The following is a 131,587-nucleotide window of genomic DNA, read 5'->3' on the forward strand; positions in this document are numbered from 1 at the left end:
GGGAGCCCAGGAGAAAGTGCAGGTGCCTCAGCTGGGCGTTCAGTGCTGTCGCAGTCTGGCCTCTCCCCATCTCTCCATGCCTGACAGTCTCTAGCACATACCTCCGGTCACGCAAGACTCCTATACTCCTTGCTCCGTCCACTTATTCATTCAGCAGACATCCCGCTGTGAGCCAGGGAGAACACTGGAGGACAGGACAGACCCTCATGGAACATGTGTTCTGGCCTCTTTGTCTACATATTGCTATTCCCTGTGTGGATCGTCTTCCCCGACTTGGCCCAGTGACAGATACATGCTCATCCTTCGTGGATCAGAGCCCTCAGATGTGGGACCTTTCTGACCCTCCTCTTGAGCGCTGTGTCCTCAGCGCTGACACCGGACTGGCACAGAGCTGGCCCTGGGGAATGTTTTCTGGCTGAATAATCCCATGAACACTTCTACTCTCCAGCCCTGAAACTCATCTCATTGCCTGCATCCCCCTTACTGGGTCGGCTTCCCCACTACAGCATTTTCTGTGGGGCAGGGGTCCCAGGCCCAGTGTGTGAACCAGTGCAGGGGGCTCACAAGCAAATGATACCCCAATGGCTACAATTACAGAGTTTGTGACTTGCTTTTTAAAAATTAGAAGAGAGGGTATTCAGGGTTAGACGTGGAATAATATCATCTTAACAGCCTCTGCCAGACTTTCTGAGCAGGAGAGGAGAGGGTGGTCAGAACCACTTAGCAGCTTGGGCACCTTGGGCACCTTGGGAGTATGACCAGGAATGTGTGTCCAGCCGGGAGAAAACGTTGAGGCTTATTGCTCAGGGCAGTGTTTACAGACAGGGCATGTCCCGTCAGAAAGAGCCTCGGTCCCAGAGTCAGGACACCTGGGTCTTGGTCCTGGCTCTGGGTATGACTCTGGAGAAATCCCTTCCCCTCTCTGGGCTTCAGTTGCCCCACCTGAGTGATGAGGGGAGGAAGTAGGAGACCTCTCAGTGTCTTCCTGCTCTGCCGTTGTGGATCCCCGGATTATGTCCTCAGTGAAGATGTGTTAAATGAATTCAGTGTGCATGTACCTAGGCACAAGCTGTATGCCTGATCTGGGTGGGATGTACTGGGAACCAGTCCTCCCAAGAAGGATTCGGAGGGGAGGTAACTCCAGGCAGGTGGTATCTGAGCTGTTTTCACAGGGGCTGTGCTGGGAAGGACCCCAGGACCCCAACCCTGGTTTCTGTCCTGCAGGTTTGCTGTCACCACCCTTCACATCACACAGTGTCCCCATGGGCAGGTGAGTCCCTGCTGAGCTATGTTTAGGGTATTCAGTCCTATCACCGTGGCCAACTCGCTGTGTGACCTGGGACAAGCCTTTGCCACTCTGGGCCTCAGCTTCCTCGTGTGGACAAAAGGGGAGTTGGAGCCATTCATGATGCTTCCATTTGTAGAGCATCTTGTGTTCATCAGGTGTCATTCACAGGAGATGTTCTCTCAGTTGATGCTCATAGCGGCCCCTCAAGGGAGGGAAGCTCTTAGCAAACCTGTTTACAGGTGAGGAAACTGAGGCACAAGTATATTATGTAACTCTTGAGAAGCAGCAGATTTGGGAGTTGAGACGAGGTCTGGCTGACTCTCAAGCTCATTTCTTTCCATTCCTTCATGTAGCCTCAGTTTCTCTGTCTATAAAATGGGAGACTCGAACTAGATGAATCCCTTATCACTTTGCCATGCATCGTCTTTCTCAGAATTAGAGGAAGCTGGTTCATCTGTTTAGCCCTGTATCCCAGGAAAAGGAGCAAGATGAAAGAGGGGTGTCACACTGCACCTAGAAGGGTTACCAGGTGTGTGAGGGGAGTACGAAGAAGCCATCTGGGCCAGGAGCCCACAGGAGCCTTGCCAAAGCCTTTCCTGGGCTTCAGTAACTATGGAGGATTAAAGGGTGTGATAAAGAGTGTCTGGGGGGAGCTGGACTAGAAAATGAGGCTGGTAGTCTGGGCCTTCCCTCTGCATCTCTGCACTGGGATTGAGGGCATTCTGGCACAACTCTGCCCCAAAAGAAGCCCTCCTTCCCACTGCTCACAGTACCTGAGGTTCAGGATCACAGGTATTTTCTTTGGAGTCTTGGAGAGCTTTCAGTCTTCCAGAGGTTCTTTGGAAATTTGAAATATTCGTGGTTAATTGGCAGGGTCTCACTTCTATGCGCAGAATCACTAACACCAAGAACTGCTATGTGCCAGGCGTTGTTCTAGGCTCAGTTCCAATCACTAACCGGAGAACCCTCAGGACACTTTGCAGACAGTGTGTTAGTGCCATTCCCAGTTCACTGGTAGGAAAGCAAGGTTCAGGGGCTAACATGACTTACTAATTAAAGATCATGGGACTGAAATCCAGACTAAGGAATTAATGAAAATTTGTCCTCATGTTTTCAAATGTATTTATGAAAACTTTATTTATAAAAATGAGACATTAGAAAGGGTCTCAAATGTCAAATATTAGGGGAAAGTTTAGATAAAGTTTGGTTCATCTAAATAATGCCCTATTATGCAGCATTAAAAATAATGTTCACAAATAATTTGTAACCATGTGGAGAAGTGATTATGCTAGACACAGACCTACATATTTGGTACTATCTCTACTTATAATATATATAGCTATATGGGTATAGATAAAGATGAAAGACAAAAAAAAAAAAAAAGATGAAAGACACTGAAATACTGACGGTGGTTATGTCTCACATATAAGCATATGCTGGAGAGGAGGATGAAGACACGGGCCCACACGTCTCAGAATGTGTCCGTCCCGCAGCCTAACATCACTGCATCAAAACTCTGATTTCTCCTTAGGGAGAAATACTCTGGAAACATAAAAAAAAATGAAACTAACCAGTAAATTGTGAAAGATACATAACAATATGATTTGTCTTAAAACAGTGAAAAACATTGTTTATCAAAATGAAGCTAAAAATAGAAAAACTATGAGCACCATCTTGAGAGACCTGTTACTCTTGGGAGCTTGTGTTGCTCCCAAAATGACACTTATGGGCTCTCCCTCCCTCCTTCCTCCTTCCCCCGCTCCCTCCCTCCCTCCCTCCTAACTTCCTTCCTTCCTTCCTTCCTTTTCTTCTTCTCCTTCTCCCTCTCGCCCACCCCCTCCCCCTTCCTCTTCTCTCTCTCCCCTCTTCTCTCTCTCTTTCACCCTCCTCTCTCTTGTGAGTATTTTCCAAAAGTAATATTTAATACCTAATGAGAAAAAAGCCATGAAAGCCCTTTGTATAAAATTAAATAGGGGTGCTAAGACTCAAGTCCAGGGCTGCTGGACTCCAAGTCCACTGCTTGTTCTGATGATGTGGGGCTGGGGGAGCGGGGATTGGCTGCTGACCTCCAAGCTCTGAGAGGGTGGGCCCTGGTGGGAGCAGGCTGGGGCAGGCAGGTTCCTGTGCACAGCCTCACCAGTGGCCTAGCCCTTCCCTACCTAGAGCCCACGCCCCATGGTCTGCTTCTGTTGCAGTTTGTGGGGAAGTATGAGACTGTCGTGTTCTACTGGCCCTCACTGCTCTGCCTGGCCTTCCTTCTGGGCTGCTTCCTGTACATGTTTGTCAAGTCTCTGAGGGTCCACCTGGGCTGGGAGCTCCAGACGGTGAGTACTAAGTATAAACACCGTGTGTGTCCTGACAGGTTAAGTTTTCCCAACAGCCTTGTGAGGTAGGTACTATTATTACTTCTCCCACTCTGTATTAGGAAACTTGGACCCAGAGGTGTCAGTTGCATCGCCCAAGCTCACATAGCTAGTCTATAGCAGAGCCAGACCTGGAACCCAGAGAATTTGGTTGTTGAGGCTCTCTCTTACCCATTGTGCTTCTTTTTCTAGTTCCTCAAAGTAAAGAGTTAGGTTGTCTGCATGAGATCTTTCTTTTTTTCTTAATATAGGCATTTACTGCTATACACTGCCCTCTTAGAACTGAACTGCTTTTCCTGTATCCCATAAATTTCTGTATGTTGTATTTCTATTTTCATCTGCTTCAAGATATTGCTGATTTCCCTTTTGATTTTTTCTTTGACCCATTGGTTGTTCAGGAGTGTATTGTTTGTGAATTTTCCAATTTTCCTCCTGTTATCAACGTCTAGCTTTTTGTGGTCAGAAATTATGTCTGATATGATTTCAGTCTTCTTATGTTTAAGACTTGTTTTGTGGCCAAACATATGCTCTATCCTGGAAAATGTTCTTGAGAAGAATATGTATTCTGCTGCTGTTATATGGAATGTTCTATAAATGTCTGTTTGGTCCATTTGGTCTATAGTGTTGTTCTAGTCAGCTGTTTCCTTATTGATTTTCTGACTGGATTATCTATCCATTGTTGAAAGTGTGGTGTTGAAGTCCTCTACTATTATCATGTTGCTGTTTATTTCTTCCTTCAGTTCTGTTAAAATTTATTTTATATATTTAAGTGCTCTGATATTAGGTATGTATATGTGTTTACAATTTTTATATCATTTTGATGAACTGACCTCTTTATCATTATATAATGACATTCTTTGTCTCTTGTGATAGTTTTTGACTTAAAGTCCACTTTGTCTCATAAGTATCACCCCCCGCCCCTGCTCTATTTTGGTTACCATTTTTATGAAATATCTTTTTCCATCCTTTTGCTTTCAGCCCATGTGTGTCCTTAAGGCTAAAGTGAGTCCCTTGCAGATAATCTATATGTGGAATTTTTTTTTTAATTCACTTAGCCACTCAGTGTCTTTTGATTGGAGAATTTAATATATTTACATTTAAGGTGATTATTGATAGATAATGACTTAAAATTGCCATTTTGTTAATTGTTTTCTGTTTTGTAATTCCTTCTTCCTTTCTTCCTTTGTGATGTGATGATTTTTTTGTAGAGGTACGCTTTGATTCCTTTATCTTTTGTGTGTAGAATACAGGTGTTTTTCTTTGTGATTACCATGAGGCTTAAATAAAACATTTTATAGTTATAATAGTCTAGATAACAGTTAAACTTCAATTGCATAGAACTCTATACTTTTACTTCTCCTCCTCAACATTTTATGTGATTTATGTCACAGTTTACTACTTTTTATACTGTTCAACCATTAACAAATTATTGTAGCTATAGTTATTTTTTTTTTTTTTTTGCAGTACGCGGGCCTCTCACTGTTGTGGCCTCTCCCATTGCGGAGCACAGGCTCCGGACGCGCAGGCTCAACGGCCATGGCTCCCGGGCCCAGCCGCTCTGCGACATGTGGGATCTTCCCGGACCGGGGCACGAACCCGTGTCCTCTGCATCAGCAGGCAGACTCTCAACCACTGCGCCACCAGGGAAGCCCTATAGTTATTTTTAATACTTTTGTCTTTTAACTTTTATACTAGGATTGAAAGTGATTTATGCAGCACCATTACAGTATTAGAGTATTCTGAGTTTGACTACATATTTACCATTACTAGTGATTTTTATACTTCCATATGTTTTTGTGTTGCTAATTAGCATCATGTTATTTCAACTTGAAGAGCTCACTTTAACATTTTTTGTAGGCAGGCCTAGTGGTAATAAATTCCCTCAGTTTTTGTTTGCCTGGAAAAGGACAGTTTTGGCAAGAGTCGTATTCTTGACTGGCAGGTTTTTTCTTTCTGCATTTTGAATATATCATCCCACTTTCTCCTGGCCTGCAAGAATTCTGCCAAGAAATCCCGTGATATCTTTAAACAGGTTCCCTTGTATGTGTACTTTCAAAATTCTCTCTTTGTCATTGACTTTTGACATTTTGATTACAATGTGTCTTGGTGAAGACCTCTATATATTCAGTCTGTTTGAGGCTTTGTGGATCTGGATGTTCATTTTCCTCCCCAGATTAGGGAAACTTTCTGCCATTATTTCTTTTTCCCCCCCCCCAAATTTATTTATTTATTTATTCTTTGGCTGCACCGGATCTTAGTTGTGGCATGTGAGATCTCTGTTGCAGCCTATGGGGTCTTTAGTTGTGGCGTGTGGGATCTTTTAGTTGCAGCATGCAGAATCTTTAGTTGTGGCATGTGAACTCTTAGTTGCGGCATATGGGATCTAGTTCCCTGACCAGGGATGGAACCCAGACCCCTTGCATTGGGAGCGCAGAGCCTTAGCCACTGGACCACCAGGAAAGTCCCCACTATTTCTTTTTTTAAAAAATATTTATTTATTTGTTTTCCTTATTTATTTTTTTTGCTGTGTCAGGTCTTAGTTGCAGCACATGGGATCTCTGTTGAGGCATGCAGGATCTTTTCATTATGGCGTGTGGTCTGCTCGGGTTTCTCTCTAGTTGCAGCATGCAGGCATCTCTCTAGTTGTGACGTGCAGGTTTTCTCTCTCTAGTTGTGGTGTGCAGGCTCCAGGACACATGGGCTCAGTAGTTGTAGTGTGTGGGCTCCAGAGCATGTGGGCTCTGTAGTTTGTGGCATGTGGGCTCTCTCATTGAGGCACGCAAGCTCAATAGTTGTGGCATGTGGGCTTAGTTGTGCCGCAGCATGTGGGATCTTAGTTCCCTGACCAGGGATCGAACCCACATTCCCTGCATTGGAAGGCAGATTCTTTACCACTGGACTACCAGGGAAGTCCCCCCATTATTTCTTTATATAGCTTTCTGCCCTTTTCTCTTTCTCTGTTCCTTCGAGGACTCCGGAAGGACTCCCCCACCCCATTGACCCCCTGCCCCATTTCCCTGCTTTTAGCTTTCCCCAGACTATTCCACCATGCTGATCCCCTCAGTGTTCTGGGTAGTGTGAGACAGGAATGGATCTGTTGGGCAGTGTCCCCCAAGGCTGGGGAAGCTGGGCTCTCACTTCACTTTTATTTTCCCCTCATAGGAGAAATTACAAGCTAAGAGGGCCTTCTCTCTATGCCCTGAGCTATACTACTTTGGAGGAGGAGTGATGTTGACAAAATGAAACTGTTCTCCTTGTTCTCTTTCATGCATCTATTCTTGGAGTTTTTGCTTAACTAGAGTGCTATAACCTCCAAGGTAGATACTTGGGCCCCCACCAAGGTACTCTCACCTGTGGGGGATTGTCAAAGTTGGTGTATCTGAGGGCATATGGGAACTGGAACCTCCTGTTCCTCCAGCCTGCTGATGTCACTTACAAGTCAGAATTATAACCAGGTCTTTTTTACTCTGCACAACATCTGCAATATATAAGATTTCATCTCACAGTGTGTAAAAGTTACATGTTCAATATATTGGCAAAACAGATGACTGTTGTGGAAAGCTCATTACACTTGGAGAAAACATTTCCAAACATACTATTAAAGTTCATTTCAAAATAAGAAATGAGCAAGAGAAATTCCTTTTCATAAAAAATAAAAACACTGGGATTTTGGGTGTTTCATTTCTGGAACAGTGTTTTGAACTATGATGAGAAATCACCAAATCTCAAAGGGAAAGATCGACTTCACAAAACAAAGGCTGGTGTAAAGCAGTAAGCAGAAGAGTCAAGGAAGGTCAGGCCTCTGGCATTTCATGAAAGAAGTGCTTGGGAAACAGGAGACGGCACCCTACAGTCTCTTCAATAAATGACGGGTGTCTGGGAATGGCAAGTTTTACCGAAAATCCTGGCCTCTATGGGAATAGCCCCTCAAAGAGACCAAAGCCCTAACAAGACTTTGTGAGCCAAAACATCAACCTCTCTCTTTTCTCACAGGAAGAAAAGCCTTTCCTGGAAGTTCACCAGGCAGAGCACGTCAAACAGCTCCTGAGGAAGTGCCCCCTGCAGTAAGCACAGTTATATTTGTTCACGCCCCTTGGTGTTTGCACCAATATTGATGAGCCCTGACCGTGTCAGAGCCCTGGAGATGACTGGAAGAGCGCTGTTTTAGGACACTTGTTTGCTAATAACAGCAGCTCGACTCAAATGGGATTGAAGAGAAACAGGAAAGTTATGGCCTTACATAATTAAAAAGCCTAGAGGTCGCCAGTTTTCAGACACAGATGGATCCAGGGGTTTGATTGATATAATCAGAACTAGGTCTCTTTCCCTCATCTTTCAGCTCTGCTTTTACCTATGTTAAACTCTTAGGTAGGCTTCCTCCCTGTGGTGGCCCCCAGAATCTCTAAGCTTATACCTTCCTGTCTTAAGCTCATAGAGAAGAGAATGTTTTCTTTCAAATAATTCAAACAAAATTCCCATGAATGTGTTTCATTGGATCAAGTTGGACCACTTGGCATCCCAGAACCAATTACTGTGAGTAGGTGATTGGAGCAAACTGATTGTTAAACCAGGGTCACATGTTCACCATGGGAACTAGGAAGTGGTTCAGCTTCACTTAACCACCAGGACTGATGGTGGGGAAGAGTAGATTCCCAGACAAAAACTGAGATGTTGTTACCAATAAAAGAGGACATAGCTCTTGGCCAGGCAAGAACACCTGGTCTTCAGTGACCATTCAAGTCACCCTACCCCTGCCACTGTGCACAAGGGTATATTCCCAGAGAAGGGATATGTCTAATCCAAGGTCATAGTGGCAAAACTAGTTCTTTGGTTAGAGTTACATTTGGCTACATATAGCAGAAAATGCAAAATAATCATGGCACAAATAAAAGATTTCTTTCTTTCTCATGTAAAAGAATTCTGGAGGCAGGCAGTCCGTACTAACCCTGGACTGCCCACCATGCAGTTTACCCATTGTCTGTCTTTCTGTTCCAGTAACGTAGTGGTTTCCATCATGAAGGCTGTCTGTGGCCCAAGATAGATGCTGGGGCTCCAGCCTGGGCCAGCTACCATGTCTGCCCTTCAGATGGCAGGCAGGAGAAAAGAATGAAGTCAAAGAGAATCCTCCCAGCTGTGTCAGTTCCACCTGACCAGCCTCCCCAAAGTCCCACACCACATCTCTGGTCACGTCTAATTGGCTTGTTTAGTCTTGGTCACTCTTAGCTGTAAGAGAGGTCGGGAACTATAGCCTTTAATTTGGTAGATTGCTGTACTGAATAAAACTGAGTCTTTGTTCTTAAGAATAAGGGGAGAATGAAAACTGTGGAATCTACCAGTGCTCTTTGTCTTCACTATACTCTAAGGTGAAGAAGAGGAGATGATATTATTTTCAGAAGAATCAGGCATTTGTTTACCAGCCACAACCTGTCTTCTCTTGATGTTTATTCATTCACAGAGAGAGAGAAAAGTCTTGGTTCCAAACCAGGATATATGAGTGGGACCCTTACTTTCAGTTCCCAAGCAGGATGATTGGAACCACTGTGTTGGCTTTCATCTGCCTGTACCTTGTAAGTAGATCTAAGCAAATCCTTTATTATTTTATAAATGGGGTGGGTCTAGGATAGGGGTTGTTCTTCAAAAGCTGGGTCAAAACTGAGTATCTGTAAATCAAAGAAGTACAATTCTTTGACCCCACCATTTTGACTCCAAGGACACTTATACTCATGTGGTGAATATTACTAATAAATATAATCGAGTTATTTACAGAGACTTCCAGTTAACAATTCCACATGTAAAGAGCTTGCAAGATGCCAATCCATCTTAACAACAAATACAAATCTGAACGAATTGAAGAATCAACAACTCTTCTTAGATCCCTAAGAGCAGTGAGGTCATGGAGCAAACCTTTACCCCTGAAACTGAAGAGACACGATCATCACAGAACGGAGCAGAAACCCCATGGCAACCAGTGCCAAGGTAGGAAAATCTGAACTGTAATTGATGCCATCAATCAATTGGATATTTTGGAAATCCAAAGACTACTTCATCAACAACAGCAGAATACACATTCTTCTCAAGAGTAAATGGAAAATTGAACAAGATAGACCGTATCCTGGACCATAAAACACGTCTTAATAAATTTAAAAGAACAGAAATCATACAATGTCTGCTTTCAGATCAAAGTGGAATTAAACTAAAAATCAGTAACAGAAAGATAACGGAGAACCTGCAAGTAGTAAGTATGAAAACAACACACTTGGGCTTCCCTGGTGGCGCAGTGGTTGAGAGTCTGCCTGCCGATGCAGGGGACACGGGTTCGTGCCCCGGTCCGGGAAGATCCCACATGCCGTGGAGTGGCTGGCCCCCTGAGCCATGGCCATTGAGCCTGCGCGTCCGGAGCCTGTGCTCCGCAACGGGAGAGGCCATGACAGTGAGAGGCCCGCGTACCGCAAAAAAAAAAAAAAACAACACACTTTAAAGTAACATATGAGCCAAAGAAAAACATCAAGGGAAATTAAAAATATTTTGAACAGATGAAAATGAAAACACAACTTATCAAAATTTGTGGGAGGCAGCAAAAGCAGTGCTTAGAGGGAAATTTATAGCATTGAATGTACATATTAGACCTGAAGAAAGATCTTAAATCAATCGTCTAAACTTTCACCTTAGGAAACAAACAAACAAAAAAGAGCAAATTAAAATGCAAAGTAAGCAGAAGAATAGATGTAATAAAAATTAGAGCAGAAACCTATGAAATTGAAAACAGGAAGTCAATAAAGTACAGAATCAAAGCATTTCATGTGGTCATTGTTATCTGAGATAAAATGTCTGAGTCAAAAGCAGGGTCAAATGGCGGGATAAAAATTGTCTTCCGCTCATTTTAAATGTACTACCTATATAAACTAATCCTATGATTAAGTTTTTTTTTTTTTTTTTTTTTTTTTTTTTTTTTTTTTTTTTTTGCGGTACGCGGGCCTCTCACCGCTGTGGCCTCTCCCGCCGCGGAGCACAGGCTCCGGACGCGCAGGCTCAGCGGCCACGGCTCACGGGCCCAGCCGCTCCGCGGCACGTGGGATCCTCCCGGACCGGGGCACGAACCCGCGTCCCCTACATCGACAGGCAGACTCTCAACCACTGCGCCACCAGGGAAGCCCTATGATTAAGTTTTAAGTGGATGTATTAGGTTATGATGAAGTACCACATAAACCCACAAATTTCAGTGACAACACTGAATATATTTTTGCCCACCTAACAGTGTTGAGTGAGTGTTGAGGTTTGGGAGGTAGCCGTCTTCCACGTGTTTGTTCCATAACTGGTTTCTCCATCGTGTGCCTTCATCATCCCTGAGCACCCTCACCACCTGCATCCAGTCAGCAGAAGGAGAAAGCAGGCAGTGAAATGCCTGTGAGAGTTTTTCAAAGGCTATGTGGACCCAGCACACATTCCTTCCACTCTTCTTCCATTGACAAGAACCTTGTTATTTACCCACATCTAACTCAAGGGAGGCTGGCAAATGTAGTCCAGCCTGTGCCCAAAAAAGGGGAGAAGAGATTTTAATGGACAACTAGCTAGAGTTCTCTGCAGCAGTGGGTAAATCACTAGGGGTTATTGTGTTTATTAAATCATTATTGGTTGTCTACTCTATGCCAAACACTATACTAAGACCTGGAAGAGAGAAGAGAGCTGATTCAGCAGAGTCTTGGCCTGGGAGTAGCCCATGGTTTAAGACAAGAAGATAAAATATGGTATGAAGTACTGCCGTCTAACTAGAGAAAAAGAAAAGGTAAAAGTGCTTTGGAAATTTAGTGAATTACTCTGGATTGAGAACCTGCCTGAAAATAGTAGCATTTGAGCTCCACATTCAGTTCGGTTGATGAAGTAAAATGGCGTCAGGGACTCTAGAAGCAATGGCATGATGATGGGGGCATGAGGGCAGGATGACAGGATGATAGGAGGGGAGCAAGCATGACATGCATACAGGAAGCAACACCTCCTCCAATTTGGTCATTGCCAAGATACAGGAAGGGGAACAGTGAGAAGTGTTTGGAATTGTCCCCAGGGTCACCCCTTATTCAAAGTCCACTCTGTTTTAATTATTTCACTCTGATTTAATTAATGTTTGAAGAGTTCTTTGAGCCCTTGTGGTGCCTACTCTTACATGCTGTTGTGTGAAGAACAGAGTTTGGGGTGACTCCTGTCTCCAAAGAAGTCACAATCCCATTCATCTCAGTAGAGCAAGTGTCCAGAGTCTATTGCAGATGAGTTTTGAGCTTCAGAGAGTTTTGACCTCAAAACCAAAGAGAGACCCATATGTTATTCATATACTGAGCTGGACTCAGGTGAGACCTTGAAACATTTGCTCTGTGTCCCCAGTTCATTGTCATTGAGTTCTGCATGTTCGTGTATGTGAGAGATGAGCTAGATGTGTTTGAAGGCGAATTGGAGAGCTACGTCGCCTCCATGAACCAGACGGGTACCCTGACCCCAGTCCTCCTGCAGGTGAAAGAGCTGATTAACGTCACCAAAGGTAAAACCATCCTCCACCTTTGTTCCTGCTGCCTGTGTAGGAAACAGAGAGGGACTTGTGACCTGTGGCAGGTGCACACCTATAATGATTATTGCTGCTGGTCTTGATATTACCTGTGTTACAATTGCTCTATGCCTCCCTCGGTTGACTCAAAGGAAAAAGGGGTCAGGACACAGGCCATTTTGTTAGAACCTATTTGGGGCTGAATTGAACATGCCCTGATAACTTTCTAATCTCAAATAGCCTCTTTTGTTTGATGCCAGTGGAAACAACTAAAATCATCATATTTTTTTCACTTTGGAAAAGATAAAACAGTGGTCCATGACTTTATTATTATATGGAAAGTTTACTTATATCATTCAAATTTAATTTCTGTTTAGTTCAGGTTGCTATAACAAATTACCATAGACTGTGTGGTATAAAAACAGACATTTATTTCTCACAGTTCTGGAGACTGGGAAGTTGAAGGTGCTAGCAGACCTGGTGTCTGGGGAGGGTCTGTTTCCTGACTTGCAGAAGGCCACCCTCTCTTTGTGTCCTCACATACTGCATGGAGAACAGGGAGAGGAAGCAAACTCGCTCATGTATCTTCTTATAGGGCACTAATTCCATCATGAGAGCTCCACCCTCATGATCTAATCACCTCCCAAAGGCTCCATATCCAAATACCATCACATTGGGGATTGGGGTTTCAACACATGAATTTTGTGGGGGGTGGGAGACACACACATTCTGTCCATAACAGTCACTTTACCTTAAAATAGTAGCTTTCTTTGAAAATGACATACTCTAATTATATGTCCATTGCCCATGAAGGAAGGAAAGTTCTTCACTATTCCTTGTTGAGAAAGGACCTGGACAAGATGTCAGGATAAACTCTGTCATTGGACAAGTCAGGTCCCTTCTCTTGGCCTCAGTTTCCTCATCTTTAAAATGGGACTGTGATGAGGATACCAAATGGTTTCCAAAAGCCTTTGTAGCTCTGTTACATTTAATGGCTGTAAATTACCATATATTCCTTAAGCCATGAAACAGGTGATGCAAATAATATTTTCACTTAAGACTCACAAGCTAGCAGAATATCAAAACCAGAGGGGAATAGATCTACTGTGAATTATTTGAGGAAAATTCTCTTATACATACATGACATAGAAGGTTACACTAAGGTGGGTACTACTTCTTCCATATTACCATACTTTTCTGTTGCCCTTGAACACTTCTATTCATCTTTAGTGTTCTGCCTGATGAGTCCCTTCCTATACACTCAGCGAGCATATTCTAATGTTTGATTTAATAATACTTGTTTTAAGTCATACTTCAGATAATTCACATTTCTACCCCTGTTTTGGGCAACTTCTTAATGCTAACCTCAGTTACTTGGTCTGGGTGAATTGTAGTGAGTATATCACCATATTCACTCATGTTTTATCTCCTCTTTGATATATTTCTCACGTTTAGACACTTTAAGAATCAGTATATAACATTTTCACTCTGTCTCAATCTCTTCCAGCTTTAAACAGCTACCCTCTTTCCAAGAGAGACTCTTAGGCTGAACATGCTTCATCTTTGGGATGATAAAGGCATTAAATTAAAGGTGTGTGGTCATGTTCTTGCTGCTGGCTGGAAAAAGTCTGCACTCACTCTTCTTGTGGCCAGACTCCTTCCATCCTCTCCTTCCAAGGATGTGTCCCCTGCATCCCCTGGGGTGAGATTTATGGTGATGTACCCACATCCTTTGTGTTGGTGGAGGTTTGGGATAGAGCAATTGCCTAGTCCTGGTGATGCTGATAAGGACACATCTGAAACTTGAAAGGAATGGAAATCAGCTTTCTTTTTCCTTCTTTTTAAAAACAGCTTTATGAAGATATAACTCATATACCATACAATTCACTCATTTAAAGTGTACCATTCAGTGGCTTTTAGTATTTTGAAATTTATGCACCCATCACCACAGTCAAATTTAGAACATTTTCATCACCCTAAAAGCAATCATGACCACTTTCAGTCACTCCCCATTTCTCAACTCTCCCAGGCCACTATTTTCTGGCTCTATAGATTTGCCTATTCTGGACATCTTATATAAATAGAATCATACAATATGTGGTCTTTTTTGATTGGCTTCTTTCACATAGCAAGATATTTATAAGGTTCATCTATATCATAGCATGTGTCTCAGCTTCATTCTTTTTTATTGCTGAATTTTATTCTGTTGTATGAATATACAATATTGTATTTATGTATTTGTCTGTTGATGCAAATTTGTGTTGTTTCAACTTTTGGTTATTATGAATAATACTGCTGTGAACATTCATCTACAAGTTCTTCATATATTTTTATATATCTTGGGTATATACTTAGGAGTGGAATTCTGGATCATGTGGTAATTATGTTTAAGCTTTTGGGGGAATTGCCAGACCGTTTGCAAAAGCAGCTTCCTCATTATGTATTGCCATCACCAATGTATGAGGGGTCCAGCTTCTATATCTTCATCAACATTTGTTAATATATTTTTTATTATAGCCATCTAGTAAGTATGAAGTGGTATCGCACTGTATTTTTTTTAAATTGAAGTATAATTGATTTATAATGTTTCAGGTATACAGCAAAGTGATTCAGATATATATATATATATATATACACACACACATATATATTATTTTCCAGATTCTTTTCCATTATAAGTTATTACAAGATATTGACTCTGGTTCCCTGTGCTATACTGTAGGCTCTTGTTTTTTTTAATCTATCTTATATATAGTAGTGTGTATCTGTTAATCCCAAATTCATAATTTATCCCTCTTCCTCCCCCCCACCTTTGGTAATCGTAAGTTTGTTTTCTATGTCTATGATTCTGTTCCTGTTTTGTAAATAAGTTCATTTGTATCATTTTTTTAGATTCCACATATAAGTGATATCATGTTATATTTGTTTTTCTCTGACTTACTTCACTTAGTATGATAATCTCTAGGTCCATCCATGTTGCTGCAAATGGCATTATTTCATTATTTTTTATGGCTAAGTAATATTCCATTGTATGTATATACCACATCTTCTTTATCCATTCATCTGTTATTGGACACTTAGGTTGCTTCCATGTCTTGGCTATTGTAAATAGTGCTGCTATGAACATCGGGGGTGCGTTGCGGTTTTGATTTTCATTTCCCTGATGGCTGATGATGTTGAGCATCTTTTCATGTACTTATTGACCATTTGTACATCTTCTTTGAGTAATGACTACTGAGATTCTTTGCCCACTTTAAAATTGGATTATTTGTCTGTTATTGAGCTGTAAGAGTTCTTTGTATATTCTATATACACATCCCTTACAAGAGATATATAATTTACACATAATTTCTTCCATTCTGTGGGTTGCTTTTTCACTTTTTTGATGGTGTCCTTTGAAACACAAATGCTTTTAATTCTAATGGGGTCTAATATATCTTGTTTTCTTTTATCACTTGTGCATGTCTAAGAAACCATTGTCTAACCCAAGGTCACAAAGGTTTACTCTCATATTTTCTTCTGAGACTTTTATCATTTTAGCTGTTACATTGAGTGTATGATCCATTTTGATTTAATTTTTGTATACGGTATGAGGTAAGGTTCTAACTTCATTGTTTTACATGGGAGTATCAGTTTCCCCTGCACTATTTGTTAATAGGCATATTCCTTCCCCATTGAATTGTCTTGTCATCCTTGTTGAAAATACATTGACAATGGGGGTTTACTTCTGGATTCTCAATTTATTCCATTGGTCTATTTGTCTATCTTTATGGCAATATCACACTGTCTTATTACTGTAGCTCAAGAAATGTGAGTCCTGTAATTTTGTTCTTCTTTTTCAAGGTTGTATAGCCTATTCAGGGTCGCTTCATTTTTATATGAATTTTAGGATTAGCTTGTCAATTTATCCAAAAATGACATTGGAATTTTGACAGGGATTTGAATCTGTAGATCAATTTAGGGAGTATTGCCATGTTCACAAAGAACAACCAATACGTAAAAGTGATACGTTTTTCCATTAATTTAGGTCTTCTTTAATTTCTTAAAACAAGCTTTTGTAGTTTTTTTTTTTTTTTTTCGGTACGCGGGCCTCTCACTGTTGTGGCCTCTCCCGTTGTGGAGCACAGGCTCCAGACGCGCAGGCTCAACGGCCATGGCTTACGGGCCCAGCCGCTCTGCGGCATGTGGGATCTTCCCGGACCGGGGCATGAACCTGCGTCCCCTGCATCAGCAGGCGGACTCTCAACCACTGCGCCACCAGAGGAGCCCTATTCTTAAGTATTTTATTCTTTATGATACTGTTGCAAATGCAGTTGTTTCTTACTTCACTTTCATATTACTTGTTGGTAGTGTATAGAAATACAATTGACTTTTATATATTGGTCTTGTGTCTTACAACCTTGCTGAACTCATTTATTAATTCATTTTACTTTGTTTGTTTATTTATTCCTTAGGATTTTCTATATATAGGAACATGTTGTTGGTGAATAGAGATAGTTTTATTTCTTCCCTTGCAGTCTGGATGCATTTTCTTGCCTAACTGCCCTGGCTAGACCCTCCAGTACAATGTTGGATAGAATTGGCAAGAGCAGACATTGATTTTCTTATTCTTTTTTTTTTTTTTTAATTATTTATTTATTTTGACTGTGTTGGGTCTTCGTTTCTGTGCGTGGGCTTTCTCTAGTTGCGTCAAGCGGGGGCCCACTCCTCATCGCAGTGCGCGGGCCTCTCACTGTCGCGGCCTCTCTTGTTGTGGAGCACAAGCTCCAGACGTGCAGTCTCAGTAGTTGTGGCTCACGGGCCCAGTTGCTCGGCGGCATGTGGGATCTTCCCAGACCAGGGCTCGAACCCGTGTCCCCTGCATTGGCAGGCAGATTCTCAACCACTGCGCCACCAGGGAAGCCCAGATTTTCTTATTCTTGAACTGATGGGGAAAGCAGTCTGTTTTTCACCAATTAAGTATGATGTTAGCTGTGGGTTTTTTGCAGATGCTTTTTATCCAATTGAGGAAATTCCCTTCTATTTCTAGTTTATGGAGTGATTTGAGTTATAAAGAGGTGTTGGATTCTTTCGAATGCCTTTTCTGTACCTATTGAGAGTTGGCTTATACAGAAGCTTTTACTTCCTTCCCTCTGTCTCCGTCCCTCTCTCACAAGCACACAGAATCATTCTGAAAGCAAATTAGGTACAAAATAGTAAAAACATACTGAAAGATGGATGAATGAATAGTCAAGACCCTGATTCCAGTTACCGTTGCACAAGGTGACTGTTTATTGGGTAACCACCCCCCCAAAAGCGGAGATTGGAAGTTCAAGAATTAATGATGTTTTACTAGGCTGGAGGCTACCTACAATGTGTACGCTCCATAATTTTCTTTTTCTATTACTCACTGTAGATTGAAAATATTAATACCAAAGGCAAAGATTATAAATACACAGGAAATAAAAGATATCGAGGGTGTATGGCTAAAATGAAACAGAAAATAAGCAAAACGTTATTTGCACAAGAGGTGTGTTAAAGGAAGTACAGTATATTTTGCCCAAACCTTTCTGTTGTGAGTTTCTGCATTTTATTTCTCCGACCAGGGATTGAACCCAGGCCCTCAGCAGTGAAAGTGCAGAGTCCTAACCACTGGACCATCAGGGAATTCCCTCTGCATTTTAAAAATAGTTTCTGGTTCATCTTCCGAGGCCTCTCATCACCTTTTCTGTTTCAGGAGTCTGGGTGGTGACCATCTTGCCTGCCTCCCTCACGTGTGTGAGCTACCTGTTTCACATCTTGGCTTGTTACAGGTAAGAGGGTTCTAGGAGTCATTTGTGTGTCTTCAGCCGGGAAAGCAGCTGACAGACTTTTCTCAGAGTTCCCAGGCAGTGCCAGCAGTGCCCAAACTGGGAACAGCAGTATATATAGGGTCTAGGGACAACCATACCTATTGGTAGTAAAAGACAAAAACAAACAGACAAAAAACTATTGATTTGAGCTCCCACTATAAGCTTGACATTGTGATTAGAGTCTTCTTTTGGTTTTCAGCAAAACCCCAAGCGGTACTTTCATCTCCATGTTCACCTGCTGAGCAGGCGAGACTCAACACAATAACTTTAGCCACAGGCTGTTAGCGGCTGATCTCGTCTTCTGGCGCCTTCTGACCTTGTCATTTCTTGTACACTTCTGCATTGCTACTAGGTGTTAGACCCGCCCTGCTCTCCAGGACTAATCACACTGTGCTCCCAGCAGGTGAATATGGCTCAAGGGGACCTCACAGGAGGTTGGGACAAGGGAACCAGGGGCATCCGTCTCTAGAACAGCAGCACAGGAGGAGGGGATGGCCTTCAGTATGTAGCTGGCATTTGCATTTGCATGCAGACGGAAGTTGAATTTAGGTATCTATTGCTCCCTTTTCTCTCCATTTCTCTGCCTTTGTCTCTGCCTCTCTCTCTCTCTCTCTCTCTCTCTCTCTCTCTCTCGCTCTCGCTCTCGCTCTCGCTCTCGCTCTCGCTCTCGCTCTCGCTCTCGCTCTCGCTCTCGCTCTGTCTCAGTCTCTAGTTCACAGTCACCCACTCACTCACAGGAAGCCCAGGGCCAATTCCCACCCCTGCAGAGCATCCTGCTTTTGTATCCTCCCCATCTGGCTACTCAAAGGTTGGGTCTCTTGCAGATGACATCTAAGTGAAGACTCTCCTGGCACAAAGAGCCCCAGTTCTCCATCCCAGCCCTGGCTTGCTCCCTGTCTCTGCTTTCTTCTCCCTGGGCTCTGTGGGTGGACTGGACACTGCTGCTTACCCTTTCCCTGCCTGTTGTAGGGATATGTCTGCTCCTTCCTTCACTAGCCTACAAGTGGCTGGGAGATATTCACTGAGGCATTTGACCGCAACCAGGAACAACCACAATGCAGAGCTGGCTGCATGGATGTGGGTGGAGGGTAGCTGAGGGCACAGGGACAAGAAGGCCCCTGTGGTGGGGAGGCCTCCTTCCCGTCCAGGCTGGCCCTTCCCTCCCACACCTGTCACCCAGGAGTGACAATCCTTGCCCTGCCTCCTTTACAGGACCATGGGGCAGAGGAAATAATGGATGAGAAAGCACCCTTTGGACAGCACTAGCACTGTGCCAGTATTGTTATTTTTCTTATAGTTATGCCAACCTATCTACAGGCTTGTGTTTTAAAAACAAAGTTACAAAAATATTTAGTGTAAAGTAAGTCTTCTTCCCATCAGGGCCCAGATTGTTGCCCAAGAGCTAAGCACTATTATTCATTTTCTGTGCATCCTTCCAGAAATTTTCTCTGCAAATATATCTGTGCATGTTTGTATTCCTGGTTACACACCTCTGGTACTGCCAAACAGAAACACAATGAAAGCCACAGATACAATTTTACATTTTCTAATAGACACTATTTAAAAAAGTTAAAGGAGAGGTGAAAATAATTTAATAATATGTTATTTAACCCAGCATAACTGAAATATCATCATTTCATTATGTAATAAATATGCAGACTATTAATGAGATACTTACATTCTTTATTTCATACTAAGTTTTCCCAGTTCAGTGGTGATGAAATTGCAAAATAACCTGGAAATTGCTGGAATGGGATGTTAAGAAAAAAGGAGGATATAGATGTGAATGTGGACTGTGAACAAAACTATGCCAACCTAATCTTTAGGCAAAAGGCCAGGCTGAGACGGGCACATGGGGAAAGCACTCAGTGATTTCTTTGGGTGCTGGGATTGTGAGGAATTGTGGCTTCTTTTTCATTTCATTTTATCTTGTTATAAGTGGGGGGCTATCGTTAAAATTTTTTTACCTGTTTTGAAATAATATTATATAGGTAATGTATATTCATTGTAGAGAAAGTAAGAAAATAGAGCAAGCTAAAGAAACTAAAAGACACACACACAGTCTCAACTCTCACATTCAGTCACCATTGAGATTAGGTAGCTATATGCTATTTTTACGAAATATATTAAGTTTAAGATTTCTAAGTCATCAGGAAAATGCAAATCAAAACCACAATGAGATGTCACCTCACATCTTTCAGAATGGCTATTACCAGAAAGACAAGAGATAAGTGTTGACAAAGATGTGGAGAAAAGGGACCCCTCCTACACTATTGGTGGGAAGGTAAATTGGTACAGCCACTATGAAAATAGTATGGGGGCTCCTCAAAAAATTAAAAATAGAGCTACCATATGATCCAGCAATCTCACTCCTGGGCATATATCCAAAAAAGTGGAAACAATGATTTAAAAAGATACATGCACCCCAGTGTTCTTTGCAGCATTATTTACAATAGCCAAGATATGGAAGCAACCTAAGTGTCCACGGATGGGTGAATGGGTAAAGAAGAAGTGGAATACACACACACACACACACACACACACACACACACACACACACACACACACCAGAATACTACTCAGCCATAAAAAAGAATGAAATCTTGTCATTTGTGACAGCATTTATGACCTTGAGGACATTATGCTAAGTGAAATAAGTCAGATGGAGAAAGACAAATACCATATGATTTCACTCATATATGGACTCTAAACAAAACAAAACAAAAACTAAACTCATAGAACAGATTGGTGGTTACCAGAGGTGGGGTGGGGGGAGTGAAATGGGTGAATGGCATCAAAAAGCACAAACTTTCAGTTATAAAATAAATAAGTCATAGGGATGTAATGTACAGCATGGCGACTATAGTTAAAAAATAGTGAATATTTGAAAGTTTCTAAGAGAGTAGATTAAAAGTTCTCATCACAAGAAAAAAAATTTTGTAACCGTGTGCAGTGACAGATATTAACAAGACTTACTGTGATCATTTCACAATATATACAAATATCGAATTATTATATTGTACACCTGAAATAATATCATGTTATATGTCAATTATATCTCAATTTTCAAAAAAAGTATTAAAAAATGATTTTTAAGCCCTGGTCATGAGCATTACTAACGCCCACTTTTTCTTTAGAAAGCAAATGAAGAGGTTGTGGGCAGGAGATAAACACTTTCTCCCTTTGAAGTTCCATAATCCTTCCTCGTCAGAGAGTGTGGTAAGTCTACAGAGGCCTCTCTCTGCTCCGAGGCCAAAACCTGCTCTCCTGCACCTCAGACGGAGGGAGAAGGGGGAGGAAGAGCTCTGGGCTGGGGGTCCAGAGTCCTCAATTCTAGTATGTTCTGCTGCTGGGTGACTCGGGACAGCCACTGTCCCCATCCAGCCCTCAGTTTCCTCATCTGTAAAATGAGGACAATCATGACACCTGCCTTGGTGGGTTGGTGGGTGACCCTCACATGAGACAAGGATGCTGCCCACGTGTTAGAGGTAATCAGCATGTCTCCCCTCTCAGACCCTTTTTTCTTTCTAAATCTCAGGTGGCCATTGCAAGGTACTCTGGCTGGCAGATAGCTTATATTCTGTGGGGTAAGTGCCCTCACATGACTCATTCAATTCAATACACATTCCCTGGGCACCTGCAGAGTCCTGGCTGTGGGTAGGGAGGAGAGACGTAGGGCAGAAGTGGCCCCAGCTCTTCCTTGAGGGACCTTCCGGAAGGAGTGAGAAGCACACATTCGTGTAGGTCATCATCACCACCTGTCCTGTGCCCACGGGGTGTGTATGCTAAGGGTGGTGGTGACCCAGAGGAGGAAGTGACTGTCCACACCCAGGACAGGGCAAGAAGCCTTTCTAGTGGAGTTGATGTTTGAACTGTACCTGGCAGGGTGAGCAGAAGGTCAGCGGTCATGCCAGGCAGAAGACACAGTGCAAGTAAGAGTGCCAGGACCTTTGCTTGGGAGGAGGCTAGAGGGGAGACTGCAGGGAGGGACCTGTGTGACTGGATCCTGAAGGGCCTTGAGTGACCACCGGCTCCCTTGACCCACAGGCTACCTCATCATCCATGTGATGCAGAGCCTGTGTGGCCTAGTGATCATGTACAGCCTGGTGCTACCTGTCATCCACAATCAGGCCCTGGAGATGCTCCAAGGACTGGGCATCGGGATGTAAGTGCTGGGTGGGCTTCCTGTCACTGCCCAGGGCCTGGGAGCTGGTGGGCCCTCACAGCTGCTGTTTGAAATACCCCTTCCCTGCTGGGCTCTCACCAATCCCTGGACCCATGCTCCCAGCTCTGACCCAAGGATGGGCTAAAATACCAACTCATTGTGATGGGAACCTCACAGTTTACAAAATGTTTCCACTCTCACCGTTCAGTGGTGTCCTCACAATTGTGTCTGTGGGAGATATATATGTGTCCATTTTATAGGTGGAAAGATTGAGGTTCAGGGAGGTGAAGTGAGAGAAAGGACAGTATAGTGGAAGGAGAGAGGAAATCTGAGCTTGGGTTTTAGATCAGATGTGTGGCTTGTAAGTGCCTCTCTGAGCCTCAGTTTACCCATATGGAAAGTAAAAGTGAATGCTGACATTATTGAGAATTCACTACCCATCTTTTCTCTTAAGAACTCTTTGAGGTTGGGACTTACATTAGCTCCCTTTTTTCAGATGAGGAAACAGAGGCACAGAGAGGCTGAGCAGTTTGTCCCAGGGGAGGAGGCAGGACTGGGAGCTGGGCAATCTGAAACCAAAGCCTCTTTAAACTACCACCCCACATTGCCACTCAGAGAATGCAAACACAGGGCGTAATGCCCTCTGGGGACCTCCGTGCTCTGAGCTCCTTTGTTCCAAACTCACCTAGAGCCTCCTGTGAGTCTGGGGCAGAACCTGCCCTGTCCACTCTCCCGTGGCCTTCATGAGCTCTTCTAAAAACCCCATCCTTTCTTTGATTCCTATGCTGTTAAACCACTCAGCCCAGCTGCCACCCCTCAACAAAAAGACATAATTAAATCCTGGAGTTCTGGTCTGGAGCCAGAAGACCTGATGATGCAGCTTTAAGAAAGTCATCTGCCCTTTGTGAGCCTCAGTTTTCTCCTCTGCACAGTGGGCAGGAGAAGGCTCTGTAGGCATAAAGGGCAGAGCTCAAGCTACTGTTGGTCTGGCAGGCAGTCAGCATCTCTCTTCTCTCTATCAAGGGGCATTCGGATGGGCTTGGGAAGAGTGGACAAGGCCACCTCAGGATGGTCTCACCTTGTGTTTCAGCCTCACCATATCCATCGTCCTGGGCCTCATGGTCCTGCAGGTATGGATTGCCGCCAGCTTCTTCCTGCAACCAAAGATGGGAACAGCTGACAAGCAGAAGCCCTTGGCTCTCAACAACAGGTGAGGGCAGAGAAGGGAGCGGGGCATTGTAGGGCTTTGGCCTCAGCAGTCTCGTTCCTTCCTCTTCACCCTTGGCAGGTTCCTGGGTGGACTCTACACTCTCTGAGAGGGTGAGGGGCAGTGGTTCAGAACCGGGGCCTAACTGCCTGCGGCCAAATCTTGGCTCTGCCCCTTATGAGCTCTGTGACCTTGTGTGCCCTTACTAAACATCTATGAACCTCCACTTCCTCATTTTACAAATAATTGTGCATACATCGGAGAGGTGTTCTGAGGCTGAAATGTATTAAAATATGAACTTAGAACAATAGTGCCTGTCCCATGGGTAATCCTTTCTAGTTCATTCATTCAAAGCTGTTCACTCATGGAGGAAGCAACACGGGCACTGAGGATAAAGAGATACCCCACACAATCTGCCTGTGATGTGCTCACGGTGCACTGGAGCCAACAGACACAGACATATAGGGACAGTAGAGTCCAGAGGGTGTGAAAGCATTGCAAGAGAAACATGAGTAACGAAGAAGGGGGGGGTGGTGGAGGAGAGGCGGGGGTGGGGGGTGGGGGAGAGGCGGGGGGGTGCAGGAGAGGCGGGGGTTCTCTTTCAGCTGCAGGCGGGACGTGTGAGCTGAGGTCGGAGGGATGGTAAGATTCCTACAGGCAGAGATGAGGAGATGGCGTGGCTGCAGCCCCCGCTGCACCGATGCAAGCAGGAAGCCATGAAAGGGCAGGATGTGTTGGGAGACGAGTGAGAATCCAATATTGTGGCCATGCGGTGGCCTTAGATGGTGAGGGACAGGAAGGAGGTACAAAGTGGTAATGCCAGAAAAGCCCCTCTCAGAGAGGACCCCAGAATTCGTATGCAGTGTTTGGGCTTCATCCCATAGGCAACAGGAGACCGATCACGTGATCAGGTGGTCATTTGAGAAATTTCATCTGGAGGACTTGGAGCAGTTCTAGCTGGGGGCAGGTCACTGTTGCAGTGGACAGTGGGAAAGCCACACCCTCTGCCATAACCACAAACCCGGCTGTAGCCACATGAGGTTTATAGTCCACACTCACATTCAGCCTGCCCTGGGCTCAGCACCCTCTACACTGTTTCTGAGCCAGTCCTCACATCAGCTGCGAAATGGGGACAGTCAGCTCCTGCTAACAGCACAAGGTCACACAGCTAGGAGATGGGAGACGTAGGCTTTGACCACAGGTCTGGGGGGGCCCCTGAGCCCACCTGCATAGCCACCTTCTCATACTGAAAGGTGCTGCCCCTCCACCTGCTTTTGTTTGCAGGAGAGCATTCCACAACTTCAACTACTTTCTGTTCTTCTACAATGTGCTGCTGGGCCTGGGCGCCTGCCTCTCCAGGCTTCTCATCAGCTGCATCCTGGGCACGTGGCTGATCGCCCGCATCGACAGGACCATTCTGCAGAGTGGCTGTGAGAGAGCAGACATGGGTACGTGGCCATGCATCTGGGGAGCGCTGGTCTTGTACTTTTGCAGAAGCTGCCTGGAAGTCGGGTACCAGAGGCCTGAGTTCATACTTCACTTATGCTTAGAGTTTATCTTCCCATGGAGGCTATAAAGCTGAATAGAAAAACAAAACAAAACTATTCAGCCCAATGGTCAGAAGGGAATTCAGGCTATTAAATTCTTGCATGTTTGACAGACCTTTGAGATAGAACGAAGGGCAGTAAGAGGTAGCGAATTCTGTCTGAACAGTTAGAAGGTAATTTGTGAATGCATGGCTCTGAAATTTTTGAGAAAACACATCTCAGAATTACTGGTGTTGTTAGCTGCAAGCTTAGTTAAGAAAATGGTTTGTTCAGTTTCAATGCACCCAAATCAAAGCTTTCTCTGTGGAGAAAAAACAGTTTTTGTCCTATTTCTGGCCCATGTCTGTTCATTCACTCATTCATTCACTTAATGGCTGCCGCCTTCTTCATATAAGACACAGAGGCTCCTAGCTGCTATGAGCTTCAAATTCCCATAAAATGAACAGATTAGGGTGTGGTCTCTAAGAATCTTTCCAGCTCCTTATAGCTCATTTTCTAGATTCTCCGCAAAGACACAGGCACCATTTGGGAACAAAGTGATGCTGCAGTCGTGTCATAAAAAGCACAAGCTGGGCCATCCTGGGACGTACTGCGTGGCCTGACTTGCCTTCTGGATTTCAGGGTTCCGTGCGTGGATTGGCATGCTCTATGTGGATCATTATCACGCCAACCCTGTGCTCATCAGCTTTTGTCACATCCTGATCACAGGCCACAGAGAGAGGAGGCTGCAGCAGGCCATCAAATACTGGTACCTAAATCAGTCAGCAGGTAAGTCTCCTGTTTGAACCTACACTGGGGTCGGACACCAGGAAACACGTACCTTCAGGCTTCCCTGGGATCCCTGAGATGTCCCAGGTTCCTCCTTCCCTGCCCCTCTTCCTCCACACTCCCTGCCCTGGGAGCCCTTCTTACTCAGGGGATCAGGAGGCTTTGCCCCCAGTCAGCCTGGCTACAGGACCCCTGAGGCCTTGTGTCCTTGTCCTGCCAACTGGGCTCCTTGTTTCCAGAAACGAGCTCTAGTTCTGCTAGCTGAGTCCTTCATTCAACCATTTGTTTGAGATGCTACCCATAGTCCAGGCTGCAAGCCAGGTGCCCTCCAAGATGGTGTGCAGTTTTGCTTAATTTTTCCCATTCCTTACCACAAGCTCTCCCAGCCACCGACTCCTATCCCCTGAAGGTTCTATACTGTCTACTCCCACCCCTGCCACCCCTATTATTCTGCTCTGCCTTCCGCTGGGAAGCCCTCCAGTTAGCCATGTTCTGTCGTGGACACTCAACACTGACCTGGATCGTTTTCATTGCTATTCCCAATGCTGCAGATACCCAGATCTGTGGGACAAACTCACATCCCTCCAGCCGCCCTCATGTCCCCAGGAGTCCTAGTCCAGCTCCTTCTTCCACACCTCACACCTTCTGGGCAGCTTTCGCTACAGCCTCTGAGAAGGACAGAGACAAGCTGCCCCCTCCTCCCAGTCTACTGGTTCTGGTTCTGTCCTAGGTCCCCGCACCTCAGTGAGGTCCAGGACAAGGTGGCTACTGCTGCAGACCCTGATCAACAACCCCAGACTGGTCACGCTCAGAAAATCGAGGCCAGGTCATGGCTCCCGGGACTTACCCAGATTCTGTTGATGTGCTCGGAGAGCTGACGTTGACCTCCCACATTGCGACAAGGCCGTTCCAGGACATCTGCCCCTGAGAAGGCCCAGGCTACCCAGCAGCTGTCCCCTGCAGTGTGATGGGATGCACAGGCGCTGTCCACACAGATGGCATACAGGCCAGCAATTCACGGGGTGGCACTTGGGCTGAACAATGAAGTCTCAGGTCTAATTCATTCCCTTGGTAAAAAGATCAAGAACTAAAGAGAATTTCTGTTGAACGAACTTTGCCCAATAATGATTTCCACTATCCATGGTTAGGAGGCAGCCTTGGGGAGATCCATGTTGAGACACACTTAATTTAGCCACAGGGCAGAACCTTGTGTCACTGAAAAAGGTGGTAAAAATTTTTATATCAGGAGAGTTTAACCGTTTGACACAGTTTTTCTCTGGGAGAAAGTATGGCCTTAATCCAACAGGGTCCTCATTGTTTCCTCCTTTCTAGGTCTTATGGTGGTGGGAGAGAAGGAATCCACGATCCCAGCCTCCAGTCTGGTGGGTGAGCAGACACACACTGAGCTCTCTCTCCCACATCCACTGGGATGGGGAACGGATCAGAACTGACCTGGGCCTTGGTCACAAATCAGATGTACAGATTCTCTCTGACAAAGAGGGCATTCCCTGAGAAAGCCACTTGTCTGAGGAGGCAGAGATGTGATGGGCAGGCATTTAAGGTGGGGGACAACAGGAGCAAAAGTGTGGGCGCAGGTTTGAGGAGGGCGAGCCCTCTGGTGTATGCAGGGCATGGTGCTGGGGGCTGGTTAGACCATCCAAGGGGGTCCAGGTGCCTGGTTGAGAAGCCTGGACCTTTCTCTTTGTGCAGGGGGCCCAGTACTTACCCAGATTCTTCATTCCCCAGCATAATATCTCTGATAAATGGGGACCTGTCACTCACAAAACCTGTGCAAGTACCAGGAGGACTCACCCATAGGGTGAGGGAAGTCCCCATCCACCTCACAAATCCCAGAGCCGTTGAAATCCAGTAATCATTATTGAGTACCTTCTGTAAGCCCAGTCCTTTGCTAGATGTGTCTGCCAGACGTATCTCTTTTAACTTTATGTCTGCAACCAAACTTTGTCATTCTGCTTTTTGAAACTAAGGAAACTAGGACTCAGAGTATTGGGATCCCCCCACCACCACTTTCTAGCTGCGTGACATTGGCTAAGTTACCTCACCTTTCTGTACTTTCTTTCCCCTACATATTAATATAAAAAGGGAATGATACCCGCAACGCCAAAAATTATTTTGAGGATAAAATGAATTAATATACACAAACACTCCTAAGCTAGTGCCTGACCTATCCTAAACTCTCAATAAATATCAGTCGTTGTTTGTAATGTTACCCTTTGTGGTGATTGATTAATGTCTGCCTACCTCTCATTATGCTCTCGGCTCCGCAAAGAAAGAGGCCTTCTCAGATTTTACTCAGCATTACCAAGTATCTGCTGTAACACAGTAGGATCTTGGAATGAATACAATAATAAGGCCATGATGACTGAACATCTCAGCCATGAACTCAGTACTGAAATCAACCCTGGCATCACGGTTGAGTGGCCGCTAAACAGAAGGTCAGGAGCACTGGGTTTTGGTCCCAGCTCTGCCACTAGAATGAGTCTCAGTTTCTCTAAATGAAAGCTAGTGCAGACCTCACAGCCAGTGCCCCTCACTTGCACCCAGCCAGTGCTGACCAAGTACTTGCTACGTGCAGTCACCACTCCAGGGACACAGGACACCTGAGGAGATGAGGTTCTGCCTGCAGCATGTGGCAAGGCCTCTGTTTGCAGCTCTTGCTACAGTTGTCTCCCAGCCTCTTCCCTGGACTGGTGTGTGAGCTGCTCAAGGGCAGGGATCAGGTATCTCTCATCCTTGAGGACATTATATATTGATAAAAGGTATAATCCATCAAGAAGGTATAATAATTATAAACATATATATATATCTAACAGCAGAGGCCCCAAAACATATGAAGCAAAACCTGACAGAATTGAAGGGAGAAATGGACAGTTCCACATTAATAGTGGAGATATTAGTACTCCCCTTTCAATAATGGATATTACAACCAGACGGAAATCAGTAAGGAAATAAAGAATTTGAACAACACCATAAACCAATTAGACCTAACCCTCCACCCAACAACGGCAGAATACATATTCTTCTCAAGTGCATAAAGAACATTCTCCAGGATAGACCATATGTTAGGCCACCAAACAAGTCTTAGTAAATTTTTAAAAATTGAAATCATGAAAAGTGTCGTTTCTGACCACAATGGAATCAAACTAAATATCAGTAACAGGAGGAAAACTGGGGGAAAATCACAAATATGTGAAAATTAAGAAATACAACATTAAACACCCAATGGGTGAAAGTTGAAAATGAGGGATACTAGGAAATATCTTGAATCAAATGAAAATGAATATACAACATACCAAAACTTATGACATGCAGAAAAAGCAGTGCTCACAGGAGAATTTATAGTTGTAAACGTCTACATTAAAAAGAAGCAAGATCCCAAAACAATAACCTAACTTGACACCTTGAGGACTAGAAAAGGAAGAGTAAACTAAACCTGAAGCTAGCAAAAAGAGGGTAATAATAAATATGAGAGCATAGATAAAATAAAGAACAGGAAAACGGTACTGATGAACCTATTTGCAGAGCAGGAAAAGAGATGCAGATGTAGAGAATGGACCTGTGGACACAGTGGGGGAAGGGGAGGGTGGGACAAATTGAGAGAGTGGCCTTGACATATATACACTACCATATGTAAAATAGATAGCTAGTGGGAAACTACTGTATAGCACAGGGAGCTTAGCTTGGTGTTCTGTGATGACCTAGATGGGTTGGATGGCGGGGAGGGGTGAGAGGGAGGCTCAAGAGGGAAGGGATATATGTATACATATAGCTGATTCACTTTGTTCTACAACAGAAACTAACACAACATTGTAAAGCCATTATATTCCCAAAAAAATAAATAAATAAAATAATAACGGAAAACAACAGAGACAGTGAATCAAACCAAAAGTGGATTCTGTGAGAAGATGAACAAAACTGATGAAATTTGAAGCTAGAATCACTAAGAAAAAGAGAATAGACCAAGTTATTAAAAACAGAAATGAAAGTTGGATAATACTACTGACTCTACAGGAATAAAAATGATTATGAAAGTATATTGTGAATATTTGTACTCTAACAAATTGGATAACCCAGATGAAATGGACAAATTCCTATAAGGACACAAACTAACAAAGTTGACTCAAGAAGAAATAGAAACTCCTAATAGACCTATAACAAGTAAAGAGATTGAATTCTTTTTTTAAAAAAATAATTAATTAATTAATTTGGCTGAGTTGGGTCTCTGTTGCAGTGCGCTGGCTTTCTCATTGCGGTGGCTTCTCTTGTTGCGGAGCACGGGCTCTAGGCGTGCAGGCCTCAGTAGTTGAGGCTCACGGACTCTAGGGCACAGGCTCAGTAGTTGTGGCGCACGGGCTTAGTTGCTCTGCGGCATGTGGGATCTTCCTGGACCAGGGCTCGAACCCGTGTCCCCTGCATTGGCAGGTGGATTCTTAACTGCTGTGCCACCAGGGAAGCCCGAGATTGAATATTTAAAAAACAAAAACAAACAAAACTACAACAAAGACATGCCCAAGACTGGATGGCTTCACAAGTGAATTCTACAAAACATTTAAAAAGATTAAAATACATTCTTCTCAAACTCTTCCTAAAAAATAGAAGAAGAGGAAACATTTCCTATCGCATTCTATGAGGCCAGCATAATGCTGATAAGCGAGCAGACTAAAACTTCCCAAGCAAAGAGAACTACAGACAAATATCCCTTATGAAAATAGATGCAAGAACTTCAAGATTATAGTAACCAAAGTAAAAATATTTCTACTTGCTGATATCATGATTTTATAAACTCTTAAGGAATAAAAATAGAAGCAAAAAGAAACTGTTAGAGCTAATAAATGAGTTCAACAATGTTACAGGATACAGATTAACACTCATCTATCAATTGCCATTCAATACAACTGTAGAAATGAAAGTTTATTATAATTCTATAGAAATGAGCAACCTGAGGAAAATTATTTGCAAGAGCATTAAAAATAATAAAGTACTTAAAAAATATTTAACCAGGAGGTACTAGACTTGTACTCTGAAAACCACTAAACATTTCTGAAAAAAAAAGCTAAAGAAGTCATAAATAAATGAAAATCTATGCCATGTTAATGGATTGGAAAACTTATGATAAGATGGCAGTACTATCTAAAGTAATCTGTACGTCCAATGCAATCCCTATAAAACTGCAACAAATCTTTCTTGCAGAAATGGAAAAGCTGACCCTAAAATTCATATGGAATTGCAAGGAATAGCCAAAACAACGTTGGAAAAGGTGAACAAAGTTAGAAAACACACTGCCTGATTTTTAGTCTTACTATAAAGCAGTAGTAATCCAACAGTGCATCATTGGCATAAAGATAGACATAGACCAGTGGAATAGACTGAGAGTCCAGAAATAAACTCTATCTATGGTCATACGATTTCCAACAAATGGTTGAAATTCAGCAAATGGTAAAGACCACGGAATGTGGAAAACAGTGTTTTCAACAAATGGTGCTGGGAAAACTGAATATCCGCATGCAGAAGAATGAATTTGGATCCTTACCTTATACCATATGCAAAACTCAAAATGGAGCAAACCTAAATTTAAGAGCTAGAACTATAAAGTTCTTAAAGGGGTAAATATGATACGGGATTTGGTAAAGGATTCTTAGATATAACATCCAAAGCACAAGCAAGAAAAGAAATAATAGATAAGTTCATAAGACAATCTATTAAGCCTTCATAAATATGATAAACTTTTGTGCATCAAAGGACACTATCAGGAGAGTGAAAAACAACCCATGGAATGGAAGAAAATATTAGACCTGATAAGCATCTAATATTCAGTATACATAAAGGATTATTAGAACTGTGATGGTCCTCCATGTCAATTTGGCAAGGTTATAGTTCCCGGTTATTTAATCAAACACATCTACAATCAGTTGACTATAGAGGATATTACCTTTGAAAATGTGAGTGGGTCTCAGTCATTCAGTTGAAACCTTTGAGAGGCACCCACAGGAACCCTCTGTTCCCTCCAGTTCCATCCAGGTCCTACCTGTTTTCAGAGATGGGTGTAAATAGCCCTTCCTCTGGGAAGTTGTCCTTGATGCCAGCCCCCTTCCCCCATCTACCAATTCAATGGGTCTCCCACTTCTGTATTATCAAATTCTCCCAGTAAATGTAAGACTTGGGATGGAGCAGGGAGTGTCCTGCACAGAGGGTCTCTGATTTCCACTCCTCTACCACTCTCCCACAGCGAGTACCACAGCTGTTCACCTTATTCCTTTTCTAGAGGAATATTCCTTTTCTGGAGGTTGATCTGATTCCCCTAGGAGGCAGACGGCTAAAGTCCATCAGAAAGAGCCCCCTAGCCCATCACTAGTACCCCATCCTCGCCCCTTTCATGTTGCACTACCACCAAGGCCCTTGAGGGGGCAGTGCACACCCAGAAAACAGGACTTGGACCTGGGCCACGCTGTGGACTCCAAAGCTGGGGGGACACGGGAGCTGAGACTCAGGGACCTTCTAACCCAGTCTTCTCTGATGACAGACAGGGAGACCAAGGCCTCAGTCAGGAAGAGACTTGGAGGAACCCACATCTCTTTCTCCTCCATGGTACCATCTGAGGGGAAGGCTGACTCCAGCTCCAGACCAAAATCTCCTGCAGCTCTGCTGCTTCGCCATCTAGGAAACCGGGATGGGTGTCTTATGTCCCTGATCCAGCCATTTGGACCCAAGGCTAGGCAGCCCGTTCGTCCACTTGGCCCGTGGGAGTCCCCTGCAGTGCCCATCCTTGGTGAAGGCAGGGTGCCCTCTCCTGGGAGATGGAGGGAAGACCAGAGGAGCAGCAGGGGCCCGGCTTCCTGAGGACAGGCTAGGCTGGTTTAGTAAAGAAAGGAACTCCTACCCGCCCCACCAGCCTGGAAGAAGCTAAATGCCAGCGGGATGGACCAGCATGGAAGCCAGACACCTGCTGATTCTGCCGGTTCAGCATCCCCACCTGGAACAGCCAGCTGTTGCCACTTTATCCCATTACCAGGGCCTCCTGCCCCCAAACTGTCCCCCACCTGCCCACGGACCAAACACACCCCTTTTCTTGTTAATTTAGACAAGACAAAACTGGAATTTTTCAAAGATACCTTAAGTGAGAAATGAAACAGCACCGCGTCTCGTGCCCCTCTCCCTCTCTCTTTCTAGACTTCCAGACTCCACTCTGCCTCGATGAGCAGCTCCCAGCTCTGTGAGTCATCTTTGCCACCAGCTGTTGAAAATTTGGGGAACTCTTCCTCAGGGGAGGGAAAAGGAAAGAAGGAAGGAGAAATTTGTGAATAATGGGAGGGGTGTGAGTGCAAATCCCTTTTATTTGAGAACCCAAATGATCCAAACTGTCTAGATGAGGGTTTCCACCTGGTTCCTCTGAGCTCTAAGGGCTCCGTGGGCCTGGGGGGAGCCCTTGTGTTGGCTGCCTGGGGCCTCCACTCCCATTTCTTCTGAGCAGTTCTATTTTGACTAAATTTCGTTTCAAACGGACATAGTTTGTTGCTATAAAGGAAACACTTGAACACCTCCGATTTGGCCCAACCCAGTCTCTGATATTTAAGGAAACGGATTTTTGAAGCAGTCCTAGGGAGGCTGAGAGACCGCATCCACCAGCCCAGTCCCTGTCCCCAGGGTTCGCTGCCTCCCAGGAGGTCTGGACAGTTGAAAGAGGGGGCAATGCCAGCCTTATGGGAGATTCCTCATCCACCTGGTGCTCGTATGGAGAGAGGCCTACACACCTGGAAACTTCTCCCCATGTCTTCTTCAGATGGTGAGTGGAGGTGCTCTGCAGAGCAGAGAGGATGGCGTGCGGTGAGGAGAAGTTCCTGAGGTTCGGCATTCCTGGGGAAGGTAAGAGAATGAGCTATGAGGTGGGGAGCTGGAGCCTGGGTTGCTCCAGCTAAGCCTTGCAGAGCATACTGCTCACTGGACCAGTAGCTCTGCCCAGGATGTGAGTTTTTGCCATCCCCCCCACCAACATGCCACCTCAGAGTACTCCAAGTTCTCTGGAGCTATGCAGGCACCCCCAGTGCAATCAGGCAGGTCTACAGACTGCTGGACCTGATGGGCCTGGAGAGTCTGGAGAGGAAGCATCACTTTTCTTCTTCTCCCCCAGCTTTAGGATGTATTGTCAAATTTTAAACGTTCATAATTTTGTCATATTATGACTGAGCCTGAGGCATTTACCCAGGAATGGAATTTTGGGGTCATTGAGTATGTGTAAGTCCATTTTTAGGAGATACTATCAAAGAGATTTTGAAAGTGGTTGTAGGAGTTTACACACATAGCAGTATATGAGAGTTCCAGTTGCTTCACGTCCTCACCAACACTTGGTATTGTCAGCATTTTTCAGCCATTCTGGTACACGTGTAGTTTCATTGTGGTTTTAATCTGCATTTTCCCGATGAGTAATGATATTGGGCAGCTTTTTATGTACCTGTGGGCCATTTGGTTATCTTTCTGTGAAATACCTAGTCAAATCTTTTGCCCATTTCTTTTTTCAGGTAGATTGTCTCTTTCCTCTTATTAATTCACAGAAATTAGTTACGTATCCTTTGTGAGGCTTTTTCCAGATAAATATATGACACATATTTATTCTCCTTCTGCTCTTTTTTACTCTCTTGAAGGCATCTTTTGATGAAGTGAAGCTCTTAGTTTTAATAAGATCCAGTTTAATAATTTTTGTCTTTATGCCCCAAGGTCAAGAAAATATTCTCCTATGTTATCTAATACAAATGCTATTATTTTAAACGTCCACATTTAGATTTTAAATCCACCTGGAATTGATTTTTTGTTCATGGTGTAAGGTAGGAGTCAAGATTAATTTCTTTCCCATATGGATAACTAGCGACCCTGGGCTGTTTACTAAGACTATCCTCTCCCCATTGCTCTGCAGGGCCTCTTTAGTATATACAACATAAATGTTTGTATGTGTGGGTCTGAGTTGGACTCTCTGTTTCTCTTTGTGTTTATCCTTGCGCTACTACAGCACATTGCCCTGATGATTGTAACTTTATTCTAAGGCTTAATATCTGGTCGTGTAAGCCGTTCAAGTTTATTCTTCTTTGAGATTGTCTTGACTATTCTTGGCCATTTGTACTTCTATGGAAATTTTGAAATCAAATAGTCAGTGTCCACCAGACATCTGCTGAGATACTTTATTGTGATTGTATAAATCTATGGATCAATTTGGGGAGAAGTAACATCTTAACAATACATAGCAAAACAAACAAACAAACAAATTAAAAAACCCAAAACAGACACACAGTAGAAAAATTGGCAAAAGACATGAACCCACAGTTCATGGAAAAAGAAATGTGAATAGCCTTAAGTATATGAAAATATGAATAGACATAAAATAGAAATGCCTACATATGTTCACCATGCAAAAGAATGTTCAGAGCAGCATTATTCGGTAATTCTCTAAACTGGAAACCACCCAAATGTGCATCAATAATAGAAAGGATAAATACGATGGGTTATATTTTTTGGTAATGGGATATCAGAAATAAAAATGAACTACAGCCACATTCAAAAATATGTTTGAAACTTACAAACATAATGAAAGAAGTCTGACATAAAAGGGTACATTCTGTATTATTCCATTTAAGTTCAAAAACAAGCAAAACTAATTCATAAGTTAGAATATTTGTTACCCTTGGGGAGGAGAGGGCAGTGACTTGGGATGGGTACACAAAGGGGGCTCCTGGAGAGCTGGTAATGTTCTATTTCTTGTGGGTACTGGTTACCAGGTGTATTCCCACTGGATAATATATTAAGCTATACACTTATGATTTCCATACTTTTCGGTATGTGTGCTATAGTTCAACACACAAATCCTATCAGTTGGATCCAGAACTTTTTTTCTGGTTAGTCCCAAGGTCAGATGACATAGTGTTTGGTTCAAAACTCTGGAATTACATGGTCGAGGTTCACATCCTGGATTTAATCACTTCCTATCTTGGAGATCTTGGCCAAGTTACCAACTCTCTGAGCCTCAGTTTCTTCATCTAATTACAGTACCCCTCTCATAGTTATTGAGAGTATTAAACTTACTCGGAACCCAGGAAGCATCTATCTGAGCAGGCAAAACACAGTTTCTGATGTAGAAGGGCCAAGCCAACAGGGCCTCTTAGACAAGACAGAGATCTCGCTAACTGCAAATAATTCCTGGACATTTCTTATTTTTTATTGTGTTTTTCACCCTTAACCTCACTTAAATATACTTTCTCTACTTCCAGCTAAAATTAGTCCAATCACTTGTTACAATATTTCACCTTGTTAATAAAACCTGGGACCAAAGAAGGGGAATAAAAGGGTTTCTACTCACTGTTTCTTAATTTCTGAAACTAGTATGGACAGAATGATCACTTATTCAAGGAAGTTGACATAGGGAGCATTTATGAGCAATTGGGACAGGGATCCCTGCTGAGGGGAGGGATTCTCTGAGGAGTCAGGAACCCCACACCTACAGGAAACCCTCACCAAGTTCAGTGTCAGCCACAAGTATCTTCAGCCCTGGCCGTGCAGGACTCTGGGTGCGTGTGTGGGAAAGAGCCAACTCTGGGAGAGTCAGACCAGGACATTCCGGGCATTCGTGCGTTTACCAGGGAGCACTCAGTGTGTCTGAATTATGTGCAGGACACTGCTGAGGGCAGTGGAAGCTGGACGAAAGTTAGGAGGGCACACCTGCCCCTCAGAAAACCCCTTCCAGTAGGATGCCCTGAACTCCTGCATTTGACAGCGACCAACGTACAAGCACGTTCAGGGAAAGGAGAGGTGACGGGGTGAGGAAAGGGAGATGAGGGTCAGAGTGAGTGGGGGGGATCCTGTCACTGGCAGTGGCTGGAAGTATGGGTGGGTTTGGGGTGTGTGGAAACAGAAGGAGCCCAGCAGAGGAGCAGGGTGAGGAAGGGCAGGGGGCAGTGGCAGATGTAGGAAGAGTGAGGAGTTTGCTGAAGCAGGGAGAGTCAGGGCGGGAACCGGATGCGGTGGGGGTGGGGCTCTGAGGTCATCTAGGGACTGTGGGCTGGGTTTGGTAGGGGCTGCAGAGCTGGTGAGGGCCTTTTGAGCAGGAGAGTGGGTACATCAGAGCTGTATTTTAGGAGGGTTATGCAGCAGTGGTGAGTTGGGTGAATGGAACTCAAAGAGTCACATAAATTAGCCTTTTAATTGTAATTCCATTCAAGCCTGAGGCCTGGATTCTCTTTTAGTCTGAGAAAGAGATGGTCTCTTTTAGAGATGCTTTCCACTTCTTATTTATAGCCACGCACTACTCTATGCTACTTCCCAGCAGAGATTGGTTTTAACCAAGACAAAGAAGATAGGATGGTTTTTCTTGACCACAATGGCTCAGAGATGCATTTCCTGTCTCCTGCTAGTTTTCGGAATAGTCAATGTGCTTCTCTGGATGCTCCTGCCAGCCCTGAGGTATCCCCTGCACAGAGAAACTGGCAGGAGTTTCACTACTCCACGAGGGGGGGCTCCCCGTCGCTAAGCGCAACCCACCTCCTCCTGGGAAAGTGCGTGAGGGCGGGGCCGACGGAGCTCCCGCCCCTCTGCGTTGCCTTGGAGACCAAGTGTGTCTAGTTGCAGTTGAGGTTGGACTTGAGTGGTGCTTTCTGCTGGTGCAGGTGCGGGCGCGGCCGGGTCTCTGGGCGCAGGGCCTCCCTCCACTTGGAGGGGCTTAGAGGGCCTGCCCTGAGGCTGCCGCTTCTCCTTGATGGGTTTGTGGGGCAGGTGTGAGAGGAGCCTGCTGGGCTTCTCAGCATTCAGTAGGTGCCTAATGAGCGTGGCCAGAATCAGGCCGCTCCCTCCCTCCACGTCCTCCTACCCAGGTGTCCTTTGTTAGGGGGGGAGGGGTGCGGGGGAAGTCCTCGAACCGCGTTCTGCGCCAGTTGGGGGTTCAAGGCCGGGTTGAAAGCCCAGCTGATACCTTGGGCACGTAGACTTTTCCCGGAAGAGCTTGAGAGAGTGAAGCACAAGCAATAGCTATTACTCTTTGTCACCAACGTGAGCCTCGGATTTGCGCCTGGCGTGGCTGGGAGAGCCGACCTTCTCAGTGAGTTCGAGTTAGGTTCTTGCCTGAGGTTTGTTTCCCTTTTGCTTCTTCGCACCCCTCCCCCTCTTCTTCTTTTAAAGTAAGAACCCTGAGGCCTGAGAGGGCCCCTGATGCTTTCTCCCAGGGTAGAGGAGTCTCAGCCCCCGTGGACCCGGCCAGCCTGTCTGCCTGGGGAGCCTTGTCCTCGGGGGAGGACTTGTCCTCGGAGGGGTAGGGGGAGGTTTGTCAGTATCCGTCCGGGTCTAATAGAGACGAAACCCCAGGCAACAGCTTTCCTGCAGAGGTGTCCAGCCAGAGGCCAAGATGTCCTCAGTGGGGAAGGTGACCCAAATTCCCGGCGGGAAAGTCTACCAGCAGATCTTCGAGGCTGAGGTAAGCCTGTCCTTCTGTTCCCCCTTTTCCTGCCCCCCACTTCCCTCCGGCCCCCTGGAAACTTCCCTCCCTCTGAAGACTTCCTTGCCTGGAATCTGATGAAATAAGGGCTTTGAAATTGCTTAGATTAAAAATAATTCTTATTGGCTCCTGAAATGTAAGGATACAAAATTAGAATGTCTGTTTCTGAAAATTAGAAAATTAAATTAAATTAAATTAAATTTCAATTACTCAGAAATAGCCAGAATTAGCCATTGGGTGTCCTGGAGCTTTTACCTAGCATGAAAGCATTTCTTATTCTTCTGTTTAAAAACTGGGTTTGATTCTATAGCAGTGTCTTAAAACCTACTTTTTCCCTGGTTAAATTATCCCAGAGACCTTTCCTTGTCACTGCACATTCACGAACTTCACGATGTTTAGTGGCTGCTTAGTTTTTGACCTAGGACTTCCCATAATTTATTAAGGTAATAATGCCCTCTTGACAGCCATATAGGTTGTTGGCATTGCCTTGTCATCTATAAAAAGCTGCACAGATGAAACAATATCTAAAAAGAAACACACAGACTCAAACCCTTCTTTTGAAGTTGTGTACTGCTTATTTAAAAGGGATTTTTATTCCTACTTTGAGCCCTAAATAATGCTCTCTGTGGAAGGCTTGGTAATTTATGCTCTTAATTGATATATTTTATGGTATATCATATCCTGAGCATTTCCTCATGTCATAAAAAATCCTTTGTAAGTCTCATTTTTAATAAATTCCTAACATTCACCTGAAGGGTCATACTGGGTTTACTCAACCAATCTCCTATTGTTGGACAGTTCCATTTTTCCAATTCCTTGTGATTATAAAAATATGGGGATGAGCATCTTGGTCCTCATTAAAATTTCTTAAAAGATACCCTCCTAGAAATGGCTGAATGACTGATATGGGGAGGGGAGAGCCCACCTGCATGGAGCGTGCCCTGGGGTTGCAGGCCTCCCTCAAAATGCCTTCCTGCTGGCCGGCTCCCACTTGACCTAAGACAGCGCAGTCAGCCTGGGTGCTGGGAAGTCTGCAGTTCTGATCCCCCTAACCTGGACCTTCCTGGATTTAGGTACAGCTGGTCCACTCCCTGGCATCCACCAGGAAGCGAGCTATGGAGCGTTCCATGGCCCCAAAGGATGGCAGGAAGCTCTTGATGACGAAGATGGATATTCGTGAAGGGGAGATGATGTCTCCTCGGCAGCGGAAGTGGGCGCACAGCCTACCCAATGACTGGGTCACAGAAAACCCTGTTCTCTACAGGTAGGTCCTGCTGTCCAGGCCACATCCCACACACTAGGGGTGGTTAGAATTTTCAAAAACTCAAAAAGAGCTCACACAAGATGAGTACCAGATAGGAATGAAGTCCCAGGTACCTCCCCTGAGAGAGAGCGGTAATAACACCTACTTTGCAGGATTGTTTGCTTCTCCCTCTCTTCTGCCCTCTCCCTCGCCGGGGCACTGGGTATGCGGATCCCAACCTCCTGGAACTTGAGGCTTCAACAGTGCATAAATAAGCAGGTCTCCCCAAAGCGGGGAAGGCTCTGACACTGAGGACAGGGTGGTGGGACAGGAGTCAGGAAAGCTGTCTGAGGAGGGGCCTCAGCTGAGATGAGAGGATGAGGAAAGGAAACACAGAGCAGGGCTCTGAGACAGTACCGGCATATCTGTTCAGAAGGCTGAAGAAGTCAGCGGGCCTGCGGAGAGGGCTGGGAGATGAGGCCAGGAGAGATGTGCAGGCCACAGTCCGTATTTTGGACTGTACTGAAGTGAACAGCTGATTTGCATTTTGAAGGCCTTCAGGTTGTGCGGTGTGTAGAATGTGGGAGCTGTAAGGAAAGGCAGGGAGGCCAGGGAGGAGGCCACCACAGTCCACGCAAGCTCTGTGGGGCTGTGAGAGGGACACAGTGCACTTCAGGTTTATTTTGGAGGCAGAACCCGCGGGACTAGGTGACAGATTGGGTGGGAGGAGAGGGCTCTTGAGAGTCCTAGGTCTCTGGCCTGAGCGCTTGGGTGGACAGCAGAGGTGCCATTGCCTGAGATGGGAGCAAGTGGGGTTGGCACAGGGAGATCAGGAGTTCCTTCTGAACCTCCGAGTTCAGAAGTTGAACTTGAGATTCCTGAGCATATGCCGTTTCAGCTCCCTGAGCTTAGGCTCCTCAAGCAGGGAGAAAGGAATGGAAAGGAAAAGGAAAAGTGCTTCCTTACGGGGCACTTTGGCGAATGTAGCAGGAGCTGGGCTTCCCTTAGGCTCGTTAAGCTCTGCACCAGCCATAAACCTTCTCGAGTCTGGGACTCTGGGACAGGAAGTCAGTCCTGCTGTATCTGCCTTTGTGTTCCTTTTAACCCCCATTGGAGCAGGGATTGACTGGGTAAAAGTCTTTGCCCTGCCCTTTGAGTTTTCCCAGGAAAAGGTCCCCTGAGGCTTCTGACACTCAGCACCCTGAACAGCTGGGCAAACCCACTGGCTACCCAGGCACAGACTGGAGGTCAGCATTCTCCAGCCCTGTCCCTGATGCCCCATGCAGGGATCCAGAGGCACACACAGCTGGAACCTGACCACCCTCCCTCCCACCTCCTGGGAGGATTGTCTTGTGCAGCCTGGCTGTGACTCTGCCTCCTACAGGGGTCCCAGGCCCCTCTCAGCTGACCTGTTTTCTACCAGACTCGGACTCCTGACATCTCCCTGTGCTTCCCGAGGGTCCCCTCCTCCCCAGAGTTTAGCCTAGAGCCACCTATCCTCCCCATAACTGGATATAACATCAGTCAGGCACTCTTGGCACCCACAGGACACTGTTTGGGGAAAGGCACTTCTCATGGAGGGCGCTGGCATTGTGCTGGCTTCCTGGCACAGACAGACAAGGACACAAGAAGAGAGATGTGCTTATAACCTACCAGGCCCTGCCACCCTCAAAGGGACTGGGATCACTGACTCAGCATCGGCACCTCTCTGGGGTGCCTTGTCCCCTCCTTGAAAATTTGGCCAGCCAAACCGGTCAACTTGTGTATTCATTCACACAGGACAGGACCTCTGGTGGGTGGAAGAGAAACGTGGGGTACGGGTAGATCACCGCTAGTGTAAACCAAGCCCCCAAGTTCCTGGGACAAGTGGCCAAGAAGCCAGAGCTGTTAGCAGCTCTCATAGTCGGGGCACCCGGGCTCTAGTGGGGCCACCTTAGTCCAGGGGCATTTGGTTGACAAGGTTGAGAGACCCCCCCTCTGGAGGGCCAGCCTGGGCCCCATCAGCTGCTGCCCAGGCCCTGCAGTCTTCCTTGGTGGTAGGTGTGCCATGAGGACTACATAAGAAAAAGTCTGGAAAGTGCTGCACATGTCAGGGCCCCGAGGAATGGCAGGCGTCACTGAGAACTGCTGCATTTCTGTGGCGCTTGCCCTGTGGGCAGCACATTAAGGGATTTTTATTCCAAAGCTGAGGTCGTGCTCACCCACCTGGTCCTCCCTGCTGAGATAGTTTGTCCTGGGATCCCAGCTCTCTCCTCCCACACCCAGACCCCATGAACCGTGGACCTCGGCATCACGTGCAGGGATCTGGGAAGTCCAGCGCCACTTTGTCCAGTGACTTCCCTCCCTCATCCCCCATCCTGGACAACAGGGTCACCCTGGCTGCCTCATAGGATGCGTTGTTGAAGAAGCAGATGAGGAGCGTGCTGAATGCTTAGCCCCAGTCTGGCTTTCCCAGGTTGGCCAGGCCCCTTGTGGCCCTCAGTTTCCACATGTGAAAAATGGCTCCTGCCCACCACTCACACTTGTTGTGCGGCCAGAATGGAGCAAGATCCCTGAGGGCAGACCCCAGCTTCTCACCTGAGGACTGTGGTGTCTGCTGGCAGCAGATGCCCAGGCAGTGTTTGTTGGGGGCACATCCTCAGGGCATTTTGGAATCAGTGGGCCCGGACTATTACCAATTCCCAGGGTGTCTGTGGAGACCCAGAGCTACACTGGAGAGGAGCAGTGCGGGGCGGGGAGGGGTGGGTGTGGTAGGGGGTGTTGGTTATTGTTTTCCTCTGCTTGTGCCTCAGGGAAAAGGAAATAGCCAAGAAGGAAAAAGCTCAAGAGAGTGAGAACAGCATTGCTGCCAGAGAAGTGCGGGGCCTCCCAGACGCTCCCGGTGAGCCGATGTTCAGGCATGAGGGCAGGCGTGGCCTGGGCCAGAGAGCGCTCTGTGGGGAGCTCCTGGAAGCGCTAAAGTAGAAGCACCTGAAGGTCCCAGCTGTTCCTCTGCTCAGCATCGTAGAGGGCCTTCCCTGGAACCCACCTCTCCGCCCCGCCCCTCTCCCCTGGGCCTTTGCCTCTGAAGCATCTCCCCTGAACCTTCTCCCCAGCCCAGGGAGCTGGTGGGGGGAAGAGGGGCTGCCTGCACAGTCAGCATTTCCTGATGAAACCGTTTGGTAAAGGATGTAGCTCGCTCATCTGTGATTTCACAGGAGGGTTTTTCAATCTGTATCACATTACCCTGGTTTGACTTTATCCGGATATGGAGGCTCTTTTTCTTTGTAATTAAAAAAGTAATACATGCTCACTATAGAAAAAGGAAGGAGATAAAGCAGAAGGTGAAAACTCCGCCTCCACAATAGCCCCTTTCTCCGCCCAAGAGTGCCCACCGCCCATGAAACCAGATAGTGCCCCACCTGTATTCAGAGGACCGCAGAGCGCAGGGTGAGCTCACAGGCCCTAGAGCAGAGGGCCCACATGCCAACCCCTGCCGAGCCTCTGACTGCCTTTGGTCTTGCACCCCCATGCCTGAGTGTCCTGTTAAGTGGCCGGTAATAGAACCTGCCTCTTGGCTTCATCCTGAGGAGTAACTGATTTAGAAGAATACCTCGTGAGTGGTAAGTGCTGGTAAGTGTTGGTAATTCTTATCTGTGTATGTGTTTTCTTCTATAAAACTTTTTTAAAAAACCCTAAATGTTCCTATTCTATACATACCATTTGGAACTTTTTTTGAGCATTTAACTGTATATGCAAGACTTAATTCCCTACAGCACTTAGGGATCACCTTCTTTGTCCTTAAGTCTCTGACACTGCCGGCCTGCTTTGGGGGGCCATCTCCTGAACCCAGGCACTTGCTGCCTTGCTGTCTTTTCCTGGGTACTCTGACCTCACCTTGGAGCTCTGAGGGCAGCCTCATCACCTCCGTTGTTCTCTCCCAGTTCCTGAGAGGTTCAGCGCCATCACCCTTCAAGGGCGAGGGGATTACAAGAGGAGGGGCTATGAGAGTGCTCTGGCGAGCTTTAAGGAGGAGATCGATCAGACTGCGATGGTGAGAATTCTCCCTCTCGCTTGCCTTCTGTTCCTGGGCCATTCCAAGGGGAGGGTGGACTCCGCACAGCGCCCACCGCCCCTCCTCCCAGGTCCTCAGTGGCTCACCAGGTGTAGACAGAATCGTAGTAGCCATGTTTGGATGGCTTGCTACAAGTTCTGATTATGAGCAGAACTCTATATGTCAGGTACTGTTATAACCTCCAGTTTACCGGTGAGGCCCAGAAAGTCCTGCCTGATTTGGCACGTAAGGGCCAAGTGGGAACTGGACTCTGGATCTGATGCTAAAGCCCAGTCTTTGATCTCCCTGCTCAGTCCTACTAACAAGGGACCAAACGGCCTGACCCTTAGGCACTACCCTCAACTGGCTCACTGTTCCTCTCCAGAGACCTCTAACCAGACTAATCCCTGGAATATTGCCCTTTCGGGTCCTCTCTGGGCCCCGGATCACACTCACCACTTTCTCCCTGAGCTCCCTGGATTCCGGGAGCTGGTCGTAGACCCAAAGCACCAAGAAGGTGCTCTCCCTGCCAGCTTATCACTTTCCTAATATATCCCAACTGGACTTGAGCTCTGCTGTCACCGTGAGCTCAGTGGCTTTGGTCACACAACCGAACTGAGCCTCAGTTTCCTCATCTGAAACACTCTTGGAATTATTTCACTGGCCACTTCTTTAATGAATATTTGTTGAGCTCCAACCATGGGCCAGGCATAAGGTCAGCACGTACTTTGCCGGCTATGATGAGGACCAAGTGAGTCTGAGGACAAGGCCTCACACATGACGTGTGTCCCGAATAGTGCTGCCCTTGTGCTCTGGCTGTGAACAATTAGTAAATCTGAACTCTGTAGGTCTAGGTAAGAGTTGCTATTTTTGAGAGAGGACCGCAGCTGGCACTTCCCTACTATAGGGTTGGGGGGGTCCTTCCCATCCCAGGGGTGTTGATACCATAGCCCTCGCCCTCCTGGCCTGTTTTAGGAAATGGAACCTCTCATCATGGAGCCAGGAGCCCTTCTTTTAAAAAAGCTGGCTGAGTCTGACGAAGACATCAACAATCTCTTCGAAAAGGTGGAAAACGACAGCAACCTTGAAGACTACACCATCCAAGTAGGGGTCCCCTCGTGGCGGAACCCGCCCTACCTGCATCCTGTTCCTTTCTTCCCTGCCACCTGTTCTCCCAGCCTGACCCAAACTTCTTGGCACAGACCCTGTTGGAGCTGCGGGATCAGGTGGCCGAGAAGTTCCTGCTCCAGAAGCAGGAGATCAAGGAGCTGGACAAGACGCTGCACTCGCTTGAGTTCTCCCGGGCAGATAAAGTGAGTTGGCCTCCAGATGTGCTCTTGGTGATTTTCACTTGTGGGATTTATGAGTCATCACCTGTTTTTAGTTCTCCAGGAGAAGGGAGTCACTCACTGTGGTGCCTTGTCATTTCTAGCTAAAAAGTGTGTTGAAGAAATATGTGGAAATCATAGAGAAAACTTCCTACCTCATGCAGCCCGACGTGTACAGGCTGATTGATAAAGAAGCCATGGTGAGTGGTTTTCACGTGCAGGGGATGAGCCCGCGGGAGCAGGACCCCAGGATGCCCTAGAGCCTGGGTCTCAGGAATGATGGGCTTCTCATATATAACATTTCCAAGTAACTCAGGTTGGCTACTTGAGTTCAGAGCTAGAGTCTTTTAAGTATTTTCAATAGAAATCTCTCTAGTACATTTTATACTTCCCTGCCATGTTCCCTGCCAGTTAACCTAATACTGTATCATCAGTGTGACCAATGCTAATTTTATGAGCACCTACGGGGCCGTGTCTCAGCTGCCATGTGCGATGCTATGTGTGCTACAAGACAGAGGCATGATCTCACAACTGTTGTGGTCTCAGGGTGGTGTGTGCACTCATAAGTGACCTCAGCATGCCCTGTATGTCTAGTTTTTCTAGTGGTTCTTGTCTTTCCTCCTGCTGTCTGTCTTTTGCTGAACCATGCCTGCTCCTCTGGCTCTGTCCCCACTGCTTCTCTGTCCACACCCTCAGCCTCCTCCAAATGCTTCCTTTGGGATAAAAAAAAATACAAGAAAATCAAGGTTGTTCATGAAAGGACACTTCTTTCGGCTACTCAGAGGTACATTCTCTTGCATAGGTTTCTAGGTCCTGTACAGAAAGCTGGGCTTGCCGGTTAATGGGCCTCCTGGCAGCACGCAGGGTAGAAGGGGTACAGTGTTCAGAATCACAGATGGGCTCCAGCCGAGGTCTGTGCCTTGGGGTCCTGGACAAAGCACAGACAGAGAGAGAGCACAGACCCCCCTCTCCACTGCCCAGACATGAAAGTTCCTGAAATTATTCAGCCCCAGCACCTAGAACTCCGTGTCCATAAAATGAGGATAGTGATACTTAAACACCAGTACTTGGGGGGAGGATGACATAAGAGGACGCAGCAGTGGCCGCTCTCATTTTGAGACAAGCAGGAGTTCCTAACTTTGAGCCATTTGATCGATTAGGGGAGTCAGAGTTAACAGTGTCCCACTTACGTTTCGACATTTGACTTTCCTGTGTTTATTGTATGCATAACAACTGGTACTTTCTACTTGCTCTGTGTGCATCATCTCGTTTAACTTCACCAATTCCTTGTGCTGTAAATGGCATTATCTTTACATTATGGCTACGGAATTGGAGATTCAGGGGATACTTGCCAATGCCCCCCAGCTGGGAACAGCCAGCATCAAACCTCGGTTTTCAGTGAAAATTGTTACTGAAATTTCTGCCTGCTGAGCTTGGCGGTTCTCACCCTTGCCCCAGGGCAGTGCATAGAGGGCTTGGGGACATGTGTGGGGCATTTTTGGCTGTCCCAGTCCTTCGGGGACTCGGGAGAGGCTGCTCTCATTTAAGGGGGTGGAGAGGCTAAATGGTAGAACAGTGTCACACCGTGAAGAATCGTCCCGACTGCCATGCCAAAGGTGCCCTGGTGCGGTCCGCTGGGAGGACTGCCAAAGAATGTCCTAGCTCTGATCTCATTTGGTAATTGGGTACTGGTTCTCATCACAACCATATGTGGCTGGTCCCCGGTAGCATGAGCGCTCTGCTTTTGGAACAAATTTCTAAAAAAATAGTTAAACACTGAAAGCCTGCTGAAGTGCTTAACTCCAGTGAACTTAGAATCACCTTTTTAAACAGTCTGAGGTGGCCTTGGAGCTGGGTTGAAACTCACGTGGTCAGGGTTCATGGTTAAGCCTTCAGGAAAGACTGTTGTCATGTCCGTAGCCGCTGAGCCCCAGGCAGCTTCCTTGAGTGCCCAGCGACCCCATAGTACTCCTCAGACGCTGCCACGGCCCTGCTCGGCCCTCGGCCCGCAGCTCACCAGCCCCCTCTCCAACTGAGCCTTGTTCTGACCTTGGAGAGCCCCCGCTCTATCTAGAGCCTGCCCACCTGTTACTGCAGATCATAAACCACGCCCTGCTGGGCAACCGGAGGGCCCTCGCCCAGCTGTTTGTCAACCTGATGGAGGCCGTGCTGCAGCAGGAGCTCGATGGCCACCGCCGCTGGCAGGGCCTGGTGGATGCCTGGAAGGCTCTCAAGAAGGAGGACCTGGTGCAGGGTTTCAGGTCGGTGGCTGCCCACACCACCCGAGGCTCTCCCCCTGCCCCCCTGGGCGGCAGCATAGGTGGGCAAGGGGGCCACATTCTCCCTCCCTTTGTGGTTACTTTAAAAGGCTCTTGCTTTTTCTGGTGGTAAAAGTAATAGATGCTCTTTTTTAAAAGTCAAAATAGATAAAAGTATAAGGAAGAAATTAAAAATCACCATTAATTCCTCACCACAGTGAGAAGCACGGCTGATATTTTGGTATATTTTCTCCCAGGCTTCTTTAGACACATACTGCGTATGTAGATTTGTATCTTATTTTCTTCGTACACATTTTCTCATAAGCATTTTCTGAGCACTGTACAAATTGTTTGAAAATGTTAGTCTGATTATCTGCCCACTGTCCACTCTACTATTACTGGGCCAAGGAGAATGGCCATCCCTCAGGCCATCCCACCCTGTGGTAGCAGGTTTTACCCATGGGAGGCAGGGTGAAGAGAGGGCCCATCTCCAAGCTCCCTCCACCAGATGACACTTTTGTTAATACTGACACAAGGGTCCTGGAGCTTTTGGCCAATAAGGAAGGCTTTCTTTTGCTAAGAAAGGGACTCTTGGGACCAAGATGTCTGAGGACACCAAAGAGTATCTGTCTGTGCTGTAGCCGTGGGGATGGGAGGCCCATCTGTACGCCCGCATTTCTAGATGGAGAGCACCAGAGTCTGACTCTGGGGAGGAAGGAAAAGTGTATTGAGGTCTGGCTGCACCTGTACTTTCCCTGTGACCTTGGTCAAGGGCTTGAACATACAGAGCCTTTTTCTGCAGGTGCACCCTAACTGGTGATAGGGTTTCAGTGAGGGTCAACAAGATGCTGCATGGAAAGTGCCTGGTCTCGGCCTGGGCGTGGGCTTGGGAGGTTGTTAAGATGTCAGTAACCATCATCGGCAGTGATGGCAGGTGCTGACACGTCCTGGGCACTTCCCAGGAGCCAGGCACAGTGCTAAGGGCTTTGCTCACATTATCTTGCTGGGTCCTCACAAGTACTCCTTGAGGAAGGTGCTGTCATTAGCTCCATCACAGAAGAGGAAACTGAGATTCAGTGGGGGCAACTTGCCCAAGGTCACAGGGCTGGAGGCAGCAGTCAGGACCCACACCCGATCTGTGCCTGCTGGTCCCTCCATTCTTCTCTCCCCCGCTCTCCTTCCCTCTCTTTCTTTCCTCCTTTCCTCAGATGCCCGGATGGAGGGGAAGGGGCTGGGAGTGGTGTCCGGGTGCTAGGGTTCTGAACGTGCTTACCGTGGGTCTCATCCCTTCTCTCCCATCCACCTTGCCCCTCCCCTCCTCTGCATGGTGCCGACGTGTCTGGACGCCCAGTGAGTTCATGGCCAGTGAAAGGATCCAGACTCCTCCAGCTGTGCAGATGGAGCTGGAGACCATGTTTAAGAACCAGAGCGCCCTGCAGCAAAAGCGGCTGGACCATCTCTGCACCATCTGGTACAGAAGGAGGGGCCGCTGGGGAGGGGCACCTTTCGGGGGTCCATGGGGGAGGCAGGCACAGTCCTCAGCGTTGACCTTTCTTCTGAGGTGTCCTCCAGACCCGGCCGTCTCCCAGTTCTATGGTCCTGGGCTGGTTGCCTGGGTCCATGTTCTGGGGTGTCCCAGCCCCAGTGGCAGCAGGGCACGTGACACATTTGCTGCAGAAAGAAGTTTAGTGTGGTTCTGCCGAAGAGCTTGGAAGGGGGTAATGACAGGGGCGAGGTCGGAGGGGAGCGGGGGAAGGAGGGGCCAGGTCAGGGGCTAGACTTTTCCTGAGGGCAGTGGGGAGCAGAGTGACTCCATCAGATCTGCAGTTTGGAGGGTGGGTAGAGGGGTATGAATGAAGCTGAAGGCTTGGAGGCTGGTGAGGAGGCTGCTCCCTCTGACAGGGACCTGTCAGAGGCTGTGGATGCTTCCCACACACCTGGGTCCAGCTCTGATCCCATAAGCTCTTTGGCGGGGGCATACTGACTGTTCTAGACCCTGGAAGCCCACCGTCTGGGGAGCCCGTAGCATCCACCCTTAGCAGCAGGATGGAGCCTGTGTGGTCCTGCAAGGCAAAGACATTTCATGTGTTGGGACCCGTGCACCTCCTTGGTCCTTTGGACGCTGGGATGGTCCCTCATTGGACGCTGGGATGCAGGTTCTTCCCGTCTCCCCACCACAGAGCTCAAGTTCTCCTGGGACGTAAATGACTATTAGGACCCCCACAACGTGAGCCAGAAGGACTCCCTCAGGATTGGCATCTCCTGCCCCATGTGCAGCCACATTTTCATGCAGTGTGAAATTAACGTGGATAGAAATCTCAACACAAGGAAAAGTGCTTTTGTTGTTTTCTCTGACTCCACTTATTTCTGACTCTGAGTCCCTGTTCATAAAGCTGGGCAAAACTTAGCCTTTCTTGGGGATCCTGTCCACTGAGGGAAAGTTACGGAATCCCACCCAAAGCCAGGCCTGGTGGTGGGAGTCTGGTCATCAGAGTTTGGTCCACACACATGCGGCTGGGCAACTGCTGCTGCTTCCAGACTGTTGGACGCAGGAATCTTGAGGAGGCTGCTCTGAGCCCCTGAGTCCTCACACCCAGGCAACCGTTGCTGTCCAGAGATGTGGGTCTTGCAGCTGCTCCCATGGTGCCACCAGGAAGTAGGCTGGTGGTACTGCCAGGCTGGCACTGCCAGGCACCCGCCATCCTGCTGTGTCTGCACCTCCCCCCAGCCCCTTTCTATTGGGTGAGGAGACAGTCCTGGTCCCCAGCACCCTCCTCCTCCCCAGGGCTCTCAGCCGACTCCCACAAATGCCTTCTCCTCAACAGTGTTCTCGACTCTCCTAAGAACTTAGACTTTTGCAGACAAAATGCAGAAAGATTTTTAGGCTGATGTCTTTTATGCCCCACCACATCCCTCATACAGGCTGTGAATGTGGGGCTGACTGCTGCCTGAGTGGAGGGGAGAGACAGGGCCAAAGACCTGGAGAAAAATGCATTCATTGATGCTTCTGGCCAAAGCTGGGACACACTGTATAATGGCAGTGTCTGCAGGCAGAGCATGGAGCTGGGTGTGTGATATGACTTGGCCTGGAGGAAGGTGGGGGCAATTCTAAGAAATCAGAGGCAAGAGCACATTTATAGGACATAGGACCCAGCAGTGGGAATATATAAAAAGGTGAAGTCAGAACATAATCCCACTGTCTGGAAGCATTGCAAACACAATGCTTAAACACACAACTTAAAGTTGCAAAGCCTTGATCACAGAATTCCAGTGAGTGTCGAGCGAAGGTTTGGGTTTGTGGTATTTGTGCAAAGAGGTCTGGACAGCTCCCACAAAGCACACTGTGTAGACACCACCTATGTTTCCTTGACCTGTCAGCGGCTGCTGGGGAGCCTTCTAATCAAGCCTGAGGAGCTGTTCCATGGAACTGCCTCATATGGGATCACACGTATCGCCCACGTCCCATTCCGGCCCAGAGCTCCAGGCCTTCCTCTGTAAACCCATAGCCCCAGATGCCCGGCGAGGATCCTTGTTTTGGCGCATGCCAGGCCCTCTGCAGGCTTGTGGGCAGTGATGGCAGAGGGGTGGGGAGTCTTATTAAGTTTCCCAGGGCCCCAAGAGGGAGTTATCCAAAATCCCAGGAGAATCCCCATGGATTTTCCTGGACCCAGTAAGTATATGTGCATGTAATTTAAAAATAGTTTTTAAAAATAAAATTTGCATTTTGGAGTAATGTTAGATTTACAGAAAAGTTACAAAGGTAGCACACAGAATTCCTGTATACTCCTAATCCAGTTTCCCTAATGTTGTCATCTTACACTGCCCATGGACACTTGTCAACACTAAGAAATTAACTTTGATGAGTTCCCATTAAGTAAACACCAGACTTTTTCGGATTTCACCAGTTTTTCCACTAATGTCCTTTTTCTGTTCCAGGACCCAATCTAGGATGCCACAATCTAGGCCCAGTCTAGGGTGCCACATTGCATTTAGTACAATGTTTAGACTTGAGATTATGCCCTGCACACTCTTGTAGCTACCTTTTGCTCTTTACTGTCCCACTATGAGGGGGCTGCCCAAGACCATCCTGGGTTACACGTCTTGTCTGACGTAATTGTTAATCTCATCCCCCTTTCACTGGCAAAATGTCCTGGTTTGGACAATAAATAGCATGTCATACGCATTTTTCCACATCAGTAAACACCACCTGTAACTTCCTTAGTGGCTTAAAGCAACAATCATTTTTTGCTTCTCATGATTCTGTGAGCTGGCCGAGCAGTTCCCTGTGGCTGGGCTGGATGGCCTTACTCCCGTGTCTGGAGCCTCAGCTGGGGCAGCTGGGGCCTCTCTCCACTTGCTCCCTCAGCCTCCAGGAGGCTAATCCAGGCTTGTAGGCATGGTGGTTGTGCTGGCAGAAGAGCTCCCTACAGCAAGAGAGGGCAAGTGGAATGCATAAGCCCTTTCCCCAAGCCTTTTCTGTGTCATGTTTGCTAGTGTCGCACTGGCCAAAGCAAATCTCATGGCCAAGCCCAGATCCAGGGGTGGAAAAATAGGCTCCACCTGCTGGTGGGAGGACCTAACGATACTGACCATTTTTCAATCTGCTACATGGTTTTTAGTGACTACAGAAAAGAATTCATGTATTTTATTCAGACAAGTCCCTATTGTTGGAATGAAGGTTGTTTTTGATTTTTTGAGTGTTTATAAACAGTACTGTTAAGCAACGGTCTTAATGCATAAACTCTGTATGCATTTTATATTGTTATCTCTCATTAGGTTCCTCGAAGTGGCTTCCTGGGTCGTGTGATAACCATTTGGTTTTTTTCCATTAGGAAAATTCAGTTTTATTTTCTAAGTAACATGCTCAATAATGTTATTAGACCTTTTCACAAGGTATGCTTTTAGCACCAGGAAATCCCCAACAGGTCACTCATTTCATCGGTATTTACGTAGATACTTCCCTAGACCCGTGTTCCTTGAAGATGCTACCAATTTTGGTAAGTGAATGTTTTATTCAAGTATGGCTCACGTGTCACATCTTCCTTCCCCAGTGACCTCCTGCCCCCCAATTACAGCAAAGCTCAGCTGACTGAATGGCGTTCTACTCTCAGCTCCCTGAATAAGCACCTTGGTGAGTGACGTTTGTGGGATCCCACTTGAGTGTCGCCAGAACTCTGCTCAAGTAGTAGCTTTGTAGCAGCTTCAGTCTGTCAGCCAGTCATTTATGTGAGAGTCTGTTATAAACTCAGGAGTAAGTGGCAAGTCCCTCTTGGGGAAGAAGGGTTGGGGTGTGGAGAGAAGAGTAAGCGCTGAGGGTTTATCTCGGACCCCCAGACCTTGCCTGGCAGAGCCCCTCCTCCTCCCACCACCTCCCAAGTTACTTCCCAGCTGGTCCCACACTCTGACCCCTGACCACAGCGTGGAGCCAGAGGGATGGCTCCAAGGACCACCTGTGAGGACGGCTCAGGGGCCAGACCCTGGATGTATGAGGTGCACTGTCCCCACTCTGGGACCTAGGGGAAGTCATGGCCTCTCTTGGCCTCCAATTCCTCCTCCATAAAATAGGAATCTCAAGAGGAGTAATAAAGGTACCTACCTTGTGGGGTTGATGTAAGAATCACGTGCAATCCTGCAGTCCAGTCATAGTTCAGTGGCTGGCTTACTCGGCGCTCAAGAATAAATAATAACGTTTAGAAATTCTCTATAACCAGGGTCCTCAAACTCCAGCCCGCGGGCCACTGCCCATTAGTAAATAGGGGTCATTGGGACACAGCTCCACTCATTTGTTTACATACTGTCTCTGGCTGCATCTGCTCTATAACAGCAGAAATGAGTGGTTGCAGCAGAGACTGTGTGGCTCTCAAGGCTGGAAATATTACTGTCTAGCAGAGTTTGCCAAGTCTTGCTCTAGAAGATATATTCAATACAGTATTTCAATCTCCTCTGAGGCAACCCAGTGAGGTCAGTGGTGTCATTGCCCCTCTGTGATAGAGAAGGATTCAGAGGCACAGAGAGGTGAAGTGTCCTGCCCAAGGTCACACAGCTAAGGAAGTGTCACAGCCAGACTTGACCTGGGTGCTTTGGTTAGTAGTACCCACCACTGCTCCCAGGCCTCTCGGGTTTATAATTCCAAAGGTATTATAATATAATTCCAAAGGTATTATAATTATATTATAATACCGAGCATAAGAGTCCCGAGACCGTAAATAATAGCAATGGCTGCCATTCACTGGACGCCTCCTAGGAGCAAGTGTGGCGCTGGGCCCTGGTAGCCAGCAGGGTGGATCTTTCTTGAGTGCTTCCAGTCCAGAGCGGAATTCAGACCACGCAGGATGTTACAGCAGGGAGTGGACAGGTGGCCAGCTACATGAATGTGTATTTGGGGGCACAGCCTGGTTAAAGGTTATAAGACACCTTGCCAAGGAAGTAATCATCCAGTTGAGACCTGCAAGGCAAGTACAAGGTAGCCAGGCCCAGGGGTCAGGGGAGCTTTCTAAGCCAGAAGACTAGTATGTGGGGAGGCTGAGAGGTCAGACAGAGCTGGGGCCTTCAGGGAAAGGAGAAGGTAGCAGGCGAGGCTGGAAGATGCCAGAGGGCCAGACTGTGCTGGCCACGTGGCATGTGCGGAAGGCTGAACTTTATCCTGAAGGTAGTGGGAACCCAGTGGAAGGTTCTGAGCTGGGAGTGATAAGGTTAGAGCGGGGAACGGATCAGAGGAGTACAGGAACAGAAGCACAGAGACCCGGGGCGGAGCTTCATCATAGTGACCTCATAGGAAGGGTGGAGGTGTGCTGGCCTAGGCAGCGGCCCTGGGGATGGGAGAAACCAGCTTTATGGCCTCTCCTCACCAGTTCCACTACACATCTACCCTCCCCAGTGTTGTGTTTTTTTTTTTTCGGTACGCGGGTCTCTCACTGTCGTGGCCTCTCCTTTTGCGGAGCACAGGCTCTGGACGCGCAGGCTCAGCGGTCATGGCTCACGGGCCCAGCCGCTCCGCAGCATGTGGGATCCTCCCGGACCAGGGCACGAACCCGTGTCCCCTGCGTCGGCAGGTGGACTCTCAACCACTGCACCACCAGGGAAGCCCTCCCCTCCCCAGTGTTCTAACTGCCATCCAGCCTGCCCTACTCCCAGCCCTTGTCAAGGAACAACCACCACACAATCTTTGTGTTATCTTTCAGTTTCTAGAACTGCCAGGAACATTAAACTTCAGTTCCTTATCTTAGATACCAAGAGATACACCGAGGTGACTATAAACCAGAAACAGTAGGGCGGAGGAAGAGGAGAAGATCAATCAATCAATTAATCAATCCATCAGCTTTGGAATGTTCCGCTGGTCCATTCACTTCTTAAGGGGTTCACCACAGACATGATCTGTAAACGCTCCTTAATTTGCACCTGGTTACTGTTCTGTGACGTGGTGCAACTCCCCCAGAAGAATTTCACCAGCCTGGAAACTGAGTCAAGAATTAGGGTCAGAACAGAAAAAGGTGGCTCCTCATTTGAGGTCCTTATCTTGGGGTGTCAGGAACTTTGAGGCGAGGAAGATAGCAGCCCCTGATCTAAATTATCCCCGTTGTTGAGGCACTTGGCTGGGGAGAAGCCTCTGCCCTGAGCGACGGGGAAACTCCTCTTGCCAACCTCCCCTCTTCTTCTGGAAGAGCTGCTGACGTCTTTTTTCCACCTATGGAGATGCCTACCACGTGGACTGCATGATGCGGATCCGCTTGCAGTATGAGAAGACCTGGCAAGAGTGCCTGGCCCAAGTGCAGAAGTGCAAGGTGGGTGCCCCTCCTGGCCCGTCTGAGGATAGGAGTACAGGGCATGCCCCTGCCCCTCTCCAGCCCGCACCCCCTGCTTTCCCTCCACGCTGGCCTCTGGGCATTCTGAAGCTGTTCCCTCAGCCTGGACCCTCTTCTCCCCAGCTGTTCCCACCCACCCCTCAGTGGCCCCCAACATGACCTCCTCCAGGAAGCCTTCCCTGACCCCACGGACAAAGTTTCCCCCTCTGATCACCTCAGCCTTCACCCTTGACCCTCTGTATCACTTCACTTTATTTATTCAGTGGAGGTCATGTCATGGGAGTTATTTCCAATGCTTCCCTTTTGTAGATAGTGTTGCCACTGGCATCACACACAACTTCACTCCACCCGCCCACCTCTGTTAGAGGGTGAGACAGCGAGTCCTCTCACAACCCCCTTCAATTACAATGCCTGGTTTTCTGAGGTGCAAGGACATACTGTGTCAGAATGTCCCCTCCCTGCATCCTTGGGAAAACTGTTTAGATGAAAAACCCCCAAAAGCCTAATCATTTTGAAGATGGTAATCTGCCGGCTCCAGCGGTGGTAGGAGTCCCCAAGCCATGAGGGTCTCACCTGTGGGCCCCAGGAAGCGCCTGTTCCTCCATCCACCCCTCCTGTGTGTGTCTGTCGAGCTTTGGCTCTGCCACCAAGACTCTGAGGTGAGCAGCGTTCAGGGGAGCAGAGCGCTCTCCAGTGCGATGCACGGTGTGGGTGCTGTGGTCTCTGGGGGCTGTGCCACAGTCTTGCACCCACTCTCATCAAATCCTACAAGGCCCTGCAGAGTGGGTGTCGCTGGCCCCATCTGGAGGTGAGAAGACCAGTTTGCAAAAGGCCCAGGGGCTGTCCGAGCCCACAGGGCTCTGCCCACTTGCTCTGTGGCCTTAGGGGCAGTCACGTGCCTCTCAGTCAGCCCTTTAGGGGCGTCAGACTTTAGGAGTAAAGCCTGGAGGGAAACCTTGTGCCCTTGGAGAGCCTCCCCAAGACCACACCCTCAGCGCTCACCACCTCGGCACTCACGCCCTCCCCAGAGCCCCATGGCCCTGTGGCCCTGAGTGCTGACGCCTTGTACCCATGCTCGTGGCCCCTGGTTGGGTGCATGCAGGGGGTGAATGCTGACGTCCTCATGTACCCCAAGAGCACTCTGAGCCTGACAGGGGGCGCCTGGTGTTCCTGGGCAGCGGCATTGGAAGTATACCACTGGAGACACGTTTTTAGTTTGGGGGAGGTTGATTTATTCTAGATTTTGCACATAAATCAAGTCTTTATTAATATAGAGAGCTGGCTTTCCAGTTGGCGTAATTCCAGACAGGAAATGGGAGCCATGTCTGGCTTACAGCAACGCTGAGGCCGTGTAGGCTGGCGGCTGATGCCTGTAGGGTGTGCAGTAGGACAGTTCTGAGTTCAGATCCCAGTTCCACCACTTGCCAGGTGTGTGACCTCCAGCAAGTTCCTTCACTTCTGTGAGCTTTGGTTTCCTATCTGCCAGACGGGGCTGATGAGAACACCTCTGGGGGATTCAGTGAACAGGGGCAGCACATAGCACCTGGACATAGTGGGCAGATAAAGCTGGACCGTCTCCACTGCTGTGGGAGTTTCCGACGAGTTCTCGGGCATGGCTGGGAGGCGATCTCAGGGGCAGCACCAGCCCTGAGGTGAAGCCCCCATCAGCCCTAAGCCAGGCTCTGCCTTGTACCTCGCCAGAAGCAGCTGCTGGACTGGAAGGCCTTCACTGAGGAGGAAGCAGAGAGCCTGGTGAGCCCGTCCTTCTTCCAGATGGTGGGAAATCTCCAGAGCAAGGCGGAGGAGGAGCTGGAGGCCTTGGATGTGCGTAACTGGGGACCTGTGCAGCTGGGGAGCAGGGTGGGGGGCACCCGGCGTGCTGGGCTGTGAGAGGAGTGGGAGCCCGGGGGCTTACAACTTTGCCGTCACTGGTGCGTGCAGCCCCTCGGAGCAGTGCCCCTGTGCCGGGTGCTCCAGGCTCACCCCTTGATGCCTCAGTCACCCGCAGACTCCGATTGAACAGTCTCGGGCAGTGAGTGCTCCCCGAGCCCTTGCCGAGTCTGGGTGCTGAAGGTCACGAGGAGCAGCAAGCCTGCATCCCATGATGCTTAGAGTCTAGAGCAGGGGTCAGCAAACGTTTTCTGTGAAGGGCCAGATAGTAAATATTTTAGGCTCTGTGGGCTGTCAGGTTTCTGGCACAAATTCTCGCTCTGCTGCTGTCACACAGAAGCAGCCCTATGCAATGCAGAAATGAATGGGTATGGCTGTGTTTCAATAAAACTTTATTTATGGACACTGAAATTTGAATTTCATATAATTTTTACATCATTAAATATCTTCTTTAGGTTTTATTCAGCCATTAAAAAATGTAAAATCTGTGCTTAGCTCCCAAGGTTAAACAGAAATAGGCAGGGGGCTATATTTAGCTCACGGGCCACAGGTTGCCAACCCCAGGCCCTAGGAGAGTATAAGAGACACACATGAAAGAGGGAGAGGTGAGGATTTAACAGTAGACTGTGGTGTTTGGCTCAGGTGCTGAGTCAGGGAATCCAAAGAAGGAGGGATGCCCCAGGCCAAGGTGGGTATGGCCCACCTGATGCGAGGCTGGTCTCTAGGGTGGCATCTTCTTCTTTGTAGGCCCCAAACTCCATCTTCTTCCTGTCAGGGACTTCAGTGGACGCGGGGCAGGTCTAGAGATGGAACTTCAGGTCAACCAGTCCGAGGGCATGGCCTTGGACAGACCAGAAACGCTGTCCCAACAGAGAGGGGACCGTAAGCCACGATGTGGCACAGAAGAAAACCTTGAGAGATGGTGCCCAGGCAGTGACGGCCAGTGACATGGGCCTCCACTGGCCGGCGAGGGAGCCTCGTGAGTAGGGCTCTTCTCCTCAGCCTGGGCCGATTGGCACTTAAGGCCCCTTCTCTGGGTTCTGCCACCGCAGAAATCCTTCGAGGCCGTGGCGAAGCAGACAGAGCGGCAGAACTCAGATCTCTTCAGCTATTTCCAGGAGGCTGTGCAGCTGTGGGAGGTACATCGGAGCATGCTGTTGATGCAGGAGCTGGAGCTCGAGAAGAGGTTGGAGCAGCAGCGGCAGAAGCACAGCTGCGAGAGCCAGGTGTGGGCCCGGCATCCAGGTAGCCCCCACGAGGCATGAGCGCAGGGCCACACCCGGATTGTCAGCGACCCAGCGGCTCTGCTTGGTGGCCCATGAACTCAGCCAGTGTTCAGATGCAAAGCAAAGAAAAGTTCAATCTATACTTCACACTATATTTTATGTATTTTATTTTTATGGAAAAATTAACCCTAAATGTATCTTAGACTCAAATGTAAAGCCTCAAGCTATAAAACTTGAGCAGATAGGAAACTGAGGCTCACCTTGGTCACGGGGCTGCATGGGAGCAGAAGAATCCTGCCAGAGTCAGGTCCGGGTTGTGCAATGGGTGCCGGATCCAGACATGTCTGTGAGGGGGTCTGCATGAGAGATAGACAGACTGCGGGGCACGGAGCATCTACCTCTGGCAGTCATCCTGTCCCCACAGGACATGAGCTGGCCCCCACCCACCTGCCTTCACACAGTCTAGGGGTGGAGGGGTGCACTCAGCATCTGACGTCGAGCACAAAAGGTGAGAAGGAGAGCAGGGAGTAGGTGCCTCCGGAAGGTGTAGCGGGGGCCTGCCCGGGCAGGCTGGGGGTGAGGGACATGTCCCTGAGGAGTCCCATCTAGGCAGGGTCTCCAGGGCTATAACGTAGACAGAGGAGAACATTCCAGGCAGGGAAAAGAGCCCAAAGGCCCAGAGCAGTGAGAGTAAGGATGGTGGTACATTTGGTGCCCCTTTTGTAGAAAAGAGCCTGCCCGGGGCACCTGGACCTCAGCTCCAGGGGCAGGGTCTCTGCGTGTCACGTACACTCGTCGAGCTCTGGTAACTCACATCTGCTTCCTTCTGTTTGGGGTGTGGCTACCAGGCCCAGGAGGCTCACCTCGATAAGCTCTTGGACCAACTGAGGCAGCAAAGCTGTGAGAATACCCTAAAGTTACACCTGGAAAAGGCCAAAGATTTTCTGAAGAATATGAAATGCAGGTAGGCAGACCAGACGCCAGAAGGGGATGGCCTGGAATTCATATTCAGGATCAGAAGGTGCCTGCCTAGGAGCCCAACCCAATGATGTCTCCAACATCAGAGATCACTGTGGTTCTTTGCAGCTCTACCCTCAGCCAACACAAAAGGTTTCAGGGAGAACTTGGATCAGAAAAGTTTATGGACGGAGGTTTCTATGCCATGGAGTTTAAAGGTCAAGAGCATGGACCCTCGCCCCACCTTCTTAACTTTTAAAACATACATGCTTTGTTAAAGAAAAAAAAAGTTAACAAATACAAACATGTAGGAAATTCTCCTAACTTCTGCCCAACTCGTCCTTTTTGTGAACACGGACATTTATAAATGTGGATATGTATGTACACATACAGTGTTTTTAAAATAAGAATTGTTCTATAACTGCAGATTTTTTTCATTTTTAAATGACCATCCATTCATTAATATGGATGCTTCATAATGAATTAGCCATCCTCCAACTGATTAGCTTTTTAAGACTGGTGCCAATCTCTCAATATGAAAAACAGTTCCCTGTGAACTATCTTGTACCTTGGTGCCTTTGTACAGCTAATTCTGTAAGGACTGTTCACAGAAATGGAACTGCACTGCCAATTGACTGCAGTACTTAGATTCAGAAGTACGTTTTAAAGCAAATAAGTAACCCCCTGAACCTTGGTCCTCTTCCTCAGGGAACAGATAGAATCTGGGCCTTGGGGGTTTGGAGTGCTTGATGGGGTGATATAGGTAAAGTTCAAGGACAGGGTTAGTACAGTAGACAGGAAGTGGGAACCTATGTTACAACATGCAGAGAACTCTCTCGCATGTGTTTCCTAAATGTTCTACAAAGAGTATGTATTCTTTGTATGATCAGAAAAATAGCAAAACAAACCGAAGACTGTTATTGTAAAAGGAAACCTAGGCAGTAGCTCTGCGCAGAGCTAAACGCCAGATGCAAGCCCACCTCCATGTGGTCCCAGGCATGGCTCTTGGCTGGGGTCTCTCACACCCAGCTGACCCCCCTTAGACAGGGGTCTCACCTCCCTGCCTCCCAGGTGTGAGAGTTCTCATGGCCTCCTGACAAAGGAAGTGATGGAGTACCCAGCGATCATACTGAAGGAACTCAACTCCTACAGCTCCACCCTCAGCCGACACTTCTGTGTTCGTGAAATCTTTGAACAGGTATGGAAGGGGATACAAAAAATCCCAGCTGCTCACCAGGGAGCAATGGGGAGAGGATGACGTCTAGGTCTTATTTGCCTCAATTTTGAATGCCTCTCTGGACTGTGGGGAGTTAGAATCTGTGTCAGGACATCAAGGAGTGAGAAGCTAAAAGCGTCTCCTAAAGACACCATCTCTTCTCAGATTAAAAGAGGTTGAAGGGCTCAGAATCCAGACCTCAGGCTTGAATGGAATTACAATTAAAAGGCTAATTTATGTGACTCTTTGAGTTCCATTCACCCAACTCACCACTGCTGCATAACCCTCCTAAAATACAGCTCTGATGTACCCACTCTCCTGCTCAAAAGGCCCTCACCAGCTCTGCAGCCCCTACCAAACCCAGCCCACAGTCCCTAGATGACCTCAGAGCCCCACCCCCACCGCATCCGGTTCCCGCCCTGACTCTCCCTGCTTCAGCAAACTCCTCACTCTTCCTACATCTGCCACTGCCCCCTGCCCTTCCTCACCCTGCTCCTCTGCTGGGCTCCTTCTGTTTCCACACACTCCAAACCCACCCATACTTCCAGCCACTGCCAGTGACAGGATCCCCCCCACTCACTCTGACCCTCATCTCCCTTTCCTCACCCCGTCACCTCTCCTTTCCCTGAACGTGCTTGTACGTTGGTCGCTGTCAAATGCAGGAGTTCAGGGCATCCTACTGGAAGGGGTTTTCTGAGGGGCAGGTGTGCCCTCCTAACTTTCGTCCAGCTTCCACTGCCCTCAGCAGTGTCCTGCACATAATTCAGACACACTGAGTGCTCCCTGGTAAACGCACGAATGCCCGGAGTGTCCTGGTCTGACTCTCCCAGAGTTGGCTCTTTCCCACACACGCACCCAGAGTCCTGCACGGCCAGGGCTGAAGATACTTGTGGCTGACACTGAACTTGGTGAGGGTTTCCTGTAGGTGTGGGGTTCCTGACTCCTCAGAGAATCCCTCCCCTCAGCAGGGATCCCTGTCCCAATTGCTCGTGAATGCTTCGTGGGGCACCTGGCTTGAGGTGGAACTCAAGCTTTGAGATCAGTCTGGTTGCCTGGGTTAAAGTGTAGGTGCTACTGTGGTCTCCGTGTCACAGGGAGGACACTGAGCCCGTAGGGTTTAAGGGACTTGCCCAAGGTCATCCAGCTTGTGAGGAGCTGGAATTCAGATCCACTCTTATCCATGGCACACTATATCCACAACTTCACCCACAGCCTGTGACAGAGGGAATTTGTAGTGTTGATGAGGGGGCTCCCAGATCTTGTAAATCATGTTCATTCTGTATGTTTGCATCCAGCACTGGGTGTAGCAGATTCCTGCCCCTTTGTTTGCATCCCTCCATTTATACTTTCTTGCTTTTTGCTCCAGATCACTACTAAAAATGTGTCAGAATGAGATTTTATTCTGTGATTGCCATTGTGTGATGAAAGCTTTGCTAGCCTGCTTGGGATTAAGGAAAACTGATTGGGAACACCCTGATTACCCCTGTGAAATAAGTGGTCAAGGCCTGCATCAGATGTAGAAGGGGAGGGGCGGGGCCTTTTCCTTAAAAGAAAAGATACGCCCTCAGAAGTGGCACTCTGCTCATTCACTGTCCGTGTTTTTGCTTTGTAGAACCTGGAGGGTGAAGTCATTTTCCGACTGAGGGCACCAGGTAACACTTTTACAATTCAAGTCTGAGTCTCCCCGATTCCACGCTTGTATATCTGGGGTCTGGGGAGGCCCAATCAGGCTGCATTGGTAACCTGTCTCTTCCTGGGCTTTGGGCTTGGTCATCAACAGAACCACATGAAAAGCAATTCCAGGAGAGAAGGAGAAAACTGAGGGGAAAACAAAGGCCTAAAGCAGACACGAGCAAAGGTGAGGAAAGCTTAAGTAGGGGAACGAGTTCCCTCAGGCCAGTGGAAGAGATACAAGAAGTAGAAGATCAAGAAATCAAGTCCCCCACCACTCAAGAAGTGGTAGTAAGCCCACAGGAAAAGTCTGTACTGAGTAAAGAGATGGATGAGTCCAGAGGGGACTCTATTCCGGGATTAGAAGAAATGCAGATTGAAAGAGACAGCTCCTTAAAATCACCCCCGAACCAGGCAAACATGATGGTTCATGAAGAAGAAGAGGAGGAGAAAAAGGAAAAGGTGGAGGAGGAGAGGGAGGAAGAGGAGGAAGAAGAGGAAGAGCGTGAGAGTTCATCTGTGGATGAGGTAGGCCAGCAGCGGATTCACTCTTGGGTATGGAAGGTGTGCTGTGTTCACTCCCTGTGTCCCTAAGACAAGCTGGGGTCCCCAGTGGCGCAGTCTCCACTGGGGTACATATAGAGAATAACAAATGTATGCACACCTTTTATTTTTGTCAGCAGGGATCCAATTCTTATCTCACAGCAATGCTTTTTTTTTTTTTTTTTTTTTTTTTTTGCGGTACGTGGGCCTCTCACTGTTGTGGCCTCTCCCGTTGCGGAGCACAGGCTCCGGACGCGCAGGCTCAGCGGCCATGGCTCACGGGCCCAGCCGCTCCGTGGCATGTGGGATCTTCCCGGACCGGGGCACGAACCCGTGTCCCCTGCATCAGCAGGCGGACTCTCAACCACTGCGCCATCAGGGAAGCCCCCAGCAATGCTTTTTAAAATTCACCTTCCTCTCCTCACATCTCATCTTGCAACGTACTCTGAAGTCACCCCTCGACTTTCCTCATCCCTCCTTGGTCCTCCCTCTTTCCCAGCTCCTCTTTATTGTGTAGACCAACTTAGCCCCTCCATTCCTTCTCTCTTCCCATTCTCTGCTTATGTAAGAAAAAAGATCCATATCCAAGTTGGCAGATAGCTCCCCTTAGAGTGCAGGGAAGTAACTCTCATATTAATAAATCTTGTCGGGCTTCCCTGGTGGCACAGTGGTTGAGAGTCCACCTGCTGATGCAGGGGACACGGGTTCGTGCCCCGGTCCGGGAAGATCCCACGTGCCGCGGAGCGGCTGGGCCCGTGAGCCATGGCCGCTGAGCCTGCGCGTCCGGAGCCTGTGCTCCGCAACGGGAGAGGCCACAACAGTGAGAGGCCCACATACCACACACACACAAAAATAATAAATAAATAAATAAATAAATAAATCTTGTCCTCAAAACACATTCAAACTCACAGAACAGTAATTTGAATTCCATAATCATGAAATTGCAAAAGACTCTTTTCCTATATTGCTGTGGAAGAATTGGCGTATGAGGCCTCTTTTTGAACAGGGACCCCAAACTCAAATGCCCACAGGCATGCAATAGAAAAGAGCGCTGGACACCAAGTGTAAAACAGTGACACATGAGAGAGACTACTGTCTTAGTCCTCTCAGGCTGCACTAACAGAACACCACAGACTGGGTGGCTTATAAACAACAGACATTTATTTCTCACGGTTCTGGAGGCTGGGAATTCAAGATCCAGGCGCTGGCAGCTTCAGTGTCTGGTGAGGGCCTACTCCTTGGTTCACAAGCGGCTGCCTTCTTTCTGTGTCCTTACATGGTGGAAGGGGCAAGAGCTCTCTGAGATCTCTTTTATAAGGGCACTAACCCCATTCATGAGGGGCGGCTCTGCCTACATGACCTAATAACCTCCCAATGCCCACCTGCAATTACCAACACACTGGGGATATGAATTTTGGAGGGACATCAACGTTCAGTCGATGGCAACCATGCAGCCATTATTCAGTTCCAGCCAACAATGCCCTGTGGGAATGTAGGCTCAGAATTGCCAGATTTTCTGATTTTAAAAAGAAATCAGAAATCCAGATTTTTAGGTGGAATTTCCCAATTTTAAAAGGCACTGTATGGGCAAAAAGCAATCATAGGCAAGATTTGTCCCACAGGTTTACAGCCTCTGATGTCACGGAACCTGTGGTAGGGATCACCAAGTCTGTTTGATGATGGCAAGTCTAAAGTCTTGTTTTCTGCTTAGGTCAGAGCCCAGGAAGAGAGTCTGGGAGCGGTCTCCCATGAGGAAATGGAGTCCTTCACAACGTCCAGTGGGAACACTTACTTTGTCTTCCTGCCCCTGGAACAAGAAGAGAGTAGCAAGAGGCCCCATTCCAACCTTTTTGCCATTCTCTTCAATGACACTTCCAGTGCCAAGGTCCTAGAACAAGTGATCATTCCATCCAGACTAGTTTTAGAAATTAAGAAACAGTGAGTAAAAAACCCTTTTATTCTCATTCTCCTTGAGTTTTATTAACAAGGTGAAATAGTATAATGGAAGATTGGACTCGTTTTGGAAAAGAAAACACGTAGGTAACTGAGGGTAGACATGAGAAACACAACACAAAGTAGCAGATGTCCAGGGATTTTTCGCAGTCACAGGTATCCTCTGTGAGAGAGAGACCTCTGCCTGTCCCAGGATGACTTGTTGGCCTGGGCCTTGTATCAATACAGAAGAAACAGGGTTTTCCCTAGAAGGTGTTTCTGGGTTCTAGATCCTGGCATGTCTGTTAATATTAGAGTTCCTTTTCTTTTCTTTTTTAGGAAAATTATATAGATATAGACCATAGTTATGAGTATATCAGTATGGTATTTTGCTCTGGTTATGTTACACACTTAATGTAGAAAATTGAAAAAAGTACAATGAAGAATATAGAATAATTTTACCACTGAATATCTACTGCCCCTAACTCCCAATTTTCTTTCTGGTCCTTTATGTTTGAATTTGGAACAAATGTGAAAATTTGCATTTGGCTCTTAGATAGCATTTGCATTGCCCTCCTGATACTACAGTGTCATAGCTAGGACTAACCAGCTAGAGATCACCTGGTTAGTCTACCTCCCATGTTTACACATGGACAGGAGACCAGAGGCAGGGAGTAAAAGGAGTAAAGTCAGGCCTTTGGACTCTATTCTCCTTCACCTCAGCATCATCTCACCTTGAAAATGTCTTCTGACTTGAACCTCATCCTCCTCCTCCCTCTGTCACAGGCCATTGTCTGCCCTCTCCATAGACCAGGGAATGAAGAAAAGCAAGGACCACCATCGGAGCTAATATTTATTGAGAAAGTTTAATACTCTGAATAACTAAGAGAGGGGTACTGTAATTAGCTCATTTTACAGGTGATTCTAGAAACTGAAGCTCAGAATTTATAACTTGGACAAGATCTCTGAGATAGGAAGTAGTTAAATCCCAGGATATGAACCTAGACCCTGTAATTCCAGAGTCTTGAACCAAACACTATGCCATCTGGCCTTGGGACCAACCAAAAAAATAGTTCTGTGTTCAACGGATTGGATTTGAATGTTGAAGCATAGGATACATACCGAAAAGTATGGAAATTATGAGCATATAGCTCAATTAATTACCCAAAGGGAACACACCCAGTAATCAGTACCCACAGGAAAGACAGCACTACCAACCTCCTTCATGTACCCATCTCACGTCACTGCCCTCCCTTACCCAAGGATAACAAATATTCTAACTTCTGAATTAGTTTTACTTGTTTTTGAACTTACTTAAATGGAATCCCATGGAATGTACTCTTTTATATCCGGCTTCTTTTGGTGAACATGTGTATACATTTCTGTTAGCTATATAACTAAGAGTGGAATTGTTGGGAAATTGACTTATATGTGTGTCCATCTGTCTCAGAGGAGATACAACCAAAAGATACTGCCAAAGAGGTTTCAAAAGTGGGTTTGTTTTAACAGTTTACAGCAGTGTATGAGAGTTCCAGTTGCTCCACATCCTCACTTGGTTTGTCAGTAGTTTTTATTTTAACCATTCTGGTATATGTGTAGTGGTGTTCCATTGTGGTTTTAATTAGCATTTTCCTGATGAGTAACAATGCTGTGTACCTTGTCATATACTTATTGGCCATTTAGTAATCTTTCTGTGAAATGCCTAGCCAAATTTTTTGCCCATTTTTTTTCTGGTGGATTGCCTATCTTATTTCTTATTAATTTATGTGAGTTATTGATCTCAGATATGAGTTTTTTATTAGTTAAATACATGGCAAATGTTCATCCCGCTCACTGTGCTTGCCTTTTTTGCTCTCTTCAAGGTATCTTTTGATGAACAGAAATCCTTTTAATAAGGTCCTAGTCATCAGTTTTTTTCACTAGGGTTAGGGTAATTTCTGTCTTATCTAAGATATCTTTGCTTGCCTCAAGGTCATGAAAATATTCTCCTGTGTTATCTACCATAAATGTTATAGTTTTAAACTTTCATAGTTAGATGTACAATTCAACTGGAATTGATTTTTGTTTATGTATGAGGTAGAAGTCAGATTCATTTCTTTCCCATATGGATAACCAGTTGACCCCAGGCCATTTGAGAAGACTCTCCTCTCTCCACGGCTCTGCCAGGCCTCGCATCACCACCTCCCCCTTATTGATTACTGTAGCTTTATATTAAGTCTTATTATCTGGTGGTGTAAGTCCTCCAACCTTGACATCCTCCAAGATTGTTTTGACTCTCCTTGGCCCTTTGTATTTCTATATAAGTTTGAAATCAGCTCATCAGTTTCCGAAAGAAGACATTTGCCGAGCTTTTAATTGTTATTGTATTGGATGTGTAGATACATTTGGAGAGAACCAACATCTTAACAATATATATAGCCAAGAAGATCACTCTACATTTTAACAGGATGAGATAATAAACTGGGAAGAATATTTGCAACTCACATCTCAGTCAAAGGACCTCATGTTCCCAATACATAAAGAGATTCTAGAAATTAATAAGAAAAAAGGCAACTACACACTAGAATGATGGACAAAAGATATTAATGGATAGTACACAGAAAAAGAAATTTAATAGTCTTAAACACATGAAAATATGCTCAGTCTCAGTCATAATATGAGAAAATTGTCAAATTCAAGAGTTTGACAATACATTCTGAAGCTATGGATAAATAGGAACTTTTATTCATTGTTGATGGGAGTTCAAGTTGCCTTGCAACAGAAGCAGTTTGGCTGTATCTACCAGATCCACAAATGTATTTCAGGCTTTGATTCAGTAGTTCCCTTTCAGGGAATTTAATCCTATGGAAATTGTTCTACACTTGACATATGTACGAGGTTATTCATTGCAGTCTTCTTTGTAAGAACAAATGGTTGGAAACCACCCAATGTCCTTCAACAGGGGGTCTGGCTAAATGAATGATGGTCCACCCAAACAAAGAGATACAGTGTAGTGGGAAATAAAATAAGGAAGAAGGAGTAGAAGGGGGAAGCACTTGAAGCATCAGTGTGGAAAGATATCTCCCTGGTCACAATTGCTGACCCTCGCTGGTCTCTCCCTTAGGCTTCGAGCTGGCTTTTTTGAGCACTTAGAGAAGTGGTTTGACCAATGTGCCCTCAACGCCCGGGTCATCGTGGCCACCAAGATTGATGAGCTGGATTCAGAACTGGAGCTGCGTCTGCACCTACACCAGCCAAGAGCCCAGCTCATTGAAAAGGACATCCACAACGTCAGGGCAGGTACTGCAGACCCCCGGTGTCTGTGCCATTGCAGAGGAGGAGGAGGATGAGGTTCAAGTCAGAAGACATGCTTGTACCACGCAATGCTTAGCATGTTGTCATCACACGTTGGAAGATGTGCGTGAGGGTTCGTACCTCCCAGGTTGGCAGGGAAGGTTGTACTCAGAATCCTCATTTAAGGTTTTTTTTAAAGAAGGTGTTAGATGCTGAAATGAAGAGTATTGTCCTGTTTTAGCTTTGTGGATCCCAGATATGCTCACACACCTGTCAGACACACACCTGCATGGCAGATACCCTAGAGGCAAGCCTCAGGAATCAGAGCTAACAGGTTCAACCTGTCTAGCTGTGGTATTCTGGGCAGGTTACCTGACCTCTCTGATCCCTTCCTAACCTGCAGAAGGCATGCTGTTGGTGGTAATTAATTCTCCTTGAAATGGTACAGTGAGGAATCCTGAGCATCTGGCATAAGCCAGAACCTCCGAAAGTGGTAGCCATTATTCTCAGCTTATAATTTTTAACACTTAGAAAGACGTGCCATTTCTCTCTAAGGCAGAGGGCTCCATTCATCGGAGGGAGGGCACTTTTATTTGGATCCTTCAACAGCTCCTGTCAGGTTTTTACTCGAGTCACACTTTAAGCTCCATTATTAACCCTGAAAGCTTCCAGAGAGCCTCCACGTGAGCCCACCCAACCTCCTACTGCCTGGAGCAGCGAAAGAGTGTGGACTCCAGAGGCCCAATGCTTGTGGCCTTGGGAGACCAGCTTCACTTTTGGAACCTCGTTGTCCTCATATGGGAAATGTGTGCATTAATTATAAGTATAAACAAAGATGCTCCCTGAAGGCTGGTTTCCTTCTCCTTCGCTGGCTCCTGGCCCAGTGCATAATGTGAAAAACGAGGCTGGAGAAGCAAAGCCCCAGAATCCCACCATTTGTTTTTGGCAGAGCTGAGACCATAGCACTTCCTCCACTCCAGGCAGTAGGAGGTGAGATGAGGTGAGCTGGGACTCTCTGCTAACTCTAAAGGCCTATGATGGAGCTCTTGAAGTCCATTGTAACTGAGGCTCATTGGAAATGAGAAGCCACTGATATAAAGGGACACATGCCAACTGCCCAGCTTTGTGCTGGCTCTTTTCTCCCAGGCCTTCGCATTGAGATCCCTGCCCTCCCCAACACCCATCCCACCTGCTCCTGGGGTGGGAGGTGCTGTCCGTCTCCCAAGCTTTGTTCCCTTCTGCTGCAGGCAGGGTATCTCCACCGCAGGCACCTCGCCGATCACAGCCGGCCAGATCCTCCTCTCCAGTTAAAGACCCAGGGCTGTCTCATATTGGCCTCCCTGAGATCTGTGTCCATTCCCAGGCCAGGCCCTGGGGAGGGCAGTAGGGACAGGATAAGGGACCTTGGCCTGAAAGGTCCCTGCTCTGTAGCTGGCCTGGTAGAGGCACATCACTGTCCAGGAAAGCGCTGTCCTGAGTTGGCTTGAGATCCTGGAGGGCCTCATCTCCCCTTGTCCTTTTCCAGCCGAACTCTTGCTTCACCAAGAGCGGCTGGACAGCCACTGTGCGGGGGTGATGGAGACGCTGAGGAAGGAGAGGAGGATGTTCTGCCAGTTCCAAGAGGAGCAGAACATGAGGAGCAAAGACTTCCAGCGCAAGATTTATGACATGGAGCACATCTTCTTGAACGCCACCAAGAGCCAGAAGTAAGGGCACTGGGGGTCTCAGCTGCAGCCTCGTGGCCCTAGAATCCCCACCAGGTGGATGTTCTCAGAGGAGTGGTTACCCCACCCACTGTGGGTAATAGAAGGGTCAGGGTTTCCAGAAGGGTTTTCACCTCTTTGCAAGGGTGCAGCTGTGTGAAGCGTCTGGCCGAGGGCTGGGTGCTGGGGTGGGGGGAGCAGCCAAAGAGAGAAAAGGGTGCCCGTGGTCAGAGTGCAGGGGTGCAGATGATGTGCCCTGAAATGTCCATGGTGGGAAGGACCGCTCCTATCGGGAAGTCAGGAAGAGCTTCCTGCAGGAGGCCCTCGGGCCTGGGATGGAGAAAGGTGGGGAGGGGGCAGGGTTCCCCCGTCAGAGAGGAGCACTGGCCCGGCTCGAGGTGGGGATGCCCTGCTCTCAGGGCAGAGTGAGGGGTCCCAGGAGGCCCCTCAGGGGTTTGAGGTGAGGTGCCTGTGAGTTAGAGCGGGTGGAGGGAGGAGGGGACGGAGCCAGTAGGACCTGGGGATTCTCTTAGCAATCTGGTGGCAGGGGCTGCCCTCTGGTCCAGCTCACTGAGAGCCCCACATGCACTGGCATCGTGAATTTCCTTCTAAGGCCTCTTTTTCTACCCAGAGAAGACAGGCAGTGGTTCTGGTGACCCCACAGCTGGGCATGGCATGTGGAGCTCAAGCCACCTTCCAGGCTGACCGCCCGAGCCCAGGTCACCACCCTGCCCTCCCGTGTCCCCCAGGCTGGTCACTCTCAGCAGCACTCTGCACCGGGAACTGCTCAGCTACATCGACGTCGTCCAGGTGTCCCTGCGCAGCTTCCGCCAGTACCTGGAGGAGAGCCTGGGCAAGCTTCGCTACACCAACGTTGAGTTTGTCAGGCACTGCAGGTGAGAGCCAGCATCTGGGGCCTCTGTGAGCCCCTGGGCTTCCTCTGTTGAGAGGTGGTCTTGTTGGCCTCTCCGTTTTTTAATAGGGACAAAATATCCGTAACATAAAATGATCCATTTTAACCGTTCTAGGCGTCCAGTCCACTGGCATTAAGTACATCCACACTGTTGTGCTGCCATCGCCACCGTCCACCTGCAGCACATTTTCACCCTCACAAATTGAATCTAAACGCTAACTGTCCATTTCGCCCTCCCCCAGCCCCTGGGAACCACCATTCTATTTTCGGTCTCTATGAATTTGACTACTCTAGGGACCTCGTAGAAGTGAAATCACACGAGATTTGTTCTTTTGTGTGTCGGTTTTTTTCACTTAGCATGATGTCTTCAATGCTCATCCATGTCACAGCATCTGTCAAAATTTCATTCCTTCTTAAGGCTCCGTAATATTCCATTGTGTGGATGTACCACATTTTGTTTATCCATTCATCTCTTGATGGACATTTGGGTTGTTTCCCTGCTTCTGTCCTTGAGCTACCTGCATTTGTTTTTCCATGGTCTTGTACTTTTAATCTAAAGCTTTGTCAACCACAGTATTTGGACTGGGTGGAAAGGTTCAGGTCTGATCAGTGGATTTATTTCTCCCAAATTATTTTCAGATTGTTCTCAGAGGGAGGCAACTTTTCTTCTGAAGAAATTGACTCACTGTGTCATCGACTGGAGAAGGAAGCTGCCCGGATAGAGTTTGTTGAAAATTTAATCATGATCAAGATGGAGAAGATGGAGAGCGAGTACCTGGACCAGGTGAGCAGGCCCCACCACGACCTCTAGCCAGGCTCCCGTCATACCCGCTTACAAGGTGGTTGCCTTGCTCACTGCCTGATAGGCTGGTCAAGCCCCCTTTCCAACCATTAGCTGAGCCTGTCCCCCTCTGCTTCTAAAGTCCAAAAGTTCCAAATTAAGCCCCACTCCTTTACTTTTTCTCTTTCTTTAAGGCTAATGATGTCATCAACAAGTTTGAAAGTAAATTCCATAACCTGTCTGTGGACCTTATTTTCATAGAGAAAATCCAGCGGTTGCTGACAAATCTGCAAGTGAAAATCAAGTGCGAGGTAGGACAGATTCATTCTTCATCTGCCCCATGGGACTTGATGCTTATCACACACACCTGCATGCCAGGCACTGTCCCAGGTGCTGGGGATACTGGTGTGGTCTCTGCCCCATGGGACTTGCACTCCAGCCCGGAAGTCAGAGATTAAATCGTAATAGTTTCTAACATCCACTGAGTTGTTATGCACCATGCAGCCTGCCAGTGGGCTTATTTTGATTAACTGTGTGAGTCCTCACAAGAGCTGTGTGAGGCAAGTACCGTTCTTATCCCCGTTTTAGAGATAAAGAAACTGAGGCAGGGAGTCATTAAGTGACTTAGGGCAAGAACACAGAGTTCTTAAATGGTGGAGCCAAAATGTGAACCCAGGACTGACTCACACCAGAAATTCAGGCCTTAGACATGCCAGGCCATCTGGGCTACAGAGGCCATGAGGGCTGTGTGAGGTGCGTGGGGACGTAGAGGAGAGGATTTCACCTGGACTAGGAAAGTGGTGTTTCCCAAGGCTTGATGGCGAAGGAAGAGCCAGCCAGGCAGGAGGGTGGGGAGCAGTGTGCTGGAGAGATCGTGAAAAAAATCCTGGGGAGCTGGAGCCAAGGGGAGAGAGAGCTCGAGCAGGAAAAAGTGGGGAGCAATGAGGCTGGAGCGGGGGCCGGGTCAGCAGGGCCGTGTGAGCTGGGCTCCTGGTGCTGGAGTGAGGGTCAGGGCAGTGGGGACAAGGGAAGGGTGCTATTTATTACAATTTTTTAAGCTGTATAATCTTGAAAAGTTTCTTCAAAAACATCACTTTGATGGTTTCCCTCTCCCTAATGTGTTGCCATTTTTACTTAACCATTCCTTTTTAGAGGAACATCTGGTGGGTTTCACTTATAATATACACAAATGGTGTGTTAGACATGCTTGCACTGGAAACTCTGATGGTGTCCATAGGGTGCCTCCCAGAGCTGGAATTACTGGGTTAGAGCATGAATGTTTTAAGGCTCTTTGTACTTTCCAGGTGGCTTGTACAGACATCCCCTCACCAATAGGGCATGAGTGTGTCCTCCTAACTCCCTCAACCAGTACTGCAGGTCACCAGTTTTATTTTTAAAACTTACTATTTGACAGTAAAAAAAAGTCCTTTAAATTTGCATTGATCGAGTTTCTGATATGACTGTGCATTGTTCCCCCTGATTTCATTTTTTCAGTACTTAATCCACCTCTCAGATAATGATTTGCGGAACATTTTCTTGATCAAAATAAGTATTCTAGAAACAAATCTCAGAACCTCTGGTTTTTCTAGGTTGCAAAATCCAATTTGCAAACAGATGGATTAAATTCTTCTCTGGAACAGCTTCAAAGCAAGGTGCAAATGTGCCGAAGCTCAAGGGGAGATGAAAAAGTAAGTGCTCAGTGGATACTAAGTTATGAATAGTAAAGATGCATCAGGCCAGAATCGTAAACTGGAAATAAACTTATATCTGTGGTCAAGATTTCTCCACCACCAGCGGGGCCTCTGAGCCTTCCTACTTAACCCCTGTTTTATTCAATGGAATTAAGGACGAGAAGAGAAACCAGCCATTGCCCCCGGCCCCTAGCGCCTCCCAGGCAGGCATCTTGAGGCCAGTGAGCACAGGGGCTTGAGTCTGGCCTCCCTCCCCCTCTGATGTCACCAGGCCTCCCTCCCTGTAATTGGAACGCAGCCCTGGATGAATAACAGAGGCAGGACTCTGCCCTCTGAACAACCACCACCTTTTGTTCGATTTTCCTTTTGTTTTGACCATTGCACATAAATTGGTTACTTCCATTTTCCGTGTATAAGCTGTGAAAAGTCCAAATTGGAGCAAAGTCTGGGAGAAGCGAGGTTCCAGGTGCCTGCCAGGCCCTGACCAGCGTAGCGGGTCTCTGCGTGTTTACATTGTTGACTTGCTTGTTTTTCTGCCTCTAGTGCATGTCTCTGTCCCTTGTGCCACCTGCACCCTGGCCACTCCAAGTAATCTTTTCTCCACAGTTCAGCCAGGCACTCGAGAACCAGATGTCCTGGCCAGGGGTTCTGTCTTCCATTTCAGTGACTAAGTTGAGGTTTTATTGTTACTAGCACTGAGAGGACATTTATTTTTCTATCTTTACTGCTTTTTCTTGCATAGTTACATGTGCTTGGTGAAAAAAGTCCGAACATCCGCAAAGCACAGAGTGGAGGTCCCGTGTAACCTCTTGTGCTTTCGTGCAGATGTTTCTACACATACATGGGGGGAGCAGGGGAAAACCAGCTTAATCTGCTGTGACCGCTTCAGCAGGCCCTTTAGGGACAACTCTCTCTCTTCAGAGCAGAAGCATTTGCTCTCCCACATTTCCTCACTTCCTATCTGATGTGTCAGGGCAGTGGGCAGGGTTCCAGGGGGCTTGCACAGACCCTGGCATGGGGCGGGGAGCATTTGCTTGAGCGGGCGGGTGGTCCTGTGTTGGCGGAGGACACTGGTTGGACTCTCCTGCCGGGTGGTCATCAGGCGGCGGAAGCAATGCATCAGGTGCTCGGTGAAGGCAGTGGGGACCAGGGAAGGGTGTGCCCAGGGCCGTGTGCTCAGTGCCACGTTAAAGAAGACCTTCTGGCTGCTGGGTGCAGAAAGGCAGGGAGGCAGGTAGGAATGAAGCAGAGCGCCAAGACCGAACAGTGTCACCACTCGAGACTCCAGCAGGGACATGTTCCAATCCTGGGGTTGAGCAGCGGGGGAATGGGTGGGATTCAGGGTGCATTGGAAATGAAGGGAGTGGGAAGAGGCCAAGGCGCCACCTGGCCTGGGTCATCCATTAGGTCAGTGAGCCATTCAGGGAGCAATGTGTGGGGACCACTGAGCGCTGTGCGGGCTGCTTGGGGAAGGTGAACATCCTCACGGGTGCTTCCCTGCCCCCTGCAAGGTATGGTCTGTGGGATTGTTGCTCTAAGGGGTCATGTATTTGACGTATCCGGTCTGATAGCCAGATCACCCTCCAGAAAGGCTGTGGCCATTTCACGCCTACACGCCCTCGCCATCTTGGGCCAAATATTTCCTTCTACACGTAGAGCATTAGAACCAGAAGAGATCCTAAGGGACATACTGTGTCCCCATCACACTGATGGGGAGACTAAGTAGAACAAGCTTAAATCATTTGCCCAGAACAAACCCATAGAACCAGGAATAGAACTCCCGATGCCCCATCAGGGAAGGATCCACTGCTGCAGTGGGGCCACCTGAGAGAGCCAGCCCAGGGCTCCCCACTCCCACAGGGCCCTCCCTGCAAGTGAGGGGCCTCCATGGAGCCAAGAGGTGTCCTTGCCAGCCAGCCGGTTCCTGCAGTTCACATGGAGTCAGCCTGCCTGCCCGCAGCCTGCTTCCTGTGCCTTTTTTCCTCCATGTTCGCACTAGATAGTGACCACAGAAGACCTCCTTGGCCTTGTTCGAACTTGGAAAGAAAAACTGAGCCAGAGGATTCAGTATCTCAACTGCAAGCTGAACATGGTATCTGTGACTCAAGTGGTCCTTACCGTAAGGAACGGGATGGGGTGGCCATGGGGAAGAGCGGCTGAACTGTTGGGTCCGGGCTCCCAGGAAACCCGCAGGGCTCAGCACAGCCCAAGGCAAGAAGATCTCCCAGGCCACTGCTGGAAGTCAGGCCTGCTGGGATGCCTTGGAAAGGCCACAGGCTGTGGAGTCAGATCTGGGTTCAAATCCCAGATGGGTCACTTCCCTGCACTGGTCTCTTAGGAGACCCCTCGCCTCCTGGCAGCACCTCCTCCCGCCATCAGGGCCCACCAGCTCTCAGGGCAGCTTCACCTCTCAGCCTCTTCCTTCCCACCCGCTGCCATGAGCAGCCACCGGCTTCTCTCCACCCCACCCCCATGGCCTTGTCCAACCCCCCGTCTCTTGCCCACGTGTCTGCCCTTATCCTCTCACTTCCCCCCATGATCCATTCCCAGAGCTGCAGCCAGACCTCATGTTGGACAAGGCCAGTCTTCCCGTGTTACTCTCCTGCCCTTGGGACAAAATCCAGACCTTTTCCCTAGACCTGCGCAGCAACCTCCTCCAAGGTCTGCCCTCCATGGGCACTTCATTTCTCTGGCCCCCGTAAGAGGTCTCTTCCCCAGGCCTTCTCTCACCCCCTGGTTTTGATGGCATGTCCCACTTCCCCATGAGCCCACAGACCATGCAGTGAGGTCTCCCTTTTAGGAGCCGTCTCCCCTAGACGGTGTGCCCCAAGAGGGCAGAACCTGTCGCCCTCACCCCACCCTCTCTCACCAAGCTTTAAACACCAGAGGTGCTCAGCCAGCTGCCAGAAGGGCTGTGACAGAGCCGATGGGAGCATAAGCGGACACCCCTCAAGTTCTGCTCTGGCCACCCTCAGGCCCTGCCTCACACTGCCACGCTCTGAGCCAGCCCTTCCTTCTTTGGGGAGGCTCTTCCCGCCGTGCCCCTAGCGCTAAGCTTCCATCACACCATCAGTACTGCACCCCACAAGGTGACACTTAGGGGTCCAGCCGGAGTCCTTCCCTTACAGTGCTTACAGTCTAGCACTGAGCCAAGATGCAGGATAAAATGGGGAGCAGTTCGCCTAAGCCCTCGTGGTGGGCCACCACTCCCACCCTTTCTCTAAGGTCCAACTCGAGGTGGAGGTGGCCACTCACTCATCCATGTACTCATTCACTCGTCCGTTGGTCAGAAACACCACCTGGGCACATCTACGGGTGGCCTTACAGGTCCATGACCCTCAGCCTCAGGGAAGACGCTGGAACTTCCCCTTCATAACACTGGCCCCATTTTTTTTTTTTTTTTTTTTTTGCGCAGTATGTGGGCCTCTCACTGTTGTGGCCTCTCCCGTTGCGGAGCACAGGCTCCGGACGCACAGGCTCAACGGCCATGGCTCACGGGCCCAGCCGCTCCGCGGCATGTGGGATCTTCCCAGACCGGGGCATGAACCCGTGTCCCCTGCATCGGCAGGTGGACTCTCAACCACTGCGCCACCAGGGAAGCCCTGGCCCCATTTTTGACCATTTATTTGTGGTCAGATAAATGTCTTGTCTCTCTGACCAGACTGTAAGCTCCATGAGGGTAAGGGTCACATGTGGGCTCTTCATCCTGTGTCCCATACCCAGGTAGAGGCTTGCAGAAAGCAGGCACTCAAGAAACATTTTTGAAGCATGCACGTGTAAATGAATGAATGAATGAATGAATGAATAGTCCTCTAAGGTAGATATGATCACTGCTACTTCACAGAAGGGAAAAGGGAGGCTCAAAGAGGTCAGGCAGCTGGCCTCCAGCCACAGCACCTGGGCAAGGTGGTGCTGGGACGGGAACCCAGCCTGCCTGCCTGCCTGCCACCCACACAATTGGGCCCTGATCTTTGGCCTTTAGGACAACATCCTGACCAACCTGGTGGTAGAGAGTGACATCCTGGTGTCTTCAGAAGCCCATGAAGAAGAGGCCAAGGTAGACGTGGTCACCCCCGAGTCCTTCACCCAGCCAAGCCGCATGGGGAAGTCCCTGCTTGAAGACCCAGCTGTGGAGGTGGTCAGGAGGATCCTGCAGTGAGTGGCCTGGGTGTGCACAGTGGGGCCCTGAGCCTTCGGGAGCCAGCCCCCTTGTGAGCCCACCCTTGACAGCTGTGACCTTATGCGGGGGCTTCTCCTCTCAAAGCCTCAGCTTCCTCTTCTGAAGTGGGGCTCACGATTGGGCAGACTCGCGTGGCATCGTGGGCTAACTGGGATAGTGCCCAGTGCCTGGCCTGAGCCGCGCTCGTGGTCACTGGGGAAAAGCTCACATCCTTTCCTTTGGTTTCAGATTTCCTGACTCCAAATGTCCAACCCAGCAGTGTGACAAAGAGCGGTCCCAAACAGGTAGAGGCAAACAGGTCTCAGGGCACCGGTGGTGGGGCAGCTGGTGGTGCCACCCGGCCCCACCTCACCTTGGATTCTCTGTTCTTGTCCTGGGTGCTTGTCACCCAAAGGCTTGAAGCGACTCCGGAGCCGGGCAGAGAACTCCGTGAAGAAGGGCTTGTCCACTGCCAGTACCACCTTGGCAGCGAGGTAGAAAGGCTAGGCTGCCTGCGATCTCCCCACCTCAGACCCCACCCCGCCACCCTTTACCAGATCATGTCTTCAGAGTGCACTTCCTGTGCTCACAGCCCTGACACTCCAAGGGACCCCACAAGGGGCCGGCTTTGACACCGGCTTTAGACTGGTCTGTGCTCACCCCCGCCCAGTGGCTTGGCTCGCATGGCCTCCCACCCTGGGAACCTGTCCGGGAGTTGGGTGGTTTTCCACGGTATTGTTTGGCTTCCTGGATTGCCGCTAGAAATAGCGATCTGTCCTCCTGCAAGTCTGACTTCCACAAGCCGGCTTCCTGAGTTTTTTATTGTAGCTAAGGGGTTGGTGTCCTAGGCAGGTTGTTGCAGCTTATGGGCCAGAGTTCTCTACTTATATATGGTCCAGCTGTTGTCCATTTGCATATTCAGTCTCTCAGTGGTTACGAACGAAGTACATGTTGCTAGGGCTGCCAGATAAAAATTCAGGATGCCCAGTTAAATTTGAGTTTCAGATGAACAACACATATTTTTAATATTATATATGTGTGTCCCAAATATCGCATGGGATGTTCACTAAAAACTTCTCATTGCTTATATGAAATTTGAGTTCTTTTTTAAAATTTATTGCTGTATAGTTGATTTACAGTGTTGTAAAAAGAAATTCAAGTTTAACTTGTATTTTTATTTGAAAATTTGGCAACCCTACATGTGGCTCAACCTAGTTTTCTTTGGGTCCTCACCACAGAAAAGGATACAGATTTCTGGGCCCGAGCACCTCTGTGCCTTAACCACTGTCGGCAGCCTTGTGTGGGTTTTAGCGGTCAGGGCTTCAGCCCCGCGGTAAGGCTGTCTCCAGAGCTGCCGAGGGGGAGGGAGCGTCTCGAAGCGCGGGGCCGCACAGGCAGGCCCGGAGCGGGGGCTCACGCGGGCTCAGGCCTGCCTGCGTTCATCTCCAGCCTCCAGAGCACTGACACACCTTTGCCCCACAGCATCACACGGTGTGCCAAGCCCAACAGACTAGATAGAAAGTACCAGGTGCTCGGAGACAAGCCACCTCCTCCGGCAGAGTAAGTGTCAATGCCATGTCCTTTAACTCCATTTTAACCTGTCATCTTTGTCAGGGGGCAGCTAAATCTAACTCAGCTAAGGGAAATGGGAAGTAGGGGGCAGAGCAGGAGAGGTCGGCATGGGGATGGGTAAGAGTCGAGATTGGTTTGTCTCAGCCTAACTCACCTAAATTTATTGAGAGATATTTCCACCAAGTTTAGACGTTCACCAAGAAGCCATTCTTCTTTCCTTTGAACAATAAGTTCATTTCTATTCAGTCACCTTTTGTTCCTTAAGGGCCAGCTGAACCGTCTACTGAGACTTGGTAGTAGGGCAACCCCTCAAGGGGCTTTCTAGACGTTGGGCCTGAAGCACCCAGAGGGGCCCACTCGGGAGCAGCTCCTGGCATTCCTGTTGCCCATCACCCCACTCCAGCTGGCAGGGCTTCTTTGGATCCTGGAGGAAAAGCCAGCTGCAGAACAACCTCGAGTCCCAACAGGGACCTAGATAGTCAGGTTTCAGCTCTCAGTGGAGAGTTGTAGCCAGATATTGAAGGAGACTAGGAGAACTGAGATTTGGTAAGAACTGACAAAACGTACATGACAGCGAGATCCATGCCAGTTTCCAGGGAGGTCACAAAACCTCAAAGCCAATGAATAGGGATAGAATCTACTAATCACGAGAGAGTGCTGTAGTTTCCCACTGAAACATAAAATTTATGTCGCCCTTCTTTTTGATTCTTGTTTACAAAACAAGTCTGGTCTCATTAGCTTTGCCTGATTATTTACGTAAGTGCAGCAAGCGTGGTGACTGACCACCTAAACTTTGTACGTTTGCGTCGCTGGAACTTTTCAAAAAGAATCTCAGATTAGACTCTTAAAAGCCTCTTGAAGCCAAAAAGGCGAGTCAGATTTCACCTGCAGTACCTATAGATTTGGGTGAAAGCCTCTCTTCTTGAGGTCCCCACAGTACCTTCAGGTCTTCCTTACTCACCTGTGAGGCTGGGAACCTCATAAGCCAGGTGCCAGGCGGGTTTTCCCAAGAGGGCTCTGAAGCACTGTCTCCATGAAGTCAACCTTAGTTTCTTGAAACTGTTTGGTCACATCTGATCCTATGCATCGTTGTCCATATGACGTTTCAGTCAAAGCCTTGGTTATACATCAATGTTTCCAATTACGTCCTGTTACAAGGAGGACAGCTTTTTGTGGAATTCACACAAATAATTATATTGCCATAAAATAAGTATATTTAACAAGAGTTTCCGAATTCTAGAGTTTCCGAATTCTAGAGTGCATATGAGCGGGTGAAACATCCAGCCTCTTTCAAATTAGCCCTTTTTCCTCTTTAGCCTCAGGCAGTTGCTTTCAGGAGTTCCTCTGTCCCTGGAGAGCCCTGATGGGGACAGGACGCCTGAATTTAGGTCAAGCGACTGTAGGGAGTTGAGGGCTGGAGTGGGAAAGGAGAGGTCTGGCAGGGTGGACAGACAGACAGGAGAGGTAGGGCTATGAGGGGGTCATATCAAAGGAAACCAGGGAACTGAAGGGAAGGTGGAAGGTGGCAAAAGGAGGAAGAAGGAGCATAGGCGTGGTGGGGGAGAGAGGTCTTAGGGGGGGTCTCCCCTCCAGTTTGGGGAGATCTCGTTTCCCCGAGAAGCCAGTGAGGTTCCAAATTATCCTTAGTAAAATCACGCCAGGGTCATGAACCACACAGTGGAAAAGTATTTGGGAAAGTATAGTGAAAGCATGCAGAGGAGCCTGACGTTTGCTCGAGGGGAGAGTTTTTGTCAAGGTCAACAGACAGCAAATTACTTTTCCAGAAAGCAGTCGGGAAAGGTATAGTGAAGGCCATAAGTTTATGCCTTTTGTGCAGGTCCGTGTGTCCCTCTACCAAGGAAACCATCCATGAAGAAGAAAACGCTTGCATGATATACCATGCAATACTTTTTATCCCAGTTAAAAATGGGAAAAAAACCCTAAAGGTCCAAAACTGGAGGGTTGTAAACCACGGTGCATACATACTCGATGGTGTCACACAGCCATTTAAAATGATATCATAATGTAGGGGGAACCCTTTTAAGTGTGCAGAATGTAAAATGCCCATGAACCTAGCTCCAGACCAATTTAAAAATCAGCAGAAGGAAATACAGTAAAATGTTAGCATTTATTTTTTTCTTCTTGCTTTTCAGTTTATTTCTAACTTTCTTTAATTATGATGAATGAATTTTTAAATGAAAGATCACATGACTAATATACATGTATTTTAGAAAATGCCAAAACTGATGTGTGTGTAAAGCAGTCACTGCATCACTTTATAGAAACTGTGAAAAAATAGCTGTCCTACAGGTACATGCAGTTCTAACACATCTGCCCCTTATTTCAGTCTTACTGTTGAGGCAGTTGACCTAACCGACAGGAATATTCACTGGATCTGTGCAGGTTTGTTCAGTAAAGACCTCGTGTGCGCACAGTCAACCCAAAGGCCAGAGGTACCAGAAAGAGGATGTTTGGTCCTACAGGCAGTCTTGCTCGTTCGACTAATATTTATAAGAAATCATTCGTTCTTCCCTCAACCAAGACTGAGGCACTGATAGGTGCAGGCACTGCGATGGGACAGGGGATTCCATGGTGAACAAAAACAGACACACAGTGTGTGTCCTGGTGGACTTCACCAGGTGCTGGGAGAGATGGGGCTAGTGACCAGTCACACAGATCAGTCCCCAGTCCCCCTGTGGGGAGTGCTGTAAAGCTGAGGGCCACAAAGAGCATTGGAACAAGGCAGTCAGGAATCCCCACTGAGCCAGGGTCTATGGAAGAGCAGGAACAAACGTGACCAAGAGGAAAGTTGGTGTTCCCTGGAGAGGAATCAGTGTGAGCAATGGCCCTGGGGCAGGAATGAGTAATTACAAGAAGTGATGAAGACAAAAGAGAACAGAGACACTTGGAAGCTGCCAAGCTCAGCTTGTCACATGCAAGAGGCATTAAACTAGATGAACAGAAATATTAGGTGGGGACATGCTTGGGCATCCCGAGCTGTCCAACTCCAGTTCCGGCCGGGTTGCTGAGTACTCAGAATGCTCAGTCCCTTTGGCTTTGTCCACACCATTTAGTGTGATTAGACAAGGCCTCTCAGGGATCTGTCTCCTGTGTGTTGCAGGGACTTTAAAGGCATCGTCCTGAGCCTCCTCTGGGAGAGCAACGAGCACCTGATGACCGTGGTGGAGGTGAGGGCTCTACCTGCCCCTTTGCCATCCGCTGGTCACACGTCCCCAGTGGGCTCTGCCTCCTGCCTTCTGCTGATAATGGCCTTTGGGTGAAACTGAACAAAGGGGACTGCAGCCCCCATGACCACGCTACCCAGCTTCTGTCACCTCATGTGCTGTCTTTCATCCTAGAAATTCAAGCTCATCCATTCATTTACCCATTTATTCAGCCACCAACCATTTCTTGGCTACTGTGTGTCAGATACCGGGTGTGCCAAGAGGAACAAGCCCCGTCTCTGTCCCTGAGAGGCCGGCACCCAGCAGAGGATGACAGACATGGTGGCACCACAGAGGGATGGGTGGGGCCGTGGGAGCTGGGGACCTCTAGTAGGAGCGACCCAGGGCCCTGGTCCAGCGCACCCCACACGGGGGTGTCTCTGTGCTTCCTGTCTGCCTCCCCCTGGGCTGTGAGTCTTCAGAGAAGAGCTCTGGGTCATCCGTATTAGTGGCCCAGCTTGGCGCTTCAGAGAAAGCTCTCGGCCTGGTGGGTGGAAGACCCATTTTAGTCTTGAAAGATACCTAGAATTATACCATTGGCTCGCTCATGCCTCGCACAGCCCTGGGATACTGACAGTGGTGACAAGGACAGACAGGGAGGAGGAGCAACCCTGGCGGAGAGGACAGCAGTAGAGAAGGCCAGGGGGTGAGGAGAGCACAGTGGAGGATGCCAAGATGCCGGGCCAGAGCCCCCTGGGGAGGGGCCTGGCACCCACACTTTCAACCCTTTCCTGCAGGAGTTTTACCACAAAGAGAAACACTCAATCACCAGGCCCGACTGCATGTACGGAACCTTTGACCAGTGCGCAGAGAACATCTGCAGGAAGATCCTGGTGTACCACAGCCAGGCTGATGAGTACCACAACTCCTGCCTCATAGGTGGGTGTGGCCAGCAGATGGGCTGCAGGCCAGTGGGGTTGGGGGCACAGAGCCTCTCACGGCCTGAATGATGCCTTCCTGACCTGGAGGTCACTGGGGAGGCAAAGGAGCCTCCCTGTGAAAAGCTGACATCTTACCATTAGGTCAAAACCTTGATCAGATTTAACTGGGGAGAAACAACAATGCCAAAAAAAATTCACTTTTCTCGAGAAATATGGTGATTTGTATCACTAAAAATGTTTCACTCATTGAATAGATATTTTTTACAGCTTTATTGAAACATTCACTTAATGAATTTAATACATTTAATTTTATTTAATTTTCATGTATTAAAACACATTGAATTGTACACTTTACACCCATTCAGTGGCTTTTAATATAGTCATAAAGTTGTACAACCATCACCACTGTGAATTTTAGAGCCCACTGTCCCTCCATCACGTCCCCAGCCGTAAACAACCGCGAATCTACTTTCTGTCTCTATAGATTTTCCTATCTGGGCTTTCACATGAATGGAGTCATGCAGTATTATTTATTCTTGCGGTGATGGACATTTGGTTGTTTCCACCTTTTGGCAATTATGGATGCTGCTGCTGCAGACGTTCACGTGCATATTGTGTGTGGACGTGTGATTTCATTTCTCTTGGGTTTATAACTAGGAGGAGAACTGCTGGGTCTTATGGTGCCTCTGTATTTAATCATTTGAAAAATCCTTCCACAGTGCCTACTGAATGCCTGGCCTGTGCTGGGTTTGGGCTATGATGAACTTGATAGACATAGCCTCCTAGAGAGTAGGGACATGAAAAGAGGCAGGCAGGATACATCTTGCCGTTTATGTTTATTATAACGACCTAAAGGGAGCTGTGAAAACACACCCATAGGTCCCGCCCCCGTTCCTATTTCTCCATGTCCACAGCTATGTGTGTTTTATGCAGTCATAAGTCCTGATTATTTCTGCTTGTAAGGCAGGGAACCTGAGGGCCCATCACAGGCCTTCTGTGTTGGTTGAGGGGCAGCACAGGTAGAAGAGGGAGAGGATTAGGGGACGGCCAGACCTGGGGTCAAGACCCAGCACTGCCATCTCCCAGCCATATGACCTTGACCGAGTCACCTTCTCTTGCCTGTAAATGGAGACAAGGATAATACCCACCATGCAAGGCTTTTTTGAGGATTAAGCCCCTCACAGCCCTGCCATATGCAGGGGAAATCACAGCAGTGGCTCTCATTACTGTAGCTGTAGAATGACTGGAACTGAAACTACGGGCAGCATTTTGTTTCTCTAGCTCAGAGTTTCCCCATGTGAACTCTGTGGGAGCCCATCCTATGTGATCTTCCTCGAAAGAGGGGTTCCCTGGTCAGATGGGTTTGAGAAATGCTGCAGGTTACGTCCCTCTCGGGCAGATTGACAGTTCACATTAAATGAAGACTTCCATTTCCTTCAGGGAGTCCAGTATCCTGACCAACTCTCCCACTGAAAACATGTAAAAATCCTGGATATAACACTTTTGCGGTAAACTTTTAAATGCATGGATGAGCTAGCTATAAAGTAAGAAACATACAGGGCTTCAAGATTAAGTGAGAATAGGAAATCAGAGAGAAATTGAGCAGTGACTCTGGCTATTGCCATGAGGGCTTTGCTGACTCCCAGGTCCACTTGAGCCTCTGTTTCCATGGCCTCCAGGACACTGGGAACAGAGACCAAGCACCCGACGACCCAAGGTGGGCAGTCTGAAAGGGCACAAGCCACAGAAAACTGGGTCTCCACAGGGCTCCATCTGCATAGTAAGGAGAATGAGACAGAAACCATATCCCCTTCTCCCCCAGTGACTAGAAGGAAACTGTCTTGTTATAAGCCGTGGCACTGGATAAAGAAGAAGAAAAACTCCATTGAAAATCCATAGCTGTAAGCCAGCTCTTATGTGGTGTTTAAACCTGAAGTCACATTTAGACAAACCTAAATTCAACTTTGTGTTTGTGGATCATCCATAAGACCTCTAGCTGATACCTTAGCTTAAAATGATTTTGAGTTAGTCATACCCAGATGCTTGTTTAGTAGAGATACTACAAATCCTCTCCAGAAAAGCCCACCTTCAGTTCAGGCCTCCAGGGATTCCCACAAATAAAATGCCCAGAATAAGAGTTCACCACAGGGCTTCCCTGGTGGCGCAGTGGTTGAGAGTCCTCCTGCCGATACTGGGGACACGGGTTTGTGCCCCAGTCCGGGAAGGTCCCACATGCCGCGGAGCGGCTGGGCCCGTGAGCCATGGCCGCTGAGCCTGTGCTCCACAACGGGAGAGGCCACAACAGTGAGAGGCTCGCGTACCGCAAATAAAAAAAAGAGTTCACCGTAACACACACACACACACACACACACACACACACACACAGAAAAAGGCACCTTGAGCATGAGGCAGCAGAATGAGACCAGTAAAGACTTCAGATATTGAATGTATCAGACACAGAATATAAAATAATGTATTTATTTAGAGTTAAATAAAAGAGGAAATTGGAAACTTGAGTAAGGAGCAAAAGACTATTAAAATGGCCAAGTAAATATGAACGAGAACCAAATCAAACTTCTATATTGGAAAAATAAATCATTGAAATTTTAAACTTATGAATGGCTTTAATACCAAAGAAAATAGCCAAAATGCAGACAGAAAAACAAAGAAATGGAAATACGGGAGAGAGGTGGAGAGAAATGGAAGAAAGAGTAGGTCTGGCATGCAGCTATTTAGAGGTCTAGAGGGAGAGGAGGAGACTTAGAGTCAAGGCGATATTTGAAGAGAGAATGGATGAGACAGAACTGCTGAAAGATGCAGTGCATTTTAAAAGCACTGGAAAGTCCTGCAGAGAGTAGAAAAGAAGTCCTTTGAACTTGTTTAATCCAGGACTTTTAATGCTGGTTTGACCACAGGACCCCTTTTGATGGAATAACTATTACCACACTGTAGACCAAGGCTTTCTCTTTGGGAAGCTGCTTTGAGCCTTTGTTGGAGAGATTGCCACAGCGACTTGGCTCTGCTCTGTGCTCACCCCTGGTCCCCCACCCCCAATTCCTACAGAATTACGGGCCCAGATGAGGAGATTTGAGGAGCTATTGCCCCAGGTGTGTTGGCTGGTGATGGAAAATTTCAAGGAGCACCACTGGAAAAAATATTGCACCTCCACCAATGAGATCCGGGGACAGTTCTCGAATTATCAGGAACAGCTGGAGAGAAGGAAGGTGGGGCCCCCTGAACTAGCCCCTCCTCTCCAGGACCAGAGGCCCTGGGAGTTCAGAAATGGAGGTGGGCCGTCGGCAGAACTGAGTCCCAGGGAAGGACGTGGGCCAGGCTTGGGATTGTTGGATGGGGGTGAGGGACACTAGGCACTGGAGAGACGAGGGCTGAGCCAACAGCTCCTTCATAGAAGGCCTTCAGCACGCTCCTTGTTGGATTTAACCTTTAGGTCAGCTGGTTCTATGGGGCTGTGGCCATTGAGATCAACAGTAATTGTCCACATGGTCCTTCGAGCCATGGGACATGGATGCTGTTGATTTTATTGGACTGAAACCCTGACTGTTCTGGGGCAGATGCTCAGCTCTCCCACTTCTTAACCCTTGGAGTCAGCTCCAGCCATGTCCCTGTCTTCCCTCCTCAGCCACTCCTCTGCCGCTCCTCAGCCCTTCACACACCCAGGTCAGTGCACACATCAGTCTGGCCGTGGCCATAATTGGCAGAGGACATAGGCCAGTGACTTTTTGGTCCTGACCTCAAGACCAGGTCAAAAAACCTACTGATTTCTGGATTTTCTGAAGGATGAAAATGCCCAGAAGCTCCACCCAAATCTCGGACACCCCGCACATTTCCAAGAAATGGAGTCTCTGTGTCAAGTGGAAGAGAAAAGGCAGGAAGATTTGGACACCATGATTGCGGTGACCAGGGAGCAACTGGAGGTCAGTAGTGCCATCCACTGCATGTCTAGATGCTGAGGGCTGCACTGCCCTCCAGAGGTCACCCCCACTGACAGCCCAGTAACAGCACTGAGCACGGCCCTTTGCTGACACCCTGGCCAAAGCAGGATATGAAAGCAGGCAGTTGTCATAGGTGGAGATGGTCTTTATTGGCTGTTGTAACTTGCATTTTTAAATTTCTAACTTAATTAATTACTAATGAGAACTTCTTTTCCAAGATGCATGTCAAGTTTTATTTCCTCTTTAGTAAATTGTCTATGTCTGTCCCTTGGCCATTTCAGAATCATTGCCTATCTTCAAACCAAGTCCCCTCTAGGGAGAGGCCTCCTGGGGAAGACCAGATGCCTGTTAACTTGGACACAGTTGACACGTGGCCCTGGTCTTGTCTCACATGCTGCTCCCCAAATCCTCCCTCAGCCTGTCTTTGGAGACAAGTTCCTCTCCCTGCAGCACCGTGTTCCCCATGTTTCCTCCAGGAGTTCACCCGGAAGTACAGCCGGTTTTTCATAGCCAGCTTGGCCGCCTTCACTGAGAAGTTCCTGCTGCAGTTGGATGAGGTGGTCACCATTGACGATGTCCAGGTTGCAAGTATGTGTGCTACCGGCCTTGTGCCCTGGCCCCAGGGGGTGTGACACAGGGTGATGGGCCTGGGGTGGGGTGGGGGGGCCGTCTGCTTTCCCCCAACTCCCCCAGAATGAAAATACATTCTCTATGGAGGGGACTGATGAATTTTTGTTTGTTTTAATTAAAACTCTCTTTTTTTAAACTAAAAAAGCAAATCCCAAATAAATCAAAGATTATATATAAAAAATGAAATCCTAATGCTAAATATTTTCATAATCTTGGGGTAGGGACAGCTTTCCTAAGTATGAGAGCCAGAAGCCATAAAGGAATGGCTGGCACTTCTCTGTGGCCAAAACAAAAACAAGGAAAAATGTCAAAATATGGAAAGACGAACCACAAACTGCAAAAATATTCCTAATAACTAACAGGTCAGAGAATGGCCTAAAATCCCTGTGGTATTAGGTTCCCTGTGGAACTCTAACAGGCCAAATTTGTAAAAAGAGAGAACAAACATGCAATTCAGAAGGCCAATAAATTTAAAAGATGCTTGACTTCACCAATGATGAAAAATGTCAGTATAAACATTATTAAGATATCATTTCTCGCCAGTAACCTGGCAAGGCTTTTAAGTTCAGTGACAGCCAGCACTGGTGAGGCTGTCAGGAAGGCTGAGCACCACACAGCCTCTCGGAGAAGTGTACGTCCACCCCACTCCCTTGGAGAACACTCTGTTGTCGGTGCCTTCAAAGTCCTGAGTGTGTGTGCCTTTGACCTAGCCGTTCTAACCCTGGGAATTTATCCAACAGAAATACGTACATACTTTTTCAAAGATATATTTTCAAGCAGATTCTTCACAACACTGCTTGAAATTGCAAAGAACTGGAAACAATGTTAATATCTACATATAGAGGATTGGGTCAATAAATTATGGTCCAGATGTAGGAGGGAGTACCGTGCAGCTGTTCAAGTGGGTGTGGTAGGTCTCTATGTGCCAACCAGAAGGTCCTGAAGGAACACTGTCACAGGAAAAAGCAAGGTGACCATTATACTTACCTATGATACTATTAAAAAAACACATATGTGATATACACATGCACCCCGCATATATGTAAATGAGTCTGTGTGAGAGACAGACAGAGACAGAGAATGAGAGCGACAGAGCCTGAGAGACAGGTACCAGACTGTTGATGACCATCTCTGGTAAGTGGGGCTGTGAGAGATTTCTAAAATCTTTTCTTTTTCCCCGTTAGGTGATGTTTAAATTTTTTATAATGTGCACCAATTACTTTTATAACTACACAAAGATTCAAATCATATATTAAATATTGTCCATTTATCACTAGTCTATTAAGTAAATAAATATATTATTTTTATATTTTTAAGTTTTCATTAGACAGACAATGAATATTTCTTACAGTAAAATGAGAAATTCAATATGAGTTACAAAGGAAGAGAAGAACCTGGTCATTGTACCCAGAAATAAGTGCCCTTGACATTGGCTGTCCTCCTCGTTATTTCCCTCCGGGCACAGGCCTGTGTGGATATCAGCAGGGGGATGGGAGGGTGGATCACAAGTGTGTGCTCTTTTGTAAGCTAATTTCCCCTTGGGCGGACGCTGGGCAAGCCAGTCACCACCTCCTTGAGCACTTTCAGTTTCTGTGCGTCGTATGTTACTGATTAGTTCCCTTCTGGTGCACGTCGGGCCACATCCAGCTTTTCACTCCTGTAATCGTGCTGAAGGGAACGTCTGCATCCATATTTCTCTGTTTCGGGGCAACAGGTTCCTAGAAGTGGACTTTCTAGGTCAAAATGTATATGAATTTCAAGGCGTTGGTCACTTTCCCGTGTTGGGGCTCTCTTTGGCAAATGTGAGCCTGGTTTGGGAGAGCAGAGCCTGCAGAGACCCTGGGGTTCAGACTTGAGGGAGAACAGGTGAGAGGAGCCGGCAGGGAGGCAGCCTCGGTAACTTGGAGGGAACCGCCAGGCCGGGGAGACCCCCTGCACCAGGTGTATAGGAGCCTCTCCTGCTCTGAGCCAAGCAGCCTGGCCCTGCCATCCACACAGACCAGGGTGCAGAGGGCTGCTCACCGCGAGGACGGAGCCCCTTTCTCTTCACGTCAAAGGGCAGGTCAGTGAGCCGGACATGAGAGGGACAACCTTGAATGTATGCATTCCAGGAGAAATTCTTAGTTCAGGACCCATTTGAGCTAGTATAAGGCAAAGAAGGCTCTACAAAGCATATTCGGGGGCTCACAGGAGCTGCAAGAAAGTCAGAGCATCATTCTGAGGGCTTTGGAGCTGGGAACCATGCCCAAACCATACTTCACACCCTCCAGCTTTGACCCCCCGCCATCTCCTCGGCCCCCACCTATGAATCTGGTGCATTTGGCTTCTGTTTGGGAGGGGGCCTCTGCCTCCTGCCTGAGACTCCAAGTGGGGAAGAGGGGAGCGAGCCCTCATTTCTCTAAATGTAAGGTCGGGGGTCCCCTTGATCTCAGGCTGTGGGTGAGGCCGCTGTCAGTAACCTGTCTCTTGCCTGCCAGAGATGGAGCCCCCGAAACAGAAGACATCAATCCTAATACGGAGGAAACTCAACGGGCTCTCCCTGGAGGAAGAAAATGAGAAGCCCCTGATTGAACGAGGGAGCAGGTGAGAGCCGAGAGCAGGGAGTAATACCACAAATGGCTGTATTTGCTGGGGGTGGTGCAGTGGAATGGTTAGGGGCTCGAGCTCTGACGTCAAACAAACCTGGTAATCTTGGTGAAGGCATTGTGTCCTAAGCCTGTTTCCTCATCTGTGAAATGGGCATGGCAGCCTACCTTACATGATATTATGAAGAGAAAGTTCAATGAGATGGTACTTGGAGTGCCCCGGCACATACTAAGAGCTCAGCAGCTATTAGTTCACGTGATAAGGACCCACAAAGGGGCCCCCAAAGAAATGGAGGCCTGTCCCAGTGTGGGGCACATTCTCAGATTGCTGGTGGCACTGTGATCCACTACTGCTGTCCATCATGTATGACAAGAGCTACCAAAGTGCTTGTCCCCTGTGACCCAAGAAGTTACTCTGGAAGAAGAGGTAAGGCAGCGGTTTGCCCAGCTAAGTTGTCAGCAGTGGTTTTATAGCAGAATAGGAAAAGCAGGCCAGGAACTGATGACTGCCACCTCGCTGGCCAATTGATGAGGGAACTGAGACCCAGAAAAGGGAAACACCTAGAGGTGTGGGATTCCCCTTCCCCATGCAGAACCCAACTGTGTATACACATGGATTTAAACTGTATGAAAATGCAAAAAAGAACTTGATGAAGCTTAGTGTTAAATGCTCAGTAGGGTTTTTCTTTTTTCTTTTTCTTTTTTTTTAACATCTTTATTGGAGTATAATTGCTTTACAATGGTGTGTTAGTTTCTGCTGTATAACAAAGTGAATCAGCTATACATATACATACATCACCATATCGCCTCCCTCTTGCGTCTCCCTCCCACCCTCCCTATCCCACCCCTCTAGGTGGTCACAAAGCACCGAGCTGATCTCCCTCTGCTATGCGGCTGCTTCCCACTAGCTGTCTATTTTACATTTGGTAGTGTACATAAGTCCATGCCACTCTCTCACTTCCATTCTCTACGTCTGTGTCTTTATTCCTGTCTTGCCCCTAGGTTCTTTAGAACCTTTTTTTTTTTAGATTCCATATATATGTGTTAACATACAGTATTTGTTTTTCTCTTTCTGACTTCACTCTGTATGACAGACTCTAGGTCCATCCACCTCACTACAAATAACTCAATTTCGTTTCTTTTTATGGCTGAGTAATATTCCATTATATATATGTGCCACATCTTCTTTATCCATTCATCTGTCATGGACACTTAGGTTGCTTCCATGTGCTGGCTATTGTAAATAGTGCTGCAATGAACATTGTGGTACATGACTATTTTTGAATTATGGTTTTCTCAGGGTATATGCCCAGTAGTGGGATTTCTGGGTCGTATGGTAGTTCTAGTTTTAGTTTTTTAAGGAACCTCCATACTGTTCTCCATAGTGGCTGTATCAATTTACATTCCCACCAACAGTGCAAGAGGGTTCCCTTTTCTTCACACCCTCTCCAGCTTTTATTGTTTGTATATTTTTTGATTATGGCCATTCTGACTGGTGTGAGATGATACCTCATTGTAGTTTTGATTTGCATTTCTCTAATGATTAGTGATGTTGAGAATCCTTTCATGTGTTTGTTGGCAATCTGTATATCTTCTTTGGAGAAATGTCTATTTAGGTCTTCTGCCCATTTTTGGATTGGGTTGTTTGGTTTTTTGATATTGAGCTGCATGAGTTGCTTGTAAATTTTGAAGATTAGTCCTTTGTCAGTTGCTTCCTTTGCAAATATCTTCTCCCATTCTGAGGGTTGGCTTTTCCTCTTGTTTATGGTTTCTTTTGCTGTGCAAAAGCTTTTAAGTTTCATTAGGTCCCATTTGTTTATTATCAGGGTTTTTCTTTTAATTAAGACGTTTAAAGCATGATATATATATTTTTAAATGCTAACCTTTTTCACCAGGGATGAAGGGTGCACTGTGAATGATGAAGATAAGCCTGTAGGACTTTTCATGCATGTTTGTTTGTAGGAAGTGGCCAGGAATCAAACCCACCGAAGCCACCATCCAACACAAGATTCTCCTCCAGAAAACACCATCAATCACCACCACCAAAACGACCCTGGGCCACCTGGCATCCGTGGAAGCTCGAGATGCTATCTATTTGGTGAGTGGAGAGACAGGGTGGGGTAGGTGCACCCCAGGGAACGCAGGGCAGCTCGGTGTGGCTGCCTTGGGAAGGAGGGAGCTTGCTATCACCAGGTGCCCTGTCATTTGGTCCATGGAGCAGATGACACATGTCAGGGTGCCCCAGGGCACAGTGTCAGCACTGGGAACAGCCAATGTTCTTAAGCACCAGTGCGTGAGCCACAGGTCATGTCCAGTCCCAATGATAGCTCGGGTCTGCTGGTGTGAGCCCCAGTGCTGTAGGAGCCCAGCCGAGAGACACCACACCCAGACTTGGGTGGGGGTGTGTGTGTGAAGGAAGGCTTTCCGAGGAACAGTTGAGACAGAGTGAGGGGACAGAGTAGTCAGAGGCATGGAGGCCATGGGAGCAGAGGGTGACAATGGGTGGAATAAGGGACAGTTCCTGAGCACCTGCTGCAGTTTCTGTTCTCGACGTGAGCCTTCTCATTGGATCCTTGTAACAAGCCCATGAAGAAGGTAGAATTGTCCCCATGTTGCTGCTGCGGACACTGAGACTTAAAGAAGTGTGCCCCCTCTATGGCACTGCAGAGTGGCAGAGCCAAGATTTGAACCCAGTGCCTGTTAGACCCCATGGGGCCTGCCCGAAGAGGAGGCTGCACCCTGAGGCCTCCTGCAGGACCTCTCGGCTCTGAAGATGTGTGGACCTTTGTTCCTGGTGAGAGAGAAACCTTGTCCTGAGATATGCTGACCCCAGTATTTGGAGAGCCCTCAGTTCCCAGGCCACCGTGCTAAGACCCAGGCAGAGGGGACAACTCTGCTTCCAAGTTCAGTGAGGGCTCAGGCCTAGTGGGCTCAGCCTCTCAAGGAAGCCTGAGCTTCAAGGAGGCTACAGTGTGGGATGGTGATTAGGAAGGAGGGCAGAGTGCAGAATCAGGTAGAGCAGGGTCCTAGTCCCTGCTCAGCCTCTTTCTAGCTAAATAACCTCAGGCAAGGTTGTGAGCCTCAGTTTCCCAATCTGTAAAATGTGGGAAATAACCGGGCCTGCCTGATGGGTTATTGGGCAAAGTAATGAGAAATGACCTGTGGAACTCTTGCCGGTGCCTGGAGTGGGTTCAAAGCTAACTGGCAGCAGGTTACAGCGTTCCTCTAGGGCACAGAGCCCAGAAGCCCTTCCTCACGTGGCTTCCTCCTGCTGCTTGCTCCCAGAAATATTTAGCGTCATTTGAAGAGGAGTTGAAGAAGATCCAGGACGACAGCACACTGCAGGTGAAGGAGGCTCAGCGCTGGAAGGACAGCTGGAAGCGTTCTGTGCGCACCATCCAGGGCCTGTACTTGTGACACCCTCAACCCACTCCCAATAAAGGCCTATTTTGTGTGGACTCCTCATCCATCCACCCACCCTTCTTCCTTCCATCCATCCATCCTTCCATCCATCCATCCATCTCTGATCTATGCCCAGCGCTGTACCTTCACAGTGACCAGGACACGTTGTGGTCCCTGCCCACATGGAGATCACTTCCAATGAGGAACACAGAGGTGAAAGGGGGAATTCCACACGGTCAGCTAGGACGGCGGATAAGAGGAATGGTTAACTTAAAGTAGAGATCAGTACTTCAGAGGAAATAACTTCCAAAAGGCATGCTGGGCACTTCATCTTGGAAAATTAAAACTTATGGGAAAGAGTATGTTGCACATTTAACAAAACGTGAGTTTTAACGGCAGCTATGCGCTGATTCCTGGACCCAATAAAGACTCCATCCAGTGTTGGCTGGGTGTCTGGCAATCTGGCCAATTATAAGACTTTGGCAGAAATCTTCTAGGCCTCTTTAACTTTACTAAGCGTCTCTTTAGCCCGGTGAGACTCAGATCACTGTCTTTGGAAACCTGCATCCTGCCGTCTTCCTTGTCCTCTTTCTCTTCTTCTTTGATTGCAACACGGCCTCACTGTGCCAGCAGCTCTCTGTGCCCTGTGGACACAGGCGGTTCAGGCTCCTTCCTCCGCTTCCTGAGCTTCTGCTGCTCCTACACAGTTTGAATGTTAACGTTGCCTCAGTCTGAGTTTCCACGTGCTTTATCTCTTAACGACTCGATGAGGTAGGTATTGCCCGCATTTTACAGTTGTAGAAACTCAAGTCCAGGAGGTCAAGGCAACCAGCTCGAAGTGACACAGGCAATGCAGAACCTCAGCAGAGTTCGGGTTCCCCAGCAGTGGACAAGGACTTGGAGGCAAGTCGTTTGTTTTGGAGATGATTCCAAGAAGCACGAATGAGGACATAGGGAAAGGGAGCCTAGAAGGAGAAAAGCTACTGAGGGGGCTTTGAGGAGTGGCCCCTGCTATGGGTGAGCAGGCTCCACCTCGCTGGAAAACAGCCTCCCACCTGACCTGACTCTGTCAGCGCAGGTAGAGAATTGCCCGGCATTAGTGCTGCCACACTGCCCCTTGTGCCAGTTTTTGGGACAGGAACCTCCCGTGGTGCCAGACACGCCCTCAGGCAGGGGGTCTCAAGGGATGCTGGCTGGAGACCAGCTCCCCAGCTGCAGGTGAATCAGGTGGGCCAAGGGGATATGAGCGCAGCATCAGCAGCGTCACCGCCGCAGGTTTCCCAAACCTAAAGCCAGGCCCCTTTGCACCACTCTGCCACAGCACCCTCTTTCCCCAAAGCAGCACGTCACGTCGGCATAGCCCCTTCCAGCTTGCGGCATGCTCTGCAGGTACACGATCTAATTCAGTCCTGCCAGGGACAGGTGGCAGTCACCACGTAACCCCTATGTTGTAAATAAAAAACTGAAACTCAGAGAAATGAAGATACCTCCGAAGTCACTCCACGGGAGAGTGCTGCAGCCGGGGTTCCAGCCCGCTCTGACTGCCCCTGAAACTCAGCCTGCAGTGAATGCACCCGGGTGCTTTGTATGTAGGAAAGCTACCTCTCTCCTCTGCCGGCCTCAGAGTCTCTGCGCCTGCCACCCACTCCTCCCGGACACTGGGCCACATGCACGGAGAACAGGACGCAGACCTGGGCACAGGACAGCCTGTGGTCACTGACTCTCCACCTCCTTCATCTGGGTGACGTCCCAGTGGGCAGGGAAGGCTGGAGGAAGCACGCCTGCTGTGGCAGGACAGCTGGGAGGGGGATGTAAGGACTGGGGCAGGTATTGGGGGCCCACCGCAGCCCAGACAGAGCCTCCAAACGGTGGCAGTGCCGGGGAGCCGAAGGAGCGCAGAACTGAGAGGCCTGGGCCGATCCTTCAGTGCTGTGTGGCCCTCTGAGTCCAGTTCTGTCACCTGTCCAGTGGGGACGCAAACTCCACTCTCCTGGCCCGCTGCACCCAGTGAGGCCCAGCTTGCTCAGCTGGGCCAGCCTTTGTGCACTGAGGCCACAAGGTTGAAGGGTCAAGGCAAAAGCAAGTTCCCATTCTTTTCTTATTTCCCCCTCAGTATGCTGCCTTTCACTGTTTTCCGTATTATTCCAAAAGGAATATTCATTGTAGACAAAAAAAAAAAAGGACCAAATAAGCAAAACAAAGACTATAAAAATCCTGGCGTCACGGCTTCCCTGGTCGCGCAGTGGTTGAGAGTCTGCCTGCTGATGCAGGGGACACGGGTTCGTGCCCCAGTCCAGGAAGATCCCACATGCCACGGAGCGGCTGGGCCCGTGAGCCATGACCGCTGAGCCTGTGCTCCGCAACCGGAGAGGCCACAACAGTGAGAGGCCTGCGAACCGCAAAAAAAAAAAAAAAAAATCCAGGCAGGGCTCTTAGAAACAAGGTATCCCCCAACATGGACTCTGTGCACATCTGTAGTCATCGCCTCTGGTTTCTAGAAGTAGATTCCCTGAGTCAAAGGAGAGGGCGTCTGGGGACACGGCACAAGTCACCCTCCAGGAGAAGAGTCAATGAGGATTCAGTGCCCATTTCCCTCATCCACACCAAGTGTTCTAGTTTCAGGAGCTTTGGGGGAAATTTTTTTGCTGGTTCAGCAGATGAGGAATGATATCTAATCCATTTTCTTATTTTTACTTTTCTAATGATGAGAGGGAGGCTACACTTTTCATCATTGAGTCATTTCCAAAATGTGGCCACTTTTCCCAGTCCTGGGGTGAGCCTGCTGAACACGCCTCCCGGGGCATCCCCAGGGGCACAGCCCGTGTTCCACGTCCAGCCAGGAAGCTCCACTCTCTGTGCAACTACTACGTGGTTAGTGACTGGCTTGTGACCCACAGGATAGGTCACTTCCAAGATGTAATGACAGACAGTCTGTCCCTCCCCTCTTAGCTGCTGTCGCCTGTGTTCCCTCCCCCTCCCTTCCCTCCCTCCTGCTCACTGCCTCTTCCCAGCCCCACACCTCTCTACTGCTCTCTCTCTCTCTCTCTCTCTCTCTCTCTCTCTCTCTCTCCCTCTTTCTCTTTCTCTCTCTGTTATATCTCTGGATCTGGGAAAGCAAGCACCCATGTTATGAGCTGCGCTGAGTAGTCGTCCACCCAAGAGCGAACTGAGGGAGCACCCAGGCCAACAGACAGAAAGGAACTCAGACTCTCGGTCCGAACAGAATCCTGCAGCCTGTGAATGAACTTGGGAGCAAGTCCTCCCCAAGTTGAGCCCAGATGAAGCCACAGCACCTGCCTGTGAGACACCTTGAAGCAGAGCAACCCAGCTAAGCCGTGAACAGATTCCCAGTCCACACAAATGGTGAGATATTAAATATTTGTAGTTTTAAGGTACTAAAATTTGGAGCAATGTTGTCAGAGAGGAATACACAGCTAACATAGGCTGCGGGCCCCATGACCCAGTCCCTCCCTCCTCCCCTTGCCCTGCTCCCCGCTCCAGTCCCGCAGCCGCCTCCCTACACCCTCTGACCAAACCCACTTCTGCCTGCCAGTCTCTGCCCCAGTGGTGCCTTCTCCCTCTTGTCATCTGGTCCCAGAAAATGTCACCCCAGGGAGGCCTTTCAGGGTCTCCTACCCAGTGACTCCCTCATCCTCCCTCATGGCACCCTGCTTCATTTCAGGCAGGGCACTTGCTCTCTCCTTTCACATGTCCCTGGTGTCATGCTTTTGTCCATCTCCCCTCCAGACTATGAGTTCCTTGCAGGCAGAGACCACTCAGTCATCTTCAGCACCGCACCTGGCCTCCCAGGGCACCTGGAACAGGCTGAGTGCTTGGCTGCTCAGTGATTAAAGGGGAGAATTTGGGAGCACCCCCCTTCTTGATTTTTACCAACTCAGTCTGTGGAGATGAACACTAGTAACAGGAGGTCGAGTTGCCTCTGAGGCCGGGGGACAGCCAGAATGACCTCTGTGTAACTCTTTCTGCTCCATCCAGTTGCTCCCCCGAAGCTTGGTGGACACCATAGACCCAGGAGGCTGCCTGCCCCCTGGCGTCCAGCACTAGAACTGCAGCCCCAGGCCGGGATACGGCAAAACCAAACAGGCACCTTTATTTGTGTGACCTTTCAAGGCAGTTGCTCTCCACAGTCCCAGATGAGCAAAGAAGCAGGATCTGCAGGCTTCAAGGGCAGTGCCAAGGACCTCGGAAGCCTCCCTTGCCCCCTCTCTCTGTCCACCCCAGGTGTCCTCTTCATGCGTGAGGCATCCTCATCTCAGCCAAGACAGTGATTCTACCCCCTGCTTCCAAATGAGAACCCTGAGGGTCCAACAAGAACTAGTCCTGTCCCTGGACATTGGACTTGGTTTGTGGTGCCTCTGCCACTATGACAAGGAGATATATGCCAGAGGAGAGACGTGTCTTGTCCAAGGTCACATAGTGATTCAATGGCAAAGCTTATACTTTGGTTAGGATTAGATTCGGCTGCATATATCAAGAAATCCCAAATAATGGTGGTATAAACAGGGGAGAGAGATTTATATCTTTCTCATATTAAAGAACCCTAGAGGCAGGCAGTCCATACTAATCCTGGGCTGTCCATCATGGAAGATGATAGATGATCTGTCCTGCTCCAGCATCTTAGTATATGATTTCCATCATCAAAATGGTCCAAAATGCCTGCTGGGGCTCCAGCCTAGACCAGCCATCATGGCTGCCTTTCAGATGGCAGGAAGGAGAAAAGAATGAGGGCACAGGGGACCCCCTCGGCTCTGTCAGTTCCATCTGACCATCTGACCTCCTCAAAATCTCACACCATACCTCTGGTCACATGGTATTGGCCTGAACTTCGTCTGGTCACTCTTATAGCTGCAGGAGAGATTAGGAACTCTAGTCTTTTAGTTTGGTGAATTGCTGCCTGTATTCAAACTATCTCTGTTTCTAAGCAAAGGGAGAATGAAAACTGTGAAAACTACCAGTGCTCTCTCCCTACACCGAACTCCAAGATGAAGAGAAGGAGCTGGTGTTATTTTCAGAGGCATAGGGCATTTGTTCACCTACCACAGCCTCTCTTTTCTTGGTGTTTATTCATTCACAGACAGAACAAAAAGTCTTGGCTCCAAACCAGGATATATGAGTGGGACCCTTGCTTTTTGTTCTCAGCAAAATTATCAAAATCACCCTGTTGGCTTTTTTTTTTTTTTTTTTTTGCGGTACGCGGGCCTCTCACCGTCGCAGCCTCTCCCGTTGTGGAGCACAGGCTCCGGACGCACAGGCCCAGCCGCTCCGTGGCACGCGGGATCCTTCCGGACCGGGGCACGATCTCGCATCCGCGGCATCGACAGGCGGACCCCCAACCACTACGCCACCACGGAAGCCCTCTGTTGGCTTTTGTCTACTTGTCCCTTGTAAGTAGATCTTGGGAAATCCTTTCCTATTTCATAAATGGAGTGGGGTGGGGTGGAGTGGGGATTGCGGGGACTTTTAAGCAAGCAGCGTGTTCCTTAAAAAGATGTGTCAAAATTATTTCTCTATAAGTCAAAGAATAGAATGCATTGACCCCCACCATTTTTGACCCTCATGGTGAATATAGTAGGAAAAATAATCCACAAAAAATAAAACTGATAGTGGTTAAAACTGCTCGTGGTAAATTTTATCATTAACTAAAAATTAGTGGAAGAAAAGTATATTTGAAAACATTTTGATACATATAATTTGACCCTGGAAAACTGACTTGGTAGAAAGAATGATCCCTAAAATTTACAATAACAGAATCTATAGTCAGTAAATTATGTCGACCCAAATAAAATAATTTACATTTAAAAATTGATCCTGATAAAAATAATTTCAGTGAATTAAGGATAAAAGTGGATAACCTAGAATTGATGTTCTGTTATATGTTTTATCTAATATTATCTCATTTACTTTTCTAAATTTATTTTTTATTGAACCATAGTTGAATTACAGTGTTGTGTTAATTGCTGCCGCACAGCAAAGTGACTCAGTTATACACATATATATACATTCTTTTTCAGATTCTTTCCATTATGGTTTATCACAGGATGTTTAGTATATTTCCATGTGTTATACCGTAGGACCTTGCTGTTTATCCATTCTCTATATAGCAGTTTGCATCTGCTAACCCCAAACTCACACTCCATCCCTCTCCTACATCCTCCCCCTTGGCAACCACCAGTCTATTCTCTATGTCCCCGATTCTATTTCTGTTTCATAGACAGGTTCATTTGTGTCATATTTTAGATTCCACATTCATTTACTTTTTTAATACTTAATAAACTTCATATTTTAGAGCAGTTTTAAGTATATAGAAAAAGTGAGGAAATAGCACAGAGTTCCCATATATTCCTTCTCATTGTCCCTCCCATGCAATTTACTCCATTTTTTAACCTTGCGATAATGTGGTTCATTTGTTAACATTTATGGACCAATATTGGTACATTAACAACTAAAGTCCATAGTTTACATTAGGGTTCACCGTTTTTGTTATACGGTGAGTTTTGACAACTTCGTAATGTCATGTATCCACCATTACAGTATGGCCCAGAATAGTTTTACCACCTTAAAATCCCCTGTGCTCCACCTATTCTTTCCTCTCTCCCTCCCCTCAAACCACTGACTACTGATCTTTTCACTCCCTCTATAGTTTTGCTCTTTCCAGAATGTCAGATAGGTGGAATCATACATTATGTGGTCTTTTAAGATTGGCTCCTTTCACTAAGCAACATGTATTTCAAGTTCCTCCACGTTTTTTGGTGGCTGAATAACTCATTTCTTTTTACTTCTGAATAATATTCCGTTGTATGGATGTACATAGCACTGTTTGTTTATTCAGCCACCTACTGAAGGGCACCTTGATAGCCTCCAGTTTAGGGCAATTATGAATAAAGCTGTTAAATATTTGTGTGCAGGTCTTTGTGTAGACGTAAGTTTTCAACTCTTGTTGGGTAAGTACCTAGGAACATGGTTGCTGTATCATATTGCTGGTGAGACTACGTTAAGCTTTGTAGGAAACTGCCAAGCTGTCTCTCAAGGTGACTGTACCATTTTTGCCTTCCCACCAGCGATGTTGTGTCACACCATCACCAGCATGTGATGCTGTCGGTTTTCGCATTCAGCCCTTCTGATAGGTGTTTGGTGGTATTTCGTTGTTGTTTTAATTTGCAGTTCCCTAGTGATGTATGATGTTGAGCATCTTTTCATATGCTTTCTGCCATGTGCTTATCTTCTTTGACGAGATACCTGTTTGGATCTATTGCCCATTTTTAAATTGTTTGAGTTTTGTTTCTTGAGTTTGTGAGAGTTTGTTTTCTCTGTGAGACCTTGTTTGTCAAGATGCTGTTGAATTTTAGGAGTTCTTTGTGCATTTTGGATATGCTTGCTTGCCATCTTTATATCTTCTTTGCTGAGGTGTCTCTTCAGATCTTAGAACCATTTTTAAATTGGATAGCTGTTTTCTTATTGTTGAGTTTGAAGAGTTCTTTGTATATTTCGGACAATAATCCATTATTAGATAGGTGTTTTACAAATATTTTCTCTCAGTCTGTAGTTTGTCTTTTCATTTTCTTAACAGTGCTTTTTGCAGAGCAGAAGTTTTTAATACCAATGAAGTTCAACTTACCAACTTTTTCTTTTGTGGATCAAGTTTTTGGTGTTTTATCTAAAGAGATTTTGACAAACCTAAGGTCACCTAGATGTTTTCCTATGTTATCTTCTAGGAGTTTATAATTTTCCATTTTCCATTTAGGTCTGTGCACCATCTTGAGTTAATTTTTGTGAAAGGTCTACGTCAAGGTTCATTTTCCTTTGTTTGCATGTGGATGTCCAGTTGTTCCAAAATCCTTTGTTAAGTACTGTCATTTCTCCATTAGATTACCTTTGCTCCTTTGTTAAGAATCAGTTGACCACACACATATGGTCACCTTATTTTTGAGAAAGGAGTTAAGAACATACAATGGAGAAAAGACAGCCTCTTCAATAAGTGGTGCTGGGAAAACTGGACAGCTACATATAAAAGAATGAAATTAGAACACTCCCTAACACCATATACAAAAATAAACTCAGAATGGATTAAAGCCCTAAATGTAAGGCCAGACACTATAAAACTCTTAGAGGAAAACATAGGCAGAACACTCTATGACATAGATCACAGCAAGATGCTTTTTGACCCAGCTCCTAGAGAAATGGAAATAAAAACAAAAATAAACAAATGGGACCTAATGAAACTTAAAAGCTTTTGTACAGCAAAGGAAAACATAAACAAGACAAAAAGACAACCCTCAGAATGGGAGAGAATATTTGCAAATGAAGCAACTGACAAAGGATTAATCTGCAAAATTTACCAGCAGCTCAATATCAAAAAGCAAACAACCCAATCCAAAAATGGGCAGAAGACCTAAATAGGCATTTCTCCAAAGAAGATATACAGATTGCCAACAAACACATGAAAGGATTCTCAACATCACTAATCATTAGAGAAATGCAAATCAAAACTGCAATGAGGTATCACATCACACCGGGCAGAATGACCATCATCAAAAAATCTACAAACAATAAATGCTGGAGAGGGTGTGGAGAAAAGGGAACCCTCTGGCACTGCTGGTGGGAATGTGAATTGGTACAGCCACTATGGAGAACAGTATGGAGGTTCCTTAAAAAACTGCAAATAGAACTACCATACGACCCAGCAATCCCACTACTGGGCATATACCCTGAGAAAACCATAATTCAAAAACAGCCATGTACCACAATGTTCATTGCAGCTCTATTTACAATAGCCAGGACATAGAAGCGACCTAACTGTCCATGACAGATGAATGGATAAAGCTCATGGGGTTTAAAACAATGGCTGCCAACCTCTGTCAGCCTTTCAGCAATCAAAAGCAGCAATGAGGCAGTTAGCACTCAGATTACACAACCCAATATTTGGAAGACAAGGTCCTTATCTCTCATCCTGGCTCCAGCAAGTGCATCAGGAGCATGGCTCTAAGGCTGCTTGTCACAAGAATGGAGGTTGGGGGATTGTAGCTATACCATGCAAAATTTGCTGAAGTTCACCCAAATTTACCAGCCTCTTCATGAAGCTTTCCTCTGAATGCTGTAAGTATAGTTGGACTAGACTCCAGAGTTCCAAAATAATTTTTCAGACAGTGGTGGCCAATTCAGTAGTTGTTTAGGTAGAGTGATGGAATCCTGGAGCTTCCTATTCCACTATCTTACATGATGTTACTCTCAATACCTTCTGTGGCTGATAATATTCCGCTGTATGCATGTACCATATTTTGTTTATCCATTCATCATAGGGAGGATTCTACTGTTTCTCTTCAGCCGATAGGTGGAACTAGGGCCCATGGGTAGACATTCTAGAGAGGGAGCTTTGAGATCAAAATGGCATTTTGACCTTCACAGCTGCCTGCCCAAAAAAAGAACAGGGCTCACACACAAAGGGAAGTTCCCCACTGATGCAGAGGTGGTCCACGCAAGGTGTGACATATTGGAACTAGCCAAGAAGGGCTCCCTGTCTAGTTGATTGGCCTGTTGATGCCAACAGGAATCTGGAGAAAAATCACACTCCTCCATTGTTCTCCATTGTACCATCCAGGACCCACCAGCCCTGGAGGTGAACAGAGAGCCTGTCCAACTTCCCCAGGAAGGAAAGGGTACAGAGAAGGAAATAGGAGGAACTGATTGGAAACTTTTGGAGCTCTATCTGAAAAGAGAAATTCTAGGGATATAGAGTGACAAAGTAAAGCTCAAGGCTCTTTCTGAACAATTGTCAGCCCAGAAATTGGTTTCTGGACTTGGGGCAAGCTATTTGCTCACCTATGTTATGTAGGGTCTGTGGCTCCTCATAGAGGTTTTGATAGGGGAAATGTTTTTTACTCGGCCTTTATTCTCTTTTTTTTTTTTAGTGTAAGATTATAACACATTTCTCTTTATAATAAAAGCAAACAGAAAATCAGTTAGGATACAGTGGAATAACAGGAAGAGTAAACTTGACCTAATTAACATGCATAAAATAATACACACAAAAACTGAATAATACACATTCTTTTTAAGTACACCTGGAACATTTCAAATATTTACCATATTATGGACCACAAAGTAAGGTTCTACAAATTTCAAGCAACTAAAATCATACAAAGTATATTCTGGGTCACAGTGCAATTAATTTAGAAACCAGTATCAAATATTCTACTGGAATATCCCTGTTGATTTAGAAATTAAGAAAATATATACTTAAGTAAATCAGGGCTCAATGAAGAGAATATATTGAAGATTATAAAATAGTTTTAACTGAAGGATAATAAAATTACCAAGTATCAAAATATGTACGTTATAGTTAGAGTCATGCTTAGAGAAAATTTAGAGCTTTAAAAAGCACATATTCAAAAAGAAGAAAAGCTAAAAGTCAATGAGTTATGCATCTATCTCAAAAAGTTTAAAAGCAACTAAATAAAATCCAAAGAAAATAGAGGGAAGGAAGAAGTAAAGTTAGCATAAATTATATAGAAAATAATAGAGAAGATCAATAAAATTCAGATATTGTTTCTTTTAGGACATTAGTAAAAATTTTAAAACCTCATATTGATACTAATGAGAAAAAAAGAAAAAGGCATGAAAAAATCATTATCAGCAAGAAAAAGGGGACATGGACATAGATTACGTAGACCTGGAAAAATTTACAATAGGGTAATATGGACAACTTTTTGCCAGTTTGAAAATGTTGAAGTAATGAAAATTTCTAACGATATACTTTTTTAAAAAAATCTTCATTGGAGTATAATTGCTTTACAATGGTGTGTTAGTTTCTGCTTTATAACAAAGTAAATCAGTTATACATATACATATATCCCCATATCTCTTCCCTCTTGTGTCTCCCTCCCTCCCACCCTCCCTATCCCACCCCTCTAGGTGGTCACAAAGCACCGAGCTGATCTCCCTGTGCTATGTGGCTGCTTCCCACTAGCTATCTATTTTACATTTGGTAGTGTATATATGTCCATCCCACTCTCTCACTTTGTCCCAGCTTACCCTTCCCCCTCCCCATATCCTCAATTCCATTCTCTAGTAGGTCTGCGTCTTTATTCCCATCTTGCCCCTAGGTTCTTTATGACCATTTTTTTTTTTTTTTTAGATTCCATATATATGTGTTAGCATATGGTGTTTGTTTTTCTCTTTCTGACTTACTTCACTCTGTATGACAGACTCTAGGTCCATCTACCTCACTACAAATAACTCAATTTCGTTCCTTTTATGGCTGAGTAATATTCCATTGTATGTATGTGCCACATCTTCTTTATCCATTCGTCTGTCGATGGGCATTTAGGTTGCTTCCATGAACTGCCTATTGTAAATAGTGCTGCAATGAACATTGGGGTGCATGTGTCTTTTTGAATTATGGTTTTCTCTGGGTATATGCCCAGTAGTGGGATTGCTGGGTCATATGGTAATTCTATTTTTAGTTCTTTAAGGAACCTCCATACTGTTCTCCATAGTGGCTCTATCAATTTACATTCCCACCAACAGTGCAAGAGGGTTCCCTTTTCTCCACACCCTCTCCAGCGTTTGTTGTTTGTAGATTTTCTTATGATGACCCTTCTCACTGGTGTGAGGTGACACCTCATTGTAGTTTTGATTTGCATTTCTCTAATAATTAGTGATGTTGAGCAGCTTTTCATGTGGCCTTTGTTCTTTTTATCCATTTTCCTTCATTTGTTTCTTAAGTCCCTTATTTCATTCATCAGGTATACAAAGAGGTGGCATGGCATTGCAGGAAGAGGATGGACTTGACATCTCTTGAATAAATATTTACTGTTAGCCTGCCTATGTGTGCCAAGCACTGAAACATTGCAGTCACCATGATTAGAGCTATATATAAATATATATGCTTTGTAAATAAAGCTCCCATAATTACAGTGATATTAACAAGCGGTTTATAGTTCAACCTTCAAACATTTTCAGCCACATGTACTGCACAGAGGGAGGGAAATTCTGTGTTAGTGCTGACATACTGTACTGCTCTCAGATTAAGAACCACTTTGCTAGAGAAAATCTCCTCCAGTGGCTTACCCTGGCCAGCAGCTAGCTAGCTCCTCTCTTAGACAATAGCTAGTCCCCAGGTGTTATAAATTTCGAATTGCAAATATAAAACATCCTGTTTTAAGGAAGTTGCTGCTGAGAACCAGGGATCCAGTTTTAAATGAAAAAGACTAAGTGTGAGGGCATGAGAAGACAATTGGGAGGAAGACCAGCTCCTTTACATGTCGTGGGGAGATGTGACTTAGTGTGAAGTGAACTCCAGGAAGAACCCCCAAAAGAGTGGTTTTATCCTCCTCAACTGGTGGTGAGTGCTGGGGAATATCAGGTAATGTGGTAGTGGTGTGACGCAGAGCTCTAAGAAGCACATGTATCCAACCCTATGTCTGCTGGAGTAAATAAGAATGTCTTGTTCAGCTTCTCTTTGGGTGGGATTGGCTGCTGGGGGGTTTCTAGAAGCAGCACCCAACTCTATATGACTCTTTCATTACAAATATTTTGTAATCCCCTCTTCTACTCCCCTGAAATGAAATTCACAGATAAAATAGCCTAGAAAATTGACTGTATAGTAAAACTGTGAAAAAGTTATTTGTGTTTATATGTAAAGCAGAGTTTTTTCCTCTATATGAGTGACTGGCAAGACAGTCACATGTGAATTAGGACAAGGACAAGGTTAGAGAAACTTCTCCAAAATGGGGGACTGTTCTGTACACAGCAGGATAGTAAGCGTCCAGCTGGCCCACTAAATGCCAGGAGGTGCCCCTGATCATTGTGACAACCAAAAATAACCTTGTTAAAGTCCAAAGTGCCCCTGGGGGCTTCCCTGGTGGCGCCCCTGGTGGCGCAGTGGTTGAGAGTCCGCCTGCCGATGCTGGGGACACAGGTTCGTGCCCCGGTCTGGGAAGAACCCACATGCCGCGGAGCGGCTGTGCCCGTGAGCCATGGCCGCTGAGCCTGCGAGTCCGGAGCCTGTTGCTCCGCAACAGGAGAGGCCACAACAGTGAGAGGCCCGCACCGCAAAAAAACAAAAACAAAAGCAAAAACAAAGTGCCCCTGGGGGGAGATGTTGATCTCACAGAGAACCATTGATGAATGGAAATTGACCAAACAGCCCCAAGAGAATGCTCTTTTGATATTTATTGGGTTAACTTTGCCACTTAAGGGAATCTGAGGCTAGAACAAGACCAAAGGGCTCCCAATTTAACAAAAGACCAAGCCCCAAGTGATTTACCCAAAGTCAAACAGCACAGGGGCAAAAGTCCTCCCTGAACAGTACACTTTTAATCTGAACCCGCACTTTGTGAGCACTGTCCGCTTCTTTGATTTCAGGGTCAGCTAACCTGCACGGAGCACCTGCTGTATGCTATGTTGTTTCTTCTCCCTGCCTCCTTCCTTCCTCACCCCTAACATCTAGTAGAGTATAATTTTTGTACCAGCTGGTTTATTGACTGTTACAGAATCATTAATACTGTAGTTGGTTGCCTTGCTTACAGTATTTGTTATGCCACCTCCGTGCCCTACCCCACAACTGGGCCTTTAACCAGATGATAACTCAATGTCTGCATCCTTGGAATCATCCTTATATCTGGTCCTTGTCCAAGGCTGAGCCGTGTGAATGACCCACAGCTCGAGAAGGGACCGAGATGTTCTCTTAGAGAGCCAAGACCCTCCCCTGTCCGTCTAGGACCTTTCTCTACACAGTATGGCTTTAAGCTTTCACTATCCCCTGTTTTCCAGCGTTAGGTGCCTGTGTGGCCTCAACAGCTTTAGCAATCAGTCCCTTCTGGGGATTAGCCTCTTTTAGCTGACTCATCTTGGAGGCCTTTGTGTGCTGATTAGGGAGTTTTGCTTGATCAGCACATCCTTAGCTTTACCAGGGCCTGGATTTTAGCAGGATTCCCAGAATCTCTGTCGTTTGTTTTTTGTTTTGTTTTATTTTGTTTTTCCTTACTCAGTTAAAACGAATGCAGTTGTCTAGAAATTTCTCTACATTTTGTTCATGAGGCAATAGCTGATGGGAGAGGGTGTGACCATGGTGTCAATGATTCACCAAAAGTAGATCTGTCCAAAGATTTCTTTTGTCATGGATCTATTTTTCCTGACCTTTTATGTAAGCAAAAATCCCCAGGAGGCTGGACTTCATCCACATACATACCTTTGAACATGTTGTCTAGCTTCAAGAAGGAGTTAAAATTGTTATTACTAAAATTAGTTGCATTTAAATAACTCAGGGTAAAAAGACAAATAAAATCTTTTCAAGTTGTTCACAGGGAGATAAGACATAGAATCACTTCCTACATCCTTCTCCACTGCAAACAAGCTTGAGGGATAAATAAGGGGCTCCAGGAGCTTAGCCACAGACCCACTTTCAGGTGGGGACTTCAAGGAAGATTTCCCGGGAAAGGAATTACATAAGACACTGAATAATACCACAGCCAAGTCCCGGAGGCTCATTTTGTTGTACATAAAGTGATAGAAATGAGCGTTTTGGGTTTGATCTTCTTTTTGGAGGCATTATAGAGAAGATACAGGCAAGATCAGATGGGAAGTGAGATGAGGGCAACCAGAGGTGTCTAAAATTGCCTCTCTAAATTTTGGAGGGTGGGAGAACTACCTATGGCAGCTGTGAAGTCAGAGAGGCTCTGAGAGGGAGGATGAGGTGTGTCTCTTTCTTGGGCTCTATTGCAAACACCAAAACACCCATCAGGTGAGATAAAAACAAAGTGAGCCACAGGTATATTCTTGGAACGTTGTTGCTATTTCCCCTTAATTCTAAATGGTGTTTGCTGAACTGAGAGAAGGAGGGGAGGGCGGGACAGAGATTCAACTCAACCAACAGCTCTGGCTCTGTCTGCTTTTTACAGGTGTTTTGGTGTTTGTGTCCAATGTGGTGGCTCTCTCCAAATGAACGGTCTCCCCAAGTGTGGATAAAAATACTTGAAGGGCTTTAGATGAAGGTTTCACACTTGAAATATTTCCTTCTTTCTCAGCCCAGGATAAACTGGCAACAAATCAATCTTCCTTCCTCATCCTTGGGCCTCACAGCTGGGCATGCCCTTTCTATGATAACCTCTCTTGGGAAGTATCTGGCTGGGCACAGAATGCTTGCCAGGCTGCTGCCTACTGGCCAGCTGTTCTTGATCCCCCTACTATCCGCCTTGTCTACCCCTGAAAGCCACCTGAGCAGATCATTAAGGACCTCTTGACAGCTCTTGGGGATGGGAAGGGTGCCTGCCTTTCCTGAAAGAGTGACCCAGATGCTCCTGGCCCCCACTCCTGTCTTCCAGGGATGAGCTTGAGCTTTTGCTGAGAGAGAATGCCTTCCACCTGAGTCTTGTCCATTCTGAAAATTCTGCTTTACGGCCTCATGACATATGCCTTCATCTAAGGAAGTTTTTAACAGGGGTTCATAGTAGGACTTCAGTCTACTGAAACCTTCTCTGAAATCATGTGCCAAATTTTGTATCTATCTGTTGCTTTCACATATTCTGACTCCCTTCCCCACAAAATGGTAAGAACCATTGTGTTTAAAGAGTAGCCAATTTGTGTCATATCTGATGTCCCTTAATTCCCCTGAAATCCAATTATATCCAGGGCATGGGAATTAATTTTTGAGCTCCCTGGGTCTTGGACCATTCCCAAAGAAAATGAAAACAACTTCGTAGCCTGTCCTTGCTAGTCAGCTACCCAAGGACTTCTGAGAACCTCCTGATATGTGTCAGCCAAAAATCTACCTGCCAGAATGGACACTTCACCCAAGAACATATCTGAAGGGGCAATAAACACATGAAAAGATGCTCAATATCATTAGTTATGGGGAAATGCAAATTAAAATCTCAATGTGATATCTTTACAGATCCACTGGCATGGCTAAAATTAAAAAGTCTGACAATTCCAAGTATTGGAGAGGATTTGGAACAACTGGAATTCTCATACATTGCAGGAAGGTAGAAGAAGGGGAGCCCAAAATGATGTAGTCACTTTAGAAAATAATTTGACAGTTTCTTGTAAAGTCAGACATACACTTTATCCTACAGCTAGCAATTCTATTCCTAAGTCTTTATGCAAGAAAAGCACATGACCACACAAAGACCTGCATGTGATTGGTAAAGCAGTGTTATTCATAACAGCCCCAAACTGGAAACAACACAAAGGTATATCAAATGTGAATGGATAAACACATTGTGACATATCTATACAGCAATAAAAAGGAACAGACTACTGATATATGTTTACAACCTGGTGATTCTCAAAAGCATTATGCCAAGGGAAAGAAGCCAGACACAAAAAGACTACAAACTGTATGATTCCATTTATATGACATTCTAGAAAAGGCAAAGCTATAGTGACATAGATCAGTGGCTGCCAGGGGCTGGAGGTAGGAGGAGGAAATTAACTGTAAAGGGGCACAAGGAATTTTTTTGAAATGGTGAACTTGTTCAATATCTTGATTGTGGTGATGGTCACATGTCTGAATGCACTTGTCAAAATTCATCAAACTGTACATTTAAAATATGTATTATATGTAAATTATTCACCAATACAGCTGACTTTTTTTAAAAAACTAGCTGCAGAGCATCATTTTTCTTTATATATAGGACAGTCCAAACATGGAACTCTTTTTTGCAAGGATAAAGGATCTCAGACTTGGGGTCAACACATATCATTTTATGATTTATTTTACATATTGGACTCTGGAGTTTATCCTAATTTCCTACTCCAAATGGCACTCTTTCAATTGGGAGCTGCTTTTTACATCTTTCCCATCTTAAATGTGGAGCCAGGGGATGTTATGAGCACTGCAGAGTCCAAATTGTGTCTGGTTGTATTTTAGGTCTATTAAATCCACTGCAGTGTTTGGAGCAGACTGGAGGGGAGAGAAGGAAGAGATCTGAAATAGACTGAAATACAGCACTGGGGATGGAAAGAAGTGCCAGGGAGAGATATTTCAGCAGACTTTGTCAGGGACTAGATAAGGGGTATAAAAGAGAGTAAACAGTGTTCAGAGAAGACTTCGAACAGTTTCCCATTGCTTTTGAGAAAAAGCCCGAACTCCTGAGCGTGGGCTATCAGGCCTTCCATAATCTACTTCCAGTCTCCCTCTTCATTGCCCACTGCCTCTTTTCACTGAATCAGAAGCTCTGCAAGCACAGAATTTTTGGCTATTACAAACAAAGCTGCTATGAATATTCTTGTCCAGGTCATTGTGTGGACATACGCTTTCATTTCCCTTAGGTAAACCGTGGCAATAGAATTGCTGGGTCATATGGTAGGTGTAGTACATCTATACAATGGAATACTACTCAGCAACAAAAAGACAAACTATTGGTGCACACAACAACATGGATGAATCTCAACATGCTTCTGCTGAGTGAAAGAAGTTGCATACCCTCCCGCCCCAGCAAAAAGACAGCCAGTATGTATGATTCCATTCATATAAAATTCTAGAAACAGCAAACTAATCTATAGCAACAGAAAGCAAACCAGCAGTTGGGAGGGCAGGGGACAGTGAGGCACATAGGGTGAGGATTATAAAGGTGCATGGGGAGGCTTTTTTGGGGTGATGGATATGTTCATTATTTTTATGGAAGTGATAGTTTCACAACTGTATACATATATCAAAACATCATACTGTACATTTTAAATATGTACAGTTTATAGTATGTCAATTATACCTTAATAAAGCTGTGAAAGATACTGTTTGAATAAATAGCAGGCCCTCCGTAAATGCATATAGAATGAACGTAGAGAAGTGTTCACTGTTGGTTTAAGGGATACAAACCAACATGCCCAATAAATATTGGTAGAATTAATGTACAGAAGAAATATGTGACTAAATAGTAGGTGTTCAATAATTTTATAAGGAATGAGTGACCATTCCTTATAAAATTATTCCTGACAATTTTGAGATTGTGGCCACCCTCCTCCCAGGGGTGACGCTTGAGAACAGACCTAAAGGAAATGAGCGGACCAGGTGGGTATCTAGGAGAATAAAAAATAACGGCCCCAGAATTGAAGAAAAGAATAAGCAAGAACTGAATGAAACTTCTGACGAGTGAAACGTAATATAGCAAGAGCGCGTAAGTGCTAATAAAGACGGCTGCGGCCCGGACCCTCCCGGCCCGCCGATCCTTGCGTTGTCCACGAGGAGGCGCTCCTGCTCCCGCCCCGCAGTCGCCTTCCGCCAATGCGTGGGCACGCGCAGAAACCGCTAGGCGGCGTCGGTTTCCCTTCCCACGCGCGGACGCCGGCGTGGGCCGACGCCGCCGGGGTGCCCGCGCGTGCGCAGAGCCGAGGCCAGTCTGCCCTTGGGGCGGGGCGGAGCGGGGCGGGGCCGAGCAGGGCGGGGCGGGGGTTTGAGGTGATTCCTGAGGCGCGGCGGCTGTTTCAGCCGTGCTGGGAAACCGAAAGTGGGCGGCGGCCGTGGCTGTAGACCTGGCGGAGACGGCGGTGGGAGCCGGGCCCAGAGGCGCGGGGACGGGCCGCGGGCCCGCAGAACAAGGTGAGGGCAGGTCCTGCTGGCTGCGGGAACGACAGGTGCCAGGCGAGGGCGGACGAGGTTTCGGGCGGGCGCGGCGCACCTGGGTGACTAAGAGGGACAGTGGCCCAAGCGGGACTCGAACGGACCGGGGCCTCTTCCCAGCAGCCGCAGAGGATTCCCTGGTCTCCACCCCGGAAAGCGGGCTGGGCGCCAGGGGAGTTGGCGTTCCAGAGCGTTGTGTTTTAAATCTCTGATGGGACCGTCTGGGGTTCACCTGGGAGTCGGACGGACCCCTGCCGCCTGGGAAACTCTGCAGTGGGGGCAGTGCAGCAGGGGGAGGGCGGGTGTGTGGACCTGGGGTGGGAGGTGCTGACCAGGAAGTGGATCCCGGTACCGGCGGGCGGACGCCAGCTGCCCGCCCGAGCAAGGGACATGCGAGCCCCCTGGCTGTTTGAACTCCCACACCGTGAGCTTTTAAGTTCCTCTCTTTACAGACCCGCCCCTGCGGGCCGCTGGAGCAGTGCAGGACACAAATACTATCCGTTTCTCTCAAACCGTGAGCACCTGAGCCCCGGGTGGGTACAGCGCTCCAAGTTAGGAGGGAAATATGAATCCATGAGTGAGTTATCTTAACTTTCACCGTGTTCCCCAATAGTGTCAGGTTCTCAGCCTCAATTTAATGGGAGGGGACTTGGAGCCGGCACAACTGTTCTGCTCCGATCCCTTTGAGTGAGTAGGTACAATACATTTCCATACATAACCAAGGGCACCCCTCAGTCCCAAACAATTACAAAGAACCGGAAAGGGAAATAGCTATATTAGAAAAAGTCTTGGCCCGAAAGGATTATGAAAGCCACTCTACAAAACAAAAACATCACTGACCTGTGTCATCCCTCCATCCCTATCCTCCACCCCCCCATCCCTATCCTCCACCCACCCCACCCCCGCCCCTTTCGTGCAGGTGGAAAAACTGCAGAAAAGTGCCCTGCCTAGTGATATACAACTTAAAGCCAGAGGTGGAACTTAGACCCAAGTCCCGGCCGCTTTGATGTATAGGTGTTGCATGCTGCAAATAGCGTGGGCTTTGCAGATTTGGGTTGGAATCTGGGCTTCTCCACTTGCTAATTGTGTGATCTTGAACAAATTACATACTTTCGTTGAGCCTGGTTTTCTCTTTATCAATTGGAAATATTTAACTTACTCTGCAAGGCTTTTGTGAGATAACTACTGTAATTCCTTTGGCTCATAATATAGTCAAGAAGTGTTAACTCTTTTCCTTCCACCAAACTTGCCGTATTTTACATAATTGGGTTTCAGTTTCTTGGATGCAGGGACACATCTTTAAGTGCTCTATATAATATAAATTGGCACATGGTGGAGATTTTTGCAGTTCCATTCAACTGATATTCATGGAGCATCAGTTACATGCACAGGACCGTGCCGGGGGTAGGGAATTGCTCTGGGGCCAGCTGGTTTAGAACCCACGTCTCCTGTGCCCCAGTCCAGGGCCCTTTGCCGGCCCACAGCCCCCCTCTTTGCTAGTTCAACACAGTGAACTCTGAAGCAGCAGTTGGTGGTTCCTTCGGATTTCAGTCCCTGTAGATTGGAAATGAAATGTAATCTCTGCTAATGCCCTTTTAAGTGAACTGACTGAACATGGCTGAATGAACTATTGTATTTTGTACCAAGAGATTTAAACTCCTTGAAGAACCTCTCAGAAGTTCTCTGTGCAATATAATCTAGTTGGAGACCTAATATGAACGTAAAGGAAAAATACTTTATAATCCAACTCTAAGTGCCTACTCTGTGTTTGATCAAGTGCTATTTCTAAGAACTGAGATTTGACGTAGAGTGAGTACTTTGCCTCTGGGCACTTTCGGGGTCAACACATAAATACAGAAAGGACAGAAGTTCCTTGGTGCCTGGAGTGAAATCTAATTTCATATTTATGTGAATTGGTTTTTCTTTATGCAAAACCGACTTTCTCCTCCCTCTGTTCCCACCCTTATGCTTTTGAAAGCTTCATTCTTTTCAATATTTCCTCATTGGGCCAATTTTTTTAAAATGTTGTCTTTCAAACAAGCTAAAAGTATTGATAATTTGTCATTTTGAGCTGAAAATGTGTGTGAGGATATATGGCAGTTAGAGCTTCTCATCGGCACAAGATACTCAGTGTGACCCCAAAGCAAACTCGATATTTTAGCTATGCAGCTTTGTCAGGAGGAAGCAAACCCATGATTTCCGTTAGGTCTTTGGACCCCCGTTTCAGCACTTGAAGGACTCCAGGGAAAGTTGAGAACCATGGATCTTGACCATCCTCCTTATCTTCCATATGAAAAAAGTGACCTGAAGTGACTTGCTCAAAGGGTCATAGCTAATGAGAAGCAGACTGGGATTAAGACCCAAACTCCTAACTAAGCCACTTAGGATCTCAGAGCTTTCTCTAGTATGTAGATTTATGGAAAGCCTATATTATTCATACTACATAATTAGTAATGCATGTATAATTTGGAGGTTGAAATTGCAATAATTAAAAAAAGAAAACTGCTCTCTAAAGATACCCTGAGGGAGTATATCACCACCTGAGGGCATTAATTACTATCTTTATTTTTTTTTTTTAAACAGGATTTTAAAAAATTAATAAATTTTATTTTTGGCTGTGCATGGGCTTTCTCTAATTTTGGTGAGCGGGAGCTACTCTTCGTTGTGTTACACAGGCTTCTCATTGCAGTGGCTTCTCTTGTTGTGGAGCACGGGCTCTAGGTATGCAGGCTTCAGTAGTTGTGGCACTTGGGCTCAGTAGTGGCTCACAGGCTCTAGACCACAGGCTCAGCAGTTGTGGCACACGGGCTTAGTTACTCCGCAGCCTGTGAGATCTTCCCGGACCAGGGATCAAACCCGTGTCCCCTGCATTGGCAGGCGGATTCTTAACCACTGCGCCACCAGGGAAGTCCCAACTGTCTTTTTAAAAAGAGTTGGTAAAGGAGTAATTAAGGTAATAAATAGACTATAATTGGAAATAAAAGATAGCATGTTAAACTGTTGCAAGATGAGAAATCACCTTGGAAGAGTCTTAGACAAAAACCTTCCCTCTCTTAGGCTCAGTTTATTGATTTGTAATAAGGGGTTTGGGATAGACTAGATGATGCCTAAAATCTTTTCAGCACAGACATTCTGAATTTTAAGGGCCTGGCTTGTTGCTAAAATAGTGTCCTCATGGAAGAAGGCAGCCATTTACCAGAAGTATGTGCCCTAAGGAAATACTAAAAATTGAGTAGCTGACTAAAGAAGGTAAGAGATTGCTTGGTGATTTCACTTTACCCTAATGATTCTTCAGATTTATTTGTGGGTTTAGTGCCACTCTTCAAGTCAAATTTATGACACACAAAAATATGCAATGAGGATAATGAGCCAAATAGTACAGTTGGAAATAGTTGAGAAAAGAGGAACTGAGAGGAGAGAGCATATATGGGAGTGAGACCAGCTTGGCTAAAGGTCTTTGGGCAGTAGGATTGAGGAAACTGCAGCTACAGGAAGCAGATCACATGCAAACGATGGTAATGGTAAAGGCAGGTATCCAGAGGACACCAAAACCTGCTTCTTCAGAATAAGACTCTCCCGGGACCATTTTTAGGTGTATTAGAGAGAAAAGTTGTGAATTTACAAATACAGTTTTGAAAGTGAGAATTATTTTAGGCTATTTACATTGTTTAAACCTTGCTTTCCTAAAGGTGGTCATTACTTTCCCCTACTCCTTGCCCCACTTCTTGCACATTGTTAGTATTTCAGGATATTCAAGATTAATTGTATAGCAAAATAGAAAAGGAACAGTATAAAAGGATTGAATTTTTGCAGCAGTTGGCAAGTATTTTGGATTTGGGTGCCACACCCTTAAATCAGAATGTAGCAATCCCCGTTTCATGCCACTTTAAGGGCTAATCACTAAATATGTCCCAGGGTTGTTCTCCGTATTCCCCACGTCAGATTTACTTTCAGAAGCCAACTCTGTACATTTGGAGCAGCTGTCTGAAAGGATGCCCCATTTTTGGGAGCCAGAAGACCTGGGTTCTTGTTGTGGGTCTGGCCATAAAAATATGTGAGGCCTGGAATAATTACCCTGGACCTCAGTTTCCTCATTTAAAAAAAATTTTTTTAAACTTTTATTTATTTATTTATTTTTGCGGTACGTGGGCCTCTTACTCTTTTGGCCTCTCCCGTTGCGGAGCACAGGCTCCGGACGCACAGGCTTAGCGGCCATGGCTCACAGGCCCAGCCGCTCCGTGGCATGTGGGATCTTCCCGGACCGGGGCATGAACCCGTGTCCCCTGCATCGGCAGGTGGACTCTCAACCACTGCGCCACCAGGGAAGCCCTTTCCTCATTTTTAGACTAAACAGTTTGGAGGAGATGGTGTGAAGGTGCCTACTAGCATTCCGCGCTTCTCTCTCGGCTCCCTACTCTGAGGTCGGGCCCACTGTCCTGTCCTGTGCTGTTTTACAATGTCCAGGGACATTGTGGGACATGGCAGTTAAGAGGCTTTTGCCTACTTGTTAAGTGCGAAGTCTTGGAGCAGATCTGGTAGCTTTCTTACTAAGCTTGCCAGGTCAAGTATGTTAATGAGGCAAGTAAGAAAACCTGGGAAAACGCTAATATTTCAAATTTGATACTGTACTAAAAATTTCTCCAGTACACCACTGTCTGTATTATTGCACTCTTAGCTGTGTAATGCAGGTATTCATAGGTAGTTTGCCATCCATACCATGTTTCTAGGAAAATGTAACTACCGAATGTCAAGTATTGTGGTAAGCACATATAACTCTATTTTTGACACTTGTCATTCAGAAAGAGAGGCAAGGAAAGGAGGAGAAAAAGAGTGAGAGGAAGGACATGAAAGTCAAGTGCAATCTGTTGTGATCCTCGTGGCCAGTTTCTTCCTCCTTGACTGGGGTCTTTGCTTGCTGACCTTGGTCAGTTTTTGAGATTAAAATACTCTGATTAAATAATTCCCCAGACTCACCTCCACTTTACTCTGCTCAAGCAGAGGATTCTTATTCAGCTCAAGCTTCCTCTTTATTATCTAGGGAAACCCTTAAGAATTTTAACCTGAATTTAAAGAGATGACCAACTTTATTTCTCCCAACCTCACGTAACTTACGGTCACCAGGGCTTACATAACATTCTCAAAATAAAAGTACGAATTTGAATTCTCTTAAACTCTAAATTGTATTTATCACAATGCTTTTAGAGAGTAGAAATAAGTAGGAAAGTTGAAAGATCAAAATGGCAACTTAAGAAATTTGGGAGCCACACATCATCAAAAGATCTACAAACAATAAATGCTGGAGAGAATGTGGAGAAAAGGGAACCCTTCTGCACTGTTGGTGGGAATGTAAATTGATACAGCCACTATGGAGAACAGTATGGAGGTTCCTTAAAAAACTAAAAATAGAATTACCATATGACCCAGCAATCCCACTACTGGGCATATACCCTGAGAAAACTGTAATTCAAAAAGAGTCATGTACTACAAGGTTCATTGCAGCACTATTTACAATAGCCAGGACATGGAAGCAACCTAAGTGTCCATCGACAGACGAATGGATAAAGAAGATGTTACACATATATACAATGGAATATTAATCAGCCATAAAAAGAAACGAAATTGAGCCATTTGTAATGAGGTGGATAGACCTAGAGTCTGTCACACAGAGTGAAGTAAGTCAGAAAGAGAGAGACAAATACCGTATGCTAACACATATATATGGAATTTAAGAAAAAAAAATGTCATGAAGAGCCTAGGGGTAAGACAGGAATAAAGGAACAGACCTACTAGAGAATGGACTTGAGGATATGGGGAGGGGAAGGGTAAGCTGGGACGAAGTGAGAGAGTGGCATGGACATATATACACTACCAAATGTAAGATAGATAGCTAGTGGGAAGCAGCCGCATAGCACAGGGATATCAGCTCCGTGCTTTGTGATCGCCTGGAGGGGTGGGATAAGGAGGGTGGGAGGGAGAGGATATAGGGATATACATATGCATATAGCTGATTCACTTTGTTATACAGCCGAAACTAACACAACACTGTAAAGCAATTACACTCCATTAATAAAGATGTTAAAAAAAAGAAAAAGAATTTTGTAAGCCACTTTGGAGGAGTTGCCATTGAGGCACTTCACTAATAGTTGAAATTCCCATGATAAGCTTCCTTTTGTGCTTCTAGTTGATGACATCCAAGATAATAAACTTGATTTTTATAGTTAGAAGAAAGTATTCTTATATGCATACTGTTTCCAAAAGTTCTTGAGTATAATTGCCATCTTCAGAAAACCTCAAAAAATGCCATGATAACCAAGGAATTAACAAAATTAGAAAATAATAAGTTTTTTAAGCTTTAGTTGTAATATTTTTTTTGTTCAGTGCCTGAAGTGATATTGCTAATGTTGGAATTGCAAACTGGGCTGGAAGAAATTGACAAACATGAGAACAAGACATACATCTAAACAAGATGTACAACCACATTTACCCTTCCAGGTTTTACTGCACTTACCTGTTTCTCACCATCTTTGAGATCCTCAGTCCTATAGTCCGAGGACTGCCCTTCCCTCCAAAAAGTTGTATACAAATAGAGAATTATAGTATTCCATGAAAATAGCATACTTAAAAAAGGGGAGGGAGAGGGATGCTTAATTCAGATTGTAGCCATGTGGTCAACCGTTGCTTCCCAGTCTCCTCAAGTATCAGGTTCTTTTTTCTAATTTTTAAAAAAACTTTGTAAAACTTCACACATGAGTAGTTGTACTTCTAATATCCGTTGGTTGATAAAATATATAACTACCAAAAGCTGTTGTAAATTCAATATCGTGTTTGTGACTCTCAACAGTATCTGCACACTGTTTGAAAAACAGGAATACATGTAAGTATGAGACACTTACCAGTGTTCAAGCAGTGCTTGCTTACACATCGGGATGTGTGGACTTTTTGCAGTAATGCTATGGCCCAGACCTGAGCCTGCTCATTGAGAACTCTGGCTCAGAGTGGAAAGGCCCAGAAATAAACTGTGTGATGAATCTCAATCACAGCTTGGTGACGTAATTGGCTGTCTCAGTCAGTTTACAACAATCATTAAAATTTGCAAATAATTTTTAATAACTTAAATTTAAGATTATTCCTTTAGCTGCTCACATGCACTACACTATTATTTTAGTGAGTGGGAGAGAAAAGGAGTGGTGTTAGTTATATGGAGAATTTCTCATTCATTCACTCAATATGTATTGAGCTCTTGTTGTGGGCTGGGCACTAGGGATTCAGCAGTGAACAAAACCCACCGAAATCCCTGCTTTCATGGAGCTTACATGCAAGTCAGGGAGACAGACAGTAAAATAAAGGATATTGGATGGCATAAGTGCTACGGAGTAAAATAAGGCAGGGGAAGGGTAAAGGAAGTACTGGGCAGCCGGCATAACAGTTCTGGTTTTGAATAGGGTGACCAGGGAAGGCTGTACTGAGAAGGTGACATTTGAGCAAATACCTGAAGGAGGTGAGGCAATGAGCTGTGTCTACCCTGGGGCAGAGGGACTGGCAAGTGCAGAAAGAAAAGCAGTGTGGAGTGGAGTGAGTGAGAGAAAAGGGGAGGAGGAGTTGAGGTCAGAGAAGTGGGCTGGGTGCAGATTGTGTAGGGCCCTTTTGGCCCCTCGGAAGACTTTGGCCTTTAGTCTGAGTAAGACAGGAAGCCCTTGGAGGGTTTTGAGCAGAGGAATGACGTGATGGGATTTATGATTTAAAAGGATCACTCTGGCTGTGATGTGAAGAACAGATTATCTGTGAAGTGGAAGCAGAGAGACCAGCACAGAGGCAGTTGCCTCAATCCAGGCAACAAATGTTGTTGACGTGGACTAGGGTGATCACCATGCAGGTGGTGAGGAGTGGGGGAACCGTGAACTGAGCCTGTCCATCTTCATGTGTCACTTAGTGGTGGGGGAATTCGGCGGTGGAGAACCACTAAGACCAAATCCCTTCATCTTACAGATAAGAAGGCTGGGGAGAAGGGATTTGTCCCAGGAAAAGAAGTGCTTTTTGCATAGTGGTATTGAACTTGGGGAACACAAGCAGGAAGAGGAGGTGTGTGCACAGCCTTCCGCAATCCCCCATCTCTCCCCCAAATAAAGTCAGAATCAAGGTATCATCTACTAGTTGTCAGTAGCTTTACTCTTGAAAGAAACATTAAACTTCCTTGGTCGTAACTGTGGATTTTAACTATGATAATATGTGCATTTTAAGAGAGTGAAACTAGGAGGTTATGTGTGTGGCAGGAGCCTCTCTCAGGTCAGGTTGGGAAGTCTAACTTAGAAAAATTAGTCTAACTGTTGCCAAGAAACGAAGATAGGCAAACATGAGGTTAGGGAGGGTGAGAAAAGTGAAAAATAAGGATGAGCACTTGTGTGCCACACAGATTAGCACTGTTTTTTTATTTATTTAACATTATCATCAGTTGCTCACTGTAACTACATACCTTTTATCTGCATGAAGCCTACCTGATAGTCTTGGGGTAGGAGGATAGGATAATCAGGATAGAGGCCATAAGACTACTGTATCTTGGCAGAGTCTAGTTCCCCAAAGAAGAAGACACATTCAAAGAGGGTGGGATTAAGGAAGTAAGCACTGGGCAAGGCCTTACAGCTTTTACTGTATTCTGTGGCAATTAGACAAGCTGTGTATGTGGGTGTATGACCTTCTCCCTCCCCAAAATGTGTTAAGTGCTGTGTTTGGGAGATCCCTGATGACACCTGTTTCAGAACAGAAATAAGGAAGATAGAGGGGAACATTTCCGAGAAAGTGGCCTGAAATTGCTCTCCTTAGGATGGAGGGACCAGGAGTCTTTCATACAGGGCGACCTGTAAAACAAGCCTCTGGTTAGCTTCTAAGATGGGGTTAGAACTGTCTTTTCAAGCCAGTATCATATTGGAGTTCTGTCATATTTTAATCATAGAATTTCCATTATTGAGTAGAATGCATTTATTAGAGATTTTTTCCCCCATAAATTAGTGGTTGCTTGTCTACCCCCTAAGTAGCTGGGGAAAAGTAGACCACAGTGGGAAGGTAACAATGGAACAGATGCTCTTTCCAAAAAGAAGGGAAGGAGGAGGCAGTAGAGTATGGGTATGTACTTCAGTATGAAGAAGGTGATGGGTATGTCCTTCATACTGAAACTGTGGCAGGGGAATTTAAAGTTGTTCTGACTAGGGAGGAGCCAGATATGCTAAATAGTCTAGTTTGATCCTGGTACACTGCTCACACCCAAGAGGGTATATTCCCACATGGGCACTGACCACCTGACTTTATACCTACAAATAATGTGTATATAATTCATAGTCAGGGCCCACTTAGATATGCAGATATACAAAGAGGTAAAGGCCAGTTTTACTCAGAGGAGCTCTAGATGAGTAGGTGGGAGGGATTGGGTTTGAAGGAAAGAAGAGAGTAGATAGCTAGGTAGGAAAGGTGGAGGTCAAAGAGAGAAAGTTGAGAAGGCTTGGTACTAGGAAGTTAGCAAATGATCCTTTAGTTTCTCCTCGTGCAAATTAAAACTTGGCCAGCCTGCTCGCTTTGTGGTTTTTCTTACTTGAAATAACTGTATACCAAAAGTTCAATGATCTTTGAATCATGAACCATTGTAAATCAAAGCATTTCTCTTGTAATCAGGAGTTTACTATTTAAGAGCCAAAGTTCATACTTCAGTTTTAACATCTGGCAACCTTGAAATATAGGTCCCAAAGCCAGCCTCTCTTTCCTTCTCACCAGCATACTCAAAATGTAGATGGACATCAGGAGTAATGCAGGTGCTCAGACTCTATAGCTGTTGTCTTTCTCTGCCATGAATTTTTAGTCTTTAGAGTGCCTGTCTCCAGTTGTCTCGTTGACTTGGGATCCATACCATACCTTTGAGTAGGCTGAGTCTACTGTTCATTTCACAGGACTGTTTTTTTTCTTCTCTTCAGTTTGCTTTACTGTCTTTCTTGATTGTCTTGTCTCCTGTTGTTAATTCTTCAGGGTTTTGTCTTTTATTTTTTTCAGTACCAGTCAGGGTAATATGATAGAAAGAATGGGGGCTTTGGCATCAAACAGACCAGGACTAAAATCCTGGCTTCCATACATCCTGTGATATGTTGGTTATTTAACATCTCTGAGCTTTGGTTTTCTTATTTACAGAATGAGAATAATACTTTCCTTCCATAGTTATTATGGGTATTAAATCTTCAGATAGTCCAATTCTCAGAATTTACACGAGGAAGAAAAATATATATCTTTGCAGAGCAGCTTCATTTATTTTTTATTGAAGTATAGTTGATTTAGAATGTTGTACTAATTTCTACTGGACAGCAGAGTGACTCAGTTATACACATATATACATTCTTTTTTTAATATTCTTTTCCATTATGGTTTATCCCAGGAGACTGGATATGGTTCCCTGTGCTATACAGTAGGACCTTGTTGTTTATCCATTCTAAATGTAATAGTTTGCATCTACTAACCACAAACTCCCAGTCCATCCCTCTCTCTCCTTTCCTCCCCCTTGTCAACCACAAGTCTGTTCTCTATGTCTGTGAGTTTTTTTCTGTTTGGTAGATAGGTTCATTTGAGCCGTATTTTAGATTCCCCATGTAAGTGATATCTTATGGTATTTGTGTTTCTCTTTCTGACTTACTTCACCTAGTATGATCATCTCTAGTTGCATCCATGTTGCTGCAAATGGCATTATTTCATTCTTTTTTTATGGCTGAGTAGTAGTCCATTTTATGTATGTACCACATCTTCTTTATCCATTCATCTGTCAGTGGACATTTAGGTTGTTTCCATGTCTTGACTATTGTGAATAGTGCTGGTATGAACATAGGGGTGCATGTATCTTTTTGAATTATAGTTTTGTCTTGTTATATGCCCAGGAGTGGGATTTCTGGATCATATGGTAACTCTATTTTTAGTTTTCTGAGGAACCTCAATACTGTTTTCCATAGTGGAAAGCAGCTTTATTTTTAATACCCCAAAGCTGGAAGCACCCCGCATGTCTATCAACATTTGAATGGATAAACAAATTGTGGTATATCCATACAGTGGAATACTACTTATCAATAAAAGGGGATGAACTACTAGTGAGTATTGTTTATATATTCTAGTTACCAGTCCTTTACCAGGTATGCTATGAAAATATTTTCTCTTAGTCTGTGGCTTGTCTTTTCATTTTCTTAACAGCCTTTAGAAGAGCAGAAGTTTTAAATTTTGATGAGATCCTATTTGTCGGGTTTGTTCATCATGGCTCTAAAAGTTCTTTGCCTATCCCAAGGTCACAAAGATTTATTCCTGTTTTCTCTAGAAGTTTTACAGTATTAACTTTGTCATTTAGGACCTAAATGATTCATTTCAATTTAATTTTTGTGTCTGGTATGAGATTCATTTTTTGTGTATGGATGAATAGTGTTCCAGCACTGTTTGTTGAACTTTCTCCATTGAATTTCCTTGCTATCTTTGTCAAAAATCAGTTGACCATTTATGTGTGGGTCTATTTCTGGACTATATATTCTGTTCCATTGATGTGATTGTCCTTTTGTCAATGCCACACTATTTCGACTAATATACTGTTATGGTAAGTTTTGAAATCAGTCTGATTGCACCAGCTAGGACCTCTAGTGTGGTAATGAATAGCAGTGAAGAGAATGGCCATTCTTGCCCTGTTCCCATTCTTAAGCAGAAAGCATTCATTTTTTCACTATTACATGTGATGTTAGCTGAGGGTTTTTCACAGATACTCTTTATCAGGTTAAGGAGGTTCACGTCTATTCTTATTTTCTGAGAGTTATTAAAATAAATGATTTTTAACTTTGTCAAATGTCTTTTCTTCACCTATTGATATCATGTGGTTTTTCAACTTTAGTCTGTTGATATAGTCAGTTACATTGATTGACTTATGAGTGTTGAACCAACCTTGCATTCCTAGAGTAAACCATCGTTAATCATAGTGTGTTATTTCTCTTACATATTGTTGGATTTGATTTACTAATATTTTGTTAGGATTTTTTGCACTTATGTTCATGAGGGATATTGGTCTGTACTTTTCTTATAATGTCTTTGGTTTTGGTATCAGCATAACGTTGGCCTCATAAAGTGAGTTCAGAAGTGTTCCCTTCCTCTCTACTTTCTGGAAGAGTTTGTGTAGAAGTGGTATTAATTCCTTCTGAAGTGTTTGGTAGAATTTGCCAATAAAGTCATCTGGGTTTGAATTTTCCTTGTGTGAAGGTTTCTAACTACAAATTTAATTTCTCTAATATTCTTAAGGATATTAAGGTTATCTGTTTCTTCTTGAGTGAGCTTTAGAAATTGTCTTTCAGTGAATTCGTCCATTTCATCCAAGTTACCAGATTTATTGGCATGAATTGTTCATAATATTCTCTTTTTAATGTCTATAGGATCTGAATTTATGGCCCCCTTTTCAATTGCACTATTAGTAATTTGTGTCTTCTCTTTTTTTCCCCTTGATTAATCTACCTGGAAGTTATCAATTTTATTGATGTTTTCAAGAGCTAGTTTTGGTTTCATGATTTTTTTCCTTTACTTTTTTTCTATTTAATTACTTATCTGTTTCACCATTCCAGTACTGATTTTGCTCTCATCTTTATTAATTCCTTTCTTCTACTTCCTTTTGGTATAATTTGCTCTCTTTTTTTCTTAAGGTAGCAGATTAGATCATTGATTTGGAATGTTTCTTTTTTTCTAATATAAGCATATGATGCTGTAAATTTCCCTCCAAATATTGCTTTAACTGCATCCAGCAATTTTTTATATACTGCGTTTTCATTTATTTAAATGTTTTCTGGTTATTTGGAGGAGTTTTCCTCTTTGACCCTTGGTTACTTAGAAGTATGTTATTACATTTGCAAATACACAGGGATTGTTCACATATCTTTCTGTTACTGATACCCAATTTAGTTTAGTTCTGGTCATAGAATACACTTTGTATAATTTCAATTATTCTAAATTGGTTGAGGATTGGTTTCAGCCTCAGAATATATTCTATCTTGGTCAATGTCCCATGAGCTCTTGAAAAGAATGTATATTTTGCTACTGTTGGGATGGAGTGTTCTGTAAATATCAATTAGACCAGTTTGGTTGATGGTGTTGTTCAGCTCCTCTATATCCTTACTGATTTTTTTGTTTACTGGATCTACCAATTACTGAGAAAAGAGTTTTGAAGTCTCCAGTCATAACTCTGTTGTTTTCTCATTCATGTATTTTAAAACTCTGTTAGATGCAGTCACATTTAGATTGTTATATCTTCCTGATTAATTAATTCCTTAATTATTATGTAATGTCCCTCTTTTTTAAAAATTTATTTATATTTTATTTATTTATTTTTGGCTGCTTTGGGTCTTCATTGCTGCGCACGGGCTTTCTCTAGTTTCTGCGAGCGGGGCTACTATTTGTTGCAGTGCACATGCTTCTCATTGTGGTGGCTTCTTTTGTTGCAGAGCGCGGGCTCTAGGCATGTGGGCTTCAGTAGTTGTGGCACGTGGGCTCAGTAGTTGTGCCTCACAGGTGGGCTCTAGAGCACAGGCTCAGTAGTCGTGGTGCACGGGCTTAGTTGCTCCGTGGCATGTGGGATCTTCCCAGATCAGGGATCAAACCCATGTCCCCTGCAATGGCAGGCGGATTCTTAACCACTGCGCCACCAGGGAAATCCCTGTAATGTCCCTCTTTATCCTTGGTAATATTACTTGTTCTGATATTAATATAGTCATGTATTTACATGCATATCTTTTTCTATATTTTTACTTTTAACCTATGTGTTTGTATTTGAAATAGGTTTCTTGTAGATAGTATATAGGAAAATCTTGCTTTTATATCCATTCTACCAATCTCTAACCTTTTAATCAGGATATATCAATCATTTAAACTTAATGTAATTATTCATATGGTTGACTTTATATTATTTTATTATTTTTAAAAATTTATTTATTTGGCTGTGCAGCAGGATTGTGGGATCTTAGTTCCCTGACTAGGGAATGAACCTGGGCCCCCTGCACTGGAAGCACAGAGTCTGAACCACTGGACCTCCAGGGAATTCCCCAGTATGTAGTCCTTTATTTTTAAAAAAAATTTTTTAATTTAATTTAATTTTTTTATACAGCAAGTTCTTATTAGTCATCAGTTTTATACACATCAGTGTATACATGTTAATCCCAATTGCCCAATTCATCACACCACCACTCCCCCCCCACGCGGCTTTCCCCCCTTGGTGTCCATATGTTTGTTCTCTACATCTGTGTCTCAACTTCTGCCCACAAACCAATTCATCTGTACCATTTTTCTAGGTTCCACATACATGCGTTAATGTAAGATATTTGTTTTTCTCTTTCTGACAAACTTCACTCTGTATGACAGTCTCTAGATCCATCCACGTCTCAACAAATGACCCAGTTTCGTTCCTTTTTATGGCTGAGTAATATTCCATTTTATATATGTACCACATCTTCTTTATCCATTCGTCTGTCAATGGGCATTTAGGTTGCTTCCATGACCTGGCTATTGTAAATAGTGCGGCAATGAACATTGGGGTGCATGTGTCTTTTTGAATTATGCTTTTCTCTGGATATATGCCCAGTAGTGGGATGCTGGATCATATGGTAATTCTATTTTTAATTTTTTAAGGAACCTCCATACTGTTTTCCATAGTGGCTGTATCAATTTACATTCCCACCAACAGTGCAAGAGGGTTCCCTTTTCTCCACACCCTCTCCAGCATTTGTTGTTTGTAGATTTTCTAATGATGCCCATTCTTACTGGTGTGAAGTGATACCTCATTGTAGTTTTGATTTGCATTTCTCTAATAATTAGTGATGTTGAGCAGCTTTTCATGTGCTTCTTGGCCATCTGTATGTCTTCTTTGGAGAAATGTCTATTTAGGTCTTCTGCCCATTTTTGGATTGGGTTGTTTGTTTTTTTAATATTGAGCTGCATGAGCTGTTTATATATTTTGGAGATTAATCCTTTGTCCGTTGATTCATTTGCAAATACTTTCTCCCATTCTGAGGGTTGTCATCTTGTTTATGGTTTCCTTTGCTGTGCAAAAGCTTTGAGGTTTCATTAGGTCCCATTTGTTTATTTTTGTTTTTATTTCCATTACTCTAGGAGGTGGATCAAAAAAGATCTTGCTGTGGTTTATGTCAAAGAGCATTCTTCCTGTGTTTTCCTCTAAGAGTTTTATAATGTCCGGTCTTGCATTTAGGTCTCTAATCCATTTTGAGTTTATTTTTGTGTGTGGTGTTAGGGAGTGTTCTAATTTCATTCTTTTACATGTATCTATCCAGTTTTCCCAGCACCACTTATTGAAGAGATTGTCTTTTCTCCATTGTATATCCTTGCCTCCTTTGTCATAGATTAGTTGACCATAGGTGTGTGGGTTTGTCTCTGGGCTTTCTGTCTTGTTCCATTGATCTATGTTTCTGTTTTTGTGCCAGTACCATATTGTCTTGCTTACTGTAGCTTTGTAGTATAGTCTGAAGTCAGGGAGTCTGATTCCTCCAGCTCCATTTTTTCCCCTCAAACTGCTTTGGCTATTTGGGGTCTTTTGTGTCTCCATACAAATTTTAAGATTTTTTGTTTTAGTTCTGTAAAAAATGCCATTGGTAATTTGATAGGGATTGCATTGAATCTGTAGATTGCTTTGGGTAGTATAGTTATTTTCACAATACTGATTCTTCCAATCCAAGAACATGGTATATCTCTCCATCTGTTGGTATCATCTTTAATTTCTTTCATCAGTGTCTTATAGTTTTCTGCATACAGGTCTTTTGTCTCCCTAGGTAGGTTTATTCCTACGTATTTTATTATTTTTGTTGCAGTGGTAAATGGGAGTGTTTCCTTAATTTCTCTTTCAGATTTTTCATCATTAGTGTATAGGAATGCAAGAGATTTCTGTGCATTAATTTTGTATCCTGCAACTTTACCAAATTCATTGATCAGCTCTAGTAGTTTTCTGGTGGCATCTTTGGGATTCTCTATGTATAGTATCATGTCATCAGCAAACAGTGACAGTTTTACTTCTTCTCTTCCAATTTGTATTCTTTTATTCCTTTTTCTTCTCTGATTGCCATGGCTAGGACTTCCAAAACTATGTTGAATAATAGTGGTGAGAGTAGACATCCTTGTCTTCTTCCTAATCTTAGAGGAAATGCTTTCAGTGTTTAACCATTGAGAAGTATGTTTGCTGTGGCTTTGTTGTATATGGCCTTTATTATGTTGAGTTAGTTTCTCTTTATGCCCACTTTCTGGAGAGTTTTTATCATAAATGGGTGTTGAATTTTGTCAAAAGCTTTTTCTGCATCTATTGAGATGATCATATGGTTTTTCTTCTTCAATTTGTTAATATGGTGTATCACATTGATTGATTTGTGTATATTGAAGAATCCTTGCATCCCTGGGGTAAATTCCACTTGATCATGGTGTATGATACTTTTAATGTGTTGTTGGATTCTATTTGCTAGTATTTTGTTGAGGATTTTTGCATCTATATTCATCAGTGATATTGGTCTGTAATTTTTTTTTTTGTAGTATCTTTGTCTGGTTTTGGTATCAGGGTGATGGTGGCTTCATAGAATGAGTTTGGGTGTGTTCCTTCATCTGCAGTGTTTTGGAAGAGTTTGAGAAGGATGGGTGTTAGTTCTTCTCTAAATGTTTGATAGAATTCACCTGTGAAGCCATCTGGTCCTGGACTTTTGTTTGTTGGAAGATTTTTAATCACAGTTTCAATTTCATTACTTGTGATTGGTCTGTTCATATTTTCTATTTCTTCCTGGTTCGGTCTTGGAAGGTTATGCCTTTCTATGAATTTGTCCATTTCTTCCAGGTTGTCCATTTTATTGGCATAGAGTTGCTTGTAGTAGTCTCTTAGGATGCTTTGTATTTCTGCGGTGTCTGTTGTAACTTCTCCTTTTTCATTTCTAATTTTATTGATTTGAGTCCTCTCCCTCTTTTTCTTGATGAGTGTGGCTAATGGTTTATCAATTTTGTTTATCTTCTCAAAGAACCAGCTTTTAGTTTTATTGATCTTTGCTATAGTTTTCTTTGTTTCTATTTCATTTATTTCTGCTCTGATCTTTATGATTTCTTTCCTTCTGCTAACTTTGGGTTTTGTTTGTTCTTCTTTCTCTAGTTCCTTTAGGTGTAAGTTTAGATTGTTTATTTGAGGTGTTTCTTGTTTCTTGAGGTAGGCTTGTATAGCTATAAACTTCCCTTTTAGAACTGCTTTGGCTGCATCCCATAGGTTTTGGATCGTCGTGTTTTCATTGTCATTTGTCTCTAGGTATTTTTTGATTTCCTCTTTGATTTCTTCAGTGATCTCTTGGTTATTTAGTAACGTATTATTTAGCCTCCATGTGTTTGTGTTTTTTACGTTTTTTTCCCTGTAATTCATTTCTAATCTCATAGCATTGTGATCAGAAAAGATGCTTGATGTGATTTCAGTTTTCTTAAATTTACTGAGACTTGATTTGTGATCCAAGATGTGATCTATCCTGGAGAATGTTCCATGCGCACTTGAGAAGAAAGTGTAATCTGCTGTTTTTGGATGGAATGGCCTATAAATATCAATTAAATCTATCTGGTCTGTTGTGTCATTTAAAGCTTCTGTTTCCTTATTTATATTTATTTTCATTTTGGAAGATCTGTGCATTGGTGTAAGTGAGGTGTTAAAGTCTCCCACTATTATTGTGTTACTGTCGATTTCCTCTTTTGGAGCTGTTAGCAGTTGCCTTATGTATTGAGGTGCTCCTATGTTGGGTGCCTATATATTTATAGTTGTTATATCTTTTTCTTGGATTGATCCCTTGATCATTATGTAGTGTCTTTCTTTGTCTCTTGTAACATTGTTTATTTTAAAGTCTATTTTATCTGATATGAGTATTGCTACTCCAGCTTTCTTTTGATTTCCATTTGCATGCAATATTTTTTTCCATCCCCTCACTTTCAGTCTGTATGTGTCCCTAGGTCTGAAGTGGGTCTCTTGTAGACAGCATATATATGGGTATTGGTTTTGTATTCAACACATTCAGCAAGCCTGTGTCTTTTGGTTGGAGCATTTAATCCATTCAGGTTTCAGGTAATTATTGGTATGTATGTTCCTATGACCATTTTCTTAATTGTTTTGGGTTTGTTTATGTAGGTCATTTTCTCCTCTTGTGTTTCCCACTTAGAGAAGTTCCTTTAGCATTTGTTGCAGAGCTGGTTTGGTGGTGCTGCATTCTCTTAGCTTTTGCTTGTCTGTAAAGCTTTTGATTTCTCCATCGAATCTGAATGAGATCCTTGACAGGTAGAGTAATCTTGGTTGTAGTTTCTTCCCTTTCATCACTTTAAGTATATCATGCCACTCCCTTCTGGCTTGTAGAGTTTCTGCTGAGAAATCAGCTGTTAACCTTATGGGAGTTCCCTTGTATGTTATTTGTCATTTTTCCCTTGCTGCTTTCAATAATTTTTCTTTGTCTTTAATTTTTGCCAATTTGATTACTGTATGTCTCGACCTGATTCTCCTTGGGTTTATCCTGTATGGGACTCGCTGTGCTTCCTGGACTTGGGTAGCTATTTCCTTTCCCATGTTAGGGAAATTTTCAACTATAATCTCTTCAAATATTTTCTCGGGTCCTTTCTCTCTTCTCCTTCTGGGACCCCTATAATGCGAATGTTGTTGCGTTTAATGTTGTCCCAGAGGTCTCTTAGGCTGTCTTCATTTCTTTTCATTCTTTTCTCTTTATTCTGTTCTGCAGCAGTGAATTCCACCATTCTGTCTTCCAGGTCACTTATCCGCTCTTCTGCCTCAGTTATTCTGCTATTGATTCCTTCTAGTGTATTTTTCATTTCAGTTATTGTATTGTTCATCTCTGTTTGTTTGTTCTTTAATTCTTCTAGATCTTTGTTAAACATTTCTTGCATCTTCTAGATCTTTGCCTCCATTCTTTTTCTGAGGTCCTGGATCATCTTCACTATCATCATTCTGAGTTCTTTTTCTGGAAGGTTTCCTATCTCCACTTCATTTAGTTGTTTTTCTGGGGTTTTATCTTGTTCCTTCATCTGGTACATAGCCCTCTGCCTTTTCATCTTGTCTATCTTTCTGTGAATATGGTTTTTGTTCCACAGGCTGCAGGATTGTAGTTCTTCTTGCTTCTGCTGGTATGGTTGACTTTAAATCTATCATTTTGCTAGATGTTTTCTGTTTGCCTTTTCTGTTCTTTTCGTTTCTGTTTTCTCTTTTATCCTACTTTTTTTTTTACTTCTACCTAGTTTTTTATTGAGTTTCTATTTTGTTTTACCTGTACTACTACTGGCTTATTAGTTACACCTCTTAAAAAATTTTAGTGTCTGTCATAAGTTTTACAACATATCTCTTTATTGCATTCCTCTTTGAAATAATATTATATTACTGTATGTATAGTGTAAGAACCTTCCAATAGTATACTTCCAGCTCCTTTCACTCATTCTTTGTGCTGTTGTGGTTGTACATTTTACTTTTACATATATTGTACACCCCACATTTTTGGTGATGTCTAGATCTTGATTGTGGTGATGATTACATAGTATATATGTGCTTTCAAAACTCAATAAACACTACACATAAGTATTTTATTTTATGTAAATTATACGTAAATGAAGATTTTAATATAAATATAAACATATATTTTAATATAAATATATGTGTATATATACATATATGTGTGTGTATGTCTTTCTGTCTATAGAGAGAGTGAGAATATAGACCTAGTATAGGACTTTCCTAGATTATTTACTATTTAATTAATTTATTGTTTAATTAATAGTATTAATTAAATGCCATTGGTGCTAGTGGTGACAATTTGAAGAGTTAATGTTTAGTAGAGCCAAGTACATAATGCATACTTAGGTTATTTACCATTTAAACTTTGCCATCTTTTGAGTATTATATTTATAATCAAGAGCACCTGCAA

The 131,587-nt window shown here is 45.8% G+C and overlaps 2 protein-coding genes across 2 annotated transcripts; both read left to right on the forward strand.

The window, feature by feature from the left end:
• Positions 1-9,176: 9,176 nt before the first annotated feature.
• LOC136125094 (stimulated by retinoic acid gene 6 protein-like) lies at positions 9,177-26,667 on the forward strand. The gene is given in 12 exon segments (XM_065879918.1): positions 9,177-9,218; positions 12,025-12,178; positions 17,898-17,973; positions 21,150-21,231; positions 21,551-21,599; positions 22,060-22,145; positions 22,147-22,224; positions 22,867-22,874; positions 23,268-23,387; positions 24,669-24,832; positions 25,553-25,699; positions 26,603-26,667. Coding segments are annotated over 12 exon segments (1,071 nt in total).
• On the forward strand, positions 22,097-93,064 carry CCDC180 (coiled-coil domain containing 180). Its single transcript, XM_065878783.1, is given in 42 exon segments — positions 22,097-22,177; positions 24,669-24,832; positions 25,553-25,699; positions 26,551-26,555; positions 37,747-37,822; positions 38,020-38,162; positions 39,257-39,447; positions 42,219-42,307; positions 43,350-43,459; positions 44,435-44,563; positions 44,662-44,772; positions 44,892-44,987; positions 46,885-47,048; positions 48,397-48,516; positions 52,097-52,176; positions 54,738-54,826; positions 56,549-56,671; positions 57,790-57,963; positions 58,812-58,927; positions 59,992-60,118; positions 61,749-61,788; positions 61,917-62,335; positions 64,062-64,288; positions 67,386-67,561; positions 69,081-69,261; positions 70,008-70,154; positions 70,811-70,955; positions 71,147-71,263; positions 72,542-72,640; positions 74,643-74,762; positions 76,626-76,798; positions 77,052-77,136; positions 77,139-77,296; positions 78,285-78,362; positions 81,496-81,562; positions 82,336-82,477; positions 85,543-85,703; positions 86,277-86,414; positions 86,909-87,020; positions 89,540-89,645; positions 91,610-91,745; positions 92,933-93,064. Coding segments are annotated over 37 exon segments (4,947 nt in total). The 5' UTR covers positions 22,097-22,177; positions 24,669-24,832; positions 25,553-25,699; positions 26,551-26,555; positions 37,747-37,822; positions 38,020-38,093.
• The last annotated feature ends 38,523 nt before the right edge of the window (positions 93,065-131,587 follow it).

The sequence above is a fragment of the Phocoena phocoena genome, chromosome 6, assembly GCF_963924675.1.
Source record: "Phocoena phocoena chromosome 6, mPhoPho1.1, whole genome shotgun sequence".
NCBI classification, from domain to species: Eukaryota; Metazoa; Chordata; class Mammalia; order Artiodactyla; family Phocoenidae; genus Phocoena; species Phocoena phocoena.